At 44.6% G+C, this 144,179-nt stretch overlaps 1 protein-coding gene and 1 pseudogene across 2 annotated transcripts; both read right to left on the reverse strand.

Moving 5' to 3' along the window:
- Positions 1 to 18,934: 18,934 nt before the first annotated feature.
- Ube2h (ubiquitin-conjugating enzyme E2H) lies at positions 18,935 to 115,142 on the reverse strand. 2 transcript variants are annotated; one of them, NM_001172127.1, is given in 7 exon segments: positions 18,935 to 22,730; positions 29,396 to 29,524; positions 46,829 to 46,881; positions 47,973 to 48,012; positions 66,952 to 67,026; positions 68,305 to 68,381; positions 114,675 to 114,770. In NM_001172127.1, coding segments are annotated over 7 exon segments (552 nt in total). In that variant the 5' UTR covers positions 114,728 to 114,770; the 3' UTR covers positions 18,935 to 22,605.
- A 20,879-nt stretch (positions 115,143 to 136,021) lies between these two features.
- On the reverse strand, positions 136,022 to 136,118 carry LOC120102640 (small nucleolar RNA SNORA32; annotated as a pseudogene).
- Positions 136,119 to 144,179: the final 8,061 nt, after the last annotated feature.

The following is a 144,179-nucleotide window of genomic DNA, read 5'->3' on the forward strand; positions in this document are numbered from 1 at the left end:
GAGCACGGGTTAGGTGAGGAGACAACTTGCTGTTCTTAGGTATCACATAAGTTTTTAAAATTACATTTATTTATGTGTGGCATCGGGGGAGGGGACATCCCACAGCACTCGCTCTTGTGGAGGTCGGAGAATAACTTGTAGGAGTCAATGCTTCCCTTCAGCTTGTGGCTTCCAAGGAAAAAACCCAGGCTGTCACGCTTGGTAGCAAGCACCTTTACCTAACAAGCCATCTCACCAGTCCCCAATTAAAAATTTATTGTAGACGCTTTTGCAGTACGTGGGGGTGGGGGGAGAGGGAGAGGATGTATGTATACCTCACTTGGGTTGGACCAGGATTAATGGTTTTGAGAATGGGACTGTAAGAGGAATGGCACAGGCATCCTGAATGAAGAAGACCTCTCTGAGGACGGGGCTCTTGTTTGACTGTGGTTCTTACAGCAGAAGAAGCAGCTGGCTACACATTTCTCCCATGCGTCCCTCCCTCGGCTCGCAGGAATGTGGGCCGCAGCAGTCAGGGCAGAGTCAGAGTTGACGTTCCAGAAAGCCGAGAAGAGGGATGTGGTGGATGACTGACTGCCCTGCCAGCCGGTCGCAAATTATTCATGGGACAGTACACGAGCCTGTGGAAAGAACCAGACCTGTGACCTTGGGGGAGTTCTGTCTGGCCTTGCTTCACTTTAGGAGTATATGTGAATGACAGGTGACACGGGGCAGTAGGAACGATGGTGCCCTCAATGTCTTTTCTTCTTCTTCTTCTTCTTCTTCTTCTTCTTCTTCTTCTTCTTCTTCTTCTTCTTCTTCTTCTTCTTCTTCTTCTTCTTCTTCTTCTTCTTCTTCTTCTTCTTTTCTTTTTCTCCTCCTCCTCCTCCTCCTCCTCCTTCTTCTTTTTTTCGGAGCTGGGGACCGAACCCAGGGCCTTGCGCTTCCTAGGCAAGCGCTCTACCACTGAGCTAAATCCCCAACCCCCCTCAATGTCTTTTGGATCACCGCGTACATTTATGTAGCAAGGCCAGGTGTAGGCAGATAGACCAACAAACGCAAAGGCATCAATGAGCCCTGTGGGCAGACTGAAGTCCAGCCCAGGAACGGCTGGTACCTAAGGACAAAGGAACACCTCGCCCTCCACTTCATCTTGACAGAAAACAGAGGCTAGACCCTGCGGATGGGTGAGGACACTGTCCAGGGTGAAGGCGGGGGCCCCAACACTGGTCATTTCCCTTGCAAAAGTGAGATTCAAATTGGAGAAGTAGCAGAGCCCAGGGACGCATCTGGGCACACATGTACCCTGGGAGGCTCCCCACCCACACCCCCACCCTGGAGTCACAGGGTTGGCAGCACAGGAAAGCACTGGGTGGGGCTTCTTTCTGGCTCCTCCTCTTCCTCCCGGTCTGCGCTCCCAATCCCTGGGCTGGTTGTTTTCCGGGTTGTTGCTGGGGCCAGAGGTGATTGTGGGCGTTGGGCCAACTCCAGGCTCTGCGCGTCTCCAGGACCTTCTTGGGGGCCAAGTTGGGGAGGCTGAGATGGTCACTTGGCTCCCATGAGCACATGAATTAGTAATGGCCACCGATCCCGCTGGCCCTGTGCCCTCTTTCCAGAGTAGGTTGGTAATCTGAACTCAGACACTCATGCCCCCATACTCCACTCACTCAACATTGGTGGAGCCACCAAATACCTCCGCTCGCCCTCAAAATGAACAGAAATGAAAACAGGGGCTTCATCCAACTCTGAGCATTGACTGTTCACATAGTCACCCGTTATAGAGATTCCTGGACCGGAAATGTCTGGAATGATTCAGGAGGTCTCTCAGGACACCTTTCCTGCAAGGTGCTTTTTGGGCAGTGCCTCCCTCTCCTCACCAGAAGTGATCAGATCCATGTTAGGCCCTCTCTGAAGTCAGGTTCTAGAGGTATACTAATCAAGCAGGCCTGGAAGAAGAGAGGATTCTGGGAAAGACGGCAGGAGCTTCACTCCATCACCTCAGATGATATGCATCTGGCCCAGGAATGTGGGCAGCACCTCTCCACTTTCTGGGCAGGGGATGGGGGCTCTGCAACAGCTTTGGATGTCCCCTGGATCCCCAGGCAGTCTCTGAACCTGCAGCTACCCTTAGGTACCAAAACATGTTTTTCCTAGGAGCCCTTGTAATTCTCCCCAGGCAGATAAAACACCCTTCATGACCACATAGCACACTGGAGACAAATACCCTCAGGAATTAGTCTGTGGGTGAGGGGACAGAGAGGCCCCAGTGGAAGGGGAACTCTGGGAAGGGGGTAGGGCACATCCTAGGTGGAGAGAGCGAGATATGGGGGCAGCCTGAAACACTGAGAAAGTGGGGTACAAAGTGGGCTGGAGGGATGAGCCAGCTCCTGATAGGTGGTAGGGTCAGCCTAGGTGCCTCTAAGCTGGTGACCTCAGATGGACCATGACTCTTAGGGAGAAGTGAGGCTCCTACTTGCCCACCTGGGGCCCTGAGTAAGCCCCAAGCTTGTCGGAGCATAGCCACCACCTATGTTGCTGGCTGAGATGGCCTGCTATAGCAGAGTTTAGTTTATTGCTCTGAACTGTAATTAGCATTCTACTGGTAGTAGGGATTAAAACAAACCCAAGACCTGGTGCACAGCAGGAAAATGCTCCCTCTTTGGGCTGCACCCCAGCCTCCGGGACTACCTCTTGATTGCCCTGGGAGGTGACATTGGAGGGGGGGTGCTTTAAGGGCCAATTGGGTTACTTAGAGGGATTAATTATCTTCAGGCCTGGGAAGCAGATTGTTGTGAAGGAGGGGAAGCCTGCCTCCTCCACATGCTGTTGTCTCTCCCACTTCTGTCATGCTGTCTCCTCAGATTCAGCTGCTGGATCTTGGACTTCAGAACTACAGTTCAAAACAAACCTCTAAGCCAGGTGATGGTGGCATTTGCCTTGAATCCCAGTCCTTGGGTGGCGAATCTCTACAAGTTCAAGGCCAGCCTGGTCTACAGATGGAGTTATAGGACAGCCAGGGCTACACAGAGAACCCCTGTCTAGAAAAATCAAAACAAAACAAATAAACAAAACAGACCTCTCGGGTTGGCAAAATGGCTCAGGCTTGCTGCTAAGCCTGGTGACCTGAGTCTAATCCCAGGAATTTAAAAATTATTCACGTTCAGTTCCAGGTATTCTGTTACAGGTTCAAAAAGAAGACTGTGACAGTGCTCGTCTCTGGTTCAAATTTTTACAAGGGCCAAAAGTTTCAGCCTCCGACCTGTCTCCGTGTTCCCAGGAGGGAAGACAGAGCTCGTGGCTGGCCCCACTCCACCTTGCCTAGTCCTTGGTGCCTTTGCCCAGCTGGAGTCAGGAGTCTGATCCAGGGTGACAAGCAGATGGTGGCTGGATCAGGATAAGGATGCAATGTGTCTAAAAGGTCCCTTGTCACAGCTTCTTCTTCCCCGCCTTTACTGTGGTCCAAGCCAATGCCATCTTCTCCTGCACCCCAAAGGCAGCCCCAGTTAGCTGCCCTGCACACGATGGCCTGGGATCCAGCCACATTCATATTTCAGGGCTTGGGGGTCAAGTATTCACTTCCTACCCTGGTCCTGAAGCTCTCTGAGATTAAAGGTGCTCTCCACCACTCCTAGCTGCCTATTTTCTTTCTTTGTTTTCTTTTATTTTGTGACATCCACCCACCTGGCCCTAGGGCTTTAAATACACACAATATGAAACTGGGTGGTTATTTTATCTTTCTTTCTTTCTTTTTTTTTTTCTCTAGACATCCCAGTCACATTCCAAATATCAGTCACTATGTAGCTTGGCCAGGCTGGCTTTGAACTTGGGAGTCCTTCTGTGTTTACCGCAACAAAACACCATCCAACTGACTTTTCAAAGACCCTTAAGTTTCCATGTTAGAACCCCATTGGTTTACACACTTAAAGGCAGTTAACCCTGCCATGCTGGCCTAGGTAGCCTGAATACTCAAAAGGCTGACGAGGACTCCAAATAGCTATTGGTTAAAAAGTAGAGGCAGGTAGATCTCTGAGAGTTCAAGGCCAGCCAGAGCTACAAAACGATAACCTGTCTCAAAAACAAACAAACAGGGGCTGGAGAGATGGCTCAGCGGTTAAGAGCACTGACTGCTCTTCCAGAGGTCATGAGTTCAAATCCCAGCAACCACAGGTGGCTCACAACCATCTATAACAAGATCTGAGCCCTCTTCTGGTGTGTCTGAAGACAGTGACAGTGTACTCATCATATATAAAATGAATAAATAAAATCTTAAAAAAAAACAAAAACAAACAAACAGAACCAAAACCAAACAAAATCTTGAGGAAGGGACTTGAGAGGCAACTCAGTGGTTAAGAGTACGAGAGAGTACGAGTTGCAGGGTTGGGGATTTAGCTCAGTGGTAGAGCACTTGCCTAGCAAGCGCAAGGACCTGGGTTCAGTCCTCAGCTCCGGAAAAAAAAAAAAAAAGAAAGAAAAAAAAAAAAAGAGTTGCTCTTCCAAAGGACCTAGGTTCAGCTCCCAGGGCAGCTCACGCCATCTGTAACTCCAGTTCCAGGAGATCTGATGCCCTCTTCTGGCCCACATGGCCCCCAGGCACGGTCATGATGCACAGACACACATGCAAATAAAACATACATACACATTGAAACTTTTTTTTTTGGATTTTTTTTTAATTTACATTCCAAATGTTATCCCCTTTCCTGGTTTCCAGTCCATAAACCTCCTATCCCATCCTTTCTCCCCTTCTTCTATGAGGGTTTTCCCCCACCCCAAAACATTTTTTTTTAATCTTGAGGAACTGTCAAGTTTTTTTCATTCCCATCCACAGATACTCTTTCTTTCAACCCAAGCCCCTCTTTTGAGCCCTTCTAGGTAGCCCTGGCTGGCCTGGACCTCACAGAGATCTGTCTAGTCAAATGTTAAATAGGAAGGGAAGGAACAGATATCCTGAGAAGACGCTTCCTCCATTCACTGGGATGGCATGAGCAGTGCATTCTTCAGTTGTGAACTTCCTGAGCTGAGAAATTTCCTTTCTGCGCCTAGCTGGTTGAACAGTGTGTGTGTTTGAAGATTTCTCTCTTTATTTATCATCATTATTACTGGGTGTCTGTACAGGTCACTATGGGGGTAGAAGAGGGTGTTGAACCCCCTAGGGTTAATGTTATAGGCAGTCATGAGCTGCCATGTGGGTGCTGGAACTGAATCTGGGTCCTCTGGAAGAGCAGTCAGTGGTCTTACCATCTGAGCCATCTCTCCAGCTCCTCGCTGAGTCCTTTCTCATCAAGTGTAGAGCTCTGTCCGTGTACCGTCTGTACTTATTAGGCTGATCAGGGTTTTGATGTTGGTTCTTTGTTTTTTCTTTAAATCCCGTGTTCTATTTATTCAGTGCAACACATACACATTTGCACATATGTACATGTATATATTCCTTTATAAAGAAGTATCAAGTGTATTTCTTTTTTTTTTTTCTTTTTTCTTTTTTTTCGGAGCTGGGGACCGAACCCAGGGCCTTGCGCTTGCTAGGCAAGCGCTCTACCACTGAGCTAAATCCCCAACCCCCAAGTGTATTTCAATATTGAGTTTCATTTTGAAATGAAGACTGTTGGACAATTGCTGTAATGTAAAACTCATTATCAGAGAAGCAGAAACCATCAATAAGCCACTTAACACCGTGGTGAATAAAGCCACCAGGGTATGCATTTAGAAAAGTAGAGGCCCTTTACCTCTGTAGGCGATCTACTTTTCTAGTAACATTCTCGTTTTGACATTCTAGCCAGTGACTGTAGAGGCCAAGAAGTCAATGATGAGTTTTGTGGTTTAAATAAGAATGCCACTTGCCTCCTTAGCTCAGTCTCATAAATAAGAATGCCCTCCCGGGGTTGGGGATTTAGCTCAGTGGTAGAGCGCTTGCCTAGGAAGCACAAGGCCCTGGGTTCGGTCCCCAGCTCCGGGAAAAAAACAAAACAAAACAAAACAAAACAAAAAAACAAAAAAACAACAAAAAAAAAAAAGAATGCCCTCCTATAGGCTGATATATATAAATATTTGGTGCCCAGTTGATGGAACTATTTGGGAAGGACCAGGGAGTGGTCCACTGTGGGTGGGCTTTATGGTTTCAAAAGCCTTACAGTAGTTGGGCACAGTGGCACATGCCTTTAGTCGCAGCACTAAAGAGGCAAAAAAGCAGGCAGATCTCTATGAGTTCAAGGCCAACCTGGTCTACAGAGAGAGAGAGAGTTCCAGGAGAGCCAGGGCTATACAGGGAAACTGTTCTGAAATGCAAACATGGCTGGAGAGATGGCTCAGCAGTTAAAAGCACTGACTGCTCTTCTAGAGGACCCAGGTTCAATTCCTTGGACCCACATGGCAGCTCACAATTGTGTGTAACTCCAGTTCCAGGGGACCCCACACCCTCACACAGACATACATGCAATCAGAACAGCCATGTACATAAGATAAAATAAAACATCATTCTTAAAGAAAGAAAAAACAAAGCAACAGACTCACGGCATTCTGAATACTACCTTTCTTTCTCCATCTGCCTCGTGGCCGTAGATAAAATGTGAGCTCTCAGCAGCTCCTCCATCCTGGCATCTAACCCTGCAGACTATAAGCCAAAGTGTTTTCAAGTAGCCTAGATCCTGGTGTTTTATCGCAGCAGGAAGGAAAAAATGACTAAGACATTGCCGTCTTCTGCTGTCCTTCCCCACTGTATGGGGAAGTCAGATCTCTCACTAAATCTGGAGCTTACCATGGGCCAACAAGCCCCCAGGTACCATCCCATCTCTGCCTCCCCAGTGTGGGGATGATAAGTTTGTACTCTAAGCTTTTTACTTGGCTACTGTAGATGGATCCAAAGTCAGGTGCTAGCCCTCTGTGGCGAGCACTTTATCCCCTGAGCCATCTCCCCAGCCCTGAGTTTATGTGTACACATTAAACCAATCCCTCACTCTGACTAAATCCCAGTTGGCTGTGCTTTGAATGTGCTAGGCTCTTTGGTTGTCCAGTGTCTCAATGAGAGTTTGTGCTCCTACGTCCATGAGATGTTTGCAGTCTTATTTTCTTGTCTTTTCAGGATGTTAGCACGAGATGGGCTGGGAAAGGCACCTTTATTAAACTGCGGAAAAAATGAGTTTCTTAATCTTTTTTTTTTTCTTTTTTCTTTTTTTCGGAGCTGGGGACCGAACCCAGGGCCTTGCACTTGCTAGGCAAGTGCTCTACCACTGAGCTAAATCCCCAACCCTGCAACTCGTACTCTCTCGTACTCTTAACCACTGAGTTGCCTCTCAAGTCCCTTCCTCAAGATTTTGTTTGGTTTTGGTTCTGTTTGTTTGTTTTTGTTTTTTTTTAAGATTTTATTTATTCATTTTATATATGATGAGTACACTGTCACTGTCTTCAGACACACCAGAAGAGGGCTCAGATCTTGTTATAGATGGTTGTGAGCCACCTGTGGTTGCTGGGATTTGAACTCATGACCTCTGGAAGAGCAGTCAGTGCTCTTAACCGCTGAGCCATCTCTCCAGCCCCTGTTTGTTTGTTTTTGAGACAGGTTATCGTTTTGTAGCTCTGGCTGGCCTTGAACTCTCAGAGATCTACCTGCCTCTACTTTTTAACCAATAGCTATTTGGAGTCCTCGTCAGCCTTTTGAGTATTCAGGCTACCTAGGCCAGCATGGCAGGGTTAACTGCCTTTAAGTGTGTAAACCAATGGGGTTCTAACGTGGAAACTTAAGGGTCTTTGAAAAGTCAGTTGGATGGTGTTTTGTTGCGGTAAACACAGAAGGACTCCCAAGTTCAAAGCCAGCCTGGCCAAGCTACATAGTGACTGATATTTGGAATGTGACTGGGATGTCTAGAGAAAAAAAAAAAAAAGAAAGATAAAATAACCACCCAGTTTCATATTGTGTGTATTTAAAGCCCTAGGGCCAGGTGGGTGGATGTCACAAAATAAAAGAAAACAAAGAAAGAAAATAGGCAGCTAGGAGTGGTGGAGAGCACCTTTAATCTCAGAGAGCTTCAGGACCAGGGTAGGAAGTGAATACTTGACCCCCAAGCCCTGAAATATGAATGTGGCTGGATCCCAGGCCATCGTGTGCAGGGCAGCTAACTGGGGCTGCCTTTGGGGTGCAGGAGAAGATGGCATTGGCTTGGACCACAGTAAAGGCCGGGAAGAAGAAGCTGTGACAAGGGACCTTTTAGACACATTGCATCCTTATCCTGATCCAGCCACCATCTGCTTGTCACCCTGGATCAGACTCCTGACTCCAGCTGGGCAGAGGCACCAAGGACTAGGCAAGGTGGAGTGGGGCCAGCCACGAGCTCTGTCTTCCCTCCTGGGAACACGGAGACAGGTCGGAGGCTGAAACTTTTGGCCCTTGTAAAAATTTGAACCAGAGACGAGCACTGTCACAGTCTTCTTTTTGAACCTGTAACAGAATACCTGGAACTGAACGTGAATAATTTTTAAATTCCTGGGATTAGACTCAGGTCACCAGGCTTAGCAGCAATTTTTTTTTCTTTCCTTTTCTTTTTTTCTTTTATTTTTTTCGGAGCTGGGGACCGAACCCAGGGCCTTGCACTTGCTAGGCAAGCGCTGAAGAATCAGTTTCAATTGATCTTTTAAGTATGTGGTTGAGTTTGCCAGAGATGCTATTTGAGCCTTGGCCCTCTGTGAAGAGCTTGAAACAATAAAATCAAGGGGCTGGAGAGCTGGTTCAGCCTCTGAGAGCCCTGGCTGCCCCGTTGAACATCAGGGTTCAGTTCCCAGCACCCACATGGTGACTCACAACTATCTGTATCTCTAGTTCCAGGGGAACTAACATTCCTTTGACTCCCCATGAGCACCAGGATTGCACACAGTGTACACACACACTCGGTGGCCAGCAATCTTAGACAAAGAATATATACATGGGAAAACAGTTTTGTTTTGTTTTTTCCTTTTTTTCTTTATTAACTTGGGTATTTCTTATTTACATTTCGATTGTTATTCCCTTTCCCGATTTCCGGGCCAACATCCCCCTAACCCCTCCCCTTCCCCTTCAATATGGGTGTTCCCCTCCCCATCCTCCCCCCATTACCGCCCTCCCCCCAACAATCAGGTTCACTGGGGGTTCAGTCTTAGCAGGACCCAGGGCTTCCCCTTCCACTGGTGCTCTTACTAGGATATTCATTGCTACCTATGAGGTCAGAGTCCAGGGTCAGTCCATGTATAGTCTTTAGGTAGTGGCTTAGTCCCTGGAAGCTCTGGTTGGTTGGCATTGTTGTTCATATGGGGTCTCGAGCCCCTTCAAGCTCTTCCAGTCCTTTCTCTGATTCCTTCAACGGGGGTCCGGGGAAAACAGTTTTAAAAAGATAAGTTTTGGGGCTGGGGATTTAGCTCAGTGGTAGAGCGCTTACCTAGGAAGCGCAAGGCCCTGGGTTCGGTCCCCAGCTCCGAAAAAAAAAAAAAAAGAACCACAAAAAAAAAAAAAAAAAAAAAGAAGATAAGTTTTATAAATCAAATCGGTCAGGCCTTTTGTTTCTCTAGGTCAGTGGTGCCTTCCTTCAAATCGCTGGTATCGTCCAAGTGTCTCGTTAGGGATAGGGTTAGGGTTATTTATTCACAGTCACGCCTTTAATCTGCAATATTTCCTATAATGCCAGTCAGCTGTGCTAAGGTCTGCTTTCATTCCTGATTTTAGTAATTTGAGTTAGTTGTATTTTTTTTTTCCTTTTCTGTTTTTCGGAGCTGGGGACCGAACCTACGGCCTTGCGCTTCCTAGGCAAGCACTCTACCACTGAGCTAAATCCCCAACCCCAGTTAGTTGTATTTTTGTAAGAACTCGTTTTATTTTTATTTGCTTTTGTGTGTGTTTGTGCGCCTGTGTGCAGCTGCCCCTAGAGGTCGGAAGAGAGAGTCGGAGTCCCTCACGCTGGAGTTATAGTTCGCTGTGAGCCACCATGTGGGTGCTGGGAATCAAACCAGGGTCCTCCGAAAGATCAGCAAGTGCTCTTAGCCGCTGAGCCAGCTCCTGTTTTGTCTTGTTTTTTGTTTTGTTTTGCTTTTTAACCCCCCCCCCCCCTTTTCCTTGAGCTCTTTTTGCTCGGTATGAAGAGACAGCGTTTAATTGGGGCTGGCTTACAGGTTCAGAGGTTCAGTCCATTATCATAGTAGGAAGCATGGCAGCATCCAGGCAAACATGGTGCTGGAGAGAGCTCAGAGTTGTACATCTTGATTCGAAGGCAACCAGGAGAGAGAAGGTCATCTTCAGGCAGCTAGCAGGAAGCTCTCTTCCACAATGGGTGGAACTTGAGTGCCCCCCCCCCCCACAGTGACGCACTTCCTTCAACAAGGCTATGTCTCTTAACAGTGCCACTCCCTATGGGCGGAGCATAGTCAAACCACCACCGTCAGTCTAGCTTAGCTAAACGTTTATGATCATTTCATGGAGCCAAGTTTGGGTGTGGATTCCTTTTTCTTCCCTCACGTCCCTTCTTTCTTTGTGTTGGGAATCGGACCCAGGGTCTTTCTTATACATGCCAGTTGAGTCCCAACCATAGTCTTTTTGTTTTTTTAAGATTTATTATTTTTATTTAAATAAGTACACTGTAACTGTCTTCAGATACACCAGAAGTGGGTGCTGGGGATTGAACTCAGGACCTCTGGAAGAGCAGTCAGTGCTCTTAACTGCTGAGCCAGCTCTCCAGCCCCCCCAACCACAGTCTTAATTATACTCATTTATGTATCCCATTTATTTCAGTGCTGGGGCTAAAGCCAGGGCCGTACATTTCCTAGGCAAATACTCTACCACTGAGCTACATGTCCAGCTTTTTCGGTAACCTGAGAAATGTCTTTTGGAAGTTCAGTGTGGTGGCACACTCCTTTAATCCCAGCACTTGGAAAACAGAGGTAGTTTGATCTTTGAGAGTTCTAAGTCAGTCGGGTCTACAGAACGAGTTTAGGGGTACACAGAGCAAAGTCTCTTTGGTTGTTCTTGTTTTGAGACAAGAGTTTTGCTTGTGGCCCAAACTGGTTTTGATAAAACTAATAATCCCCCTGTCTCGGCTTCCTGGGTATAACCTATGCCACCATGGCTGGGTATATATCTTCTTAAAGCTCAGCATAAGGACCTTCCTACCTGGCCCTTGTCAGTTTGTGTACTCTAATATAATGATAACAACAACATCATTATACAGGCTTTGCCTCAATAAGCCACAGTCCCTCATTTACATTTATGTATTCATTGTGGGGGGAGGGGTGTGTGCATGGCATGGCCTTGTGTGGAGGTCAGAGGTCAGCTTTCAGGAGCAGGTTCCTCTTCTCCCATCAAGGGGATTGAACTCAGGTCCCCAGGCTGGGGGCGAGTGCCCTTTAGAGACTGGGCTGAATCATAAGAGTGTCATCCAATTTCCCACCAAAACTAAGAGGCCCGGTCCTCAGGAACACGGGCTGCAAATGGCAGGAAGCTACGGAAAGCTGGCCGAAGGGCAGAGAAACTTCAGCTGTCCACCGGGGAGAGGCGGGGCAGCTTGCAGGCAGGCCCTTCTTGGCCACTGCCAACTGGGACCAAAGGCCCTTCTCTTCCCCCACTCTGCCATTCTCTGAACTCAGAGTAGAAAACCTCCTTGGGAGGGAGGGAGAGGGAACTCCCGGGATCCACATGGCAGGCAGAGAGAGTAGAGCAAACCGCATTGTGTCCCTGTCACCGGAGGGAACAGATGCTGGGCAGGCAGTGCAGCTATAGCCGGAGAGGTCTTCATTCCGGGGCTCCGTGTAAGTGAATTACTGGCAGGGGAACAACTTGTCCTGAGCCATGCGCTCCTTTCCAGGCCCTGCACCCCCTAGCCGCACAGTTGGCAGCAGTGCTGGGCCAGCCCCCTGTCCTTAGGGGTCCTCTGCTTGTTAGGGCCTGCCAGCTCACCCTGAGGTCCTCCAGGCAGGACAAAGGCCGCCTCCTTCAGGCCAGTCTGGAAATGACTGCTCTCAGTCCGGGTGTGGGCACTGTCGGCTCTAACCACACAACGCTACCTCCCCCCATCCCCCATTCCTTACTGTTAGCACGCCCGCCCGCCCGCCCGTGTGTAAATAAAGACCTTAGTGTTTTCAGGACTTTAAATTGTTCTCAACTCGGCATCTTTAGATAGTGTCTCACTCTATAGCCCAAGCAGGCCTGAAGAACATGCCGCTCAGGTTGGTCTGGAACTGGTGGCAATCCTCCTGCATCAGCCTCCCGAGTGTTGGGATTACAGGTGTGAACCACCAAGTTTGACAAAAACAATCACTTGTGGCTAGGGATGGAGGCACACATCGTGGGAAGCAGAGGCTGATGGATTTCTGAGGTTGAGGTTGGCCTGGTCTACAGAGTGAGTTCCAGGACGGCCAGGGATACACAGACCTGTCTCAAAACCCTCTTCCCCAGCCCAAATAAATAGCTGTGGGAATACTATAATCAACTCAAGGGGCATTCATGATGTTGGTTCGTTTTTTTTTGTTTGTTTTGATTTTGTTTTTTTAAATATTTATTTATTATATATGAGTATACTGTAACTGTCTTCAGACACACCAGAAGAGGGCATCAGATCTCATTACAGATGGTTGTGAGCCACCATCTGGTTGCTGGGATTTGAACTCAGGACCTCTGGAAGAGCAGTCAGTGCTCTTAACCATCTTCCCAGCCCCCTGATTATGGTTTTTTGAGACAGGTTTTCTGTGTAGCCCTGGCTGTTCTGGAACTCACTCTGTAGACCAGGCTAGCCTCCAATTCAGAAATCTGCCTGCCTCTGCCTCCCTAGTGTTGGGATTGCAGGTGTGTCCTACCCTGCCCAGCTACTTTGTTTCTTTTCAATGGTGAAGTCAGAGGACAAACTTGCCAGAGCTGATTCCCTCCTTCTACCCTGTGGGTCCCAGAGGTGAACGCAGGTCCTCAGACTCAGAAACAGATGCTTTTACCAACTGAGCCATGCTTTCAGACCTGACGATATACACTTATATTTACATGTTATTTTTTTTTTTTTTGGTTCTTTTTTTTTTTTTTCGGAGCTGGGGACCGAACCCAGGGCCTTGCGCTTCCTAGGCAAGCGCTCTACCACTGAGCTAAATCCCCAACCCCTATTTACATGTTATAATATGTATTATTAGGGGTTGGGGATTTAGCTCAGTGATAGAGCACTTGCCTAGCAAGCGCAAGGCCCTGGGTTCGGTCCCCAGCTCTGAAAAAAAAAAAAAAAAGAAAAAATATGTATTATTATCCCTGAGTATATGTATGTATTCCACATGCATGTAGGAGTCGATGGAAGCCACAAGATAACCCGAGGTTGGAGTTACAGATGGTTGTGGGCCACCACCCTGTGGGTGCTGGGAATCTAACCGGGGTCCTTTTGCTAGATAAACACTTATAATCCTGCCCCAGTTCACGTGCAATTAAAGAAAGGAAAACAAAAAGCTAACTTGTTCCATCAGTTTCCAAAAACAGAAGTCCACACGTTGCCTTGGTAGAGGACTATGTAAGCTGGTGAAAAGTACACCTAGCTCAGGGCAGGGCACGTGACTCTGTTTGTTTTCGGGGATATAGTGGGAGTTGAGACTTCCAAGAAGACTCCTTATTGGTAGCAAGCACCTTTTTTTTTTTTTTCTTCTTCATTCTTCCCTTCACCCAGCAACCTACTAGAACTTGAGATGTGATTTCTGGAGCTCTCGTAGCTGTCTTGAACCTTGTGATGACCTTCCGAATAAATGACAGTGAGAGCTACAATGGGAGGACACTAGGCAGAAAGATGGGAACCTAACACCTGTTTCAGTCTTACTTCCCAGTCCTGTGGTTTTCCTCACGGAGAAGGCAGTGCATAGTGCATAGTGGCCGGGGTCGCGATCTCAGTCTCCCCCACAGAATGCCCTTGAGGGTTTCTCTGCTCCGGCCTTGCTCCGGTGTTTTCTGCTGCGGGGCTGACAGTTGGCAGGCTGGGGCCCTGTGTGCAGAGGACAGGTGTGGTAGTCACAGGATGGGGACGCTTTGTGCCACCAGCCAGGCTCTCCCTTGCGAGGCGCGGAGCCGGGAGCAGCACGAGCCCCGCGCGCCCCCTGGCGGCGGAGTCGAGGAGGTACACTCAGGAGAGCAGGTGGCGCCCCCGCAGCTCAAGGGTCATAGCATCTGCCCTCTTGGGAGATCTGAGCTGTCTACAAGCTCTCAAGCGAGGCGGGGCCGGTGTTCTCGGATCCTGGAAGTCACCTCCCTCCCCTCCCGAGGGATGAGGCTGAGGAGACAGCTAGGTGGAGCCGCAGAGCCCCCCACCCCGCGAGCCTCTGGTCCCTCTGCCTGGTATTTCCATTGTCCCCAAAAGATTCAAGGCTCTGGGATTTGCTTTCTACATGGAAAAACCCCAACAGAGGCTTCCAGGACTGCGCCTCCATTCAGCAGCGGGTGGGTGGGAAGCGCTTCCTGGTGCTGAGCATAAATTTCTTTTTCACCCCTCCTTCCCCACTTGGCGCTTTGTCTCTGGGAGAGTACTGCATTTTTTTTTTTTTCACGGTTTACACTCATTAATTAGATCTTAAAACAACACTGTACTTTTTTTCTGCAAAACTTTATTTTGGTAAAAACAATAACAAAACTTCTGGGAGGCAGAGGCAGTTAGATCTCTTGAGAGATCAACGCCAGCCTGGTCTACAGATCGAATTCCAGGTTAACCAACGCTGGGCAGAAAAACTCTGTCTCCAAACAAACAAACAAACAAACATTCTATTTTATGCATGAGTGCTTTTGCCTGCATAGTTATGTGCATCATTTATTTGTGTGCCTGGTGCAGGTAGGTGACAGAAGAAGGCATAGACCTCCTGAAACTGTAGTAATGGGTGGCTTCGAGTCACTATGTGGGTGATGGAAAACAAGACTCAGGACCCCTGGAAGAGCAGCCAGTAATCTTAATCACTGAGCCATCTCTCCACCCCCTGAATAACTTCATGTTTGGCCAAGATGGCTTCAACTCACACTCCTTGGCCTCCTCAGCACTGACCAGAGACTAGCTATGCCTTTGAGCACTGAGAAATTAGCATCCAAGTTGAGAGATACACGCTTGAATAAAGTTGTCATTAACATCACCAAAGTGCAAAATAACCCATTAACTTAAGAATCAATTGTACAGCAAATGGGTAATAGAGTTAAATAAAACCTTAATATTCTTCTTAAAAAATATTAAAACGGTATTGTCCCTGTCTAAAGGAAATGTAGGGACAAAAATGGAGCCGAGGCTGAAGGAAAGGCCATCCAGAGACTGCCCCACAATGCAATCCATTCCATCTGCTGACATCAACCCCTGACACTACTGCTGATGCCAAGATGTGCTTACACACAGAGCCTGGTGTGGCTGTCCTCTGAGAGGCTCTGCCAGCACCTGACTAAGACAGAAGCAGATACTCAAAGCCAACCATTGGACTGAGCCCAGGGACCCAAATGGAAGTTACGAGAAGGGCTGAAGGAGCTGAAGGGATTTGCAACCCCATTGGAAGAACAACACTATCAGTTAATTGAAGCCCTAAGAGCTCCCAGGGACTAAATCACCAACCAAAGAGTACACATGGGCCGGTCCATGACTCACACTACATATGTAGCAGAGGATGGCCTCATCTGGTGTCAATGGGGCGTGGGAGGAGGCACTTGGTCCTGTGGAGGTTTAATGCCCCAGAGAAGGGGGATGCTGGAGGAGTGAGGAGGAATGGGTAGGTAGGTGGGGGAGCACCCTCTTAGAGGCAAAGGGAGATGGTGGGAGAGGAGACCAGGAAGGGGGATAACATTTGAAATATAAACAAATAATGATTAATGAATAAAAAAATGAGGGGCTGGAGAGATGGGTCAGCAGTTAAGAGCACAGACTGCTCTTCCAGAGGTCCTGAGTTCAATTCCCAGCAACCACATGGCGGCTCACAATCATCTGTAATGGAATCTGATGTCTTCTTCTGGTGTGTCTGAAGACAGCGACAGTGTACACAGATACATAAAATAAATAAATAATTCTTTTAAAAAACAGAAATAAAACAAAAAAAATTTTAAAAAGTGAAAAAAAAAAACCCCAGTAATCACTAGAAAGTTGGTTTTTTTTTTTTTTTTTTTTTTTTTTGTGGTTTTTTTTCGGAGCTGGGGACCGAACCCAGGGCCTTGCGCTTCCTAGGTAAGCGCTCTACCACTGAGCTAAATCCCCAGCCCCAGAAAGTTGGTTTTTTGCTTTTGTTCTTGTTTTCTGTTTTGTTTTTCGAGACAGGGACTCTTTATGTAGGCCTGAGTATTCTCAAACTCAGAGTCTGCCTACCTCTGCATCCTCTGCTGGGATTAAAGATGTGCACTGCCACCTACAATAATAGAACGTTTTTAAATTGTCTGGGAGATGACATTCTGCATTTCTGCTCTAGAGAGTGGGCTGCTGACCAATTTTTATTTTTTGGTACTGAGGGTTGAGCCCAGGGCCTCACACACGGGTTTCTACCACTGAACTACATCTCCTGGACCTACAGTTGTTTTTTGTTTTTTTGGTTTTTTTTTAAAGATTTATTTATTTCATGTATGTGAGTACACTGTCGCTGTCCTCAGACACACCAGAAGAGGGCATCAGATCCCATTACAGATGGTTGTGAGCCACCATGTGGTTGCTGGGAGTTGAACTCAGGACCTCTGGAAGAGCAGTCAGTGCTTTTTTTTTTTTTTTTTTTTTTTTTGTTCTTTTTTTCGGAGCTGGGGACCGAACCCAGGGCCTTGCGCTTCCTAGGCAAGTGCTCTACCACTGAGCTAAATCCCCAACCCCCAGTCAGTGCTTTTAACCGCTGAGCCATCTCTCCAGCCCCTACAGTTGATTTTTATTTTTTTGTCTCCACTGAAGGCCTCAGAAACGTTGGGAACACTGCCATCAGTGGAAATGGGGTGTGTTGAGGGACAAGTCCTAACTGTCAGATCTGGACCAAGACTATGGAACTGACATCTGAGCAGGTAGGTCAGCCATGGTGTATCTGATTGGGTCCCAGATGGCAGAAGGCGAGTGCTGGCCATGAGCACTGCACTTGGAACAGTGTGAGCTCATGCCTGAAGCCCTAGGATCCACCCTCTCTCAGTTATGGCCCGGAGACAGAGGGCTGTCTACTCACTGGTGTGCTCACAATGGAATCCGAAGAGGGTAGAGCTTTCTGCATACATACAGGGCTCTCCAGAGCGGTGGCTCTCAACTTTCCTAATGCTGCGACCCTTTAATACAGTTCCTCGTTTTGTGGTGATCTCGTCATAAAATTATTTTGCTATTTCATAACCGTAATTGTGTTATGAATCATAAATATCTGTTTTCCAACCTTTGTGAAGAGGTCATTTGATCCCCAAAGGCACTAGCACCACAGGTTGAGTGAGAACCATTGCTTTAGAGGAAGGCGTTTATGGGAGGGTAAATGTTTCTCTGGTGCTTCCAGCACAGAACTCTTTTGAAATCTGCAGAAGGGTCTCTTGGGTTTTGTTTTGTTGAGGATCTGGGCCTGGAACTCTTTATATACAGCAGGCTGACTTTGTGAGGAGATCCACCTGCTTCTGCCTACTGAGTCAGAGGATTAAGGGTATATACACCATGTCTACCTCCTAGCACTCTCCTGATTCATGACAATAGGGGATACTCAAAATGCAAATGTCACCTCTTATGACCTCAAAAATTCATGTATAAAAAATATATACATATATGTATACATGTGTGTGTGTGTATATCCATCACAATAGACAAACAGCCCTGAACTAGAGGGAAGACTCCTTTGAGATAACTTTTCCCTTCCCAGAGGTTGTAGCTTTGGAGACCAGCTTTGTGGAGGTCTGCCTCAGTCACGATAAACTCTCTTGGGGTCTGTTCGGTGCGTCTAGTAGTAGGGGGTATCCTAAACCTTTTCTTCCTTCTCTGGTGAGTAGGGTACTCCAAGATCCAGTGTTTCAGCAGCTCAACCCCAGGGGATCTGTTGGCCTTCAGACTGAGAGTTGAGTGCAACCTCTGGGACCCCAGCTTTCTAAAATCACAAACTTTAGAAATGCCCTCTTGAGAAAGCAGCTATGCTTCAGGAAAGCAGGACAAGGTATTGACCCAGAGGGGCGCTGAGGGTGAGAGGTCACTGGTGGGAAGAGCTGTGGCCTCCTCCTGGGCCTGTGACCTGTATTTCCTCATTCAATCAAGAATGGGTTCTATGAACTCCCAAAGCCTCCTGGGTCTAAAAACACGAAACCTGTATTAGGACCTTAATGTTCCAAGTGTGTGTGGGGGCGTGTCTTACAGGAGCCTTTGATCATAGTGCTGTGGTATTCAGGTCTCCATGGAGTCGAGTGCCAGAAGCCACTAGTCCAGACTTCATTGTTTGGCCAAGGGCCTGGAGGGTGCAGGGGCTGGAACTGAAGTAGCCCAGCCCTATAGATTGGACTCAAGAGCTCTGGTTTCCAGCCCTTTGGGTAAAGGGCTAGTGAGGAGCACCTCATTGCCCTACCTCATTCAAGGACAGTCGGAGGTGTCTGGTCCCAGCCCCACTTCCCCAGGCCAAATCTCTCTCCATAGGCAGACTTGAGGATAGGCTCCCAGAGACAGCATGGTTAACAATAAAACGTTGGACGAGTCCAGGAAACCCTTGTCTCCGGTCTTCTGATAGCTCAGAAGACTGGATGGCATTGCCACCTGCTGGCTGGCTTAGTGCATGTGAGCTATAATGGAATAGAAAGGCTGGGGTAAGGCAGTGCTTGGTTCCTCAGGAAGGGCAAAGTCAGCATTGGACACACAGTCCAGACATTGACCATTGAGTTCAGACTAAGTTCACATCCTCACACAGGATGAGACCCCTCTTGGCTTTGCAGGGATGGCCGTGATGCTCACGGCTCAGCCACCCTTCTGTCCCTTTTGGTTACTGCTGCCTGATGGTGACATCCTCCGGATTTATCCTTTGTGATGTTGGATGTATGTGGGCAGCTCTGAGTGACCAAGTTCAGCCATTTGCCAAGGTATATACACATTTTATTTAAAAAAGTTTACAGTTTTCATTATACACAACTATTAAGGAGGTTATAGTCAGAGGAGGCATTTGTCCAGGTGACAGACATGCCCACTAGATCATCACAATGCAAGGAAGGCGGAAGGGAGGAGATAGGGCCAGGGGGGGAAAGCAGTAAAAAGCTTAGATTTCAATTAAGGGCTGGTAAGTCCCTTTTCTCTTCAAGTATCACGCATGTGTACCAAATACAATCAGTAATTAAAGGCCATTTCTTCCCACACCCACAGCCGAGTAATTGCTAAACCAAGAGCCCTGGCCACTCCTCAGGTGAGCAAAATGCTGCACACCATGGCTCCCCAAGGGCCATCACACCATCCAATTCCTAAAGAGCTGGCCAAGGTGTTCAGTGGCCAGAGGAAGATGAACATGGATTCAGAAGTCCAAAGAATGCAGTTCTTTGTGCCCAATCAGAAATGAGTTGGTTTCACTCAGCAAGGCTATGACCCAGTTAGAAGTTGACAAAACAAACTAACTTTTGCAAATGGCTTCACTTTTCTGAGTCACTAAAACATAGAAGGGTCACATGCCATTTAAAATCCAATGCCAGTACTCAGAAACCAGACCCAGCAAGACTAGAAACTGGCAGAGGATCTGTCATGATTCTTAGCCACCCCAAAAGGGGGCCTAGAAAATGCAAGTATCAGGTCAAGGCCAACTAGAACTTCGGGGAGTCCTTTCCAGGGCGCAGTTCCTCTGAGAAGGGGTAACTCCTCAGGAGCCTAGATCAGCCGGTTGGCAATTAGAACAGCGTTTGAAATGGACCAAAAAACAGTGGTGCTGGAGAGAGAGATGCTGCGTCTTCTGGTAACTCTCATCAATAGAAATGCTGGTTGACGCTCTCAGCACTCGTGAGAGGGTGGAGACTGCTGACAAAAAGAATTTCAAATGCCAGGGTCTAGGTTGGCAACCACGGAACATAGCCCACTGGCCCCGGTTCTGGGCTTCCCTGGGCACAGGAACGTGGCAGGTTTGGGCTGCCAAGCTGCAGCCACTCTGCTTGTCGGTGTTTGGCAAGAGCTCAAGTCATCAACAAGGGCAAAGGATGGCTTTCACTAGTAAAGCACAAGACAGGACCTCAAAAAATGGTAGATAAAGGGTGGGAAGGAGCGAGCAGCCTGGCTTGCTGCTGCCCCTCCAAAGGGGCTTGGTGTTACAGCAGCCCTGCTGCAGAACCCACCAGCTTACTGCGGGGACCCAGAGTCCTCTCAGTCACAGTCAGACTTTCCTTCTGGTCCTTTGCAATTATGGGTATGGTCATCTAATAACTAGGAGCAGGGAAGGGCCAGGGAGCTTACACACTTTCTAACAGAGTCAAGGTCCAGAGAGCTGCACCATGCACAGAACCAGAACTGGTGCACAAAGTCCAGGGTGGAGTGACTTGGGGGCAGGCATGGGAACTGCAATGCAGAACCAGTGACACCTTCATCATGTGTCTGGATGGACACTCTGCACTGTCAGCCCTGCACGGGAAGGAATGATGTCTCTTCATTGGAGCGAAGTGGCCCCCGGTAAGGGTCAAGAGCTGTAGCTGCTCACACCTGTTTCCCAAAGTTGGCTCTGTTTTATTTTTTCCCCAACAATATCAAAAGCAATTATCTGGATTTTTTTTTGAGGAGGAGGTAATCAGAGCACTACTTTTATATAGTATTGAAAAAAAACCCACATTTTTAATTGTTTGAACTCACGACCATCACCCAGCAGTTCAAGCCTGCCCAAGGTAGCACCCACAGGAAGGCTGTAGCATGAGCAAAGGGCTAATCTGCAGGGCAGCAAGCTGCAAGTGTGAGCAGAAACTCCCCTAACCACAACAGAGCGTGGCAGGCAAACGGTCACATGGCACACAGCTAAAGCCACCTTTCAACAAGCCAGGGTGCCAGGGACAGTGCAGTGAACCAACCCCAGCACTAGAGAACTGCATTTTCCCCAAAGAAACCTTTTGCTTCATGCCCGTAATTAACGTAAAATAAGTAAATTATTTGTCTTTTTATTTAGGAAAATAATCATGCTAAAAGTTGTACTTTTATAGATTTTCAAAGGAAAGACTGATTGTGCTTTTTGAATTAAAAAAGAAAAAAGATAGGTGTTCTCCAACCTCATTGACTTAACCCTTGTGGAATATAGCACTTCTAAACTAAAAACACACATCAAGAGAAAGGTTAGTCCAGTGGGACATTCAAAATGTCTTCAGAAGGTCTTACATTGGCTACGTCTACTGCTCTGGTTTCGGCAAAAACAATACAGAGCAGAGCTGCTCTCTAAACGGTCTCCAAATTCCCTCCAGAGTCAGGTCTCAAACTGCCGGGCACACTGGATGGCAGTTGGCCGGTAGCAGCCAGCCAGGCACTTCCAGCTGTCTGTCTGTCTGTCTGTCTGTTACTGCAGAGGGAGAAAGTGGTGTCCCCTCAACCTGCCTCCATGACAATTTACTAAAGTGGTTCTTCCCACTTCGAGCCACTTTGGTACAAAAACTTCAGTTTGTTTCAACTGTTACCCATTTCAAATTTAGGATGTTTTGGGTCTCGGATACCCACACTACCCACACTCCCACAGCAGTTGGCAGCTTCTGGGAGGAAAACTAAGCTGGAGTTCCAAGGGTTGTGCAGGGCTCAAGCAACAAGGCCAGTCTTCCTCCATTTGATGGTCCACTGAGCGCCTTGTCCAGGGAGGAGACTCTCTTGGTAGTGAAAATTAAACCTGTAACTTGTCTAAGTACAATTCACACAAAGCTAAAAAAAAAAAGAAAAACAAAACACCAAACAGAACTGCTTCCAGTGTCACAGCTCAGTCCAGGGCAATGGTCTCCGACAGGCCCGGCCGGCCGGCGCTGGATCAGATGTCACTCGGCGTCTTCCAGTCACCTTTCTCCTTCAGTCCTGTTCTCTCAAAATGCTCTGCTGGATGACAAACTGGACACCCCCAAAAGGAAATGGGTTCAGAAAATGCTTCCCAAATGTTCTCCAAGGCAAAAAACCAATGTGGCTGCAGGTCTGGCAGCAGGGAGGGCGGGAATCTACCTAGAAAAACACACTTAAATCTGAGCCAAAAAAACCCCAAAGCCCTAAGTCTCGCTTCTCATCAACTCTGTCTCACGCTGCTCCTCACAAAGGGCCACTTAGGACTATGGAGTGGCTGACACAGACAGCGCAGCTTCACAGGCTCTCAAAGCACGCGTCTCAACCCTTTCCTTTCCACTCTGGAAAAGCACGGTTCTATCTTCATCCAAGAGCTGGTAGAATTTGGTTTGTTTCTTTGGAACCATCAATAAAAGAAGCAAACTTGTCATTAACTCATGTTTACCTCAGAGCGGCAATCTCTTGACAGTAGTTCAGTAGCGCACAGGCTGACTTGGCCAAATGGACTTACGCATGCATGCATTCAGACCGCATACTGCTACCAAAATGGAATGTGGGAATATGCTACGCACCTCAGGTTGAGAAATGACCAAGAAATCAAGATCTAAAGGGTGATATATAATATATATATATCAATGCTATTATTCATAAAAACCTTGTTTAGTAATAAAAAAAATTGCTTTGTTTAAATATGAATATTAGAGTCTGCTTCTCATGGTTAGGATATAATAGTCTTTCTGAAAAGCAGATGCCTTTTCTACTACAACTCCATGTCCTGGGCCTCATCTTCTGAGAAGTCGGACATAGAACTCTCCGATGAGCTGTCGCCAGTGCCCTCCTCCTGCTCCTTCAGGGCCTCCTCCGTTGCATACTTCTGGATGTACTCTGCACAGGGGGAGGGTGGGGGGAAGGAAACACAGGGTGTGAGTTCAGTGACCCCTCGGTACAAACTCACCTGCTACCCCGGTGTTATGGTAACGAAAAGCCAAGGGGTTCCAAAGAGGAAGTGACTTGTTTGGGCTGAAGTGGGCAGTCCACACTTTTTACTTTCCCCGTTAATAAAGTGGTTTATCTCCTAGACAGGAGTGGTCTAGTGATGACTCCTCGGTGACTCCCCACCCCTGATCTGCACCTATGCAATCACACTCGATCCTGACCGCTGGGTTTTGGAAGCAGACAGTAATCATGGTCTGGCTCTGCTCATCAGGGACAGGCTGCTGTGTGGAGGTGCAGGGTCTTGAGGGTTCTTCCATGTACTCACTATTCTCCTCAAGATTATGCTTAAGAGCCTAGGCCAAAGGGCCGGCTGAAAACAAATGTAAGAAATGCTGAATAAACAATACATTTGTTCCTAAAAGGACGCTGTGTAAGTAAACTGCCCACACACTGTGGAAGGGCAATGGTGGGACTCCAATCAGCACAACTGGACACAGGGCCTCTCATGTCTTCATGCCAATGGTGCTGTTAAAGCTGCTGTAAAAAGGCAGGCAAAAGATCACACAGGCCCGTTGATGCTGAAAAGACAGCAGGGGATCCAGGTAGGAATGTTTCCCTATTCCCTTCAGTTTTGTTTTGTGAGATGGTTGTGTCTTCTTGGCTGGCCTGGAACTTGCTGTGTACCAGACTAACTTAAAACTTGCCATAGGGCTGGAGAGATGGCTCAGCGGTTAAGAGCACCCGACTACTCTTCCAGAGGTCCTGAGTTCAATTCCCAGCAACCACATGGTGGCTCACAACCATCTGTAAAGAGATCCGATGCCCTCTTCTGGTGTGTCTGAAGACAGCTACAGTGTACTTTTATATATGATAAATGAATAAATCTTAAAAAAAAAACAAAAACAAAAAAACTTGCTATGAGGGAGGCTGGAGAGATGGCTCAGCGGTTGGGAGCACTGACTGCTCTTCCAGAGGTCCTGAGTTCAATTCCCGGCAACCACATGGTGGCTCACAACTATCTGTAATGGGATCTGATGCCCTCTTCTGGTGTCTGAAGACAGTAACAGTGTGCTCATCGTGCCATGAGCCTCCTCCAGTGTATGTCAAGTGCCCACAACCAGACACACTTTCTTTCTAAAGTTTGTACACCTGAGACTTAGAGCCCTTGAAACCATAACAAATTTAGTTAAGATTTTTCTTTTTAGACAGAAGCTCATGTATTTACGGCTGGTTCTAAATTGTGGTCAAGGATGATTATAACTTCTCTGACCTTTTTGCCTATTCCGCCATTTTCAAATGCTGAGATTATGGACATATACCACCACCCCTGGTTAAAAATGTACTTTTTAGAGTAATAAAAATGTTAAATTCTGTGCATGTGTATGCACAGGCATGGGCTACTCTATGGCTGGCTGGAAACTTACCCTGGGTTTTCTGAAAGAGCACCAAGTGCTATTAACCACTGAGCCATTTCTCCTGCCCGGGGATTTTATTTCTGACTCCTGGCTGGCTAGTCTACTTTCCCTTCACAAAAGTTGCTATAGCTTTTATATTTTAAAAAACCAGGGGTTGGGGATTTAGCTCAGTGGTAGAGCGCTTGCCTAGGAAGCGCAAGGCCCTGGGTTCGGTCCCCAGCTCCGGAAAAAAAACAAAAAACAAAAAACAAAAAACCAAATGTCCATAAAGCATTTGAGGAGAAGGCTCTTCAGAAGACCAAGAAATTATGACCAAGGTCGCTGATGGGGAGAATTAAACAGACTCAAGGGAGAAGCTGCAATGTGACAGGAACTGGATGACTGGATGAGGGCTCGCTTGGACAGGCAGTTAGAGACACTGAAGCCCCCACACTGTCAACTCTGCACAAGGGTCCATTTAAAGTCTTGGTGTCACCACAAGTTATGTGGCTAGGCTATGAAAACTAAACAGTAATAAAAAAAAAAAACAGTCTCATATAGTCCAGGCTGGCTTCAAATAACACAGTCAAGGATAACCCTGAACTTCTGGCCCCTGTCTCAGGCCCTATGCATGTGACAGCATATCTAGTTTATGCAGTGCTGGGGACTGAACCTACAGTTTGCGTCTGTTAGGCAGGCACTGTATCAGCTGAGATGCACCCTCTCAGCACTCGGGAGGTAGAGGCAGGCGGATCTATGAGAGTTCAAGGCCTGCTTGTTTTACAGAGCCAGTTACAGGACAGTCAAGGCCCCACAAAGCTGTGTGCCTCAATAAATACAAATTTCAAAAGGGAAAAATAGTAACAAAAGTAAAACTCGAGGAAAATGACGCAGAAGGTAGAGATCTTGGTGGGTACACATTAATCAAGAAATTCTGACTGGGGTTGTATATCAGATACTCTGAATATCAGATATTTACATTAATATTCGTAAAAATAGGGCTGGAGAGATGGCTCAGCGGTTAAGAGCACCGACTGCTCTTCCTGAGGTTCTGAGTTCAATTCCCAGCAAACACATGTGGCTCACAACCATCTGTAATGGGATCCGATGCCCTCTTCTGGTGTCTGAAGACAGCAACAGTGTGCTCAATACATGAAATAAATACATCTTTAAAAAAAAAAGATTTATAAAAATAGCCAAATTATTGTTCTGAAGTAGCAATGAAATGATGTGATGGTGGGGTCACCACAACATGAGGAACTGTATTAAAGGGTCTCAGCACTAGGAAGGCTGGGGGCACCTGCTCTGCAGGCTAGTTTTCCTACTAACAGGGAGTGAATACACTTCAGTAGCTCAAACTCATCCATCTAGACGGTCACAGAAGGAACCCACTAAGGGAAAGAGGTAGATTACCTCCATCCTGAAGGTCCTTGGCAGGCTGATGCCACTCAACAGAGATGCTGTGTGTGCATACCTGCATCTGCATGGCGGCCAGAGGCTGATGGCAGGCACCTTTTTGTTCCTCCCTTTCTTTTTTTTCTTTCTTTCTTTTTTTTTTTTTTCCGGAGCTGGGGACCGAACCCAGGGCCTTGCGCTTGTGTTCCTCCCTTTCTAGCAAGCTCCAAGGATACCTGTTTTTCTGCTCATGCTAATGAAGCAAGCACTTCACTGGCAGAGCAATCTCTTCAGTCCCACTAGCAAAGCTTGTTTTGGTTTGGTTGGTTTATTGAGACAAGGTGTAGTGAAAATTCTGGAATTTTGGTTTCTTTAAAAACAGAACTATAATAATAATAATAATAATAATAATAATAATAATAATAATAATGATAATAGTAGCATGCATGCATACATGTAAAGTCTTCTGTTTTAACCCCAGGTGTGGGGACGTGGGGCCGCTTCAAACATGACTGCAGCAGCTGTAATTTGCCCTGTGCTCTAACAGAGGCCTGACTTTCCCAGACAGTTTCTACAGTTGTGTGACGTTAGAATTCTGGGAACTTTTGGAGAGCATATAAATGTTAGAGCCCCAGTTGAAGGTTGCTTGTAGTTTGTAGTAGTTGTGGTCAAAGAAACAAAAAGAAAATAAATTCAGGGATCTCTCTCTCTCTCCTATCCTGCTTTCTCTCCTATCCAGTGTGAGGGGTAAAATTGGGGGGACAAAGGGTGGGAAAAAGAAGAACCCACAAAGTATCAAAGAACAGCCACAACAGAGTCTCTCTGCCTGCCTCTACCTCCTGAGTGCCGGCTCGCTTACTAGTGAAGGTTTTGCATGGGAGTTACCTATCTTTAGACAAGACCAAGGGTCCCCATGTCACCTACAGGCTGGCTGTACTCAACTGTGTTTTTACACCTGCATTTTAAAAGATTTATTTTTATATTTATTGATGTGGATATGGGTGTGTCTGTCTATGGGGAGAGGGGGACACTACCCGAGGATACCAGAGACATTGGATCCTCTAAAGCCGAAATTCCAGGCAGTAGTGGTCTGTGGATATGGGTGCTGAGAACTGAACTTAATCATTTGTGTGGTGCATTGAATTAGAATGTCCCCCGTAGGCTCATCCATTTGAATACTTGGCCCCCAGTTATTGAAACTGGGACGGGTCAGAAGGTGTGGTCTTATGGAGGTGTTATGTCACTGGTATGTGTACATCATTCGCTGTTGAGACATCATCTCTCTAGCAGCGCTGTGTGCCACACCTGCAGGTAAACAGCATCAGGTAGACTAAATGCTAAGGCCTGGGGGAGAAGCAGTTCCGACTCTCTATGATGAAGTGTGCTAAGCTGTGACTACCACTGTAAAGATGACCTGAGAAAAGGGTCAGGCCTAGACACACCCCGCTGAGCCAACATTATCTAGAGGATTACTGAAAGCCATGGATAAGGTACTCAGGGGAGAGGGGGGAGCCTGGGGGTAAAAGCGTATATTGGTCATAAGAGAATGGTCACTGTGATGGTTTGCATATGTTTGGCCCAGGAAGTGGCACTACTAGAAGGTGTGACCTTGTTGGAGGAAGTGTGTCACTGTGGGGGTGCCTTGGAGATCCTCCTCCTAGCTGCCTGGGGATGCTCAGGCTGTTCCTGGCTTCCCTCAGGTGAAGATGTAGAAACTCAGCTCCCTCTGCACCGGCCTGCCTGGATGTTGTGATGCTGCCATGCTCCCGCCTTGATGATAACCAACTGAACCTCTGAACCTGTAAGCCAGCCCCAATTAAATGTTGTCTTTACAAGAGTTGCATTGGTCATGGGGTCTGTTCATAGCAATGAGACCCTGACTAAGACAGTCACATTTAGGAAATGGGAATGAGAACCAGAGTAGAAGGAAACACCAGAGTTGTAGCGAGGCCCAGGTATGGGGCCTGAGAAGGATCCACAGGTTTGGAGGAAGTGAGGCTCCAGCTTTGGTAGAGAGGGGTATGGTTTCAGGGCAGGAAGCATAAGTCCTAAAAGCAGCAGACAAGGGCTTTAGAAATGGGCGATCCCAGTAGTAAGGGAAGCAAATGTACAAGTTGGTGAGGGTGAGTGTGAGGAATGAGGCACAGGGAAGATGGGGACTGGTGTGCAGAGGTACAGCAGAGAGCAGGGCAGAGCGCAGGCCTGACAGCCACGACATCTCACACCACCCTACCAAGGGTTGCAAACTGACTCAATGTGGACACCACAGAAAGTTAGGGGTCCCCAGACAGAAGCAGCTATCTACCCTAAGATGAACACAGGTCTGGTTTCCTTGGCAACCAGGGCCAGAGCAAACCTGTAGTACAGTCATGACAGTACTATATTGCTAAGGCATAATGGGTGTTGGAACTATATAAATATTTTCTGTATTAAGATACCCATGGTTTACAGACACTGGTAAGTGAAGGCAATGTCAAAATTTTAGCATAGTTTCCTAACAAAATCTTATATGGTTGAAATTGCAGTTTACTTAGAGTACATGGGTTTTTAGCTATGTACATTACTGTGCTATATTAAATTAGGTTATTAATTTGCAAAGTACTCGAGACCTATGAAAACGAACATTTCTACTTTAAACAAAAATATTCAGGGCTGGGGATTTAGCTCAGTGGTAGAGCGCTTACCTAGGAAGCGCAAGGCCCTGGGTTCGGTCCCCAGCTCCGAAAAAAAGAACCAAAAAAAAAAAAAAAAATATTCAACAATACTCCATAGAGACCTGGGGATAGGAGAAACAAACAGAAGAAAACTATTACTCGACACATGGTCCCAGTGTTCCTGTTTGACTTGAGCCCTGCACATCTAAACTGGAGACCTATGTGCTCAAGTTCTCCTTCACTGCTGTTGTTGGCCAATGGGTTTGGACCCACTTGAGGCTCTTGATGTGCTATATCCTGTGCAGATGAGCACATCATTATCTAACAGGCGGGAACCCAGTGCTAGCTGTGTGTGCACAAGGGGCAGACGCCGCCACACTTGGCGTCTCTTCCTTTTGTGTTAAGCTTTATGCACCTACCAGTTTCACAGGCAAGCTCCCAGTGCAGACCCAGGTAAGGGCAAGCAGGGGTGGTGGCTGTAGCACAACCAGAAGGCACACTGAAGAGAAAGGAAGGTGAGCAGACACAACTCCAGCTTTCGGTGTACTTTCACAGCCTTATGCAAGTGGTCGGTCCCAAGTGTGGGAACATAGGCTCTAAGCCCTACAGGTAGTCAATGAGACCACTGCAGTCTCTTCTCAGACTAGAGAAAGCCTACAAGAAACGGAGTCACTTAAAGAGGCTTTAGGCTGCTGCTGGTGGTGGTGGAGGTGGTGCGCACCTTTAATCCCTTTAATCTGAGGAAGCAGAGGCAGGTGGATCTCGAGTTCCAGGACAGCATGGCCTAAAGAGTGAGTTTCAGAACAGCCAAGGCTACACAGAGCAGGTGAGCAAGAGGGGGAGAAGGGTGTTAGGAGAGCAGAGAGGTAGTTCTGAGGTTAAGAGTGCTTGCTGGGGGGTTGGGGATTTAGCTCAGTGGTAGAGTGCTTGCCTAGCAAGCGCAAGGCCCTGGGTTCAGTCCTCAGCTCCGAAAAAAAAGAAAAAGAAAAAAAAGAAAAAAAAGAAAAAAACAAAAAACAAAAAAAACCCCCCAAAAAACTGCTCGCTGCTCTTCTAGGGGACCTGCTTGTAGTTTCCAGTGCCATTTGGCCTTCGTGGACATTTTGTCTCAAAAAACAAAACACAACAAAACAGACTCTAAATGGCCAGCTAAAAGCACAAGCCATCTTACCTTTAATTTTCTGCTTGTACTCTTCTGGTCGGTGGAGGTACATGGCTGCAGCATCACCATTGAGAGGATCTATGGGGTTAGGATAGGCCAGCAATTGGGGCAGGAAAGACTCAAATATATTGGTAAGATCTGAAAAAACAAACAAAAAAACCACTTCATGCATGGAAACATGCAATTTCACCTAATTAACTGGAATTCAGTAGTCAAGAATGCTCTAAAAATGTTTTTATTTACAAGTATGTGTTTTAGGCTGCATTAATGTATGTGCATCACATGCATGCAAAATGCCCACCAAGGCCAAATGGCGCTGGGAACTACAGGCAGGTCCCTTAGAAGAGCAGCAAACACTCTTTTTTTTTTTTTCTTTTTTTTCGGAGCTGGGGACCGAACCCAGGGCCTTGCAGTTGCTAGGCAAGCGCTCTACCACTGAGCTAAATCCCCAACGGAGCAGCAAGCACTCTTAAGCACAGAACTACCTCTCCGCTCTCCCAACACCCTTCTCCCTGTCTTGCTTACCTGCTTAAATGCTCAGCTACAATGCAGATGATTTCCCACAAAGGTATGTTCCACAATAACATCAACACCAATTATATTTGAAACTTATACCTAAGCAGCCACATGAGCATACGCAGAGCATTCTCTTTAAAAGGCAATTTTCTCAACCTTTACCCCCCAACCCCCTTTTTCTGCATTGTTGAAAGAAAGTTCAAATCCAGGATCTTATGATAGGCTGGTATGACCACAGCCCCATTTTCCCACTTTAAATCTACTCCATTTCCCAAACTAAGATGTACAATAATCTATTCCACCCCGAGCTACTGTAATTCCTCTGTACGACATCTTGTTCCTCTGTGCATGCAGGAGGACTGTGAGGGAGCATCTGCTGTGGGGTGTGCACTGGAGTCAGGCAACTCTGTGGAGCTGGCTCACTCTTCCACCTTTACATGGGTTCAGGGGACTGAACCCAGGAACCAAGTGTGCATGGCAAACAGCTTACCCACACTAAGCCATCTCGCCAATGTTGAGGGTTGGTGTGTTGCTATGTATTGTAATGCTAAATAAGGCCCTAGTCCGCTTCTCCAAGTGGTGCTGTGTAACCTTGCCCACCAAGGTATCCCTGATTGGTCAGTAGAGATGCCTACAGCCTATAGCTGGGCAGAAGAGAGGTAGGCAGAGTTTCGGTTCTCTGAGGCAGAGGAAGGAGAGAGAAGGACAGACAGACAGACACAAACATACAGAAGACACCATGAGGGTTGGCCAACTGGAGAAAGAACGGCCCAGCCAGAACATGGCAAATTAAAATTCCAGGGTATTGATAGGGAAGTAGGCAAAATAGCATAGGTTGATGTCTGTCCAGCTCTAGTGCTTTAAGACTTATTATAAATATGAAGGTTGGGCTGGAGAGATGGCTTAGTGGTTAAGAGCACTGGCTGCTCTTCCAGAGGTCCTGAGTTCAAATCCCAGCAACCATATGGTGGCTCATAACTATCTGTAATGAGATCTGATGCCCTCTTCTGGTGTGTCTGAAGACAGCTACAGTGTACTTATAAATAAATAAATCTTAAAAAAAAGTTTAAAAAAAAAATGAAGGTTTTGTGCCTTTTATTTGGGAACTGAATGATCCCAGGTAAGGTAGAAACCCCTATTAACTAGCTCAAAGTGACATAATTTCCTGCAAAAATATTTTTGTTTTATGTATGAGTGTTTTATGCCTGCACATGTCTGTGTCATGTGTACAGGGTCCACAGCTGCTGGAAGCAGCATGAGATCCCACTGGAACGGGAGTCACATAGAGGTGCTGGGAACTGAACCTTGGTTCTCTGGAAAAGTAGCCGGTTTTTAACCACTGAGTTCACTCTCCAGCCCTATGAGTAATTCCTTAAAATAGCCAACTTTTACCATTTTCAAAACCCTCTACTGTGTACTGTTTGTGACACAGTCTCCCATATGGGGCTGCCACAAACCTGACATGGACATAGGATGCCTTTATGTTCCTGCCCAAGACCCAGGATCACTGGCAATCCCAGCATTCATGAGGCTGAAAGCTGACCTGGGCTACCTAGTGAATTCTAGGCCAACCTGGGCCACTTAGGGAAATCTTATTTTGGAAGGGGAGAAAAAAATTGAAAATTTTATAGGACTTGTTTGATATGTAATATTCTGTTCACCTAGCACCTTGGCAAGATCTCATTAAGCTGGCTTTGAACTCATGATTTCCTAAATGCTGGGATTGTAAGAATAGCTTGGTATTAACTTATACTGGATATATAGATAAAGTTCAACTTACAAGATAAGGGCAGAAACCCACACCACCCAGTTATAAATAACCAAGACAGAGAAGCAACTTACTGCTAGTAGGGGAGTGATTTCCTCCTCAGTGCCTGTTTGTGACGTGAACCTCAGGCCGCTTCCTACCCTGTCATAACAACAATCTCATCTCCAGAGGGACACTGAAGTAACCACCTCTGCCTGCCCTTTATCTCGTTCTCTCACTGGATTTGGACTATGTGTAGAAAGACTGCCTATGTATTGCTACTGCTGGAGACTTTATCTAGCCTCACTACCTGTGCATCCCCGGGAATCCAGCCGTATACAGAAACATCGTGGCCATCGCAACAGGTGGAATGCGTAGGGACCAGAGATGCTGCTGAATGTTGTATAGGGCGGAAGAGATGGCTCAGAGATTTAGTACTGGCTGCTCTTCCAGATAATCCAGGGTCAGTTCCCAGCACCCACATGGCAGCTTACAACTGTCTTGTTAACTTCAGTGCTAGAGAATCCAACACCCTCTACAACAAAGAGTTATCAGGACCAAAATGATATTTGTTGCAAATTTGAGAAAACCTACATTAGACATAATCAAAACTTTCCATAGAAGATTGGAATAGATCTTTAGATCTTATGCCAGCGAAGGTGTGTGTTCAGTACAGCTCTGTGGCTGGCTATGCTCCAGGAAAGCTTTACCTACTGTGCTGACAGAGAGATGCAGCACGGTGGTAGACTGCTGACCTAGCAAGCTCAAGGCCCTAAATTCATTCCAGCACTGGAAAGAAGGGAAACCTTTCAGACTGTAGGTTCTTCCTGCTCACTTCCTGGAATATTCTAGACTTGTGTGCCTCAACCAAACATTTTGCAGAGATAAAAATTTCCTAACTCTGAATTATCCAAAACAGCTGCCAGGAATCACGTCTGCTAAGCCCCTGAGATGTGGTGAGTGTGAATGAGGAAATGAGGCCTTTCAGTTTATTAAAGCCTGATTTGAACACTGAGAAGTGGGTGCTTCCATCCAGAATGTGAAGACACACCTCAGAGGTTTCCACGTAGGCTTTTAAAGAACTATCTTCAGGATAGTCCCATGGGACAAAATTACAGTGAAGTCCCACACCAGAACCCCAGTGCTAACTAAAATTTTAAACAAGAGGGCAAACAAAACAATTTCTCCAAGAATTTCATCACCATTTATAATTTTTAAAATCTAGAAGCAACATGTTCTTCAAACTAGTAGCAATTGTCTTCCCTCACCCTATTTAGGCATTAGCACCATGACATGTCAAGGCTCAACTGGTAGTTCACCTAGCATGCAGTAACCCCGGGGTTTGACCCCTAGAACCCAACACGAAATGCAGCTGTGGCACTGCACACCTGCGAGCCTATCTCTTGGGTGGTCTATCTAGTAAAGCATGGAGGATGCTGGGACTTAGTGCTACTTTCATGTAATCTTGGCACGGGGGCAAGGATGCTCAAAAGTATGACAGCTGGACTATGCAATGAGACCTATTTCCTAGCCATAACAGCAGCAGTAGCAGCAGCAGCAGCAGCAGCAGCAACCCAAACCAAGACCAAAAAAATATATTGTTATTTGCCTTCCCAATTTAATTCTGGAGGGAATAAATTAAGTATGACAATGGGTTAGCGCTGTGCATAGTGGTACACGCCCGTCATCTTAGCACTGAGAACACAGTGAGCTTCAGGAAGCCAAGGCTACACAGGAAGACTGTTTCAAAAGAGCAAAAACAAAATAGCAAAACGCCAGACAGACAATGGGTTAAAAATGCAAAACAGTAAATACATGAAGAGGAGGAAGGGCAGCTCAATGGTCAGGAGTTTGAGCTGTTCTTGCAGAGCACCTGAGTTCATCACATTGCTCATAACTGCCTGTTATTCCAGCTCCAGGGGATGAAATGCCTCTTGAGGCATTGAACTTACACACACACACACACACACACACACACACACACACACACACACACACACATTCTCTTTCCCCTTTCCCTCCCTCCCTCTCCCTTTCTCTCACACCCACCCCCATACACACAACATTGTTTTTTGTTTTTGGAAAAAGCAGAGATGTGTAAACCATAATGCCAGCATAGGGATTAGCGACAGTTCTAATTAAGAGGTAAGACAGTAACAGCAGTGGCAGATTAACACATCCCAGAACTGCTGTGCAATCCAAGCTGGTCTCAAACTCTTGATCCTTTGGCCTCATCCCCTCAAGCTGGAATTATAGGCATGGGCCATAAGGTCCAGTTCGGTCAGACACACTTTGAGCTTTGCTGAGAGCTTCACTTTGAACAGAAGTGGCTACCACCAAGTCCATTCCACACAAAGAAATGGAGGCCCAGGGCTGGAGAGTTGGCTCGGTGGTTAAAAACACTGACTGCTCTTCCCAGCAATCACATAGTAGTGTACCATCTGATGCTCACGTAGTATATAGTGGTAGCGTTTTCCCACTGAAACCAAAGGAGCTGTCATTTCAGGAACTTCTACTTGCAAATTCTGTTTTTCATATTTAATGTGGAGAATACTACTACTGTACACTACAGTAAGCATCAGAGATTAAGAACTATTACAGTGGGACTGGCTCGGTAAGGAGCATGCCTCTAAGCATTCAGACCTGGGGAGTCTGAATCCCCGGAATGCATGAAAAAGCCAGGGGCACACACTTGTCATCCCAGTGCTGGTGAGATAGCGGCAGAGGAAGGCAGGTCATCGGAGTGTGCCGGCCAACTAGCTTTGGCAATTTGGTGATATTCTACACCACCAAGAACCCACGTCTCATGCATTTGGCACAAGATATCTGACAAACAGCACCCACAGTTGTTCTCTGACGTCCTGACAGCCGTCTACTCTCACGGGTCACCTGCTCACCCCCACTTTGTCCCACTGCCCGTCCTCTGGCTGTGCAGGCACCAAACAAGCTTATTATGATTTCACAGTACTTTTAACTTAAGAATTACTTTTTTAAAAACACACATTTAATCCCAGCATTCAGAAGCAGAGTTTGAGGCCAGCCTGGTCTACATATAGTTGAGTTCCAAATTAGCCAAGGCTACAAAGTGAGGAAGACTTTGTTCCACCCATCTCCCACAAAGAATTAGCTTTGTATGCACACTCTGGAAGCCCACTGTTTTGTAAAATTAAAGTAATAAGTGTTTGCTGATAACTATAAAATCTTTGTGATAGTTCCTTCATATTTCTAGTTTATTTAGATTTGACATTGCCTACTGATGCAGGAAGTGGGCTCACTAAGCACCCTTGCCCTGGACTCTGGCGGTTTGAATGAGACTGGTCCCCAGCGGCATGTCTATTTGAATGTCTGGTTCCCAGCTGGTGGACTGTTCAGTAGGTCTTAGGAGGCATATCACTGGAGGAGGCCTGCCTCCCACCCTCTCTGGTCCCTACCACCTGCAGATAAGGATGGGATGAGTTAGGTGGCTCTGAGTAAGCTCTCCACTGTTGCTCCAAGCTGTGCCTACTGCCATGACAGTGATGGACTCACCCTCTGGAACTGTAAGCAAATCCCAATTAAATGCTTTCCTTTATAAGTTGCTTTGGCTATAAGAAATAAAAAAAAACAAAAACAAAAACAAAAACAAAAAAAAAACCAAACAAACCTCAGAAGGAGTTTTTCTGTTTGTTTTGATTTCAAGACAGGGTTTCTTTCTCTGTGTCACCCTGGCTGTCCTGGAATTTAGAAACCAGAGTTTGATTAAGCTGTAAGTGCCTTGACAAAATGCCTCTGCTAGATTTCATCTCAGTCAAGCTGGACCTTAGACAGCATTCGGGACTCCAAATTCTAACCTTGACAACCAGGAAAAAACCTCCTTAAAACAAACATTGCTTTTCAAGATCGAGTCCCAGCTCTGGAGCATATGCTTGGCATGGACCATACAGAAGTGCAGCCCTCTCTGTTCTGTCCAGCACTGGCTGCCCTGGGCGGCCAGCAGCTACAGCCACTGTCCTCCTTTGTTCCCCAATTCAGTAAGGAGCAGGTTCAAAGAGTAGGAAGTGAAACATCTTCCTCCACTTAGAGAAAAAGATGAACCGAACCCACAGGGTGTCAATTCCTGTGGTCTAGAAGCCATGATTCCTTCCATGACTTACACAGGGCTTTCCTGGGATTCTGGCCATTGTAATTCAAGCTTACGGCTAAGTAAACTGTAGTCATCTTAGGATCTTTTTTTTTTTTTTAAGACTTATTTATTTCATGCATGTGAGTACACTGTCGCTGTCTTCAGACACAACCATTACAGATGGTTGACCACCATGTGGTTGCTGGGATTTGAACTTGGGATCTCTGGAAGAGCAGTCAGTGCTCTTAACAGCTGAGCCATCACTCATCTTAGGATTCTAATCACATTATTCAAATCCTTGACTACTAGGGAAAAACCAACCACTGACTTTTCAAACTCCCACCACCAATTCGCAAGCAAATCAGGAATTTTTACCACTCTCAGAATAAAGCCAACCATGAGATTTTACTTCAGTGTTCAGTCAGGCTCAGGACTGTCTACTATATAAGGGAGCCAGTGTGGGGGTCGTGGGGGTTGCCCTAAGGACAGGAACAGAGCAGTGCATGATGGTGCAGTCAAAACTCCCAATACCTGAAGAGCCAGCCAGGGTTACTCTGAGATCTCATCTCAAAATAGGCAGACAGACGGACAAAAAGAAAATAGCTGGGTGGTGATGGTGGCCCAGGCCTAGAGGAACTACAGAGTTGAGTTTCACAGAAAAACCTTGTCTTGAAAAACCAAAAACAGAAAAAGAAAAAGGGAGATTGAAACAGAGACTCCCATATTTCCTTTGATTATTTTTATAATTTTAGGCTAATTAAGAGATGTTTACAATCTTTTAGCTCCTGAGAAACAATACAGATTTGGGAACTATTTATAAACATTTACAATTTTTTTCTCCTACTTACAGTACACGAACAGTGAAAAACTACAATGAGATTCTACCAAAAACAAGACAAAAAACCTTAGTTACTTTTCCTTCCCCTCAGGCATCCCCCACCCCTACCCCACTGTGTAGACCTGGTTGTCCTGACATCCAGAATATGTCCAAAGCTCAGATATCAGCTGGCACATCACATGGTTGCAGCACATGGCTGCCTGGCCCACGTGCTTTTGGATGGACCACAGTGGCCATCAGAGTGCGTGCAGTGGAGGCTCTTTACTTGTTGGCCAGGGGTTGAGAGCAATAGGTGACCCAGAGTGGCTATAACCTTTAAAGGCAGGACTCTAGTGACCCACTTCCTCCAGCTAGAGCCACCTCCTCAAGTTTCTACAGCTCCCAAAATAGCACTGCCCACTGGGGACCAACTGTTTAACACAGGAGCTGTTGGAGACATTTCATACTCAAACCTCAATGCCTATGGATCTCAACAACCAGAGAAACCTATTGCAATAGGCTCACCCAGTTATGGATGAGAAAAACTTGATAAGGGGGCTATTTAAAAGGTAGCAGACATCCTTGGAAATAAGATTTTAGCAAATCAGGAATATCCTAAGATAGGTAGAGACCATCTTTAAAATATTTGAGATTGGGACTGAAGAGATACTCAGTGCTTAAGAGCACTGTGCTCTTCCAGAGGACCTGAGTTCAATTCCCAGCAACCACATGGTGGCTCACAACCGTCTGTAACAGTTCTGATGCCCTCTTCTGGTGTGTCTGAGGACAGCGACAGTGCACTCACAAAATAAATTAATAAATCTTTTTTAAAAAGTTCTTTCCCATTAATTGCTTAATTGTAGTCCCATCCCAATGTACTTAAACTGAAGATGATCTGAAAAAAGCTATGCACATCCTGTATATCTCAGACGAGCAGCTCTCAGACACTGCTCACCTCACTGAGATGGTTTTGGGAGGTCACTGTAGACCCGACACAACCTTGCTTATCTTACACTAGAATTTGTTACCAGGCTCCCTGAAATGAAGGCAGTTAATCTGTAATCAATCAGCCAGTAGGGTGTACTTACACTAAAGCTTGTTATTAAAATTTTGAACTACTAGGCAATGATAATTGTTGTTAATGTAAGAAAAACAAAAGCTATTGGGGTGGGGGTGGCAGAGGCAGGTAGATCTCTGAGTTTGCAGTCAGTCTGCTCTACAAGGTAAGCTCCAGGACAGAGAAACGCTATCTCTAATCCTCCACCCCCATCCCCGGAAAAAAAAATGACTTCATGCAATTATAAGCTAAGAATCCATAGGCTGTGATGGTACATGCCTTTAATCCCAGCACTGTGAGGTAAAGGCCTGGTCTATAGGTTGAGTTCCAGGATAGCTAATGCTACACAGAGAAACCCTGTCTTAACACAAAAGAGAAATCCATTTATAAGGCAAATTTTTTAGCTATTATCATAAACACAGAGAAAAAAACAAATTAGGGCTAGTTGTCTTCATATTAAAGAACTAAAGCGAACCTGGTAATTATAGCACCAAGAAAAGCAGGCCGTCTTTCTGAGTCCTATACTGGCTGGCTCATGCATGAAGCACAATTCAGAAAGCCTGGGTTACTGCATGGTCTAATGCTGACCAGTGAACGCAACAGACCCAATCCACTAAACTCTGCTACCGAAGAACCACTTTTCCACTTTCCTGAAATAGCTACTCTCTGAGCCACATACAAATATACCTTCTGAAGAGTTTCAAGTCCATAAAGAAGGCTGGTCAAGTCCCTTCAAAGCCAGCAAGACTGAAACTAAGCACATTTCTTCTCTATTGTATAACAGGCGCCATTCCCTTATGCTGAGAAGAACTTGTTCTTGGCCTCTACCTAGGAGACTCAGAATGATACTAGGCATGGAGTTACGTGTCTATCCATATACTGATGCAACCTGAGCTTTTGTGGCTGCCCTACCAGTCATAAAAACACACTCACAAACCTCTACAAACAGCTGGGCATGGTGACACACAAGTGCCACCCAGCACCTGGGAGGCAGGAAGATTGCTGTATCAAGAGGTCAGCCTGGGTTTCATAGCAAGGCCCTGTCTCAAAACCAGAAACAGAATCTTGGAACAGCACATACTGGAGTGACAAGCCATCATTCCCCCTCTTCTTCCTCATCCTCTTCTTCATCTTCTTCATGCTCATTGTTGTGTTGCCTACACGGACTTTCCTGTGAAGGTGTCAGATCTTGGAGTTACAGATAGATGGGAGTTGCCATGTGGGTGTTGGGAACTGAACCTGTGTCCTCAGGAAGAGCAGTGCTCTTAGCTGCTGAGCCATCTCTCCAGCGCTGCAACATCATTTTTTAAGGCAGTGTCTTGCTATGTAGATTAGACTCACCTGGAACTTGCACTCTCTGCGCTGGCTGCCCAACTGTTAGGATTACAAGTGTTGTCCATCAGCACAGCTCAGGAAAGGGTTTTGTCTTTCTCAGTGCAAGGGGTCAAATCCAGGAGGGCTCTACCACTCAGCTTATGGCTCAACAAAGCATTATTTGGTACAATTACCTTTAGCTAAAAAATGAATTATTTGGAAAGTGTCATAGCCTGAAAGAGTTAACTGTTTATAAATTTGTCCTAATTTCCCTCCAAATGCCTGATAAAATTATCTTTGTTTCTCTTCCTGCTTCTAAGTCCCTGACACATTCCTCCTTTCATAGTTGACCTTATTTGTCTATTAGTAATGTACAGGTGATTCTTGGGGAAGTAATATCCAATATGTTGATTATTTTAGTCAAAATAAAAGCTTGTTTATTGGTTAGCAGTCATAAGGATAAGAACTATAAATTGCCCAATTTTTTAAGAAAGTAATCTTTCACCTCACTTGTCCACAGTTTGATAGGTCAATACAATGAAGGTACAGGGGTCAAACTCAAGACTGCATTTGTCTCCGCTCTAAAATGTGGGCTGATACAGCAACTACAAAAACAAATAGTATTTAATAAAATGAAGTACTTCAGAGAAAAATTTAAAAACTAAGAAACAGAAAAGAAGTACTTAAAAAGTACACACGGGGAATGGATAGATGGTTCAGCGGTTAAGAGCACTGACTGCTCTAGAGGTCCTGAGTTCATATCCCAGCAAACACATGGTAGCTCACAACCATCTGTAATGGAATCTGATGCCCTCTTCTGGTGTGTCTGAAGACAGTTACAGTACACTCATATACATTAAATAAATAAATCTTAAAAAAAAAAAAAAGGTGTGAACTACTGAGAGGCCAAATCTTTTTTTTTTCTTTTCTTTTCTTTTTTTCGGAGCTGGGGACTGAACCCAGGGCCTTGCGCTTGCTAGGCAAGTGCTCTACCACTGAGCTAAATCCCCAACCCCAGCCAAATCTTTAAAAACAAAACAAACCCATGTATACTGGGGACAGGAGGCATAGCTCCATGGCTAAGAGTGGTCACTGCAGAAGCCCAGTGCCCAATATCTACTCTGGCTGGCTCACAATTTCCTGTAACTCCAGCTCCAGGGGATGTGATGTCCTCTCTTCTGGCTTCTTTGGATACATGTATGCATGTGTGCTTTTGTATATGAAGAAACACAAGAATATACATAAACAAAAATTATCTTTAAAATTTTTTTGGACTGAAGAGATGGCTCAGTGGTTAAGAGCACTGACTGCTCTTTCAGAGGTCCTGAGTTCAAATCCTTGCAACCACATGGTGGCTCACAACCGTCTGTAATGGGATCTGATGCCCTCTTCTGGTGTGTCTGAAGACAGTTACAGTGTATGTACATACAACAAGTAAATAAATCTTTAAAAAAAAATTTTTTTTTAGATTGTTTTTCTCTGTGTAGCCCTGGGTGTCCTGGGACTTACTCTGTAGACTGGCTGGTCTCAAACTCATATAGATTCATCTGCCTCTGCTAGAATTAAGCACTATTAATCATCATTCCTGCCAGGAGGTGGTGCACACCTTTAATCCCAGCCCTCAGGAGGCAGACACAGGCACATCTCTGAGTTTGAGGCACAGATCAAGTACCTGGACAGTCAGAGCTACATAGAGAAACCGGTCTTGAAAAGCCAACCCAAATCAACAACAAAACACCTATAGGCCAATTTCATGGAAACGTTTTCTTTCTTAAGGTTCTCAGATGACTCTAGGTTGTTCAAGTTGCTCCCCTCTCAAAACAAACAAGTAAACAAAAGCCGGCACAGACTTGGAGCTGGGCTTACAGGTCATTGTGAGCCTCCCACTGTGGACACTGGGAAACAAACTGAAGAGCACCAAGCACACTTAACTGGTGAGCTCTGTCTCTCCAGCCTCCACCAATTCTTACATCACATTTGTCTTTGACACTGAAATGCAGATCCCCTTGGCTGCAGTTTAAATTTTCCAGTGCTTTCATCACCGATGTCTGCAAGAGCAGGAAGGGATGAAAGAAAAGATTCTGCCATGTACAAGCCAGAGTGGATCAATTTTGTCATCTGCTATTTTCTCTCAATGTCGAAGAGTACAAGTTAACTACTAGATAAATGCAGATAGAGGACTTCATACTGATGACATCCTCTTACAAAAGTAATTAATCCTCTAGAAATATCAAGTAATATAGAATTACTTGGTTAAATTATGACCATACCAATTGAGAAGTTGTGAATGAACAAGCTACAGGTGTGGTTGGCAAAGAGACCACAGGAGAATGAAAGCAATGCCTACAGAAGGCAGCCTTCTCTGCAGAGGGTGAAGGACTAACTGTACTGCTAGAATGAACATGCTGTGAGCAGAGACCTGGAATGTCGGCTGGAACTACTACCCTAAACACACTGTATCCACGTACAGCACATGCCCATGGCACAGTGAACAGCAGGAAGCCTTACAGCTAAGTTTCCGTCCTGTCTTCCTTCATGGAATACAGAAGGACAAGTTTTCGGCGCCAAGTTAAGCTTGATGTTTTAGTTGGATACTTATGTTAAGCCAACTTTCTTTGATTAGTTATTTAGTCACTTTTTAAATTTACATTTTGTGTGTGTGTGTATTTGTGCCTGCATGTCTGTGGAGGGTATCAGATCCTCTGGAGTTACAAATAGCTGTGGGCTACCATGTGGGAGTGTACTGTGGAAATGTACTTTTAGTTCTCTTTGACCAAAGTGGCTTCCATTTATTGCTTATTAAATGCCTTATAAGAATATAAGAACATACACAACATTTTTTATGTGTGATGAAACTTTATTCACATGGCTTCTACTCTTAATCTTTTCTGACAATCTCAGACCTTCTGACAAAAATCTAATCATGGTGCAGCAACTTTATAAATAAGTTTGTTAACTCCTCAACACTGAAGAGAAATGAACAAACACCACTATATGGAAATCTACCCAGGGGTTAGAGAGACAGCTTAGAAGTTAGAGCATCGGGGGCTGGAGAGATGGCTCAGCGGTTAAGAGCACTGACTGCTCTTCCAGAGGTCCTGAGTTCAATTCCCAGCAACCACATGGTGGCTCATAGCCATCTGTAATGAGATCTGATGCCCTCTTCTGGTGTGTCCGAAGATAGTGAGAGTGTCATATACATTAAATAAATAAATCTTAAAAAAAAAAAAAAAAAAAAAAGAGCTTCGACTCCTCTTCCTGAGGACCCAGGTTCTGTTTCCAGCACTCCTGGGGTGACTCACAACTGTCTGTTAATTCCAATTCCAGGAGATTGGCCTCCTCTGGCCTCTGCAGGTACCACACACATGGTGCAGGGACATACATGTAGGCCAAACATTCATACACATAAAACCAATACAATTTTTTTCCCCTTTTTTTCGGAGCTGGGGACCGAACCCAGGGCCTTGCACTTGCTAGGCAAGTGCTCTACCACTGAGCTAAATCCCCAACCCCAAACCAATACAATTTTAAAGTTTAATTTTTACACAAGTTACCAAAGCACTACTCAAATGATCATCATACAACAAACACATCAATAAAATGTGCTAAGAGACTACTCAGGAAGATAATTTGAAATATACATGAGTGAGCCTTCTAAGACTATGCAAGCCGAAAAAAGCCAGTCACAAACAGGCACACGGTTGCAAGAATGTTCAGGGCAAACAGAGGTAGACTGGCGGTGCAGGGATGTATGTATATGTGTGGTACTAGCTAACAAGTGTCTTTCTCTTTGGGATGGGGGTGGTGGTGATAGCTTGCACACAACTGACAATCAAAAACCATCACTTTGTGTGTCATACGAATTACAATTAATAAATCTGTTGTTAACTTCTGGAGACACAAGCTCCTCAAGAATTAGTAGAAAGGTTTTCTGGCCAGTTGTACAAAAGTTAGTGAAACGGAATCTAACTTACTTGAGTGTAACTGGAACCTGACTGGAATGTTTTGCTATGCACATTTCTAAACAGTGAATACAGTTTAGGGAAACACAGCATTACATCAAGTAGTTCAGGCAGCTTGCTAGAAAATTTTTTTTTTTTTAAAAATCCACCCAATCAGATTTGCAGTGTATGGTCTGGTCCCCAGAGCTTATGGTAAGCAGCGCTGGACATGGTCAGTACAGTGATGTGGTTCACCAAGCCGTCCTGTAGAGCAGGCACTACTGTAGAGTGTATGTGTTTGAGAAGTGACCAAGTCCCTTCTCTATCACTCAGCTACTCACAGCTGCGGACAGTGATGCCATATGGATAGAGGGAATCAAAAACGGAAATATTTAGGAAAAAAAGTATAGCATTTTGAAATGCAACAACTGGGCTGGAGAGATGGCTCAGTGGTTAAGAGCACTGACTGCTCTTCCAGAGGTCCTGAGTTCAAATCCCAGCAACCACATGGTGGCTCACAACCATCTGTAAAGAGATCTGATGCCTTCTTCCGGTATGTGAGGACAGCTACAGTGCACTTATATATAATAAATAAATAAATAAATAAATAAATACATAAATAAATAAATAAATAAATCTTTGAAATGCAACAACTGAAATTAATCCAAAGGCCAACATGTAATGACACTAAAGACCACAGCAGTACTTACCGTACTGCACTGTGAGCTGTACAGCAGTCCTAGTTCTCAACACATGTGCACTCTGCACTGTCTGCAGCCATGCTGCTCCATGCCAGCGAGTGCTCCCCAAGACCCGAGACCCCAGTGTGAAGAGCTGCGATGCTTTTACTGTGCACATTTTCTGCTCTTATATAAAACAAATACTTTCAATATTTTACAGCCGGTCTTCTACATGGAGGTATCAAGTCAGAAGTCCCAAAATAAGCCCCAGTATTTTCTGAAATGTTCCTAAACATAGCTGTCATTTCATATTATATATTAATCTAGGTGGCCTTTTCAATATTGAATATTATAAATCAACTCTGAAAAACATCCAAAATGCTCTATATTTGATGTATCAAAAATTGTCAATATTTAATTCTTTAATAATACAAACTCATTAATCTTATCAGTATGGAAGTTTGCCTTCATTTTTAATAAATGGTAAAATTATATGCATGCCAAAGAATTGTTTTAAGATAAAATTGTTATCAGTAAATGTTTAATTTGTATATTTCTTATGCTTATCCATGGTCACAAAGTTTTCTTGGTCTAAGGGCTAGAGATAGCTAGTGGTTAAGAGCAGTGGCTACTCTTTCAGAAAATCCTGGTTTAGTTCAACATCTACATGGCTGATCTGACCCCCTCTTCAGGCCCCCAGAGCTTCCAAGCATGCATATGATACACATTTACATGCAGACACAACACTCATAAACAAAATAGAGAAATCTTTATCAAGCTTTTCTTTTTGGCTAGATATTGGTACATGTCTTTAATCCCAGAGGCAGGCAGCTCTCTGAGTTCTAGACCATCCTGGTCTACACAGTGAGTTCCCGGACAGCCAGGACTACATAGAGAGACCCTACCTCAAAAACAAATACAGGGGTTGGGGATTTAGCTCAGTGGTAGAGCGCTTGCCTAGCAAGTGCAAGGCCCTGGGTTCGGTCCCCAGCTCCGAAAAAAAGAAAAAAAAAATAAAAGTACAATCTAAAGACAAAACAAAAACAATTAAAACAACAAACAGAAACCCCCAAACTCTAAGCTGTTCTTGAGCTAAAGGGGGCTGCAGATGGAGAAAATTCATGAACTCCTGCTCAAAGGGAGTTTACAATCCAGTAGGTCAAGATAAAATGAAAGGTTTAAAACACTCGCAAACAAGATGTTCTATGATGGGTTGGCTAGGAAAGGGACATCTGAGAAAGTAACGCCTGTGATGAAAAAGGGAACCAGCCACGACAGGTCAAGAGACAGAATCAAGAGACAGAATCCTCTACTGAGCAAATCCTCCCAGATCGCTATGTTCAATGAGGAGGAGAAAAGTATGATGGGATACTGCTACTGAGCAACAGTTCTGTGAGCTCACCACTAACCTAGTACAGGACGTCTGGGAAAGGTGGCTCAGTCTCTGGGTGGACAGAGTATTACACAGTCACCAGCTTCTTTTCTTATAAACATATTTTGAGATTATAATTGTGTCATTTTCCCCCTTCTTGTTCCTCTCTCCGACTTCCCACCTTCTTGTCTCCTTACAAGTCTTTTACGTTTTTTGAGACAGGGTCTCTCTGACCAGGCTGGCCTAAAACTTCATCGATCATTCTGCGTCTGCCCGATTCTTCTCATTTCTGAACAATCCTGCTTGAGTGATCTTTCCCCTCCTTTCCTTGTGTCTTCAGCAACTGTGATCTATTTAGTTGCTGCAATCCTTTTTAGTGAGAGGCACATTGACTTTGCTACAAGTCCCACCTAGAGACAAACTGAACACACTTAACAGTCCCTATGGAAGGTACCAATCTAGCACAACAAAAAATTAACAGGCACAGAAACCGGTACCAAGTCAAAGTGGGTGTGTGAGAGAATGCTAAGACACACTCAGAGGTTGCTACAGCAGAAACAGTGCAGAAGTTCATGGGGGTAGGCAGGAGCAGAGAGGGGAATGGCTATCAAGATCGTGGATCCAGTCTTGTGGTTAGAAGTAAAAACATTTGCTTTGCTTAGTATCACTGGTGTGCTCAACAGACTTTGATTTATTTTCAATTCTCCTAGCAGGTGACAAGCCCAGGGACCTCCGTGATATCCACCCCAGCATCCTGAAGAGGTGACTCAGTCATCCTTCAGAACTGAAGGATGGTGGCTAATCGACCTTGGAGCAGCCACTCACTTAGGTACTCACCTCATTTCAGAGCCACCTGGCTAAGAGATTTTCTCTAAAACTCCATGATACAAGTTTCAGAATACAGCCATTAAAAGAAGACAACAGGGTTGGGGATTTAGCTCAGCGGTAGAGCGCTTGACTAGCAAGCACAAGGCCCTGGGTTTGGTCCTCAGCTCCGGACAAAAAAAAAAAAGAAGAAGACAACCAACATTCGTGTATGCATTTGTATTTATACGCATATTACTGTATGGTAGTTCAGAATCTTACGAATGACAGTAGCTCTTTTGGCTTTAATCCTCCAGGCAGTCTTTCTAGCAGCCAACAACAAACGCCCTCATACTTCTTGCTGCTTCAAGCTTCCTGAGGACTAAAATTACCATACCTGGCCCACAGAAACTTAAGTCTTAAAGATTTAAAAAATGTTTAAAATTGTGTCTGTCTGTGGAAGGTACGTAGTATGTTCACATGAATGCAGGTACCCAGGCCAAAGGCATCAGAACCCTGAGAGCTGAAGTTCCAGGCAACTGCGAGGAGCCGGACATGGGTCCAGGACATGAACTCAGGTCTTATGCAGGATGTCTCAATCTTGTCAGCTCTTTATTAAATCATTTTAAATTTGCATTACTAAACTGGAGCTTATTCTTCAGAGGAAACAAAGTGTTTCTTCTTCCATTTTCACAGTTGCCTGTGTACATGTGTTTTTTTTCCTTTCTTCATGGAGGCAGGGTCTCTCAATTAAACCAGAGGCCCCCTGACATGGCTAGTCTCCCTAGCCAGTCTGCACAGGGGAATGCCTTGTCTCTGGCTTGAGAGGCCCCATGCTCACCTGGATTGTCACCAGTTTGGGGACCCAGACTCTAGTACTTGTGTTTGTGAAGTAAGTGCTTTTAACCACTGAGCAATCTCCCTAGCCGCACTGCCCACTCCGTTTTCTTCCCCACCAAGCAACCTTCCCACTCGGCCCCTCAAAATTCTTTCCCATTCCCAACACGACATAACTGAAGAAAAGCCAAACAACATTCTTTTGAGGCAATGTCATCTCAGGATCACCAAATAATATTCCATGGCCAAACTCACCATAGAGAGCTGTCCAAGTTTGATTAATTACATCTAGACACACAGTTCCTGACCTGAAACAGATGAAAAAAAAATGGCACTTTTTAAAAATTAGAAATCTAGTTGCATGTTTCTGGCAGCCAATTTTATCAAAAACATTTCGTAACAGATCCTTTAAGATGAGGCTGGGAGTAAACTGGAGGAGAAGCACAGGGATTTATAAGCTCTTTTGTGTTTCACAAGGAACAAGAGTGACATTCCAAGAAGAAAACACCTGACTCAAGTGCTGAGAATTACCAGCAACTATAGGTAGAATTTTACTAGAGAGTCAAGTGTATGCATGGTCTGAGTCTCCTAAGAAAAACAAACCGAAAAGAGTAATTTGGAAAATAACTATTCCATGTTTTTAAAATTATTATAGATGTCAAAGATTAAAGTTGCTTAGGGAAACTTGACAACTAAAGGTAGTCTATGAACTACTGCTCTACAGATTAGATAAAAAGTATTACATTGTACTGAGTTCCTGAATCTACTTAACTGTGGTTACTTAAGAGAACACTGTTTGTCTTTAGGATGGTGGATACACAGAGGCATTAAAGATTAAGGAACACAATATAGACATGTAACCGACTCATGCAAGGTTCACAAAAATTTTCCATGTAGCTGTGAGACAGCTAAAGCTGGACGAAGAAAAAGTACAGTCCAGATAACCCGCACTGGATGGACAAGACAGGCCGCGATGATGTTATTTAAAAACAGTCATCAAGATTCACTAGCTAAAATGAAATTATCGTATTCGGCCCCCAAGAACTAAGAAATACATTAAGGGCTGAAAATAGTAAATCCACATGCTGACAAAGAGGTCTTTTGGGTCTGTACAGCAAGAATTGAGATGCGGAATATTTTGGCTGGATACCAAAGGAAAGGAAAGGCCCAGTCATGGAAATGGTAGTATGTGAGCAGTACAACCAGTAACTGCACTGGAGCCTCGTGGCTTCGATGACCACGTCCCTAGGACTCCATAGTTTAAGTGACCATTCATATAGTCCTGCCGATAACCCAAAAGATAACTGAGAGTTATTTTATATCTGTGAAAGAGAGATGACCTCTAATTAACCAAGAACAGCTGCTGCTAAAATTCAAACATTTTTAAATAGTTACTTACGCTTCATCAATGTTGGGATGGAAAATTTTATTCATGAATCCTGCAAAAAGAGATGTTAATTAGCAGCACAAAGTACGCAGAGAACACTGAGTCTTAACTTGTCAGTACTGGGTACCATTTTAGGACTGAAACGGGAACGACACTCAAACTGTTACTTTCAACCATAGATCTTTGGCTACTTATAGAATATATAAGATTACATACATACATACATACATACATACATATATATATATATATATATATATATATATATATATATATATTCACCACAACTAAAATAGAGTCCTATAATAACAACCAAGCAAGCTTTGGGACCATGCAGTTGCTTGTATCAGATAATCTTTTTTCTTTTCTGCTTTTCGTGACAGGATTTTCTCTATGTAGCCTTGGTTGTCCTGGAACTTGCTGTGTAGATTAGGCTAGCCTAGAATTTAAGAGATTCTCCTGCCTCAGGATCCCGAGTGCTGGAAAAAAGAGGTGTGCACCACCATCACCCTGACCAGATAATCTTATAAGCAACTGTCTTCTGAACTATGCAGGAACTTGCCAAGAGAATATATAGTGGTAAGTGATTTATAACTAGTGCCATGATGAAAGCTAAGAAAGGGCAGTTTAACAGCTGTGCTTAACTTACAAGTTCCGCACTTGAACTTCTCAGTGTATTTACCGGCATCATTTGACCACACAGTGGAACATGAACCAGAGCTACTCAAGTTAGGAGAACATTGCCTCCAAACCACAGTATTTCACAAGAAGAGTGACCAAAGCAGTTCCTTAGACTCAATTCACTCAAAGGAAGTCAATTTTAATTGAGGCAACCAAGAAATAAGGAAAGGGAATTAATTAAAATATATTCTCTAAGATAGTTCAATCTGTCAGATTTAACTTTTAAAATATATTCCTAGAGAAAGTATAAACTTAAAAATTTTGCTGTTAATATTTCAAAAAGAAATGTATTCATTTGAAACATTAATGATTCCATCAGTTATAAACGAAGTGATACTATCCTTAGGAGGAACCTAGAGCTCCTCACTGTGCTGTTTTTTCATGGAGTTCCCTGAGTAGGTCTGTGCAGCCTACCATACACCTCAAACAAGTTCTATGGACGATTCTTACCACCACTGTCCCCATTCTAACCCTCCTCACCCCTTTCCCACAGAGTCCATCTGTCCTTCCAAATATGCTTGTCAGCACCTACTTGGCAGTCACTTAGCTGCATACAAGAATGAGACAGCACTATCCTCCCAGCAGTCACTGTAGCACCAAGGCCAAGAGACAAGAGGAAGTGACTGCTGTGTGTACTAGGTATGGACACAGAGCACAAGGGGAACACAGATGTGGCAACTCAAAAGGACAGTCTTAAGTGACTTCTAAAAGCCTTTCAAGCATTACCAAGTTAGGTAACAAGAGACAAGAACACAAATGCACAGGCAGGTTCAGACTTTAGGGACCCCAAAGAGTCCCACTCTTTCATTCTTGTCTTTATAACTTTATTTAAAAAAATAAAATTTTAGGTTTTTTTTTTAAAGACTTATTTATGTGTGAGTACAGTGTTGCTGTCTTCAGACACCAGAAGAGGGCATTGGATCCCATTACAGATGGGTGTGAGCCACCATGTGGTTGCTGGGATTTGAACTCAGGGCCTCTGGAAGAGCAGACAGTGCTCCAGCCCAAGTTCATGTCTTAAAAGAGGGAAAACCCCTGTGAACCTAGGAAATGGCAGTAACACACACAGCCAGGATAAGCTATGAGAATACGGCAGTTAAAACTGTAACAGCCAGCTTGGCTGTGGCACACCTTAACTTCAGCATTAGGGAGGGAGAAGCAGAATGATCTCTATGAGTTTGGGGCCAGCCTGGTCTACACAGTGAGGAGGTTCCAGACCAGCTAGGGCTACAAAGTGAGACACCCCATCCCCCCAAATCAAGAACTCATAAGACCCCGAGCCCTATGGATGGGGCTAAAGCAACCAGGACTAGGAATCGCACACAGCCAGCACAGAGAACTAGTCTGGAGAGATTTAAGGTTGAATGAGAAAACAAAGCATGTTACTAAAACCTGGTCAAAAGCCCTCAGCTCAGGAGTGGCATGTCCTAAAGAGAACCTAGCATTGTTTTCCTAAATGCAGATGTTGTCCAGCTGCTTACTCAACATCTGTATATGCCAGCAGGGAGTGATGCTCTCAGTCCCCTCAAGGGAACCTGATCTCCATGGACAGTAGTTAATGCAAATGTTGAGTAGTGCTTGCAGGCTTAGCCCTAGTGGGACACAGTGAGGCAAAGCCAAGGGCCCCACCCCAAGGTTTAGAAAAATGGAGGAAGAGAGCAGAAAGTGGGAAGGAGTGCTGTGATGTACTTGGTTCAGGACATGAACACAAAGCAGCTATGGCCACCCACAACAACAGGCAGCAAAACCAGCCAACATTCCAGCAGGCACCGCTAACTGGACTGTTATTAGGAGAGGCAGAGCGAAAGGGGGAGGGAGGAGAATAAAGAGGCCATAAAGGGGGGGGGGGGGGGGATGATACTGGAGCTTTCTGGAGAAGAGTGAGAGGAAGGACTATGGGATAGCTATGATCAATGTATAAATTTGCCAAAAACAAAAACAAAAAAAAATATTATTTAATCCAGGCAAAAACATGTAACATACTGATTTATTAATAACACAGTATTTAAATAACAAAGTAATAATACTTTTATTCTCTGGGTTTTATGGTAAACTTGTAGTGAACCATATATATCAAAGTAGGAAAGGTAATTCACTAGGCTACAGAGCTGTGCCCACACTGGACATCAAAACAGAAAGTGAACAAGACTGTTCATGATTTCATCTGCCAGGGCTAGTGCTACATCCTTGTAATCAGGAGGCAGATGTAGGGTGTCAAGCCAGAGACCAGCCCGGGTGATACAGTCAGATCTAACTCCAAAAGGAGAGAGTCTATGTAACACTAAATATTCCTTTTTAAAGAAAACAAAGATAGCTGGAAAGATGGCTCAGCAGTTAAGAGCAGATGCTACTATGCTAAGCTCCTCTCCCCAACATCCACCCAATGGCGCACTATCACCTGTAACTGTGTTGCAGGAGACCCATGGCATCCTGTTCTAGCTTCACGGCAGACAATAAATACATACGCATAAAGAAACCATAACAAACAAACAAACAAGTGGGGACTGGAGAGATGGCTCAGTGGTTAAGAATACTTGTTGCTCTACCAGCCTAGGTTTAGAGGACCTGGGTTCAATTCCTAGCTACTATATAAGATCTAACAAGTATCTGGTAACTCCAGTTCTAGGGAATTTGATGCCCTCCTCTGGCAGTCAATACATACACAGAGTGAACAAATATACATGCAGGTAAGACTCCTATATATAAAATAAAAATAAATATTTTTTAAAAGAGAGAAAACACTTGGGTATGTTTGCCCTTTAACAGCAAGCTTGCACATAGACAGGAGGCTGGAAGCAAACACACATACAGATACAGTGCAGAGTTCTCAGCTGACACCTGCCACAGTGTTGTCAAAATCCTCCCCACCCCACATCCTCATGCCCAGAACTAGGGTTCAACAATGTGACAAGGGTAAGTGTTGGGCATCTGGGTGATAACTCCAGTATTCTACTTTCCCCTTCCTAGTGCTCCCAGATTTCTATGTTTAATTTTAAAAGTTAAAAACCTTTCAAATAAGTAGAAACAGAATCAAGTTTTTAAAATGGATTATGTGTGTATATACTAGTGCTGAATCTTTTAAAGGAAAATGATCAATAAAACCAAAATTTCCGGGCTGGAGAGGTGGCTCGGTGGTTAAGAGCACTGACTGCTCTTCCAGAGGTCCTGAGTTCAAATCCCAGCAACCACATGGTGGCTCACAACCATCTGTAATGAGATCTGATGCCCTCTTCTGGTGTGTCTGAACAGCTACAGTGTACTTATATATAATTAAAAAAAAAAAAAAAAACACCAAAATTTCCTTTTGTTTATATAAAACAAGAATCCATTACTAAAAAACAAAATAAAAACCAAACCAAAAAACCTCCCTCAGCTTGTGAGGAACATGCTACTCAAGATTAAATTTAAGAATATACTATTGGGGAGTTGGGGATTTAGCTCAGTGGTAGAGCGCTTGCCTAGCAAGTGCAAGGCCCTGGGTTCAGTCCCCAGCTCCGAAAAGAAAAGAAAAGAAAAAGAGAGAGAGAGAGAGAGAGAGAGAGAGAGAGAGAGAGAGAGAGAGAGAGAAAGAAGACACTATTGGAGCTGGAGAGATGGCTCAGCGGTTAAGAGCATTGGCTGCTCTTCCAGAGGTTCTGAGTTCAATTCCCAACAACCATCTGTAATGGGGCTGATGCCCTCTCATGTGTCTGAAAACAGTGACAGTGTACTCACATAAAATAATCTTTTTTAAAAAGAATATACTATTATCCCAATCATAAAGGAATTTAGAGCCTGGCCTCACTTGTGATCCTCCTGCTCCAGCCTCCTAAGCACTAGGATTGAATCAAGGGCCTCCCACTCTGGGCAAGTGTCCCTCAACTCATCTCTACCCCACAGCCTACAAACCTTCCAATGAACAGGAAACAGGACTGAACCACTGTTTTTTTAACTCAAAAGAATGGTTCTGTGTGAATTACAGTAGCTCTGTCCCACTGATAATCCAAATGTGGTCTTGGTAGTTAATATCCTGCTTTGCTACAATTGCAGTGAGCCCTACTGAAGCCAACACTTCCAATGCTGACTACAGGAAAGATTTTTCTGGAGAGTTCTTCACAACACGTTAGATTAGAAAGTAGCTAATGTCATGGAGAAAAAAGATAGGAAGGCTAGAGTAGAGGTTGCAATTTTCAGTTGTGGCCAGAAAAGGTACCTCACCAGATGGGAAGGGGAGCAGCACTTGGCACCCAAGAGAACACCTAAGTTATACAAACAGTGGAGTGTGAACCACAGTGGAAGTTTGCATCATTCATCTTTTGAAGATTAGCAAAGGCGTAGCTGAAATGAAGGGGAAAACCAGATTCAGGGCAGAGAGGACACCAGCTTTCAACAAGAGGAAAAGGAAAACCCTGGAAACTAGTGCCTGAACATCATTTCTTTTTTTTTTTTTTCTTTTCTTTTTTCTTTTTTTCGGAGCTGGGGACCGAACCCAGGGCCTTGCCTAGCAAGCGCTCTACCGTTGAGCCAAATCCCCACCCCCTGAACATCATTTATTTTTAAACAAGTGACTGACCAAATCAAATCAAATCAAAACAACTTAAAAAAAAAAAAGGCTTGTTGAAGGACAGCTCCATTGGCTCCCAGCACCTTCATTATTTGAGAGATGATACAAAGGTATATCTCAAGCAAATTGAATAAACAGGAATCCTACATGAGAACGAAGATTCAGCTTTCTGATGCCATGGGGCACCTTAAGGGAATAAGAGTGATGTTGGTGAAGAGCTCATAATATATAAAAACTGTCAGACAATGATTAAAGTATCTCCTCCTTTGGCCTGGCCAGAACAGTCCATTTGAAATCCAAGGTTTCTAGACTGTTTTCAATTAAATTTCAAATTTGGCCTGGCTGAATACAGGAGTATATAATAGGACCAAAACCAAAAGATTTGGAACCCCGAATGCAGTCCCCCAGTATGCTAAGAATTACCAGTATCAGAATTCTGAGACGGAGGCTAGAAACACATGCAAAGAGCAAAGTACTAAATGGGCAATGTTCCAGCCCCAACTCTGTTACCAACTTCAGGCTTTGAGCTAGTCATCTCATCTGTGAAGATAATAAACAGCCAGACTATATCATCTCTAAACTCCCATTTTTACTCTATTTCTAGAGGTCCTTTGGATGCCAAGCATCTGGAATTTCTTGGTCTAGAGCTCCAAGAACAGAGGACTTCAAAGGAAACGCCCATTGGTGACATCTTAAAGGAGACTGACTTGGTGAGGCAGTGCTGTCGAGCAGGGTATCTGAGAACGTCATACGTAAGTACCAGTGTGCTGTACCACCAGTGAGTCACAGCACCACTGACTGTTCATCCCAAAACAGGCAGTCTTAGCTGACACCTTCACCTTCAACAAGGACCTCATACTCCTAGTGCAGGCTTTTATCTAGAAGAAAATACATGTATTTTTATACAATTCCATATATTTTAGTCATCTCTCTCCTCCTCCCCACTTGCTCCTCCACAGACTGTACTACTGTGAAGGCTATTAGCAGGTTTTCAAAGGGCAAGGAGACCGTGAATGTGCGTGTCTCAGACATGGTCTATATATCGTTGACTGGGCTGGAACTTGCCCTGCAATGGTTCTGCTTGCTTCCTAGCTACAGCGAGTAGAGGCATATGCCACGATGCATAGCTCAAATTCTTAAAACAAAACCCAAAAGTCAAGCAATAAAAAGGAACATTATTTCCTTACATTTGCTCTTATACAATCTGTGCACAGAGTTTCTGGCACAGACACTTACATTCTGGACAAGAATGCCAACAATGAAACTTCTGGATGCGGAAGGGAGAAGACTGGGAAAGAACAAACTAGGAATTCAGAGAAGGAACGTTCTCAGGACTGAGCATGTTTGCCCTGGCACCGTCCTCTTCCTTTTGGCAACACTATGACCACATTAATGAATGTGTCTGCAACAAGACAATTTCCCCAATGACTGTTTCCATCCCACCAGAAACTAGTATGAAGATATTTTAAGAGGACATATTTTGAAAACAGCCTTTATGGGAATGTGGTAAGTAAAAGCAGCAAGTCTCAGAAACAGACATGGGGTGGAGGGAGCATGGAGAGACTGAACTCAGGACCCCAGGAAGAGAAGAAGCAATTCTATTCCCTAAAGGTGCCAAATGACCAAGGAAATAAGGGCACCAGGGAAATAAGTATAGCTCTGTCCAAGGGACAGAGAAGAGCCGGGCCTCAAGTGGCTGAGGTTGGCCGGGGCTGATGCAATTAACTGTGGTGTACGAATTCCTATGAGAAAATTAAGTAAAACATTGTCATTTTGGTATTTGTTAGGACAAATGTCCAAACAAACCTTCTCAAAAAGTAGATGACTCAAGTCAAGCATCTGTCTGTTTTGTTTTTAAGTTTTTAAAATATATTAAGGGGCTGAGAATACAGCTTGGTAGTAGAGCTCATGCTTATTTGAGTATGAAGCCCTGGGTTCAATTCCCGGGACCCAAAAAAACCTACACACAAACACACATGACTGAATGCTATCTTTCCTTGCAGTAGTATCTCAGAAACACACACACACACACACACACACACACACACACACACACACACACACACACACACACACACACACACACGGTTTTCAAGATAGGGTTTCTCTGCTATGTAGCCCTAGCTATCATGGAACTCACTTCATAGACCAGGCTGGTCTCGAACTTAAGAGATCCAGCTGTCTCTGGCTCCTGAGTGCTGAGATTAAAAGCATGCGTCACCACTCCCTGACTTTGAGGATAGAGTCATAGCTTCTATCTCAATTCCTGACACTCAGGTGACCAGAGTTATCCAGTTAAAGAAGGGTGACAGCCACATTTCAGCTGTGTGCACTGACACACCGTCTCAGACCTTTACCTTACCTCAGACAGACAGGCCTGCACCAGAGCAGAAGACTCTTCAGGCGGGACGACCTTACTCAGGAGATGGACCTGGCCTGTCTCTTTTCAGGTGAGAAACCAACCAAGAAGGAGCTCAACTCTCAAAACCCTGTGTCCTGGAAAGTTCTGAACTGGTCCTATGTGTTTAGGGGATCTGAACTCATCAAGGGGTCCTCTCTTCCGTTTCTCTGATGATATGAATCTGACTAATGGGCTGGATGGGTAAGGAACATTCATCTGTACCTAAGGAGCGATGAGGGGTTGTCCTGAATCACGACGGTTCTCTATCAAACTAGTCAGCTGCCAAAGCCTTTAGCCCACTCCCTACTATCTTTGCCATTTCCACAATGACCTTAGTATCCTGTCATTCATCAGTCACACTGAGAAATCTGGAAGATTTTCAGAGCAGCAGGAAGACAGTAGAGAATTTCAGGTTTTTAACTTTTCCCCACCTTTTTTGGAGACAGGTCTCATACTCTTTAGTTCTGGATAGCCTAGAACTTGCTATGTAGACCTGGAGAGCACCTCAAACTCAGAAGAGATCTGCTGGCTGATGGCCCTAGGTGCTGAGATTCTGAAGGTGTGCAGTAGCACATCTGGCTCTAGCAATTTTAACAAACTCAGTCAAAAGCTGGTATTTAAGGTCAGATTGCCCAATGCAGTGAGCCTTGACAAGTCAATCTGTCTTTCTACTGCCATTTCTAAGTCTAGATTAAATAACTTCAACACACCAGAGGAATGTCAGAAACAGAAAATGAGTTAATAATGAGTGAATACAAGTGACTAGCATACTGTAAGCCCTCAGTGATGTCAGTTTGGGCTGCTAGAAATGGTACTGCAGACTTGAATCCAGAAGCCAGGAGAGTGCAAAGGTTGCATTGTATGCTTCAGTATTAGACTGCACTGTGCACTGGCTCTGGGTTCAAACTCCACCACAACACAACACAACACAACGCAAGAAAAGGAACACAATTTCAGTACAAGGAGCTTAAGCAAAGTACCTCCCTCTCCTCATCTCTCCTTTCTTTTTCGAGGCAAGGTCTCAGTAAGACCATGCTAGCCTCAAACGTACTCTTGCCCTGCCTCTGAAGGGCTGGGGTTACAGTCTGTCCTATGACCCCCAGTTAAATAACTTCATGCTACTGTTCACAACCTAGAAATGAAACTCCCCAGCACACACAAATATCACTCTTAAAAGGTTTTATTATTTAGTGTGTGTGTGTATGTGTACGCTAACTGATGGCCAAGTAGGCCAGAAAGGGGCTTCGGGATGCCCTGATGCTGAGATGCAAGCAGTTGTGAGCTGTCCAATGTGGGTCTGAGGTACCACACTCCAGTGTTCAGCAAGAACAAGCTCTTAACTGCCGAACTATCTCTCCATGCTCCACAACAACTGCTTTGAGGAGCTGTCAAGGGTGAGGGGGTATTCTGACGTTGATATTATCTTTCATATATTCTCCTCATAGTGAAAATAGAATCTACAATACTCCAATGGCTTTTGTGCAGCACTGTAATAGAATTTGGTCAAAACAAAACAGTACAACAAAACAGTCAGAAAGCCCCACCAGAGTGGAAGCAAACACTGCGGATTTGGCAACCAGTATGGTGATTCATCACGGCCTCATGAGGCAACCGAATGAAACCATCTCTCAAGTGCCTGTCAACAACAGGGTTTAATAAAACCCAAAATATAAATAAATCTTAAGTGGTATGACCATGTTTATCAAAGGGAAGTAAAACATAACTGTTTGTAAGGTTTTTTTGTTTGTTTGTTCTGAGGCAGGGTTTCTGTGTGTAGCCTTGGCTGTGTGACAAGTTGTAGACCAGTCTGGGAGGGAACTCACAAAGACCCACCTGCTTCTGCCTCCCAAGTGCTGGGATTAAAGGTGTGTGCCGCCAAGCCCGGTTCGGCATAATTCTTTTTCTTTTCTTTAAATTTGATTCAAAGAAAAAAGAACTGGTTGGGAGATGGCTCAGTGTTAAAAAGCCTTTGCTGTTCTTCCACAAGACCCAAATTTGCCTCCTTACATTCGCACTGGGAAACTCCCACTTGTGTATAACTCCAGTTCCAAGGCACCTAATACCCTCTTTTCTGGCCCCTGTAAGCACCAGCACAGGTGGCATTCATTCATACGGACACAGAAATAAAAGAATGGCTTCCAGAGACTCATTGTGTTTGAATGATTGTCCACAGGAAGTGTCTCTATTAGGAGGTGTGGCCTTGTTGGGAGGAGGTGTGCCACTGTGGCGGCTGGCTTTGAAGTCTTATTTGAAGTCATATATGTTCAAGCTACACCCAGTGTGGCACGCAGCCGCCTGTGGATCAAAATATAAAACTCTCAGCTCCTCCTTTACCACTGTGTCTGCCTGCACCCCATCATGCTTCCCACTGCAATATTGGACTAAATCTCTGAAGCTGGAAATCAGCCCTATTTAAATGTTTTCCTTTATGAGAATTGCTATGATCATGGTATGATGTCTCTTCACAGCAGGAGAAACCCTAAGACACCAAGATTATGTTTGCATTCTAACATCAAATCTTAAGAAATGATCAAATACCAAAAAGATGTCAGAATAACCAGCACAAATGTGAAAATCTCCTATCTTAAAAGTAGAAACCCGGGCTGGAGAGATGGCTCAGCGGTTAAGAGCACCCGACTGCTCTTCCAGAGGTCCTGAGTTCAATTCCCAGCAACCACATGGTGGCTCACAACCATCTGTAAAGAGATCTGATGCCCTCTTCTGGTGTGTCTGAAGACAGCTACAGTGTACTTATATATAATAAATGAATAAATTAAAAAAAAATTTTTTAAAAAGTAGAAACCTAAGCAGCAAAACGGAATTTTTGTATAGCCAACAAGAAGATTATGCAATAATGAACTCTCCAGAAGCCATACATTATTAAATGAAGACCCAGTGCCAAGAGAAGACTTTCCTAGTGGTCACAGAGGCTTCTCCCCAGGCTTTCAAAACAATACAAGCAATTACCACTATTCTTGTTTGCCTGCAGAACTAGATGGGAAAACTCTATAACCATACCAAGTCTTTAGGACATGTTTTTAAAAACCATCAAGCTAGAAGCTTCCCACCTGCTGTAGCTAGCCCTCACAGGGTCCAAAGGTACTATGTTGCTATGCAGGCTACTAGTGGAGAACTGTCATCAACAGTTGTCACTCAGGTGTGGACTCTGCAACAATAATAACTCATAGGCCAAGATGAGCCTACTGGAGCAATAGTGGCAAATTTGTTAAAGGAATAACTAACTCCTTTCTGATTGAATTCCATGTCTGCTCTATAGGAGGGAATTCATGGCAGACACTGGAAACCCAGCCAAAGGCTTTTGGCTGAGCAAATCATAGGCCATAGTCAAGAAGCTACTGCTCCTGCTTTTTTTTTTTTTTTTTTTTTGGTTCTTTTTTTTCGGAGCTGGGGACCGAACCCAGGGCCTTGCGCTTCCTAGGTAAGCGCTCTACCACTGAGCTAAATCCCCAGCCCCTGCTCCTGCTTTGCTAGGTGGTCAGGATATGCCTGTCAAATTGCCTTCTAAATAACTATGTTATGCATATAGATTAGTGCTGCTGTTAGACTTATTCCAAGAAGGTTCTTTCAGCAATGGTCAAAGGGACTCCTAACATGGGATATTTATACCACTCCTCCAAAGCTCAAGAAACAAAGCAGAAGGAGCAGAAAGGCCGAGCAAAGGGTGAGTGTGATGGGGCAACACATGGCATGGCTACTGCACTCTTGAACTTACTGCATAAGATCACTACAAGACTGGCTCATTAACACGGCCTTGTCATAGCGAGGGGTCCACGGAGCACTACTCATCTCTGAAGACTCACACCAAGTTAATGGTCAGTATGGGACAGAGACACATTCTTCAGTGATATTAGCTACAGTAAGGTGTCCAAGCTCCTGCAAACAACCTTAATGAAATTCACTGGGGAGCTTGCTCCCCCCCCCCCCATATGAAAATAAAGGCCAGTTCGCTGGGCGTGGGAAGGGAGGAAGGGAATTAACAGGTGGGGTTGAGGATAATAAACATCTGGCACTGTTCAAGGAGAACTTAAACTGCCATTATTAAGTCAGCTTCGGAAGGAGATGGCTACGTCCTCTATTCAGTACCACATAAAGGGAAGGCCAATCCTTAAAGGATAGAGAGGAGAGAAGGTAATGTGCTGTTTGTTTTCATTCTAGTGACCAACAAGATGAACTCATATGACATGGGTCCCTGACAGCCAGTTCATGACGATAGGACCGGTTTAATAAGTGGCTTTTCTCTGTGGTAACTTGGTATCCATTCTCTCTGCCTCATTCCTTTCACTATCATCATAAAGACCATATTCCTAACCTCCCAGCCTTTTATGTTCCTCCTCGATTATTGTTCCCTCCATCTCGTGCCACTTTATATGCCCAGGACACACCAAGAACTTTTGTGTTTGCAAACAGCTCAGCCTCTGCAGTCATAAATCCAGACACTTCCTTTCCCACCAGTCTCTTAAAATTCCTCTTCCTACCTGCAGCCTGTATTCAACTTCAGACTGAAGACCTGACACTAACATTGCTCTGTAGCCTTCCTCTGCAAATCCTACTCCCTTCCCACAGTGTCTATCTGCCCAGTCGGGTGGTCTCTGTATCTCTTGATGGAGCTGTTCCAGCTCCGGTCTATGCCTGACACACCCTTGTATTTCAGTTACCTCTGAACTACTGTATGGGATATAATGCAGATGCTGTCATTAGTTGCCCTATTATAATTCAGGGAATGCTGTACACATCCCAAATTGAGGATTACCTTTTAGATTGTTTCTGGTACATAAGTGAGGTTTAATCAGTGGATACAGAATCCTTGGATTTAGAGGGTAAATTGTACTTGGACATTAGGGTGACACTAAGAAGAAATACAACCATTCTAATATTCTTCAAAGCAACAGACTTTGAGTATTTGCTGGGCATGAGGGCTGTTAGCAAAACAGCCTTTGTAGAGTTTATCTATTTGCTAATTTTTATTTATTTATTTTTTTAAAAGATTTTATTTACTTTATGTATGTGAGCACACTGTAGCTGTCTTCAGACACACCAGAAGAGGGCATCAGATCTCATTACAGATGGTTGGGAGCCACCATGTGGTTGCTGGGAATAGAACTCAGGACCTCTGGAAGAGCTGTCAGTGCTCTTTTTTTTTTTTTCCCTCGAACCCAGGGCCTTGCGCTTGCCCAAGCGCTGTACCACTGAACTAAGTCCCCAACCCCGCTGTCAGTGCTTTTAACCGCTGAGCCATCTCTCCAGCCCGAGTTTTATGTTTAAAAATGTAGCAACTTGGGGCTGGGGATTTAGCTCAGTGGTAGAGCGCTTACCTAGGAAGCGCAAGGCCCTGGGTTCGATCCCCAGCTCCGAAAAAAAAAAAAAAAAAAAATGTAGCAACTTGTCACAATGCGCTCAACAACTCTGTGTGGACCCTCTGCCACTTAAAAATCTTCTCTGCAGCAGCTCCCTGTTCTCCGGTGGCTTTTCCTTCTGCTTTATCCCATCCTGCAAATCTTCATTCTCTCCTCAAGTCCGTTCACATGAAGAACAGATCCAATCAGCAGATACTCTCATCCTCGGCATTTTCTATTTTAGAGACACAGTTTCTCTGCAGCTCTGGCTGTCATGGAACTTACTTTATAGACCAGGCTGGCCTCGAACTCGATGAACCACCTACTTCTGCTTCCCAAACACTGGGGTTAAAGGTATGTGCCTTCACTGCCTGGCCTTACAGATGATCTCTAAATCCTCAGCAAACGCTCTCCCTTTTTTACCCCTTTGTTCCTTAAAGACACGGCTCCTACTTGATGCTACAATACCAAGTTTTTCTTTCCTAAACAAATCCCTAAAAAGAACAAGTTAAAAATCTTTCATATCCCATTTAAACAACAACAACAACAACAAACAAACCACAAAACACCCACTGGGCTGGGCCTGACGGTACCTGTCTTTAATCCCAGCACTCAGGAGAGAGGGGTAGGCAGATCTCTTAGTTCAAGGCCAGTCTGGTCTACAGATCAAGTTTCAGGACAACTAGGGATACATAATGAGATCCTTTTTTAGCTAGGAGTGTGGTATATCTTTAATTCTAATATCTCTAATCCTATATCTCTAATCAATTGGGAAGCAGAGGAAGCGAGTTCAAGTTCCTGTCTCAAAATCAAACCTGTCTCAAAATAAAGCCAAAATCTGCTCTTCTGATGGACTTTGTTTTAGTTCTGAGAGAGTTTCATATAACCCAGGATGGCCCTGAGCGCACTGGGCAGCTGAGGGTGACCGTGGAACTCTGAGTCTCCTGCCTCCATGTCCTGAGCTACACTCCATGTATTTAACCCCGTCTGCTGGTTAAGCAGCAGCACCCTCAACCTCAGCACCCTTTCCACAGAGGACCTTTGTGACCGCAGCTGGAGTAACTGCTTCCACCCACAGCCTTCTTCTCAACAGAAGTGTCGTCCTGAACACCCAAATCCAACCTCTAAATAATCTGTCCATCACACTTAAGATGACCTACCTTCTCTGAGCACCCCTATGTGAGCCCCTATATTCTTTTCCCTGAATGAAGATCAGAACCGTCTTTTCTTTAAATAGCTTAGATGTTCTTGGTTAGAGAGGCTTAGAATTAATCTTTAATATCGGTTATTTTAAATTCTGCCAGGACCATACTGCTCACTCCTGTGCTCCTGCACATGAGTGGTACCAGTAGAGTAGGGATTCGATAAACTTAATGGCTTGAGCTGCCACACACATTTTAATGCACAGAGACGGTTCGTTTTCAGAGCGCCTGTGAGTGACTGCATTCTCATCCTCATAACTTTAAAATGCTCCTTAAAATTTTCTTACTACACTTTGCTACTGAAGTTCAAAACAGAGTTATTTGATATAGGAATTTAATTCAAATCCAAGGTCATGAAAGTCTAGAAGGATATAATTGGTCAAAATGGGATTTGGCTTCCTTAGCTCAAAAGTTCACTTAGTTGTATAAATATTCTGGTGGCACAAGTAAGTCTTTGTTAAGTGACATCTCATGACCGACATACTCCTCCCTATCCTCAAACTTGCGTTCTCACTTCAGTGATGGGCATTAGTCCTGGGGAGTTAACTAGAGACGGTTTCTGTCTAGAACAGTGAAATGGAACTAAGCACTCTTCGACAATTCGCCATACTGTGTTAGAAGACTTCAATCCCCAGTGAGGTACCATCTGACCATGGTGAATAAAACAAGGAGCTGCATTGCCCTTATTCTCTGGCACAAGCATAAAGATATGGCACACATATTACCAGAGTAGCTTCCAACTAAGAATGAATCGGATTAGGAAATTTAAAAGGGATTTTGACAGTTTGACAACCTAAACTGTCCGACTTAGTTGATAGCCTAATCTAGAGATCTGTGCTACGGCTCAGTACAGTTCACTATATAGTCAAGGCACACCTAACTCCTGATCCCTCTGCTTCTGCTGGGACTACGAGTGTATGCCACTGGGTCTGGTTTGCCTTTTTGTTTTGTTTTTAAATTTTTTGGTGTTTACCCTACATGGATGTGTTTGTGATGGTGTCAGATTCATTGGCACCTGAGTTCCAACTGTCTTAGTTATAGACAGTTGTGAACTGCTATGTGGGTGCTGGCATTTGAATTTGGGTCCTCTGGAAGAGCAGTCAGTGCTCTTAACTGATGAGCTGTCTCTACGCACACGCACACTTTAAATTTACCAAGCAATATACATGCTACTGAGTTGGCTACAGACAGATCTCAAGCACACACTGTAGTTCAACCACATCATTACCTCACTATTTAAAATTTTACTCTCATTGCTACACACAAAACATTTGTTGTTTGGATATAGCGACCTACTATGTACCTCTGGCTGGCCTGAGCTAGGTTTGCAGAGCAGGCTGAAATTAGACTAACGGAGATTCACCTGCCTCTTGTTTCTGGCGCGCTATGCTGCCCTGCCCAGGACACATACAGCATTCTTTATTTTATGTATATTACGGTTGGTGTAAGTGCACGGTATTGCCCTTCTACACGTGTGCTCAGCAGTGGTTTAGCTACTGCACATGTGTTCCTTGCTCCTAACGGCACATGCTAGAGCTAACAAGTGGAATCTGGAGAAGTGGGCATGAAAACTATGGACCCACCTCTCAGATGAAAACAGCACTGAGATTCCAAATAGTTCTCAAGTTTGCATTTGTATCCTCACATCTCAAGGCTTTGTAAAGATAACACTTTTTTAAAAATAAAAACTTTCTTTACACTCTCTGCTCCACAGAGGCACTGCCTCACAAATCATGTAAAGAATATTTGTACTTTACATCCATTTATTCTTCTAGCCTCCTAATGTCAACAAAGGAGGCCACACACTGAGTATTTCATGAACAGTTAGCAAGCGAATAAGTCACTCAATTCTAATTGGTCCTCTGTAGTTCAGGCTGTCCAGCTTTGACTCCTGATCCTCCTGCCTCCACCCGCTCAAGGGCTGATACTACAGGTGTGCAGCACTAAGCATGTTAAAAAACAAGTATATGACTGAGGTAACATCTTGCAATATTACCAGGCTGATTTACAACTCCTGGCTCCAAGCAAATTCTCCTGCCTCAACTACCTGATTACTAGTACTATAGAGGCATGAACCACCAGGTCCAAACTCCTTTCTATTTTTTACAGAGATGGGGTCAATATTGTCTAATGGCCCCAAACTTGTAGGTTCAAGCAATCTTCCTACTGAGGAGCTGCGACTAAACAGATGAGCACCACAGTTCCTGGCCAGTGTCTTATTCTCCAGAAAGACAACAGATAGGATGGATATAATTTTATGGAAAAATTAAAATCAAATCTAGAACTCTTCCTGATAACCAGTGACAATTTGTTACTCATGGACACCTAACTATATGTAACTAAATATGGTCATTAACAACCAGCAGCACTTCTAGCACACATGACAAGGAACATCTATGAAAACTACGCCACAACTGCCATGCGCAGTGCAGAGGCAGGCTGCACTCTTTAACCCCAGAACTGAAAGGCAGAGGCAGGCTGAGCTCTAGAGCTCACTGGCCAAGCAATCAATCCACACCAACTATGAAACTCTGTCTCGAAGACCAACTGGATAGTTCCTGAAGAACACCACCTGGTCTTCATATGCAAACATGTATACACATGTCATATGTACAAGTGTATACCCTAACATTAACACACACACACTTCATATACAAACATGTATACACATGTCATATGTACATGTGTATACCTTATTAACACACACTTCATATGCAAACATGTGTACACATGTCATATGTACATGTATGTACCCTAACATTAACACACACACTTCATATACAAACATGTATACACATACATGTGTCTACCCTAACATTAACACACACGTGTGCACGCACATACACACGTGTGCACACACACATGCACACACTTCATATACAAACATGTATACGCATGTCATATGTACATGTGTATACCCTAACATTAACACACACACACACACACACACACACCAATTCTATACTAATAAATATTTTTCAAATCCAAGCTGGGGGTGATAGTATACACCCAAGATCAGGAGGCTGAGGCAAAAGGACAAACTGAAGGACTACCTGGGCCCACACATACACATACACACAGTAAGAATAGAAGATATTTAATCTAAACTTACATTTACCTATTTAAAATGCTGAAGGCACTTCAGGTCTCAGACTTCATACATTCTAGACAAGCACTCTGCTACTAAGCTACACCTCCCAGTTCAAATCTTAGTATCTATGAGCTTAAATAAAACCCAGCCAACAGTATACATGCCAGACACTGGGAAAAAGATGTTAAAAGAACAGAGTCAAAATTATCTAACGTTCTTTCCCTTCTGTTTAATTACATGTCTAAACAACTCAAAAAGCAAATAAACCTTGCCCTTTTCAAATGAGCCCCAGCCTCTCAAAACACTTAAAGTGCATCCTCAGTAGTGCTGCAGCATGGCTGACACCCTGAAAACGGATCACGTCACAGATTAAAACTGATGCATCCTCCTCTGAAGGAAGGATGGCTAGCACACGTACTTCAACAACACCAACCTCCGCAAGGAAGAGGATACTCATATGCAGAGCATCAAGCTCTGAAGTGTACAGTAAGGCAACATAGAACGTATGAGTATTAAACTAACTGGGAATTTGTGTCCCTGGTTAGGGTTATGCAGTGTTTTATGTTTAGGTATTTTAGGGGAGGGGATGCACGCAGCAGTTCAGAGGTGGAGGCGCTGCCTGGATGAGCCAGGCTCCAAGTCTGTTCCCAGCAATGGAGTGGAAAGCAGTCTTTTAGGATAAATTTCAGAAAGCTCCAGTGAAAGGTACCCTTTTCCTGGGACAGCGGGATAAAGCTTGAGGAAGAGCTCTACTTCTATAGCACAGGCTGCATCCCCATAGCGGACTCTCTGCTCCATGAGCCCTGTCAGCTGTCAAATAACAGCGTAAGGTAACAGACTGCACTGGGAGTGCCGAGTTCCTGGCTTTAAATAGGTGTATATGACACGTATGTGAACGTTTGTATTTAAAGTGTTTCAGCAGAAAGGCTCAAGTTAAGAAGACACAGGAACAGACCAGGCATGGAGAGGCACAGCAGAAGAGCCCTGTGCAGAGAGGGCTCTTCTTTCTGCCTTTCTGCCTCATTGGCACGGAGCTGTGGATGGCTCTGACCCCCAGGCACATGGCTCTAATGTCAGGTGTACTCATGAACAGTGTCAGACTCAACACCTCACAGCCATCCCGCCACCATGTCTAGCCCTGCAGCTTGCAGGATCTTACAGCATTGAAGTCATTTCTCCTGGGCGGCTGCTGGCTGAGAAAATCCACCTCAGAACCTGAAGAACGAACAGCCTTAGGAATTTTCCATGTTGACAAAGAATTACAGATGTTCTTCAGTACTTTCAGGACGTAAAACTCTACAGGAAGTAAAGCAGTTTGATGCTGCTACAGGCTGCAATTTCTGATAGGACTTAGTTCTGGGATCATCCTTAATACATCATTCTAACACACAATTTGCACTACACAGAAACGTGAAAGGCTGGAATGAAAGCAAAACTTCAGGATGTTATTCCGTTTTGCTAGAGTAGGGGTTAGTTCAAACTGCAGGAGACTAGGCATCAGTTCTGAAGATGGTGAAGACAGCTCACAACTGTAGTCCCATGAAATCCCCTGCCCTCTTGTGGTCTGCAGACATATACGTGTAGACAAAACATCCACAAGTCTTTTTTAAAAAGCCAAGAAAGGAAAAATTCAGTTCAGTAAAAATTTTTGGACAATCATCTCTTATAAAATACACGGTTTTTATTTTCCTCTTAGATTTCAGAACTGTCATCACATACCTATAGATGGAGATTTGAAAGGGTATTTATCAGGAAGGTCCACTCTAACTTTCCACACCCCGCCTTCATATGGTGCTGTAACAGAAATAAGACATGTTACCCATTAGAACTGTGTCTCCAAATAAACCCAAGTGTAAATGAATAGTAAATCCCTCTGTCTCCTGAAAAAGGCCTCAAAAACCAATTCCAAAAGAGCCAGGCACTAGCTGAGCAAGGGGCCTTTGGCTGTGATCCAGGCACAGCGAAGATCAAGCAGGAGGAAGGCTAGGTGGGCGCTAGGCTAGCCTGGGGTACTAGGACCAACCAAGACCAGCTGCAACCAGCAGAGCGGGCACCTCACCTCAGACTAGAGCTTCTCTTCACACTGCATCTAACAGGGACAGATCTGCTCTATTACAATTATCCCGTTCTGATTAGAGTATCTCCTCCTTACTCAAGAGACTGAGGCATGAGGACCCAAAGCTCGAGGGCCCCTGAACTGGAGTAATTTCTAGTGAGACCCTGCACCTCACTAAGAGACTGAGGAGATAGCTCAGTGGTTAAGAAGACTTGCTCTTGCTGAGCCGCCAGATCAAACCTTCAGTACTCACATTTCAGCTTCCAACAACTATACCTCTGCTTCAGAGGATCTGACCTCTCTTCTCACCTCTAAAGGACACCAGGCCCATATATGCTATACAAACATACACATACAAAAAATACTCACACATTCAAAAATGTAAAATGTAAAATGTCTCTTAAAAAGTGAGAGGGGCAGTGTGTGTGTAAGTGTGTGTGGAGTGTGTGGAGTGAGTGTGTGTGTGTGTGTGTGTGTGTGTGTGATGGACTGTAAGTCAGGGGTAGAGCACTTACCTAGCATGTACACAGTCTGAGGTCAATCACCAGTACCAAAAAAAGACACCATATATTTTTCTTTAAAATATCCAGAGTTAAGCCAATATTCCCTCGTTCTTACTAGATCCTACTGAACACTACTCATTTGTTTATAAAAATATAGTCAGGGGGTTGGGGATTTAGCTCAGCGGTAGAGCGTTTGCCTAGCGAGCGCAAGGCCCTGGGTTCGGTCCCCAGCTCCGAAAAAAAGAACCAAAAAAAATATAGTCAGGTTCCTTTTTCTCCTACCTTAATAAACCCCCCCAAACAAAACCAGGAGAAAATACATTTCCAAAGGAACACCGACGTGACCATCCATAATAGAACCCAGACCTTGTGAAAAAGGTAAGTGCACAAATGACACAGACCTCTTCGCTCACCGGTTCTAGTTAAAATTCACTTTCCAAAGTCATGCACCTGTTCATAGCTCTACTGTCAGTGAAGACTATAAAAAGAACACATACCCACACATGTACTTACTTCCTTGTGGTCCATAAAACTTGACAACAAATTCATTGAGTCCTCCTAGGATTGTAACCTCATGTTTGCTTTCAATGCTGGGGTAGAAGGTAAAGGAAATTATACAGGCTTAGCACATCAAAGAACTACAGGTGATATCCAAGACATGCCAGTGTGCCCGTGCTATCAAACGATGTATTTCTGGTAAAACATAAAATATACACAACTCTAGCAGACTATTTATATCCCTTACGAAAAGACTGTGGATAAGCTTTGGATTCAGAGAGACTAGCAATGTAAGTGTACTCTCTGGGCGTCTCCCTCTGCAAACAGAGTATGATTTCATGGGATTGTGTCAAGTTTACAGAGGGAAATTGGGGCAAAGCTGTGGCATTTGTTTTCATTCATTCCTTTGCTCCTGAGCTGTGTCTTCAGGTTTAGGTGTGGATCAGGACTCTAATCATGGATGGGCACCACTTCTTGTTCTCCTCTAACACCTGCCTCACTCTGAGACATCTTGAGAACTCTTTCACAGTGTAAGATTCAGGGCTGGGAGCCAGCTCCTTCTGTAATGTGCTTGCTGTACAAGCATGAGGACCTGAGTCTGATCCCAGACCTACGGCAAAACCTAGGCATGCTATGAAGCTACAATCCCAACAAATACCACCGGAGCAAAGTCAGGCAGATCCTCAGTGCTCTATGGCCAGCCATTTTAACAAGTAAGCTTTAGGTCCTAGTGAGAAACCTTGCCTCAAAAAACCAAGGTAGACCAGGCATGATAGCCTTTGATGCCAGCACACAGGCAGCAGAGGCAGGTGCTTCAGAGCTAGTCAGGACCTTGTTAGAAACAAAGCTACTCCTAAAAAACAATGTAGACAGCTCCTAGGGCAACGACTAAGGTTGTTCTCTGGCCGCCACACTCACAAACACATTTAAATGCACATGTACACTCACACAGAACTCTGACCTCCACATTCACACATGAAATGCCCATGTACATGTGTGCACGTGTGGTCCCACTCCCTCCCTTCTCTCCCCGTCTCACATACTGTAAAAGTAAAGAAGCATGTGGCAAGGGTAGGGAGCAGGTCTTCGGACCTGATTTCTCGGCCAGTCTGGGCTACACCATGAGTTCAGAGTCAGTGCAGAATTACATAACTAGACAACACCAGAAAGGACAAAAGGTATTGAGTGAGAGTATAGATAGTCCAGTGATAGAGCATGTGGTCAGCATGCATAGGAACCTGCGTCCAACTTCCAGCATTCTCCCTCGAAGTGAATTTGAAAAAATTAAGATGTTATTAGAAGAGTGAAGAGGAGGCTGGAGAGATGCTCAGTGGTTAAGAAAACTGACTGCTCTTCCAGAGGTCCTGAGTTCAATTCCCAGCCACCACATGGTGGCTCACAACCATCTGTAATGGGGTCTGATGCCCTCCTCTGATGTGTCTGAAGACAGCTACAGTGTGCTCATATAGAAGGAAGGAAGGAAGGAAGGAAGGAAGGAAGGAAGGAAGGAAGATAGGTAGATAGATAGATGAAAAAACTTTTTAAAAAAGTGAGGAGGAAAATACCTTAACAAGAAAAAGTTCCAAACATTCAAAAAATAAAACAAGGAGACTAGAGAGGAGACTCAGTGAGGCTCAGTGATTATGAAAACACTGCTCTTGCAAATGGCCCAAGGCAATTCCCAGCACCAAGGCAGGTAGCTCACAGAGGCTGAAACTCCAGCTCTAGGGGATTTGATCTGATGCCTACTGGCTTCCTCAGGCACCATAACCACACACCCCACATACACACACAATAATTAAATTCTTAAAAAGAAACCAAAATGAAAAGACAATATATAAAGGGTTTGACGCATGAAGAACATTTTAGATGACATTTTCCTGCTATGAAGTGATAGATGGGAAGGTAACAGCAAGTGTTGTGTGGCACACACACTTGCATGTGGAGAACAAGTCTACAGCACCATGCAAGCCTAGAATAAAGCTTACTGCCATGCAAATCTTACAACAAACAAGTTTTTTGTTTTGCTCTGAGACAGGGTCTCACTCTGTAGCCCTGGCTCTCCTGGAACTCCCTATATGTAAACCTGGCTGGCCTTGAACTCAGAGATACTCCTGTGGCTGCCTCCCTAGTGCTGGGATTAAAGGCAGCACACACAGCTTTGCTCCTGCTGGTAAGAGTGGGGTCTCATTTCATTCTCTTCTGGAAACTGGCCTCCAGGAGAGATGGGATTCTCAGTGCTCACAAGCATCTGTAACTCCAGTTCCAGGGGATCTGGCTCTCCCTTCCAGCCTCCTTGGGCACCACACACATACACACAGGCCAAAACACCCAAGAAAGAAAATTGATGGCCTCAATCTGCACACATGCATGTCCTATGTAGTTAAGAGTTCCTCCCAGGGGTTGGGGATTTGGCTCAGTGATAGAGCACTTGCCTAGCAAGCGCAAGGCCCTGGGTTCCGTCCCCAGCTCTGAGGAGAAAGAGGAAAAAAAAAAAAAAAAAAGAGTTCCTCCCAAACACATGCCAACAGGTGCTTACAGCTATGTTCACCAAAGCTCCTGCCTGTAATGTGGTTAACATTCAAATACCAGGAACACTTAATGTTCATTAACCCTTTTGCAAAAGAGTTAACTGTGGCAGTCACACAACAGAGGATAGCACCACACTTGAGGAGAGGGAGGACAGGAGCTGGGGCTATGATAAAGCGTGTAACAAGGGTTCAATGCCCAGCACTACACCCCCACCCCTACCGAAGGAACCTTAAATATTTACAGTTGTGACTTACATTTGTGGGTGTCAACTAAAGGCATCTTTTCTGTCCTAAATCAAAAGGCTGGAAAAAAACAGTAAACCATTTTCTGGTTTGCTTAGGATTTAATCTATCTGCATCTATTTGATAAAGATTCTCTTTCCTAAATCATGTTAAAATAAGATTAATTCAATGTCCCTCTGACTTTAGTATAACCCACATCCAGATACAACAGGTCTGATTACACACTGAATCCTTGGCAGAGTCCATTTTGTATGAGAATCTAAAGGCCAACGGAATTAAAAATGTATCTCTGCTCCTAAGTCAAGGGACCTGGTGTGTGTGTGGGGGGGGGGGGGGGGGCTCCATCTGCTGAAATGGGTGGGTCAGGCTAGTAATCCTGGAAGTTCAGAAGGTGCCTTTATCATCTGTGGTGAATGTTAGAAAAGATTTTTTTTTTAAACTTAAAAAATAAATCTACAAATTCTTGGGATACTACTGATAAAAAAAAATCTGTCAAACCTATAAATCACATTCTATTCATTTCTAAGTTAGTCACAAAATACTAGTCTTACCTACTTAGCATTTCACCTTAAGAATTCTGTTTTCACCAGAACAATGATTAGCATTGAAGAACTCAAGTCCATTTCACTCTTAAAATACCAGCCACCCACCACCTTATTTCCCTAAATAGCATTATGGTTACACAATCTAATATTTAAAGGCAGATGCCAAACTGTCAAGAGACAACTGACATTCTTGGCAAAATGTGTCTGTCAGGATTTTAAGTGATTTTTATATAGCTCAGAACTTTTCCAGAAAGGGAGAAAGGACTAAGCCTATTCTATTCCACAGATGACATTACCAGGTCAAGGGCTTAGGACTCAAAGACATCACCGGATCCTCAGCTTGCTCATAATGCTCTACCAAGGAAGTGGCCTTGAGAGCTGTGTCCCAGGGATGTAGCAGAGGAAAAAATGTGCTTTTGTGTAGAGCTGAAGATTCGTGGCTGCTGCTTTCCACATTGAGACCAGGCTGTTTCCAACTCACCTTTAAAGAGACTGCAAAGGAGAGTTGGAAAACTGAGCACTCAGCTGCATGTTTATCAACACGAAAATTATCACATGCAGTAATGCTCGTAAAAAACTTTTATGGAGATATTTAGTTCTTAAGACATACTAGGAAACAAAACTGGGTCCACTTATTGTATGTATGTATGTATGTATGTATGTATGTATTTTGCCTGTGTGTAATGTCTGCACTGTCTGTGTGCAGTGTCCATGGAGGCCAGAAGAGGGCATCAAGCCCTCTGGAACTGGAGTTGGTTCTGAGTGGCTGTATTGGTGCTGGGATCTAACCCTGTCCTCTCCGGAAGAGCCGACAGTTCTTTTTGAATTGCTGAATCGTCTTTCTAGACCCCTTTATTTTCTTACCTTAATTCTGTATTGAGGTATTAAGGTAACTGGATTCATGATACCATTCTATCTGTTTAGTTTGAAACTCTATAGAAACTTTTTTATAGAAACTAGGTTCTATAAAAAAGTAACACAGTAATAAAAGAACTATAGCTTCATTGAGTATAATAGTTGATCTTAGCCTTAAGAATTCAGGAATTGAGGTTGGTGTGATGTTACACACCTGTGAGGCACCACTTGGAAGGTGTAAGCTCTCAAGGTCAGTCTCATAACAGCAAGTTTGGGGCTCTCCTCAGCAACATGAGAATTTATCTCAAAAATGGGAATGGAAAAGGGGGCACGATCGCGAGCACGCGCACGCACACGCGCACGCACACAGACACCCCCAGGGTTGGGAGGGAGAAGCTAGGGAGTGATGAAATCCCCAATGTAAACAACTAGGGCATATGTTTTTCAGAATCTGGAAGGAAACACTAAAGGGCAATCAACAAATGAATAGATAAATGTCATCTTTTAAGGCTAAGCAGTTTTATATTCTGTATCTCTCCCAAAACTAGTTTAAGCTTTCTGTATGAAATAATAGGAACTCCTTAGGCTGGTCTATGAGGAATATGGTGTAGATCATTAAATCCATGAAAGATCACAGAGCTTTCTGTCAGAACTTGTTTACTAAGATTCCACCTCTCCATATGCCAAACAACAACAACAAAAGGACTCTTAAACAGCGTCTGTCTAGCGTAGTATAAGACATGCTGAGTAGAAAACACAGTCCAGGGGTTGGGGATTTAGCTCAGTGGTAGAGCGCTTACCTAGGAAGCACAAGGCCCTGGGTTCGGTCCCCAGCTCCGAAAAAAAGAACCAAAAAAAAAAAAAAAAAAAAAAAGAAAACACAGTCCAGGCACGGTGACTCATGCCTACAATTCTTGCACTCAGAGAAGGCGAGACAGGAGAACTGACAAGACTTCGAGGCTAACTTGGTCTGAGTGTGAGCTTCAGAAGACAAGCCTTAGCTGAAGTGTGAGACTTGTTTCAAAGACCAAACACTAAAACCCAAACAAAAAATAGTAAAAGCAAAAATACAACTAATATTTGGAGACAGAATTCTTCAAGGGCCAGCAAGATGGCTTCCAGGTAATGGTACTTGCTACCACCCTGATGGCCTTGAGTTTAATTCCTGAGACCTGTGGTCTTTGAAGACCTACAGTCTGAGACCACAAATGTCTTGAAACCAATGTTATTTGGACACCAAGAGGTAAGAACAAACATTAAAACTGGGGATTTAAGACAGAAGTGGCAGGTACATCTATAATCCCAGCATTTGGGAGATGCAGGTGCGAAGGAATGGTCTATAAGGCCATCTTCAGCTACATAGTGAGTCTGAAATCTGGTCCCATAAAAACGAAATGATAAAAATTAAAATAATAAAATACAGCATAATTTTGATGAGGGAAATGCTAGAAAGAAAAGGCTGGGCATGAACACAGGTGGGGCCTCCGGGTACAGATCCAGTAAGCAAAGATGCAGTATTCCATGCAAAATCCACGCCAGTGTGCTTTAGAGATGCACCAGCTGTGTGCAGAACAGGGAGAGGGCAAAGCCAGACACTAAAGCAAGAGCGACATTCAAACCTCAGTGACTATAACGGTTGCAGAACTGACAGAGTTGATAGACTCTGCAGCTGACTAAGGAGGACACAAACATTAAGAGGCTCCAATGTGGCTAAAAGGTCATTTCACTAAGAGACAGGGTCTTACTGTGTAGCCCTGGAGCTTGCTATGAAGACCAGGTTGGCTCTCAGATCTGCTAGCCTCTACCTCACAAGTGCTGGGGGAAAAGGCACTACTACCACACCCAGCCCATTCCACTTTTCTTCAAGTTTTGTTTTTGGAAACAGGTTTCATGTGTTCCAGGTCACATCAAACTCATTAGACACCCAGGGAAGACCATGAACTTTCCAAGCACCTCAGTTAAAGGTATAAATTACCATTCCAGATTTAAAAAAAAAATCTAAATTTCAACACCTATTCCTAACTTCTAATTAATCTCCTATATTTCCTCTTTTTTTCCTTCTAGACGGTGTCTTCTATACACAGCCCAGCTTGGCATAGAACCCACGATGGAGCCCATGTTGGCCCTGAGCTATCCATCTTCCTAATGCAGCTCTACGTGCTAGGACTGCAGGAGCACCACATCCAGCGCTACGATCTCCCATCTTCTTCTGTGTGTGACTGCTTCCTCAAACTCATGATCCCTCCCCACCCCCATCTCTGCACGCTGTGACTAACTAGTCATGCCGCCACTAACTAGTCTTGACCATTACTTCCTATCAAGCCACATCAACCTTCAGAGCAGACAGACCAGCTTTATGCAGCACGTGACATGCAGATAGCAATGTCAATGCAATCCTGGAAGCCAGAGTTCAGCCCAGGGTTTACAGCATTTCTCAGATACTATAATCAAGGCACATGGAAATCATTTATAGAAAGCAATGTCATTTCTACAAAGAAATATCTTCTTTGGCATTTTTCATGGTAACATATATACTCCATCTACAAAGTAATAAGAAGAAAGGTGTATGGTCAAGCAGTCTAAGGTGCTTAAAGAATAATTCATTTAATAATTTTAATAGCAAGTATTGCTATTCATTTGACAGACGAACATTATCAAAGTATTAACAATGGATGCAGAAACTGAAGAGAAAGATCTTAGATGTGCTGTCATCTCTCTATAGAACACTCAACACACCTTTAAGTCACAGAGCTACTTAGAAAAAGACCAAGATCTCCAACTCTGTGGCTTGCCCTCCTTCCTGTCCTTTTGTTTCCTACACTAGCTAGCTAATTTATTTGTGTGTGTGTGTGTGTGTGTGTGTGTGTGTGTGTGTGTCCAGAGATCAATAATTCCCCACCTGACTTGTATGATTCCAATATCCAACAAGAAGGAATGTCTCTTAAGACAAGTCCTTTAAACATTACATATGTTTGCAAATCCAGAGAACAAAAGGAACAACACACAACTGCTAGTTTAGCCTACTGACAGGCTGGAGTCACTTCTCTAGAAAATCTGACCATAGACAATACAACTTCGTTCCCTCTCAGACCTTCTACCTTTTTAACACTGTAATGTCTGTTGTCACCTGCAAACATTCTAGACCATGTTCACAGCTGTCTTGGGATTCCTGTGACCTAAATGCAAGTCAGCTGTGACTGCTAGTTGTTTTCCAAAACAAGAATGGCTGCCACCTGCTGTTCCCTTTGCTACTCCATGTGCATTTATTAAGTGATATTAACAGCAATTCAATGTTGCTTTCATAAAAATTAGAAAGGGCCAGCAAACAGCACACACTTAAACCTGTTTAAAGCAACACGCACAAGGGGGCTGGAGAGATGGCTCAGCGGTTAAGAGCACTGGCTGCTCTTCCAGAGGTCCTGAGTTCAAATCCCAGCAACCACATGGTGGCTCACAACCATCTGTAAAGAGATCCGATCCCCTCTTCTGGTGTGTCTGAAGACAGCTACAGTGTACTTATATATAATAAATGAATAAATATTTAAAAAAAAAAAAAAGCAACACGCACAAAAAAGTGATAGGTTCAACATCACTCACTGCCAAAATTCAAGTTGAGGAAAGCAGAGTGTAAATAAATATACTAGCTGGCATGCTAAACACGATCTTCATGGATCTACTGAATAAAGGACTCTATGTCCCAAAACAAACCAGTATGCTTTCATGCAGCTGAGACCACTTGGAAGACGTTTAAGCAGAAATAGTAATTACTGTCCTGAGATTTTTATCTTAAAACAGTCTAAAGTGATGTAGAGAGCAGCAGAGTCTTCTTGAATGAAAGTCTGCTGCCTGAAACTCACTGAGCCATGTCTGGTAGTGCAGCTCACTATCCAGTACCCTAGAGGCCAAGGCTTCTGAATTCAAGTTACAGAGCGAGACCAAGACCAACCTGGAAAACTTAGTGAGACCCAGGTACTTCTTTACTTCTTTTTTAAGGGTGTCTGAGTTCAATCCAGGAACCCAGATTACAGAATGACAAGCTGAGTTGTGCCAAGTTTCCTCTGATCTCCACACACTGGCCACATACACACAAATAATATTTTTGAAGGGGTGTTATTTATATTTATTAGGATCAAAAAAAAAGGAAAGAAAAAGCACAACTATAACATTGATTTTATTTTTAAAATCCACAGTGAAAATAAGCAAAAGAAAAGAAACTTTTTAAAACAGATTTATTTATTTCATGTATGTGAGCACTGTCGCTGTCTTCAGACACACCAGAAGAGGGCATCAGATCCCATTACGGATGGGTGTGAGCCACCATGTGATTGCTGGGATTTGAACTTGGGAAGAGCAGTCATTGCTCTTGACCACTGAGCCATCTCTCCAGCCCTGAAAATAAACTTTTATGTTTACCAACAGCTTGGTTGGTAACAATGCTTGTGAAGCATGTCTGAAGCTCTGAGGTTTAATCCCCAGAATCCCTGAGACCAGACATGGTGGTACCCACGTGTGTATAACAGCAGCAGCATCAAAGCAGAAACAGGAAGACAGAAGTCCAAGGCTACAGTGAGTATAAGCTCGTCCTGCTTGCTACTCTTCCAGAGGATCCAAGTTCAGTTCCCAGCACCTATGTCCTGTGGCTCACGCCTACCTTAAACTCCAGCTCCAAGAGATTTGACTCCCTCTTCTGAGAGCCCCCAAATACACATGGCATTCATTACTCACAGACAGACACCCTTAAAGAAGAAGTAAAGAAATACCTGGGCTGGTGAGAGAGTGGAAGCAGGTAAGTGTGTGCAGCATAGAGGTCCAAGCTCAGTTCCTGGAACGTACATCAATGTGCAAGGAGAAAATCCCACAGTCGTCTTGTGACTGTTCATACTCAAAATAATAAACAAAATTTAAAAAATAACTTTCCACAAATCATTTCACCAACTGAGCACAAAACCCTGGAAAGTCAGGAGCAGTGACACGGAAGTGTAACTAGATACGCACTTGATACGGGCTGCAGAGCTATTTTTGGCACCATGTAAGGACCAGGTGGGGGAGGGGCCTTGCCACATGAAGGGGACCAGTTGCTCCAGACAAGAGGGGATTAGCACAGCACAAACAGGCTGCCTGGTACAGTTAAAACATAGAAGTGGCTCTGTTCTGTGGAAGCTACCCTAGCGAGTAACAGAAGTGTGAGGTTTAGATATGCACAGACAGCAAATATGAACTGCTGAGACGCACAGGCAGGAAATGAAAAAGTGAAGTTGCTCACAAGGAATACTTCTTAGTAAGTCAGGAGGAACACAACCCAAAATCAGGTAGTAAATCAAGAGAAAACCAACCTAGACACATACACAAGAGTGCGTGTAGATATGGTAGGAATATTTGAACCTGGAAAAGCTGGCTAAACTTCTGGGTTTCCTTCTTCCCTGTCTGTTTGAACAAAAGGGTATAAAGGCTTGAGTGCCTCTGAGACATTTAATCAGAGAGCAGAGCACAAATGGCTCAGGAGGTGATCTCAACAATCAAGGAGACTGGGGCACGAGGAGGGCAGGTCACAGCACAGCTGGGTCTGCCTAGACTGGAATAACCTCATCACAGTAAGGATTATTGTGCCTTATCTTAACTCCTTCCTGATTTTCCTGAAATCACAGGACACATCTCACGTAACACAGAGCTGTAGCTTTGAATCATTTTTGGTTACTAACATCTCAGAAAGAGCAAATGCAAAAACATACATTTAGAACTCCAAATTCTATGGGGTTGGGGATTTAGCTCAGTGGTAGAGCGTTTGCCTAGCAAGTGCAAGGCCCTGGGTTCGGTCCCCAGCTCCGGAAAAAAAGAAAAAAAAAAAAAAAAGAACTCCAAATTCTAACAGTGCTGGTTTGGATCAGATCTTAACCTATACAAGTCACATCTAGACTCACTCATCCGCTACGGGACCACAGAAGGCCATGTTCGCCCCTGCTCTTTCAGCTTTGCTGACTCTCGCTTCCTGACACACGAGTGAGCGTCATCCTCCTCAGGGACTTCGTTGTCTGTCTCTTCTGCCTCACCCTGACTTCCCTGTTTTCACACATAGCTGCTGCTGCTTATTCTTTGTGCTAGCTTTAAATGCCACTTCCTCAAAGACCCTCCTGGCACCTAAAGTACACATCCAAACAAACTGTCAACTCCTTCTGTTTTAATTGTGGTAGAATATTATAGCCCCCCAACTACATTCTGCCCAGTCCTTTTGTCTATCTTATGGGCATTGGTTTTTCTGTTTACATTCTCTTTTGTCATCAATAAAATTCAGGTTTTAAAGGTCAAGAAACCTTTCCAACTCATTCATTCTTTGATCCAGGCACATGGAAGAGAGTGCCCTGTGTGGAAACTGAAGAAAAACTGATTAAATGAATACTGAGAACAGTTTTTGCTAGGTCAGGAAGGGACTGTCTCAGGAAAATAAGTGATGTGTTACACGTACACACATTCTCATCCTAGCCCAGAAGGCTGAGGAAGCACAGGGAGTTTTCAACAGTGCCAATGCAGAGTAACAAGACATTGCTTGGATATGAAAGTATGATGGCTTTCTTCTGAGTGCTAAACTTGAAACCAGCACACGATGTCTGTGAGGAGAGGGACACTTTCCAGGAGCAAAGTAAAGAGAAAATCAGGGATCGTTCTTGTTCTTTGAAACTTCAAAAGAAAATTCTGAGATAAAGGCAGATGTACTCACAAAAGTGCTCCCATGCAGCCTACCGGAGTGCACTGTCAGGGCCACCATCTGAGAGAGCAGTTACCTACACAGCAAGGCAAAGTGTGTTCGCACATGCCAAGGGATGGGGTCTGCCAGAAAGGGAAGGAGAACTCTATCAGCATCAAAGGAAAAGTCAGAGAGAAATGCTATCGGGGGCCACACCAAGAACCCCTGAGTGCTGGACACGGCAGCAGATTAATAAGGTCATTTTATGCAGCTTCTGTGCTAGCTCTTCCTCAAGTAACCTTCTGGTTGTAGCATCTGACTCCCTATTATGTCTACCCAGAGACACAAGCTACTTGTCCACACTGACAAATACTGGCTTTTCAGTTTTAACTTTCAGGTTTGTGAGTTTAGTTCATCTGAGGCCAAAGAAATTACCTTGCTCTTAGTTCAAATTACACTTAGGGAAGAGATAAGGAATAAAGGACAGTTAGCATGAGAGGTCAGGATGTTAGAAAAATGTCTAAGGACTCACTCACATTCAATACCTGGGACCAACATGGAAGAAAAAGAGCACTGACTCCAGAGCTGTCCTCTGGCCAGCTCATGTACACTGTGGCACAGTCGGAGTGAGATACATGTGTGTGCATGCACATATACACACCAGAAGAAAGAAGAGTTTAAGAACAAAACAGACTACAACATGGTATGTTCATGGGTAGCTGAGGTTAATTCAGGTCAGATGCGTATATTCACCGATAGTCACACTGCAGACAGGCTTGCCCAGTACAGTATTTACACCTTAGAAATCACTACAAACCAGGGTTTCACTGGCTCAATGGCAGTTGATCATTATTTACAAATAGTCAGTTACTATTGTACAAAGTCTAGCATAAAAATGGCACTAAATGAAAAAGCCCTTTGACATTTTCTTCCAGCTCCAGAAATGAGACAGGCCTGAAGCACTATTCTTTTACCATCAGTAGATTTTATCAGTGGATGTTATCAGAACATAGTGAGATGGGGGGCTGGAGAGATGGCTTAGAGGTACATATAGCACAACTGTTCTTCTAGAGGATCCTGATCGATTCCTAGCACCCACAAGGTAGCCAACAATAATCATAACTTCAGTCCTAAGGGACACAGATGCCAACCTCTGGCCTTTCTGGGCACTGGCACTCAAGTGACATGTAGCAAACACACGCAGGCTAAACCTCCAATACACATAAACACTTAACATGTAAAACAAGATGTAAAACTTATTTCACAGTTTTCACAATTACAGAAGGGTGGTGATATGCCTTTAATCCCGGCACTCAAGAGGTACATGCAGGCAGATCTCTGTCAGTTCAAGGGCAGCCTGATCCACAAAGCAAGCTTCAGGCCAGTTGTATAATACAGTGAGACCCTGTCTCAGAAATAAAAGGGAAAGGAAAAAAAGTCAATGAAACTTTTATGTCAACCAGAGATGATTATGTCCAAAAACTCCTACTTTCTCTGCATTAAAAGTAAATTACAGGGCTGGAGAGATGGCTCGGCAGTTAAGAGCACTGACTGATCTTCCAGAGGTCCTGAGTTCAATTCCCAAGCAACCACGTGGTGGCTAAGAACCATCTGTAATGGGATCCCTTGCACTCTTCTGATATGTCTGAAGACAGCTGCAGTGTACTCACATAAATAAAAATAAATAGATCTTTTAAAAAAAAAAAGTGAATTGCAGAGGCTGGGCATGGTGGCACATACCTTTAATTCCTATACTAGGGAGAGAAAGGCAGGTGGTTTAAGTTCAAAGCCAGCCTGGTCTACACATGGGGTTCCAGAACAGCCGGGACTACAAAGACTCTGTCTCAAAACAAAAACAAAAAGGAAAAACCTTTACACCAGCTGCATTCAGAGGGTTTTCTGTAGGAACCCTGCTGTGAGAAAAGACCAGCTCTGCCTTAACTCCTTCATTTCCAGAACCTCTGGGTCGGGTCCCTCTCCCCCCCATTTCTAAAGTAAAATAGTTCACTCATTATGCAAATTATGGGGCGACCACTGAAGAACAATCCAGTTTCTCTGTTGGAGGCTCCAGCTTAACTATCTCCAAACCCAGGGCTATTTCCACATACAAAAGAACTATGGGAATGCCTCCAGCAAGGCAGCCATGCAAGAAGGGCAGGGCATTCCCACTCTCCAGCCCACAGTCCGGGGCCAAAGTCTCTCATATCAGAGCACTCCTAAGTGTAGGCTGCAGAGGTCTGACACTGCCAGCCCTTCTGCCAACAATTTTATTACAAAATCTAAGTCCCTCTTTTAGAAATCAGACTACAATTTCCCCAGAACAAAAGTCAATTTAAACTAACTTGTATCTGACACACACTTTTTTATTTTGAGATATTAATCCTCATCCTTATCAATCTCTCTGCTAGAAAATCAATGCACTCAGAGTTCTAGACTGAGATACCAACGCCTTTATCACTGGAACCTCTATGCAAATGAAGCCCTGCTTTCTCAGAAGATAAGACAAACAAAGATCAGAACAACTATGTAATACTGGGACAGAAAGCAAAGGTCAGGGGGTAAATGACCTGGAAAGGGGAAGATCTGTGTGTGTACAAAAATAATTGTGGCACTCCCATGATATGGTAGTGGCATGCCTTATATGTGGAAAGCGAAAAGCAAGAATTCAAGGTCATCTACAAGAGACCTTGTCTCAAAAAGGAGGGTAGGGTATATAGGGCTGGGGAGATGGCTCAGTCAGTAAAGAAGAGGTCCTGAGTCCAGAGCCCTAGGCACCCTCAGAAAACAGACACACCTCTAATTCCAGTGCAGAAGCAGCACAGGCTTAACTTTATTTGGAACGAAAATGAATTTTGGGGAGAAGCTGATAAATAAGCCTTGTATAAAAGTAGTTCCAAGCCTTGAACCCTAGCACTGGGGAGACAAGACACAAGAGAGTTTCAGTGACTTTGACACCAGCCTGGAATCACACCAGGTTCTAGGTTAATCTGGCCTATACAGCAGGGTTGTCTTAGAAAGAAAGAAAGGAAGGGAGGGAGGGAGGGGAGGAGAGGGGAGAGGAGGGAGACAGGCAGAGGAGGGGGTAGGAGAGGAGAGGAGGAGGGGAAGGGAGGAAGGGAGGGGAGGGGAGGGAGACAGATGGGGGGGAGGAGAGGAGAGGAGGAGGGGAAGGGAGGAAGGGAGGGGAGGGGAGGGAGGAAGGAAGGATGGATGCGGGAGGGAGGGAGGGAAGAACCCAGTGTGAATGCAATCTTGGCATTCTGGAGGCTGAGACAGAAGACTGCCCATAAATTCAAAACTTTAAAGCCAGGAAAAGCCAGGATGCACCCAGTGTTGCTCTGGTAACAAAAATGAGAAGAAGCCTGGACGGAAGCAAACAAGGTACAGAGAGACCTCCAGCAGGAAGTCTGCTACAGCAGGAGCGCAGAGACGGGTACAGACTCTTCACATATGGAATAATGACGTTTCTCGTGTGAAATAAATGTTTGCCTGTTAATACCTGGCCACCTGCATTCAAGCCCCGGAATCCATCAGGGTGGAGACAGAACCAACTCACAATGTTCTCTGACCTTTTGCTCAGGGGCACATGCACCACCTACCCCACACATCATTCACAAGCACAGGTAATTTTTAAAAATTATTCAATATAAACCAAGTAACCTTCCAAATAAAATTGAAGTTTTAGAGTGCAGACTTTAAAAGTTGGGAAACACAAGGCCAAGCACAGTGGTACATGTATTAATCTCAGCGCTTGAGAAGCTGAGGCAGGCATCTCTCTGAATTTGAAGCCTCATTGCCCCTCCTCCCATATGACTGACTGGAAAGCACAGTATTTAAGTCAATTGGCATCATCATAAAATAGAGAAAAGCCTCAGTGTTCATTGTTTATATATAAATCAGTGTTGGTCCATGAGGCGTCCACCTCCTCGTGGCCACCACTGCCCTCATTCCCTGCACACCAGTACCCAGCTACCACTCTAAGCACCTGTGGCCTGTTTGTCTCATGTAAGCCCCACCACTGTTTCACAAGAACACCAGTACATTCTAAGTTAAGAGCCTTGCCTCAAGACCCCTGCAGAGTGGATGGAGAACCAAGTCCAACTTGGCTGGTCCTATTCTTGCCTGCACTCCCTGACATTACTCTTACACTGGGATAACATCTGAAAAGAGAACAAATGTAACCTGTAAGCTAGGAGCACATGCTTGCTTGTCTTTCTTCCTTGAACTCAGTGCAGATCTTAGAACCCAGGTGGGTCACTGCTTAAGGAGATAAAAATTATCAACTAAGCATCGCCAGGTATGACACTTACGCCAGGAGAATAGGAGTTTACAGTGCCAAATACTAGCTCAGATAGATCAACTCTTAAACAGCAGGTCTGTGAGCAGGACAGCCCATACAGAGATGAAGAGATTCTGGTAAAGCAGATGCTGCATCGACGTACTCTGAGGTCACGTCACAGGAGACTTGAAGAGCACACGCCCTCACTAACTGACCCAGGTTTCAACAGGAGCCTTATGGAAGCTAACTTCATCTCTGAGACACTCCCTGCCACCCACTGCAGAGCGTTGTCAGTGTGATGGTACAGAATTTAGCAGCTGAGCGTCAAAGCCTAGGCTGGCTGCCGCAGTCTCCAACTGTACTTAACCTAAGCCTTAGCTTCTCCTCTGTGAACGCCATCTCGTACAGTCCTTTTGAGGACCAAGGAAGTCATGTAGAGTGCTCAGCACAGGACACTCTGCCACGTCAGCTGGTATGGCTACTGATGGTATGTCCTGGCTTAGAGGAGGTATTCATAGAACCTTTGCCACTAGTACAAGCCTCAGGATAATGACAACCAACCTCCTCCACCACCACCAGGCATGATCTTTAGGGGAAGCTGCATCTTTCCCTGAGGTTGTGAAAATAACTTTTATGGCTTTACAGGAATGAGAGAAACATTTCATAAAACTAAAACCACCAGCTTGCCTCCCTTTAGTTAAAGGAAGGGTTCTTGATCTGCTTCAGTCTGTAAACTATTTATTCCACTGCTAGTGCCTGCAGGCAGGCAGACAAGTCCCGTACCCTAGAAACACCTCACTGTGGCTCTCAGAAGACTGAGGCAGAGAGCAGCCATTCCACAGTGGCACTGGACCCCGAAGAGCTGCTTATCTGCATCTATGACCACAACAGCAGCAAACAGACCAGGCTACATGGCCCAAACTAAGCTGCCCATCTTTCAGAAGAATTCTGCATGCAGCATTGCAAGCATGCAGCTGCCTCTGAACCCCCTTGGCATCTCTAAACCACAAAGATGGTGATTTCTATGGGATTCCCTTTCAACAGTTAGTTAGGATATAGAAACAAGACCTAAAGCAGTTAAAAGCAACCTTTAGCAAAATATTCCTTGACCTCTTTCAGACTAAGTCCACTTCAGCCAAAATGCACTCTCCACATCAAGACAGAACAAAACCGTAACCCACCCACCCACAGCCTGAGAGTACTTTCTCAGATGCACTTTACACCTTCAGAAGGCTCATAGTTCTTCACCTGTTTTGTTCTTGAGATGAGTGTTGATTTTCCTAAGCAGATAACTACATCTGTTTCAGGACTGTAAAAACAAAACCGTAATGGGCAGTATAACTAAGTGGCATCATCTCCCATTAAAGCTATCTAATTCATCTGGACACGGTGGCTTATGCCTAGAATCCTAGCACCTCAGAGGCTGAGATTGAAGGCTGCTATGGGTTTAAGGGCCAGGCTGGGTTACATAGCTCAAAAACATTTCAGTTCCCCATACAGATACTCAATTTAAGGAGTAGTCAGGAAACAGGAGAATCATCTTGATATTAGCTTTCTCTACCACAGAAACCAACACACTTGGCTTCCGAAGTTTGACCAATTTTTGTCCTAAATTTTTCAGTTATTTGAAATAGAATATGTACAAGTGGTAATTTTGTGTTCTCTTTTCTCTTAAAATATATTTTTCATTATGTTTACTCTGATGAAAGAGCCCACATGTAGGAGCACACACCAATGGCCAGAGGGCAGTGTGTAGAGTAAGTCTTCTCCCTCTATCATGTGGGTCATGAGGGTCAAATTCAGGTAACCAGACCCAGCAGCAAGCCTGCACCCACTGGACCACCTTGCCAGCCACAGCCTCTCACTTTAAAAACAAAACATTTTTCTATGCCCAACTTCTAACTGAAATTTAAAAAAAAAGAAAAAACACAAACATATACAAGCTACCAAACCAACCAATCAAACCAACCAAACAAACAAATAAAACCACTTAGACTATCAACAAATCCAGGATGGAGGGAGCCATTCTCTCCAGGATGCGGCACTGACTGCAGATGTACAAGCCCCACTTTATTTTGAAAACTAAGAAAAAGAAAACAGCTTTTCTAATGTAGACTCCATTTCTGAAAATGGAAGTAGAAGTTTCAAGGTTACACAGCACACAGAACATCCTGTTTACTTGCTTAATACACCCAACTCATGGTCACCACTAATGGCCAAACCACCTGCAAGAGTCCCATTTGTTCAGTTTCACACGCTACCTACGAGGTCGAGATTATGTTGATCTGTTCAGTTATTTCAGAATGGTCACCCTCTATCCAACTGCTCCACTCCGTGCCAAGGTGTAAACGCACATTAACGACTGCTAAACGCAGAAGTAAATCAGAGAGCACCAGGCCAAGCCAGGAACATCCTTCCCAACTGTCAAACTGCAGACACATCTGTGCTGAAGGGTATGCATACTGAGTCGGAGAAGTGGCAGAGTAAGGCTGACAGGATCTGCCTGCCCTTAAAGGTCCGGAGAAGAAAGTGCAGGCAGGGATGTTCACATTTCTCTTCAGCCCTTTCCATTTCAAGAATGATTACTTCAGAGGGCTCTTCACAGATTAAATATACATTAATAAAAAGGCTTCGTTTTAGAGACAAGCATGAAAGTATTTAATTTAGGAAATATAGGTAAAACTATAAGAATCAGGAAAGTGAATCCACATGCATAGGATTCTCCTCGGTTAAACACAGCAAACCAAGCCCAGTGTGGTAGTGCACTCCTGCAACCCCAGCCCTCAGGAGGCAAGGGCAGGGGTGGCAAAAGTTCAAGGCAGCCTGGTCTACAGACCCTGTCTCCAAATACAAAGAAGAACCAATTTAAAAACACAGTAGAGGGGTTGGGGATTTAGCTCAGTGGTAGAGCGCTTGCCTAGCAATCGCAAGGCCTTGGGTTCGGTCCCCAGCTCCAAAAAATAGAAAAGAAAAAAAAAAAAAAAACAAAAAACAAAAACACAGTAGAAGCTGGAGGGATGGTTTGTGGCTAACAGCACCAACTGCTCTACAGAGGACGAAGTGTGATTCCCAGCACCCATACAATGGCTCACAACTGTCTGCAACTTCAGTTCCAGTGGATCTAATGCTCTCCTCGGGCTTTTGCAAGCATGCAAAGTGGCACACAGACATATGTGCAGACAGAACATCCATACTATAAAATACAAACTTTAGAAAAAGAACCATAGTGATTACTCAAAGTTAAAATAGTCTCATGAAAGACATTTTCCAAAAATACAAATTCTTACGAATTACCACCCCAACACAAAGCTATACCTATCCCTAGCTGACAACAGAGAACACCTGTGACGTTCAGCTGTCAAGCCACTTAAAACAGAGAAGCCTAGATGAGTCAACACATCATGTACCAGGCTATAAATATTTTCACACTAGGATAGTCAATTACAAACCTAAGTTCAGCTTAAAAGAAAAACCATTCCTACAGTTTCAAAAGGTAAAAAGCAGGGAAAAACAAGTTTGAAACTTGTTTTTAAAACTCAGCAGGGCTGGAGAGATGGTTCAGCGGTTAAGAGCACTGACTGCTCTTCCAGAGGTCCTGAGTTCAATTCCCAGCAACCACATGATGGCTCACAACCATCTATAACAGATTCTGGTGTATCTGAAGACAGCTACAATGTACTCATATATACTAAATAAATAAAATATTAAGGGGTTGGGGATTTAGCTCAGTGGTAGAGCGCTTGCCTAGGAAGCGCAAGGCCCTGGGTTCGGTCCCCAGCTCCGAAAAAAAAAAAAGAACCAAAAATAAAATAAAATAAAATATTAAAAAAAAAAAACTCAGCAAGATGTAGGACACATGTCAATCAATCATTTCCACCTTCACAGACTCTGAAGTAGAGTGATCACAAGTTCCAGGCCACTGTGTGCAACAGAGCAAGACCCTGTTCTCAAAACAAAGTGGCCTGACCATAGCATTAGTTTGAAGAGAGTTTAATGCTAGTTAGCCTAGGCTGCCCTCACCTTTAACTTCAGCCTTCTTGGTGCTGAGCCTATGCGCATGCCCACCATGCTGAGCACAGCTCTTAGTTTTAAACATAATTTCTAGGCAAAATAAACAAAACACTACTGTTTTATATCATGCCTCTAAGTGCTTGTAACATAACACTCATAATTCCAGCTACTTGTATACAGGCTGTGCCCACTGCTCATCCCCTAGTATCACAAATCCCAAGCAGTCAGCTAGCGAGCACCATTGTCCTAGGATGTTTACAGTTCTACCCTTCTGACTAACCTCTCTCCCCTCCCAACTTTGCTTCAACTCCACTGCTCCTTCAAAAAGCCCTTTCATGACCAAGATCAAGTGCCATATCCCAACAGCCTCCTTGCCTGAGCTGAGATGTGTATACCTCCTCTGCTCTATGTACCTGACACTCGGAGAAAGCTGACAAAGTCAGCCTGAAGGGATGGCTCAGTGGTTAAGAGCACTGACTGCTCTTTGAGAGGTCCTGAGTTCAATTCCCAGGATCCACATGGCAGCTCACAACCATCTGTAAATGTACTCCCATGGGATCTGATGCCCTCTTCTGGTGCAGATGAAGAAGCAGTCCAAACACCCATATACATAAATAATCTTTTCTTTTTCTTTTTTTTTCTTTTTTTTTCGGAGCTGGGGACCGAATCCAGGGCCTTGCGCTTTCTAGGCAAGCGCTCTACCACTGAGCTAAATCCCCAACTCCTACATAAATAATCTTTAGGAAAATATATAACTTGCTCTCCTAGATTCAAACCCCCTAAAACAAAAGGGTCATGTCTCAACCTGGAGAAGGAGAATAGAGGGAGAGGGGGAGGGAGGAGGGAAAGGAGAGGGAGGGGGAAGGAAAGGTGCCATATTTTGCTCCTCTTGGCATCACCACTTTGCCAAGAGTCTGAAAGAAAAGCACTAAACAGTATTTGATTACAGAAGGGTACGGCCAATGATGGCAGCAAAGATCACTAATTCCAGAGGCAGAGGCTTTGAATGTGAGTTCAAAGTCAGCCTGGTCTGTAGAGGTGAGCTCCAAAACAGTTAGGGCTACATAGAGAAACCCTCTCTCAAAGAAACCAAAAAGAATGAAACAAAGAAAGAAAAAGTTTCATGTACAAAAATTACTAAAATGAATGTGTAAAATTGCCTTCAAACTTTGTACCAAGTGCATATAAAACAAATATTGTGTTTAAATTTGAGAATATGCAAACATTCCAAAATGTCCTGAACCCAAAACACTTGCAATCCTGAGAATTCCAGACTAGAAACACTTGGCCTATTATATTTAGGTTAAAAGATCCCTAATACAGGATTTGGTCCTGGTGAGATGGCTTACTGGTTAAGAGCTTGGCTGTTCTACCAGAGGACACGGACGGATGTACAGTCCCTGGGAATCATCATATGGCCTCTGCACACATGTAGTACACAAACATGCATGCAGGCAAAACCTACATTTAAGAACAGCAGGGCTTGGTGATACACACCTTTAATCCTAGCACTCAGGGATCAGAGAGGTAGGCAGAGCTCTGGACAAGAAGGCAGTTAGGGCTACATACTGAGACACCCCCCCACCAATCTCAAAATAAACAGATGAATAAATTTTCAAAAATATCTAACTTAAAGCTTTGTTTTTAGGCTAACAATGACTAAATATTCCAAATACCAATTAAAATAACTGGAATGACTGATAGAGTCAGGTACAGATGCCCTGAAGAACACACTTTACCTTGAGATAAGGTCTTCTGTAGCCCAGGCTGAAATGTATTATGGAATACCATGTAAGTGGTAAGCACTGAACCCTGGGTCCTACGTACCCAGAGGTCCCAAGTGCTACAACTACAGGCGTGCACCACCACACCAAACTAAAGCACAACACAGGGACTCTGCAGTCAAACGAAGAGCAAGAAAACCTTACGGCCTGAACTTAAATATTATTTGAACATATCTTGGCCGGGTCTTTGTCTCATCTAGTGAATCATCCTGTTCCTTCGGATGGCCCTGAAATATAAAACTGAAACAAGATAAGTGACCACAAGTCCCCGCTCCTAACATATACAGTAACAGAGTTGCCTGCTGCAAAGAGTGCAGCAGAGATGTTCCAGACCTGTCTGCTATCTTGCCTTCATCTTACCACCTGTAATACCAGTCCTGCAGTTGGCAAAAGTTTGACCTAACACGGAGAACGTAGAAACGCTTGGGTAGGAAACGCTTGCATTAACTCAGGCTAGCATTATAGCAACAGCCTTCACAGCACTTTACCTAATTCCAGGATCCACTTCTGGAAGTGAAAGGGTGACATTATCTCATCATTGGCTTAACCTTTCAGCTACACACTGACGCAGCTTCTAAGTATGTATCCACATCTTACTATCTTAAAACCAGAAATGAATGGGTCAAGGGTTTTCCACTTTGGATTAAGAATTTATACAAATAAAAAAAATAAAGCTTCAAGAACTATTGGTGTCCTATAGGATGATGTCATTATGCAACAAGGAAGGCCTATCATTGGATGAGAAAGAAGGGTAGGCAGGGAAAAGTCTAGGAAGGAGGGAGGAGGAGGAAGAGTGAGAGAAATCAAGATGGAGACAATGGAGCGGGATGATCCAGATCCAGGCAATAGGTCAATTTTATCTTGTCTAGGTGGGTGGTTTCTATCTTTATTAATTGGCAGTGAATTAATTCTGTGGATGTATTGTGGACTGAGAATTTAACACATAAATCTGATTGTTGGGTTACAATTTGTTGAGTCTTGATTTTACCAGGTGGGTGGCTGGGACCAGAGAGTTCCCGGCTGGCCAGGGCTGGCCAGAGTGACTAGCAATGGGAGAGACACTGGGGCTACAAGATAGCTAGGCTACTGTGATGTGGTGTCACACTGAAACCAGACACCACTGAGAGAAGTAATTGTTAGTTGTACATGGCCGTACAGTGCCAGAACTAACGCCAGGGAGCGACCGCCTGTTTGAGAGTACCAGGGACCAGCATGGAGCAGTGATGCATGGAAACCGGTCACACCTATTTGTTAATTTTTACTGCAACAGTGTCTTGCACCTTTTATTTATTTCAGGCAGAGGCAGGTGAATCTCTGAGTTCTACAGAGCTAGTTCAAGACCAGCCTGGGCTACAGAGTAAATTCCACTAGTTACCCAGTAAGACTCTTTATTAAAAGAAACAACAAAGAATCAACTGTGAGCTTTTCCAAAGCTTGATCCCTACTCTATACTTATTAAAGTACACTGAAGAGTTGAGCAAGGATGGGATATGCCCTTAATGCCAGTACTAGAAGGCACAGACAGGCAAACCTCAAGTTCAGGGTAGCCTGATCTACACAGCAAGTTCCCTGCCAGCAAAATCTACATAGTAATACAACAAAATAAAAAAAAAAAAAAGAAATGGCAAACTACATGTGCTACTAATTCAGATGTTATGATCACAAAACAGTAGCAATATTAATAAAAACGCACTCACTTTGCTTTTAAAACATGTGTCTTGTGCTCATGTGTGCAGGTGCTTGCAGAGTTCAAAGGGGCACCAGACCCCCTGAGGGGGAGTTACAGGCCATCTTAACTGTCTTGTTTGGGTGCTGGAACTGAACGTGGGCGCTCTGCAAGTGCAGCAAATGCCAACCACTGATCATCTCTCCTCCACCTCCCCTTAGGAAACAGACTCACTGTATAGCCCAGACCGGACTCTAAGTTACTATATACTATAGCCCAAAATGGAACATCTAGGTTCGAAGTGAACCCCATCTCCCCCAATCCCAATCCTCCTGAGGAGCCGAAACTACAGGCAAGGAAGGGTCACTGTGCCTGTTTTATCTTTTTAGTTTCATTTGTTTTGAAGTGAAGTCTTGCTATAGCTCAGGCTTGACCATATTCTCCTCCTTCATCCTGATCAAAGCCATCTTTAAATATATGTAACTAAGACCATGTGAAGAAAGATGCAGAAAATGAAATATCCCTCACAAGCACATGTTTAAAAAATTTGGTCCCTGGGGCTGGGGATTTAGCTCAGTGGTAGAGCGCTTACCTAGGAAGCGCAAGGCCCTGGGTTCGGTCCCCAGCTCCGAAAAAAAGAACCAAAAAAAAAAAAAAAAAAATTTGGTCCCTAACTAATAGCAGAGTTTTCGGAAGCTGTAAAATGTTTAGGAGGTTAAGCCTAGCTAGAAGAAGCAGTCCCTGGAGAAAAGGCCCTGAGGGTTGGTTACAGCCTGGTACTGTGCTTAGGCTCTCTACTTCCTGGTTCCTTAACTGTAAGCAACTGTAGGACTCACATTTTCCTGCCTTGACAGGAGCCATCTGCCCATCAGGCCCTCAAACTAGGAGTCAATTAAGGTCTACTTATGGAAACAAGAAAGTAATGAATGAATACATTACTTAACCCAGCATTCTCTCAAGGACCTGGAGTTCAAGGCCAGACTGGGCTACAGAGCAAACTCATGATATAAATAAGCAGTTAGGGGCTGGAGGGATGGCTCAGTGGTTAAGAGCACTGACTGCTCTTCCAGAGGTCCTGAGTTCAATTCCCAGCAACCACATGGTGGCTCACAACCATCTGTAATGAGATCTGATGCCCCCTTCTGGTGTATCTGAAGACAGCTACAGTGTACTCATATACATAAAATAAATAAATAATTCTTTAAAAAAAAAAAAAAGCAGTTAGTATATGCCTTTAATCCAAGCACTCATGAGGCAGACAGGTAGACCTCTGCGAGCTCAAGGCCAGCCTGGCCTACAGTGAAACAGTGTCTAAAAAACAAAACAAAACAAAACAAACGGGCTGGAGAGATGGCTCAGCGGTTAAGAGCACTGACTGCTCTTCCAGAGGTCCTGAATTCAAATCCCAGCAACCACATGGTGGCTCACAACCATCTGTAATGAGATCTGATGCCCTCTTCTGGTGTGTCTGAAGACAACTACAGTGTACTTATATATAATAAATAAATTTTAAAAAAAACATAAAAAAAAACAAAACAAACAAACAAAAAAACAGAAAAGAAAAAAGGAGTAGGAAAAGGAAGAGATGGCACAAAGCCATGATAAAGTAGAAAGAGTAAATAATAAAACTAAACAAAAAGGCAAATGGTGGGGTTGGGGATTTAGCTCAGTGGTAGAGCGCTTGCCTAGCAAGCGCAAGGCCCTGGGTTTGGTCCCCAGCTCCGAAAAAAAGAAAAAAAAAAAAAAAGGCAAATGGCTTTGCATATAAAACAAGATTTACACAAGTTTTAGATGCTATGCTTATTTGTGGAGTTCAAGGAACCAAGCTCAGGGCCTCTTGCAGGCCGTACCGCTCACTACAGCCATGGCTCCCTCAGGAGTGCTTGGATTAAGACCACATCTCACTCCATAACCCAACTTGAACTGGTCAGTGCTAGCCTGGGAGCCCAGACCACCTTCATTCACACTTTTGACTTTACCTGCCCTACTCAGTCTTCAGAATGTTAAGATTAGAGATGTGGGTCGGGATGACCGGTTCTTGTGACTTATTTTTAAAAATTTGCATTCAAGCACTGATGTCTAGTGTTCTGACAGCGGAACACTACAATGGAAACATTACCAACTGCCCAGAGTCAATTTAATGCCTGATAAGAACATTTCATGCAGCATAACCTGTACCTTAGGGACCAAATTGCAATCCTATGGCTTTTCTCCACACGAAGATACTACCATATTTCATCACGTGTACAACACATCATTATGTTATGACACACCAAGGAAGAAAAAAAGCTGCATTAAAGTGACTCACCACCCATTTTAAGACATCTCAATTTCAATGATGTTGAGATGTGGAAAAAATCTGTCTTAGAATTTAGAAAATATGATGTAAACCTGACACTGTTTACTAACATAAAAAATCGCTTGCCATCTTCACACCAATTTTCCTTCTGGGCTCAATGTGTATTTTTACGACTTGCTGTATAATTAAGTTCAATATGATTCATACATTTTATAAAGAACCTACTAATCTGCCTGGCACTGTGCTGGATACAATTAAGTACGCCCAACACATTATCACAAACTGACAACTTCTCTGTCAACATACATTTGCTAGAGTATTAGTTCTCAAACTTTGTGTTCTCAGGACTCCTTAAACTTTTTTACACACTTATTTAATTGTATGTGCATGAGCATTTTGCCCGCCTGTGTTTATGGGTTTGGATGGTTGTGACCCACCACATGGGTGCTGAGGACGGAATCTAGGTCCTCTCCAAGAGCAGCCAATGCTCTTTACTGCAAGCCATCTCTTTTACACTTGGGAGGACCGGGGAGATTGTTCCATTGGAAAAGCAATTACCAAATAACCGAGAATGAGGTCTCTAGCTAGATCCCCAGGACCCGCCTAAGAACACCCAGCCCTGCAGTGCACACTTGTAATCCTAGGTCTGAGGAGGCAGAAACAGGTGGACCCCAGAGAGCTGAAATAAATCAAATGAACTCCAAACTCAGTGAGGGAGACAGTTGGAGAGATGGTTCAGCAGATAAAGAGCTTGCCACCAAGCCTGACAGCCTGAGCTAAATCTCAGGAGAGGACTCCCAAAGTTGTCCTCTGCATCCACACGTGCTGTGAAACATGCCCATGTTCATACACACACCCCGCATGCACACACCACACATACGGAGGAGGAATGGTACTGTCCTTATCTAGATCCCAGCACCACATAAACCAGCCACGGTGATGCTGTCTGTCAATCACACAGCATTAGGGAAGTGAAGGCAGAAGATGAGTTTGAGGCAGCCTGGGATACTGGATGCCTTGTCTTTAAGAAAAACCTCAAGAAGCTCTTTGAATGTGTTATGCCTGTCTTTTTCTTTTTAGCAATGGAGAGACTGAACCTAAGATACTGTGAATGTTAACCAAGTGTTCTTGCAGGGCTGTCCTCACCCCAGGTGAGTGGGAGGTGGGAGAGAGAGGCTGTAGACCAAATGGAATGTACAGAGACCTTCCTGTCTTACCTCTTGGGATGCTGTGACCAAAAACCTGTACACCAGGCCCAGCAGAACTGCCCTTCTAAACCTGCTGCCACACATGCTGGCCCAGAGAACTAACAGGATCTAGGCACACTAAGGTACACAGTTTTCCCTGTGATTGGTTTTGCACCCTCAGTACAAATGTCAATCAATAAAGCACAAAGGACAAATAATGAATGAATATTATTATTAATTTCTAAACTGCTGATAAAATTCTGGAAATCCCCAGTAATTCTGGGTGGCACGTGTAACAGAACCACAGGAGAGTTAATTGATGGAACATTAACCCATATAATCCCAGCTCTTGGAAGATGGACGACAGGAGGATCAGAAGAAGTTGAAGGCTAGTTTTTGGCCAAACAAAAAACACACAGAAAAACCCAAAACAAAATAGAATTATCGATGACCTTAGGACCACAACTGTGCTTCTCTAACTGAGCACACGTGCACAAGGACACACACAGAGATGGGGAAGGGCATGTACTTAAGGGCCAGGACACACCTTAGTAGCAGAGAGTGTCATCAGTTAGCATGCATGAGACCATAGCTAACTGCCAATACCAAAACAAAAACCTAGCAATTAAATTGTAAACCAGAAACCACTGGCTAAAAAGTATGATAATTATCACATGTGTAAAGTCACAAATGTTACGCATAAAACAGCAATGGGACTGAGTGTTGTAGCTCATGCCTTTAATCATAGCACCCAAGAAACAGAAGCAGGTAGACGGATGTCTGAGTTCAAAGCCAGCCTGGTCTATATAGTGAGTTCCAGGACAGCCAGGGCTAGAGAGAGGGCCTGTTTCAAAAAACAAACAAAACAAAAACCCAAAAACCAGCAAATGGAATCTGCAAAGATAAAAGAAATTCTACTTTTTGTTTTGTGTTCATTTTTGGTGTTTTGTTTTGTTTTGGAGACAGTTTATACCACCACACTCAGCTAAAACAAGTCCAACTTTTCGTAAATTTGCCCATGTCTGTCCATACTGTTTCTCTCACAGTTGCTAAAAACTCAGATTAATAATGATCTGACTTGGGCTGGAGAGATGGCTCAGTGGTTAAGAGCACCGACTGCTCTTCCCAAGGTCCTGAGTTCAAATCCCAGCAACCACATGATGGCTCACAACCATCTGAAATGAGTCTGATGCCCTCTTCTGGTGTGTCTGAAGATAGCGACAGTGTAATCATAATATATAATAAATAAATAAAATATTTAAAAAAAAAAAAACACTTGTTTAAAAAAAAAAATAATGATCTGACTTAGGGAATCCCAGAAGTATATTATTTATTCTAGTTGATTGAATAGATAGATGCTCCTAAATACCTAGAACACACAAAAAGCTTGCTGTGTGCTCTAAGGAACAAAAGTGTAAGAAACGGTAGCAGTCGGGTTGGGTGTAGAGGCGTATACCTTTGACCCCAACACTTGGACGGCAGGGACAGACAGATCTTTTGTATTCATTCAAAGGCAGCCTTGTGTATATAATGAGTTTCATATCAGCCCAGCTATATAGTAAGAAACCCTGTCTCTAAAACAAAAAAACAAAGTCCTGTAGTAAATCTGGCAATAACAAGGATGATATAAGCGCTTAACAAACCCAAATGGTCCAGCTTTTGGTGGACAAAAAATATATTATAACATCTAAAAACAATGTTGCTACAAGAATAAAGGAGATGGGTAGACAGATGGGTCAGGGTTTCAACTTCTGGCCATCAGAGGATAATTCTCAACTATTTGTGATCTCCAGTTCCAGAATCTTCAATGCACTCTTCTGGACTCTGCAGAGATAGGCTTCCCACACACCTTTAAAAAACTGAGATTAAAGCAAAATGGCCAGGGGTTGGGGATTTAGCTCAGTGGTAGAGCGCTTGCCTAGCGAGCGCAAGGCCCTGGGTTCGGTCCCCAGCTCCGAAAAAAAGAAAAAAGAAAAAAAAAAAAAAAAAGGCCAGATATATTACTATAAAAAATAAAGACCAAATTAATGGTAGACTGGGTAGGCAGGGGACAGTGATGTACACCTTCAAGCCCCGCACTGGGGAGGCAGATCTCTCAATTCCAGGCCATCCTGGTCTACACATGGACAGGTCGACCTACAGAGTGTCTCAAAAAATCTTAAAAAACAAAAACTAGAATGGAAAAGGAAAGCATGAGTCAACAGTATAGAATGCAGTTACTTGTTGCACTAAGAATTTTCTGAAACATAAAACTAGATCTGGAAAAGCTGTAGTTTACACCAGGTGTACTGGTGCATGCCTATAATCCTAGCACTCAAGACGCTAAGGCAGTAGAATTTTGAATTCTAAGGCAGGCTTGGCAGCCACAGTTATTTCAACACTTGGGAGACAGAAGCAAGACAATCGGACATTCAAAGCTAACCTTCAACTATAAGGAATTCCAGCCTGGGCTACAAGAGACCCAGTCTCAAAATAACAGCAACAAAGCAAAATTCCAAAACTTAAAAACATGTAAAAAATGTTTTATGAAACAGTACTTTCAAGCTGGGAGGAGGGGCACATGCCAATCCCAGAACTCAGGCGGCAGAGGCAGGCAGAGGCAGGCGGGTATCTGTGAGTTCAAGGCTGTGGTTTACAGAGGGAGTTCCAGGCCAGCCAGGGCTGCAGAGGGAAACCCAGTCTCAAAACACAAGCAAGCAAACAAATCAACAGTGCTTTCACGTTGTATGCTTTTAAGTCAGTACTTTGCCAGGCACAGTGGTGCCTATATTCCAGCACTCAGGTGGTTACCGCAGGCAGATAGCTTGAAGTCTGTCTACTCTATACAGCAAACTTCCCAAGACATCCTGGGTTACAGAAAGAAAAAAAAAAATGCCTGTTTATTAAAGGTGGCCCACAGCTCACAGCACACAAATCTAAGTGAGGAGAAGTAGAGGCTCAAAAGAACAAATTGACTGAAGCACAGTATCAAAAAGCCAGCAAGAAAGCATAAAATGTCACACAGCTGACACTTAGCACCTATGTGACAGCCAGGTGCTTGTATTTTTAAATACAAAGGTCTAAAAATACACCAGCAGAGTTACTGAGCCAATAAGCTGCTGGTTACACTTCTGACCCACAGAAGGCACAAAAACACAGGTGTCCTTAAGAGTGAGTTCTAAGCTGTCTTTAGTCTCAAATTAGAGAATTTGTCAGTACGTTCATAACTTGTAAGTATGGCTGTCACATTCCACTGCTACACTTCAAGACGCTGAACTCAAACAGAGGGCTGGAGAGATGGCTCAGTGGTTTAGAGCACTAACTAGGAGTTGGGGATTTAGCTCAGTGGTAGAGCGCTTGCCTAGCAAGCACAAGGCCCTGGGTTCGGTCCCCAGCTCCAAAAAAAAGAAAAAAGAAAAAAAAAAAAAAAAAAAAAAAGAGCACTAACTATTTCTTCCAGAGGTCCTGAGTTCAAATCCCAGCAACCACACAGTGGCTCACAGCCATCTATAATTGGATCTGATGCCCTCTTCTGGTGTGTCTGAAGACAGCAGCAGTGCACTCATATAAAATAAATAAATCTTAAAAAAAAAAATCAGAGCTGAACACATTTTAGTATCCTGTTATTCTAACTGCCTCACTTATCCAATAGTTTCAAAAATATAGTCTGCTCGATAAAACATACATTAAGACTTCCATCCTGTAATAAAGCCACTTCCCAGGAAGGAAAAAAAAAATCAGCAAAATAGCAAAAAACAAAAACCCAAGTGGCGCACCTTTGATCCTGGTGCGCAAGAGGCAGACAGGTGGATCTCTCCAAATCTGAGACCAGTGTGGTCTACAGTGAGTTCCTAGATAGCCAGGAGAACTACATAGTGAAACACTGTTTTGAAAATAAAAAAGGAAGGCAAGAAGGCAGGAAGGCAGGCAGGCAGGCAGGCAGGCAGGCAGGAAGGAAGGAAGGAAGGAAGGAAGGAAGGAAGGAAGGAAGGGGAAAAAAAAAAGATACCCAAAGCTATTAAAATTTTCTCAATTAAAGGAGGCGCTCCAATTAAAAAACCTGAAATCAAGCCATCTGGATGCTATGGCACATCCATGTAAAGCCTTAGCTACTCATTAGGCTGAGGAAACATAGCAGAGATGAGCTGTGCAAGGCCAGCCTAGGCAATATAGTGAAACCCTATCTGATAACAGAAAAGGTGAAATTCTACCTAGCTAACTACTGCACAATAATGTGACTAAAACTCCAAAAACAATTTAAATCACAACTTTTGACTAAAACTGCACTCGTAATTTAAAAAAAAAAATCAAATAGAAACAAAACCACATTTAGGACACTATGAAGATGAGGCACCACTAAAATTAGCAAGTGAACTAAAAATAGTTAACAAAAATAGATCCAGAATGATCGTGGTGGTGGGGGCAAAAGAGCTGGCCCCACCCTTCACCCAGGGAGGTGCAGGCAGGAAGCCGGTCTCCTGGCAGCTGGGACACTTGGATGAGCTGGCAGGGCAGTGCCGAGGAGCTGGCCCTGGTGCCATGGATGCCTGAGAATTGGCTCCACCCCTCATGGGGAGGGAAATGGCCGTGCAGGAAAGGCTGTTCCTTCCCCTTGTGGGCTGTGGCACTCAGGTGAGCAGGCCCTCCCTCTCCTCAGCAAAGCAAGAGAGGTGGCCTTGGTGGCAAGGGCACTGGAGAGGCGAGGGACTAAGCAACCTAGCTATTACCCAAGCCCAGATCCAGGGTTGAGTTGGCCCACCCCAACATCTGCCCCAATTATGAACTCCTGGAGCTCAGGTCCAGTAAAACCAAAGGTACAGGATCTCCATGACATAGGGTAACAGCAGGGTATTTGAGAGGCGTCACAGTGAGGATTCAGTACTGATGGTGTAGCAGAGTCCTTGAATCATTGCAAATAAAGCTGTGTGGACAAAAAGGTGTACTGTGTGACACACAGCAGCTTCTAAGGTGAGACGTTTCTCCTTACATTTTTATTTTTATTTTTTGTTTTGTTTTGGGAAGGGAGGTTGCAAGGTTGTAGGGAAGCTATGGAGGAATAGGGAAATAAATGGGATTGGAATACATGATGGAAAATTCACCCCCAAAAATCAATAAAATGTAAAAACAAACTACATAGAATATACTTATATTCTCTTCCTAGTCTATAACTCTGATTAAAAAATTCCTTAGGTCATGTTGCTCTTAATATTTTTGCAACTGTTCTAAATTAGTCTTTCTTCCCACGTTATTATTTATCTAAAAAAGATAAAAGGGAAAGGAAACTGTCGTGATATCAGCTAAACCCCCAAAGCTGTGTTCTTGGATCCCGACATTTACAGTCCACGCTGCTATCTAAAAGAGTCAATGTGCTCTGAATTCAAAAACAAATGTCACTTCTAGATAAAACCCACTAACAGGGACAAAAGGCATAATGACATATGCCTGAAACCTTATCACTTGGATAACTGAGGAAGGAGACTGGCCAGTCTGGGCTATATAGAGAAACCTATCTATAAATGAATAAAGCTGGGAGTGGTGGAATAGACCTGTTACTACATAACTCAAGAAAGTTAGGGGGCTGGGGATTTAGCTCAGTGGTAGAGCGCTTACCTAGGAAGCGCAAGGCCCTGGGTTCGGTCCCCAGCTCCGAAAAAAAGAACCAAAAAAAAAAAAAAAAAAAAGAAAGTTAGGAAAAATACTTCTGTATGTTCGAAACGAGCCTGTTCTATAGTTTCAGGTTATCCAGAGTTACACAGACAGTCTGTCTCAATAGTAACAGCAACAAGGCTGGAGCGATGGCTCAGCAGTTAGAGCACTGATGCTCTACCAGAGGTCCTGAGTTCAATTCCCAGCAGCCACATGGTGGCTCACAACCATCTGTAATGGGATCCGATGCCCTCTTCTGGTGTCTGAAGATAGTGACCGTGTACTCACATAAAATAAATAAATCTTTAAAAAAAAAAGGGGGGGGGTGTAAACAGCAACAACAACTTAGCACTGTTTACTTCGCTAAAGTGAGGCGCATACCCACACATTAGTGCTTCCTGAAGCTGTTCCAGAGGCTAGAACAGCATTCCACTCAAAAACAAACCCTCTCACCTGCAGAAAGGATCAATGTGCTTTATAATACTCTTATGTAGTCCAGGCTTCCCAAGTATAAAAACATGCTTAACTACATGAGAATACTTAACTGAAACTTGACTATGACCAGATGTCATCAGAACGTCATCAGAGCTGACAAAAGTTAAATTACACTGAAAAAATAGCCAAACTGGCAGAGTAAAAGCATTGCATTTTATCCAATTCCCTCAGCCAGGAAATAGTCCCCTATTTTAAAGGACACAAGTCACACACTAGTTTCCCTATTAAAAAATTTTTCCTTTTTTTAGATTTATTTTATCTATAAGCACACTGTAGCCGCTGCCGCCACCTAAGGGGCTCACATCTGTAGTCCAAGCACTCAGATGGCCAAGGTAAGATCACTGAGTGCTAGGCTAGTGTGAACCACAGCTCCAGGCCAGCACAGGCTGCAGTCTCAACTCTCAATACTCTCAATACACACCAGAATTAAGGTACTAAGCTCCACCCTGTGGACCGTTCATGTAGCTAAGGTGAATGGAGGTCTACCTGCTGTTCTCTCCTTCAGAAGATACACACCAAAGTTGTAAATTAACATATAGTTAGTAAGCATTCACGTTTCATAAGACATTGACAAATTTAGGTGTTTGCTGCCAAGTGACCCAAGTTCAATCCCTAGGACCTACATAGTGGAAGGAGAAGCACCACCTCCCCAGAGTGTCCTCTGCCCTCCACACACTTAACCACAGCCCACATATACCACATTCACACACACATGTTTTTTAAAAAAGTAAATTTAAGAATGCAGGGAAGTAGGACAGAGAGATGGCTCAACAGTTAGGAGCACTTAACAGTTCTTCCAGAGAACCGGGGTTTAAATCTCAGCGCCCACATGGCGGGTCAAATGTCGAATTCCAGATCCAGGAGATCCAAGCCATATTTTAGGCTCTGTGGGTGATGCAAGCATGTGGTACACATACATACATACACATATACACATATACATACATACACACACACACACACACACACACACACACACACACACATTTTGCAAACTGCCCATAGACATTAAGTAGGGGTGAGGGGGGTAGCACAAGCCTTCAATCCCAGTACTCAGAAGACAAAAACAATCTGAGTTTGAGGCCAGCCTGGTCTACATACTGGAATGCCAGTCCAGAGAGGGCTGTGAAGGAAACCCCAACTCATAAATAGAAATAGAGGCCAAATAAATAGCACAGTGGTCAGAAGCACCTAATGCTCTTCCAGAGGGTCTAGGTTAGTTCTCAGCACCCACATAGGGACTAACAACCATTTCTAACTTCAGTTTTAGGTAATCCAACACCTTCTGACCTCCACACGCCCAGGGTATACACATGGTACAGAGGTTTGTAGGCAAACAAAGAGGACACGTGCTACGCCATGACTCACAGTGTCTTTATACTTCCATGTTCTGATAGAGCAGGAACGCTATTTAAAACACATGCACACATACATTCACTAAGTATACTTAAAAGCAACACTACTGCTGGGTGGCGGTGCGCACACATTAATTCCTGCACTAAGGAGGCAGAGATAAGCAGATCGCCAGCCTGGTCTACCAAGTGAGTTCCAAGACATCCAGGGCTACACAGGGAAACTGGGGAGCACACCCCAATACTACCACCAATTTAAAGCTAAAACTCTTGTCATAAAATCACACACTTTCCTAAGTTAACCCACTTTATATAAACTTATAGAGTATCCAAAGTCTGCGTATGGGATGATTTGAGTCAATTCTCCTACTCTGGATTAGTGAACTGACAGTTATCAATTCACAGTTGTGAGAACCTAGGCTATTTAAACCTAAAGTCAAACAAAAAAAGGATCATTTATTAATGAAAAAATAATACCCAAATTTAGTGTCTTCCTTTGCAAAATTTGATTTTCCAAGTTCTGTTACCAAGAAGGCTAATTTATTTATAGATCTAAAATCCAAAACTGGGGGAGGGGGAGTGTGGACCCTGAAAAGATGACTCCTACAGAGGGCCTGGATTAAGTCTCCAGCACTGACACAGAGGCTCACAACTACCTGTAACTCCAGTTCTAGGAGATCCAATGCCCTCTTCTGACCTCCTTGGTCACAAGCCATGCATTACCTGTTGTACGCACATACTGCAGGCAAAAAGAGTTATGCAGATAAAACAATTTCTAAATATTGGCAAAAAGATCCTAAACATTCAGCAGTATAAGGCCACATATAATACCTTACCCATACCACTGCTGCTGTTCTCTTGTGGACACAAACCTAACAGTATCTGTTGGGGAAAAGGCTTATTAAGTTTTTAAAATTACCCAATCTTTTTTAAAATGTCTATACTAAAGTCAATGTACTAACAAAAATCATAAATTCAAAACGATACTGGCACCATTTAGACAAAACTTATTATTGAGGCAGGGTCTCTCTATGTAGCCCTGAACTTTAAAGTAGACCAGGCTGACCTTGAACTTATTGAGATCCTGGCTCTGCTTTCTGAGTGCTAGAATTAAAGGCATAAACAAGCCCAGCTGTTTTTGTGTTTCTTTGGTTGGTTGGTTTTTGAGGCAAGACCTCACTATGTGGCCTGGCAGGTCTGGAACTCAAGAGCTCCATCTGCCTGCACCTCCTGAACCCTGGGACTAAAGACATGCAATACCACGTCCAACTAAACTGAGTTTTCATGTGCTCAGTGTCGGCCCAGCTGCTTCTGAGGGAACAGTAAGCCCCACTCTAGATCTACTTTCTTTTTATTTTTTAAAGATTTATGTATATGAGCACACACTGTCACTCTCTTCAGACACACCAGAAGAGGGATCAAATCCCATTACAGATGGTTGTGAGCCACCATGTGGTTGCTGGGAATAGAACTCAGGACCTCTGGGGGTACAGTCAATGCTCTTAACCACTGAGCCATCTCTCCAGCTTCCTAGATCTAGTTTCTATTCAAAGTATCACATTTAAGGTTTTACAATCCAAGAAAACTTGAAAAGCATGCATACGAAAAATATGATACATAGACAAGAAATTTCCTGGGCCAGCAAGACGGCTGAGTAGTTAAAAGATGCTTACTTGGTGAGCCTGACCACCTGAGTTTGACCCCTAGAATCCATTAAGGCGAATGAAGAGAATCAACTTCACAAAGTTGTCCTCTGACCTTACATGTGCACCCAGGCCTGTGTGCACACATGCATACTGTGTGCACATATTCATATTGTTTTTTTCAAAAAGCTTTTGATACTAAAAGAGGAAATGCACATCAGTATGTTGGGGTACCTCCTATTTTTATATATACCACCCTAAAAATGGTTTACAGATTAGAAACCAGGAGGTGGAACAAAAAACAACTATCCCATTTCCAAACCAGATATTCTGTGCTGCAATGGTGTTCCTTGCAGCGGCACCCACCCACCCACCAGCCTGTCTTCCTCAGAGTGACAGCACAGCCCTCCCTCTTATTAAGGCAGGTCTGAAAAGAAGCATTTACTCCAACTGCCCACCTAGCACCTTAAAAACTATGGGGAGCAAAAGGATCATTCATCTTCCACAAGCATACTACACTGTGGAGCTCCCCCGACATGGCTCCTGAGATTTGGGGTTCTGCTGGGCTCATAGACAAGCAGGGTAAGAACCAGCTTACAAACGGCCATGTTTCTCAAGTATGTGGTTTGATACAATAACCCATCTGCACATAAGACGATGCTCAGCACTTGGGAGTAGCGGCAGGTGCCAGTGCTATATAATGAGACCCTGTCTCACGAACAGGCAATTCTTCCACCCACTAACTATTCCCTTACAACTCTGGAGGCACTTCAAGTCTCACCAAAGCATGAACAGGCCTCTATCTGCAAAGGTTTTCACAGTGCCCTTGAGTCAAATCTTCCTGAGCAAACACTCACGAATGCTCCAGGGAGCATCCCGAACTAGAAAACAAAGCCTACTCTACTCACCCAATATACCGCCCCTGACTCCAACCTAAAATCAGGCTAAAAGCCTGCAGGGTGGGATGGGTGTGCATGTCTTTAACCCCAGCATGTGGGAGGCAGAGGCAGGGATCTCTGTGAGTTTGACCAGCCTGGTCTACAGAGCAAGTTTCAGAATAGCCAGGGCTACATAGAGAAACCTTATCTCCTAAAAAACAAATAACAGCCTTGAGGCCAGGTCGCCCTTTTCTTGTTATGCAGTCTGAGAGTTCCCACTGACATTAATAAGCTGGCAATTTGTTAAGCAGCACACATGTAAATAACACACATAAACACAACTGTTTGTCATTTATCAGAAAAAAGTATCAGTGCAGCACAGACATCACAAAGCAGTGTCTTTTGTTAAGTCAGTGTCTACTCTTAGAGTCCAAAACCATTTTCACTTTTTGGAGACAAGAGTTTTTCTATGAACAGCCCAGGATGGCCTCAAACTCCCATCCCTCATGTCTTAGGTTTAAGTGCTAGGATTATGAAGTACACCACAATACCAAGGAAGGAAGGAAGGGAGGGAGGGAGGGAGGGAGGGAAGAAGGCATTTTATTAATTTTTTTAAGTTCGTATACAAGTAGATTTCATTATAACCATCCAAAGTGATGGCATTTACACAGGCATTATAACAGTAACATATTATGCTCTCAAAAAACAAACAAAACAAAACCTTTACCTGGCCAGTGGTGACATAGGCCTTTAATCCCAGCAGGTCAAACTCAAGTTCAAGGTCAGCCTTGTCTGGAGAGTGAGTTCCAGGACACAGAGAAACACTTGCCACACCAAACAAAAAAACTCCTTTACCATAACCTTCTGAATTTCTGAAATAAATATTAAGAATATCCTAACTCAGGCTGGAGAGATGGCTCAGCGGTTAAGAGCACTGACTGCTCTTCCAGAGGTCCTGAGTTCAAATCCCAGCAACCACATGGTGGCTCAGAACCATCTGTAATGGGATCTGATGCCCTCTTCTGGTGTGTCTGAAGACAGCTACAGTGTAGTCATATACATAAATAAATAAATCTTAAAAAAAAAAAAAGAATATCCTAAACTCTTCTAATCGTGATTCTGTCATGAACTGTTGTTAACTACTTTACCTGAATTTTGTCCATATGAAAATTAATGTCACAGTTCAGGTATCAGAGTTTCATGCAAATATTAGCAAATTATTGTAAATGTCATGGAGGTGCTAAGGAAATTATACTTTTTTAAAAATGATCAATACTTCGAAAAACAAAAAGTATGCTGACCTTTGTAAAGATACTGTCAGTGAAAGTTTTGACTGCATTTCCTAATGGGACACAAAACAATTTTAACTCAGTAATTTTTCCAATCTTTATGTAAGCATGAGGGTGTATGTGTGCACGCTCGTGCATGCTTACACACCAGGCTACCAAACCCACAGGCCCCAGGCTTCTTCTGTCCTCACTTCTGTCACAGGGGCACAAGGATTACACACTCATGCTACAATATCAGCTTTTAATTGGTTCTAAGGATCAGAACGTTGATTCTCACATACTTTACCCCGAGCCATCTGCTCAGCACCAATTTCAATTGGGACAGAGTTGCTTTAACACTGGCTTTGACATAGGACTAGCAATCCATACTTGGGGTGTGGGGAGGGCGTGTGATTTAATGTGAGTCATGTAAAATACCCAATTGAAACAAAAGTTTAACACCAGAGTTTTACTGATGTATGAAAGGGGTATCATTAGTAAAAGTTCTATTTGAATTATCTTCTAAGAAGTAAAACATAAACCCTTGCAAGGTAGCACAACCTTTAATCCCAAAACGAAGCAGGGGGCATGGGAGAAGTCAAGGCCAGCCTGGGATATATACTGCACCTGTCTCAAGGAAAAACTTAACCACTTACCTACCACATGGTGCAGGTTATTTCTTAGTCCAAAAAAAAGCACACATCCATACAAATGTTCACAGCCACTTAAAACTATAACTAATCCAAGCAGACTAAGGATCAAGATGTAAATTCTATCAGGCTTACAGGACATACCTGCAAGGTCATCTCAATAAATGGAGGCAGACAGATCTTTTAAGGTCAAGGCCTGCTTAGGCTACAGAGCAAGTTCAAAACCAGAAAGGATAACTTAGTGAAACTGTCTCAAAATTTAAAATAAACGGGCTTTCAAGACGGCTTGAAAGGTAAAGGCACTTGCCACCAGGACTGAGTTCAATTCCTACCACATGCTGGAAAAACCAAGAGCTGATTCCTACAAATGGTCCTCTCTGTACGTGTGGAACATTTGGTAATGATAAATGTGATTTACATACATACAAGTAAATGCAATTTTTTAAAAAAAAAAAGTATCTAAGCATTTAAGAAACAAAAAGGTCTGGGAATAAGTACAGTGTTTCAGACATTGCCTACCATGCACAAGAAGACCCTAAACCCAATGCCTCGTTCTGTACACACATGTCAAGACACAAACTTCTAAGTTACAGCACATCCAAACAGTAGAATATGACTCAGAGACCTAAAACTATACAATGAACTTCAAAATTAAGACCAGTGAAGAAAAGGGACATATGTACCCTTAAGGTCCCCCCCACCAGCATAGCTGTAGCCACTTTTGTTTCAAGCCACCTGCTATTTCATATTGCTGCTGTAATCTGCTGCCGGTCACGAACTCAGAGCAGGGTCATGCTGGTCTTATACCGTTATGTTCTGTGTGTTACGAATTTTGTTAATCTTAAATTCCACAACCATAAGCTTACATAGGATCCATCAAATTAAAGCATAATATCTCGGGTCTGTTATCCTATTTTGAGAAAAGCTCACCTTGGAAAATAAACCAGCTGCAACCTTCACTCAGAACCAAGCAAAACAGGGGTCAGCTTAAACTGTTAAATATGGGAAAAAGAACTGACTGGCCCTGCGGCCCCACCACCTTGTGTTTTCATATGAGCTCATAATGATTTTTGTGGGGTTTGCCTTTACAAGCTGACATAGAAAATGTTCGGGGTCATAGCCCCAGCCCCTGAATTCTGGGCTATGACCCTGATTGAGAGGGATGGGATACACATTCAATAAACCATCCTTGTCTGACTGAGAAGGGTGCTTGTGTGATCTGTGGGAGCACAACAGACACTCTATGATTCTATGTAGTATGGAAACTAACATTCTGTATGATACCATATATACTGGAGATAGCTGCTGTAGTGACACACAGTTCTAACCCCAGAATTCTAGGCACCAAGGCAGGTGGATCGCAGAAATCTGAGGCCAGCCTGGGTTGTATAATAGTAAGATCTTGTTTCAAGCTCAACCCTCTCTTTAAAAAAAAAGACAAGAGCTATGTCTGAGGCTGTAGAGTGGTAGGCTGACTGACCAGCACACAGGCATACACAGGCGCATGCACACACATGCACACGCTCCCATGATCTATAAGCATCTAAAAGGGGGAAGAAGTAACTAATGAGTAGTGTCTGTATTATCTCATCCATAGTTGGTGGTTTGTTTGTCATAGGATCTCACTATGTAGGTCTAGGTAGCCAAAAAGTGTTATGTAGACCAGGCTAGCCTCAACTCGGGAGGCTGTAAAGTGGTCTGTGCCATTGGGTTTTAATAACTACTCTTCAGCTGGGCTTAGTGACACACACCTTTGATCCCAGCACTTGAGGCAGAGGCTTTCAGGTCTCAAAGCCAGCCTGGGCTACAGAGTGTGCCCCAGAACAGCCAGGACTACATAAGGAGACCCTGTCTTGGGGTGTGGGGTGCACACCTTTAATCTCAGCATTTAGTGGATCTCTGTGAAGTTGAGGCCAGCCTGTTCTCAACAGAGTTAGCCAGGGCTAAACAGTGAGACACAACCCCTTATCCCAAATTTGTGTGTTTGTGTGTATGTGTGTGTAGGACTAAAGATAATCTTTTGAAGTTTTTTTCTTTCTTTCCACCATTTGAAAAACATAATTTTTAAGCGCAAGGCCCTGGGTTCGGTCCCCAGCTCTGGAGAAAAAGAAAAAAAAGAAAAAAAAAAAAAGAAAAACATAATTTTTATATGTATAAATCTGCATGTTTGTGTGTGCACTACATACATGCTTAATCCCCCGCCCCCACTGAAATAAAAAAGACTTTAGATCCCTTGGAACAGGAATTATGGGTAGCTGTGAACCACCATGTGGGTACTTGGAATAGACCTGGACCTCTGCAAAAGCAGCACGTGCTTTTGGTCACTGTGCCATCTCGACAGCCTTTGGTCTTCTGACACATGGTCTCTGAGTGGAGATCCTGCTGCGTCTATCTCCTGAGTGCTAGGGAAGTGCCTTTTAAAGGATGTATGTGGTACATTTCAGTGCTGTCTTCATAATACCCAGGAAACTGCTACCACTGCCAAGCAGATTCATGCTCCCTCAAACTGAGACAGGAGACACAAAGGTCAGGTTAGTCTTGAACTCCTGATCCTTCTGCTTCCATTGCCTAAGTGCCCCATATTTCTTTTATCAATTTATAGTTCTTCCCTCCTCTCAGCCTTTGGTCTGATTTCTGTCCCTAAAAAATAGATAGATACACACATACACACACATACACACACACACTCTCACTGTAGCTGTCTTCAGACACACCAGAAGAGGGCATCAGATCACATTACAGATGGTTGTGGCCACCATGTGGTTGCTGGGAACTGAACTTAGAGCTCTTAACTGCTGAGCTCTATTTCCTATTTACTTTTAACAGGAGAAAAGCAGTCTCAGAGCAGGTACACATAAACAAGAAATCCTGGAAAGAATATGTCACAGAAGAAGCGGCAACAGGTCAGGGTTTGAGGATAATTTCTACAGGACAGTCTCTAATTCCCAGACAACCACCCCCCCATCCCCCACCCCACACACACACTCTAGACCTCCAGAAGCAGGAAGTCCATGGGTAGGATCCAGAACCAGTTTTAACAAACCCTCCAAGTAATTAAGATCACACTAAGTTTGAAAACTATTATTTAAAGGATAAGATTGTGAGTGGCTGTTTTCTTTCCCTTTTTGTAACCTATATTTTCCCGCAATTACTTTATTATAACACTTTCAAAGCCCAACTACGTCTTTCATTAAAGTGTTTCATTAAAATACAGATTCTTTGGGTTTCCAGGTCAAAAGCTACTACATTGTAAGGATTATAGGATCTGAATTGCATGTAAATCTGCTAAAACTAAATGAGATGGATCCCAACTGCATGTGTGTAACACCAATCAGAGTGCAGAGGAAGTTACACTACCCAAACTAACACACCAGATCATCTTAAAACATGCTCACAGAGAAAGGGCCTCTCTGTCACACCTACACAAGATTTTTCCCTCATATAAGTGAATTTGTGGCCCTATTTCTGTTTTACAACTTCACTACAAAACTCAGAGGTTCCTAGTTTAACGAAAAAAAGTGCTATAATAATCCCAGTGTCACCGAAATCTATGCAGGGAAGACAAAAACTCAAAACACTGGGAGTTGCCAAGTCTTCAACTTTTAGCTTAAAGAGTGTAAGATTACTCTTTCATCTCGCCAACTCAAGAGCGAGGCCACAGGAAATGAGGGGCCAACCACAGGTTCCAATGGACACTGGGCTGGTTAAAAGACTGTCTACACTTTGAACACAGATTAAACAATGAATAACTTGGGGATAGAATAACTGCTGAGTAACAGCAAAGACGCCAAAGTTACAGTCTGAGATAAACAGCTCCATGTTTCAATGCTTTTGTTTTAATGTTTAAAAAACAAAAAGGGGCCCACACATTATCACATAAAATTACTTTTTAACTTTTCATTTAAAAAAAAAATCAGATTTTGTTGTCGTTTGAAACAGGGACTCCATGAAGCGGTGGCCACAAAATCCACCTGCTTTTGCCTCCCAATTATTGGGACTAAAGGTGTGAGACACCACGTCTGGTTAAAAAGAAAGGGGGGGGGGGTTGGGGATTTAGTTCCGTAGTAGAGCGCTTGCCTAGCATTCGCAAGGCCCTGAGTTCGGTCCCCAGCTCCGGGAAAAAAGAAAAAAAAGAAAAAAAAAAAAAGGGGGGGAGGCAATTTTGAAAATATGAAGAATTCAAAAAGCAAGGTGTAAGATATAATGCTGACCTGACATGCTGTTCTTCTGGGTTTAAAGAAACAATTTAAAAACTAATTCTGTAAGTACTACGTCCACCACAGAGAACTTTTCACTGACTCCTCCACATAGACACACAATGTCTGACACAAAGAGGGTGCACAAGTATTTAGAGGTTTGAACTTGTTCCAGAAAATTTCAGAAGCCCTACAGCAGCCACCAACTAGCCTTTCTGTAAATTCTAGCAAGCTTGGAGCTTTGGAGGTCCATCCCACCGCACCTTTAACCCCAACTGTAAGTCTCTTACGGACATTTAAAATGGCATATCCTGTTTTGTTACTGAGATCCTTCTGAAAAAGACAATCTTTGAAAAGTCATAGTATTCTAAAATTTCCAAATATTACAGCAATAGAAGGTTGTGCCAAGTTCCCATTATGATCAGATTCAGTTTTCTAGTTTAATCTCCTGAACATTTCTTGAACCTGAGTACAGGTTTTCCTTTTTTTTTTTAGCCCTTGGTTCTGTCAGCAGCTCAAGGCCTCCCCAGCCCCCACCTCTTTTGTATGTAAACACACTCTTGTCACACACTCCCATCAGCTGTTTGGTAGCTCCACCCCTCCTCCTTTTCCGGGTAGTAACAGAGCAGCCAATGAGCTGCGAGGAGCTGTGCCTGCGGCCTTTTGCCTGCATAGGCTTTTCCAAAACAAGCAGCTCTAGCCTTCAGCAGGGGCACTGGTTCACAGATAAAAGGCTCACCAGAGCTGTGCAACAGGGCGAGACCGTCACCCCCACCAACAAGGAAACCCATGTAATATGAGCTGTTTGTTCCTCCACCGGGGAGAACTTCAACCAATATTCCTTTAGGGCAAATCACACTTAAGGTCACCAGAGTCCCAGTTCCCAGACAATCTAAATAATCAGTGGTTGCCGCTGGAAACCTCAAAGATTGCTGGTCCTATGTTGCTCCCGAGGCTGGCAATCTACCTGACTGGCAGGCAAATGGCTGCACTATCCAAGACCCTCTTACAGGACCTAGGCTAAAGACAGTGGCTTTTATTCCACAGCGCCCAAGTCATGTAAATCAGCTTCTAGGCTTCTGTGGAGGTTTGCACAACCCTCAGCCGAGGATCAGAAGAGAAACAATGAATGAGTCAGAGTTTCAGAGCATAATGGCCCAGCAGATTAAGTGCATTGGTGCAAAACACTCACTCCCTGCATAACTTGGGAGTCGGCTATCCTACCAACCCAACCCGGCACAAAAGAAAGAAATATCACTGGCTCTGAAGGAGACCAAGTCTAGCAAGGTGCTGGAAAGCCGTGACCAATTAGTAACACACCCTCTTCTCTCCCTACCCCCACACCGCTACTTTCCTACTACATAGGCTGCTGCCAGACTGTAAATCCTTGTGGTATAATTATGCCCAGAAGACAGCCAAAAATGGGCTGAAACAGGAGACATCGATGAAACTGGCTATCAGCCTCTACCAAAGAAATCATGGAAGGACAACAAGTAACAGACATTCCTTCAGACCTTTTCTTTCCACTTCCTTACCACCATCTTTCATTTTTAACCCTCAGCACTGACAGGCAATTGTACCCTTCTTAGCAGCAGACTGGGGAACTCGCTCTTAAATTTTTCACTAAGTATACCTTACCCAAAAATTGTAAACTCCACTTGGGCCTACTGATGTGAATTCAACTCAGAAAGGAGGCCATAAAATCTCTCACTTCCACAATACACACAAACACACACACACACACACACACAACACACACACACACAAATACAAAAGGAAATCTGAAAATTTTTAATTCCCAAACGACATTAAACCAGAAAATAAACTTGAAGCAGAGATAGACTCTAGCTTTCAAATCAAAAAGGTTATCCTCTTATCTCAGAAATCTACAATTTTAAAGAGCCCTGCTTTCTTTTGTCAGCAAGAGAGGTGGGGAAAGAACAGAAGCCAACATCTTTGCCTTTCTTCATCCTCTACTAAAAATAAGCTATGAAATAAGCCACTTAGGGAGAGGGGGGAAAGAGACACCCTGCTGTTCTTTGTTTCCCTCTCCCTCGACGCCCCCCACACCAGCGGCCCCCCCAACCCCCCAACCCAACTCCTAAATGCGGTAATCATTCTAGATGCCACAACTACTACGTGAACAAAAGGCGCTGTGTGGAGAAGGCGTCAGGTCAAGTTAGGCCTCACTCTACCCTCAGTCTTTCAGAAACCTATGCATGAACGTAATCTGAGGATCTGACATCCATCAAAAACAGCTGGAATCCTCTCCCCCACTCCATCCCAATTATACATTAGGGTGAGATTTGCATTAGGTGTGATGGTTACTCTCAATTCAAGACAAAAATAACTCCTAAGTCTAGCACCATGTTATTTCCTAGTTTCTAAACAAAAATAATGCCCCCCCCCCCCACTGCTTTGTGTAAAATGTACACAGAGTCATGGTTACAAGTTTTCCTGGGGTGTGAAAAGCCAGCATTCCTGGCGTCATTCACGCATTTACAAAACAATCACAGTCACAAACAGCCCATAAAGAGTTGATTTCACATGTGCCTTAGGTGTGTACCTAGAATATTACCCTTTCTTACCGGCTGCTCTCTGGTCCTTCCTACTGCCCTTCCCCCAAATTCTAGATTCCAAATCCTAAAACTTGTGAGTTTAACCACTCTTCTTAATTTCTAGCCAGATCTCCCCCTGGACAAGGAGAAAACAAAACAAAACAAAACTCGTTCTTATTCCTGAAAAGGTGGATTAGTCCAAAAAAATTAAAAACAAAAACAAAAAACCAAACTCTTGCCTAGGCAACTTTCGTCCCATACCCCAAGTTAAAATCCTAGGCAAAAACTACTTTTTAAAAACTTCAGCAAATTCCATAACTCAGTTTTTGACAACCACCACTGATGTCTAGGGAGAAAAAAAAAAACAATCAAAACCAGCAACAAATAAAAGGAATTCACCTGAAGAATCTAGACAAACAACTTGAGTTATATAAACAAATCCTGCAACAGGGGGAAATGGTTGGGGGATGGGGGCGAGGCAGAAAAGAAACAGGAGACAGGACTTGTTAACAGCCTTTCACACACTACCGCCCCCCCCTCCCTGGGGATTAGCTATTTAGAACACTGGGCTCTCGCCCCCACCCCCAGAATTAGCCGTCAAAAAATAAAAACTTTTTTTAAATACTCGATTTGTCTTAGGAACCTTCGCGAATTTCTCTACTGGTCATGAAAAAAAAAAAAAAAATCAGCCTGGATTCCGACCAAAACCACTGCCAGGAGGACGCTTATCAGTTACAGCTCTCCCACTGCAACCTCGGGTGTACATAAAGTTGGGGGAAGGGGTAGAAAATAAAAGGTGTCACTTGGCCCAGATCAGGGCAAGCAGTCCCAAAGAACCGTACCCTCACAGAGGGAGTTTTGCTCAAGTGGCTATTTTGTTCGGGAGCTCCTTTCTCTCCTTCCTCCCAGCTGTCAGATCCACAATATGGAGGGTGGCCTGCCTGCTAAGAGGGCCTGGGGGTCCTCACTGCATGCACTACGAGTGGGCTAGGCTTTGTCAGTAGAAAGAAAAACAGGAAGGTTCTCCAGAACAGAAGGCTTAACAGGAGTGTCTGATTTAAAACACACGGAGCTCTTTATTACAAGAGGGGGCCCTGGGCAGACTACTCTCTTCCTAATATAGAAAGGAATTAGGGATAAAGAAGGTCGCTTGAGTTACCCCAGTTTAAGCAGCACTGTGAGTGAAAGGAACCGGGACACCACGAGAGGAGAAAGAAAGAAAGGGGGGGGGGGCTTCCCTCTCAGGAATTTCTATAATGAGTCCATAAACCCAAAGCTAGCAAACAGGAAGCAAAGACCCAGAAGATGAGCTCCCGGTGACGAAGGAGGCGGCTAGCTATACCCCCAACACACACCCCTAAGAAAGAGCCGTCTTAGGAATCCAAACGTCGTAGAGGGAAAGTCAGGGGCTCGGAGAGGGGGGGGTGCAGGGAGGGCGAAGAACAACGCACATCTCGGGGGGCTGCAGATAAAGGGGGACTGAAAAAGCCCTCGGCTCCGGGGAGGTGCCAAAGGGCCGCCGTAGGCACCCGGGGAGGGAGAGGAGGAGGCGCGGCCAGTGGCCTGGAGTGCCCCGGAGCCCTCGCCTGGGCACCCCCACTAGCCCCACACGCAGTCCGAATTCCCCTCCATGAAGGATACAGCTTGACTACGTCCGTGTCCATCCGCCTCTTGCCGGGACTGGGGGATGACATGGTGTCGCCGCTGCCGCTGCCTCCCCGTCGCCTGCGCCGCCGCCGCCTCTCTCCCCTCCTTGGCCCGTCTGTCACGGGCCCCGGGCCCAGCTCGCAGGGCCCCGCGGCCTCGCCGGCTCCTCGGCCGAGGTGGCAACACCCGCGCGGTCCCGTGGGGTCCGCTCAGCCGCCGCCGCCGCCCCCCGCACGGGGGAACACCGGGCACTGCCCCGCCGAGTGGGGGCGGGGACCGAGGCGCCCGCTCGGGCTGCCCTCCGGCTGAGGCTTAGCCGCGGCCCGGGCTGCCGCTGCTCTGCGCCGTGCGCCGCTCCCTCCCGCCTGCGCTCGCTCGTTCGCCTGCCCGCCCGCTCACGCTCTCGCCAGCTCCCAGCTGCTTCCTCCACAAGCCGACGACTCCAGCTCGGTCGGCCTCTCTACCCTAGCCTCGCTCTAGGCGCCGTGATGTCACCTCTGTGACGTCATCTGAGAGGCGGGGCGCCGGTGGGGTGGGAGGAGCATCGTCGTCGCGGTGTAAGCTTGTCAGGGGAGTTCTGGGAGTTGTAGTTCCTCTTTCTCCTGCCATCCTGCATCCCTCCGCCCCCTCCCCCAACCTCCCCACACAATTCATCGCTCAACTGCCAGTGTCGTTACCATCAACATAAACGATGTAGTAAATAATGGCAGTATGATTACATTCATGTGCTCCATGAACCACCCTCTCACACGGTGTTACAAAGGCTGTTTGGACACGGAGGAGGCCAAAGTGGCAATTACTCAGACTGCCGTCCAAATCTGGAAATTCCCACACCAGCATGATCTGTGCACTCTGCTCCCTCTTCAGATGAGATTTGCTTGCAGGAATTGTAGACTACAGTAAGGCTTCCCCAAAGCTTGCAAAGCAAGGTTCATTTACCCTCTATACAAACAAGACCAATGATTCCTGGACTGCAATAGAAGCAGCAAAGAACAGATAATTTGATACTAACATCCTCATTCTACAGAATTTGAGGTAAGTTGAGGTAATTTTAAAATCACAAAGGTGTGACTGATAGAAGCACCCCAAATAAGTGATAGTGTGGAACAAAGGCACAGTTCTGCCCTCCGAACTCCTATATCAACTGTGTGTTCATGACTGAGGATGCAGCAGTGTGAATAAAGATGAAATTTACACAGTCCTCCCAGAATGGACCAGAGTGTCACATCATCTGAGAACTAGTAGGAAAGGCCTCTAGAAAGGCCTTAGGCCTACTCAGTTACCATATGCAGTTGAACAGAGTTCTCAGATGGTTTTCTGAACAGTGAAGTTTGAGGGATCCCGCTCTACAGTGACTGTGAAGGCACCAACAAGGTATATAAGAAGCAGAAGAGTGTCAAGTGTTCTCAAAAGCTTTATCCATTGTCTCTTCCCGAGGATGCACACTAGGGCTTTGTCAGGTCAGATGCTGTGGGCTAGGTCCCCTTTAAAAACATTACACACACACACTCACACAACCAATGTTGTGAGACAGGAGCAACGGGCTAAACTGAAGATCATTGAGCCTATCATTCTACCCTTCAATATGACAGCTATTTTTTTAATTGTAACATACATATAAAACGTACAATGTTAACCATATTTAAATATTCAATGCAACAGCAAAAAAAACCATTAAATATTGTGCAACTATGACTAGTGTTCATTTCCTGAACCTTTTCATCAATCCCAACAGAAACTATGAACCTCTTAAATAATAACCCCTCTTCTCCATTCCTACCAGCCCCTGATAACTTCCATTCTATATTCTGGGGTAAAAAAGGACAATTCATTGTTTTCTCCTAGGAGAAATCTGTCAGCAGACATGTGTGAAAAGACTTCTAACCACCTTTATCTGATCACTTTATTGAAAGAAGAAAAAGAAAAAAAAAAACACAAAACAAAAAACAAGATTTGTCATTCTCACTGTCTGCACCAGACTCCCCAGGGTGTTGTTGCTACTATGAGCTCTCCTACCAGCTCCTCCACCCTCCTTTGCCTGATTAACTCCCACCACTGTGCTAAGACAGTGGTTTTCAAGCTTGGCCCAATACTTCAGAATCACCTGGGGAGCTTGTTAAGCTCACAAGTGTCCAGGAACTGCCACTGGGAATTCTGATTCGGAAGGGTTGGGGTAAGGCCTGAATATCCTTGTCTTTAACAAGCACGCCAAATGTTTCTGATGCTAGCTAAAATTGGAGAAACTCTGCCTTCAAGATTCCAATAGACATCTCAAATTTCGGGACACCTATCTGACCATCCCTTGCTGTTCAGTGCATTTATAAAGTCTTATGCCAAAAAGGCAGAGGCTATGTACCACACACACAGTGACCCGTAGTCACTGCCTTTAAAACCACAGCATATATACAGGACAGAAAAAGAGGGTCAAGGAAGGGACACGAGGAAGAAAGGCCTGGAGTTGGGGCTTAAAAATTCTACATGGGGAGTTGGGGATCTAGCTCAGTGGTAGAGTGCTTGCCTAGCAAACACAAGGCCCTGGGTTCGGTCCCCAGCTCCGAAAAAAAAGAAAGAGAAAAAAAAAATTCTACATGGTGTTTTCCTCTTCATGGACATTCATAACGGAAACTTGCAGACCACACTGATGGTGGCGAGGCCGTTCCCTCCATGTGTAATGGAGGGTTAGCCCTGCAAGCAATCTTAGCAAAGAAAACATCCTAAAGGAGAATCATGATGCTGTTTGTAGGTCGTTGGGTTGGGGCTTTTTTAAGATTTATTTCTGTTTAATATGTATGAGTGTCTGCTTGCATGAGTGTATGCGTACTATGTGCCTTGTGCTCTTGGAGGCCAGGAGAGAGTCATATTCCCTGGAACTCTTGTTACGGGATACAGATAGTTGTGAGCCCCCTTGTAGGTGTTGGGAACCAAAGTTAAATCCTCTACAAGAGCTGCACCGGATCACTGCAGAACCATTTCTCCAGCCCTAGGAAGTACTTTAACTCTTGGTTACTTAGGACTAAATCTACCCCTCCCTGTTCTTCATTATGCCTCAGTAAGCCGCTTGTATCCTTCCTGAGCCTCAAATTTCCTCATCTGTAAAATATAGGCTCCGATGTCCTACTCAGATTGAGTAGCTTGATGGAGTTCAATGGAAAAGGTCAATGTGAAAGTCTTAGAAGTTATAAACTGCTTTCCACAGGGGGAATGGGAAATACTGATGACCAGGTGTATTATGGGAAATACTGATGGCCAGGTGTACTCTGGGAAATACTGATGACCAGATGTACTATGGGAAATACTGATGACCAGGTGTACTCTGGGAAATACTGATGACAAGGTGTACTATGGGAAATATTGATGACCAAGTGTACTATGGCACTAGTACTTGTCTTATGTAACTTACTATGCTCTTAGCATCCCATTTCCCCCACTCCTTATACATCATTTATAGGAGGAGGTCATTAGCTTTGGGGAAATCGGTTTTGTTTACGTGCTTTTGAGGATGCTACAACATCCATTGTCTCTGTGGCGAAGGTAGGCACACACTTTTCTCTGGGTATTTTGCCATTTGTTCTTTCCTGAATGCACCTCCCCTAGTCTAACCTTCTTCCTTCCTGCTTCCATAGCTTCAAGGAACTCCTGAGCCTGCCCTGGGCTGAATAATAAATTAAAAAACTTTCCCTAGGGGGTTGGGGATTTAGCTCAGTGGTAGAGCGCTTGCCTAGCAAGCGCAAGGCCCTGGGTTCGGTCCCCAGCTCCGAAAAAATGAAAAGAAAAAAAAAAAAAAACTTTCCCACGGCTTTGCTAGAGAAAACTGAAGTTATTATTGAATCTGTTCATTTTGCTTTCCCCCTTTCCCCATGTTTCAGCCGTTCAGAATGTCAATAATTTACCCTAAGACAACACCAGGCTCTGGGAGTGTCTGTTTATACTTGTGCACTCACAAGACGGTGCTCTGGAATGAGCGATGAGCTTCCTTATCAGGTACAGCCAAGGGGCGCCTGGGAGGGAGCAGCTGTCTGACGCTGCTGCCTGACTCAACAGTGTTGCAATCTGAGAAATGGATTCTGGGCCTGTTTATCTCTGCCTCGGGGCAGGGCCAAGCTTGACCGGAGGGGCCTCCGATCTCATAAGCAGCTTCTACAAGGCAAGAAAATAAGCCTGAGAGTGCTTCCAGCAAGACACTCAGATGAAACCAGTTATTTGGCAGCGTGAGGGGAAGAGGCCAACAAGAAACTAAAAGTTTCTGGAATGGCCTATTCATCCTTAAGGAAAACTTATGGCTGTCCCTACCTAGTATGAACCCCCCCACCCCAAGAACTGCCTCATGTTTCCATGGGATTGTTCCTCAGAGAAAGCAGTTCATCCTGAGGTAGTTCACTCTAGTGTCAGTCAGATCTGGATCCCTTCAGGAGGTTGTCATATCTGCAGTCTCTTAATACCGTGGACCTAAAACTGTAACACTCCGCACTGGGGGCGTGGCTCTGCCGGTAGAGTGCTTGCCATGTAAGCCTGAGGACCTGAGTTCAGATCCCCAGGTAGTATCCTGTGCCCGAAATCTCAATGCTCTTCCAGCCAAATGGGAGCCAGAGAGCAAGAGGATGCACAGGAGCTCATGGGCCAGGTAGCCCCATATTCCCAGTGGCAAGCAAAGAAGAGACGGTGCCACAAACGGGGTGGAAGGAAGGACTAGTGTCCATGGTTGTATGCTTGAACTGACACCCATGAATGTTTGCACACGTACACACATAAATAAATAAATATAAACTCACTTCAAGTGATCTCTATGTAACCTGGTCTTACTGGCCCCAGGAGCAGTGAGAGCTAAAGAACAGGCAGCAAGACTCAGTAGCAGCTTCTGTCTGGTTCAGAGAGGTGTGACCTCTATAGCACCAGTCATGGCTGACATGTTTTGTCTACACACACGTCCACATGCAACCTCACACATACTCCCCAGCAAGAAGCCTGGGAATTACTCACACCTACATCTAGGGAGCGCTGTCCTGGGCAGAGTATCCTGTCTAGAGCCCTTGTGTCATCCACTGGTGGTACCCTGCCTTTTCTTTTCCACTATGCCATCTCCCACTTCTGGAGATATGAGTGCCTCAGATCTCAGTTCTGCCTTTACCTAATCCCCGAGTGACCTCACTCAGCCTCAGGGCTTTATCTGCTATCCCTGCTGACTCCTGAGAAGACAACTGTGATGCAGGCCCTTCCCCCCTCAACTGGACCTGTATACAGGGCCAGAGTGCATTTCAGACGCAACATCCTTTCCTCTTTTTCTCAGGTTTCTTCATCTAGGTAACTGGCAACTACCCCTCCTGCCTCTGCTTTCCTAAGTCCTAGTTTCACAGGGGTATGCCATCCTACTGAACTAGTTTGTGAATTTCTTTCCCCCTTTTTTTTTTTTTTTTTTTTTTTTTGGACAGATTATTACTCTGTAGCCCAGACTGGTCTTGAACTCTCAGCAATCTTCCTGTCTCAGCCTCATGACTGCTAGGATGAGATTATAGGTAGGAGCCACACTAGGCCTGGCTAATGTGACCCATCTGTGTTCCACATATTGATCCAGGCACTCGATGTATAGGAGTAAGTGACACAGATGAAACTCGTCTGTGCATAGAGCACATGCTGTGGTGGTAGGAGGGGACAAAGAGCAGGAGATGCTGGTAAGTCCTATGGAAGAGGGGAGTGGGAGACACGGAGTTCTAAGAGGCAGGAGGGGTGGTAGCTCAAAAGCCATCCTCAGCTACTCGAGCCCTGTGGAAAAGCAGAGGTTGAGGAGGTTACATATTTGGTAGAGTGCTTACTGCATCAGCCTAACACCATGAGTTTGACTCTCAGAAGCCTCAGAGAAGAGCAAGGTAAAGTGGTTCAAATTTGTAATCCCAGTGTTGGAAAGACAGAGGCTGGCACTGGGATAATCAGTGGCCTCTGGGTCCCAGTCACAGACCCATCTCAAAATCAAGGTAGATGTCACCCAGGAGGACTAACACTTAAGGTCATCTGTCCTCTAGTCTCCATATGTATGTACATATTGCCCCTACACACACATACAGAGAGAGAGAGAGAAATTGGCAACAACAACAACAACAACAAAAACTAACAGGGGTTGAGGATTTAGCTCAGCAGTAGAGCACAACCCTAACACCTCCAGGTTGCTCCCAGGGGGAAAGCACTTGCAAACCTGTTGATATGAGTTAGAGTCCCAGAACCCATAGTGAAAAGAGAGACAGAGACGGAGTTGTTAGGCTCACTGATAAAAGAATTTAAGAATGCAGGTTGGGGATGTAGCTCAGTGGTAGAGCGCTTGCCTAGGAAGCGCAAGGCCCTGGGTTCGGTCCCCAGCTCCGAAAAAAAGAACCAAAAAAAAAAAAAAAAAAAAAGAATCATCAGGAAGAATGGGCTCGAAGAGAAATGAAAGGACAATTTTATTAGATTTTTTTAAAGCCCCAGTGCAGGCTAACTTTAAATGTCAGGGCAATGAAAGATCGCCATGCTATTTAAGCTAGCATGGAGGCCAGACACATGGCAGACAGACAAGCAGCCACATGATGGGGAGGAAGGCTTAGACAGACGGCATGATGGGTGAAAGTGCAGGGCTGGGGGGGGGGGAAGGGAGGTGTCCAAAGTGTTAGGAAAGCGGGCTAGCAAAAGAGATGAAAAGAAGAAAAAGAAAAGTTATGATTTTCTGAATAATTGAAAAGGAACAGAGAGATAGATATACAAGCTCAATGACTGTGCTCCTATGGACCTCTAGCCCAATAGGCTACTGCACTAGGAGTGAGATTATGGGTAGGACCAGTACAGTACCCCATTAAAGTACCAGTTACTCTACCTCTCTCTCTAGCGTGGCTTAAAGTGAGCCCACCTCCTAGAGATAGGCCAGGTAATGATCTAGTCCATTTGATTATTGGGTATATACCAAGGCCAGAGTCTCCATTATCTTTCTCTCTTGATTTTTTTAAAATTTATTTATGTGTGTTTTATGCCTGGATGTCTGTGTTTATACCACATGCATGCTCAGTACCATTAAAGGTCAGAAGGAGGCACTGGGTCTCTAGAACTGGAGTTACAGATGGTGTGAGCCACCACGTCGTTGCCGGAATTTGAACTCAGGACCTCTGAAAAAGCAGCCAGTGCTCTTAACCACTGAGCCATCTCTACAGCCCCTCTATTCTCTTGGCCAGAAAGTTTTTTCTACTCTAACAAGTACACCAGGCATCATGTATGTTCCTGCACTCACACATACTTCCCTCTACATACATATACAAACACACACACACACACACACACACACACACACACACACACACACACACACTGGGCCAGGCAATGGTGATACAGGCCTTTAATCCCAAAATTTGGGAGGCAGAGGCAGGAAGAGGTATGAATTTGAGGCCAGACTGGTCTACCGAGAAAGACTCAGGATTGCCAAGACTAAACATAGAAACCCTGGCCAAAAAAACAAAATGAAAAATGAACACAATAAATAACATTTAAAAGGAGATGCCTCAGTGAGTAAAGGCACTTGCAACCAGACTTGGAGACCTGAGTTCTAGCTTCGGGACCCAGATTGTATTAGGAGAGCACCAACTCCCAAGGTTATTCCCTGACCTGCACATAAGTATGGTGACCTACCCTAAAAATTCTAATAAAATTGCCCATTCCTCGCCTTCCCAAACCTTCAGTCATCTCTAGATTCGTTTTAATAACTCATTCCATGCAGTGTTATGTAAGTGCTCACCAGGCTTGTTAGGGAATAATGACAACAAAAGAAACCTTCCATGTTCAATGCAGGTATGATGTGTTAAAATTTTTTAATATTTATTATTTCCCTGTCTCTGTCTCTCTCTGTCTCTGTCTCTCTGTCTCTCCCTGTCTCTCTGTCTCTGTGTGTGTGTGTGTGTGTGTGTGTGTGTGTGTGTGTGTGCACGCTACAATTGAAGGTCAATGTCAAAGGACAACTTTTGGGAATCCATTCTTCAAGCCACCTCCAGGGTAAAAATATGATGATTTAAAATTACATCTAAAGGGTTGGGGATTTAGCTCAGTGGTAGAGCGCTTGCCTAGCAAGTGCAAGGCCCTGGGTTCGATCCTCAGCTCCGAAAAAATAAAATAAAATAAAATTACATCTAAGCCCAGAGTGGTGGCACAAACCTTTAATACCATCACAGCAGAGGCAGGAGGATGTCTGTGAGTTTGAGGCCAGCCTGGTCTACATAGTGAGTTTCAGGACAACCAGGGCTACATAGTAAGGCCTTGGCTCAAAATAATAAATAAAAGTAAATAAATTGCTCTGTGTGTGTGTGTGTGTGTGTGTGTGTGTGTGTGTGTGTGTGTGTGTACATGTGCTATAGATTTCTCCTTTATTGCACCAGTCCTGGGGACTAAAATAAAGCTACCAGACATAGTGACAAATACTTTTACTGTTTGAGTCATCTCACTAGCCCTCAAGACATGATTTAGTAGATAGATAGATAGATAGATAGATAGATAGATAGATAGATAGATAAATTTTTCAAGAGCAAGAGAGATGGCCCCATGGGTATAAACCTGATAATCTGGGTCGGATCTCCAGAACCCAGTTAGAAAGCCAGAGGTGGTGACCTGCATCTCTAGTCCCAAAATGTCCGTGGAGGGATGGGAAGCAGAGATATATATGGTGGAAGGAGATTCAATTCCTAGAAGTTGTTCTCCGACCTTCACATTCAGGTACGGCAACACACACACACACACACACACACACACACACACACACACACACACACGTACACGAAGTTAAATTTTTATTTTTAAATTCAAACTGGCCGTGGTAAAACAATAGGTCATCGCTCCACAGATAGAAGCAGAAGGAAACTGTAATTTCAAGGCCAGCCATGGGGAGGGACATGATACTGATACGGCAGGCACTTGTCTCCAAAAAGAAAAAAGCTAAAAGTATTTTCAACCAGGGCTGGAGAGAGATGACTCAGCGGTTAAGAGCACTGGCTGCTCTTCCATAGGACCTGGGTTCAAATTCTAGCACCTACATGGTACCTCACAACTGTCTATAACTCCTGTTCCAGGGAATCTGACACCCTCACACAGACATGCCATACATGTAGGCATAGCACCAATGAACATAAAATAAAATTAAACAATTCATTAAAAAATATTTTCAGGACTGGAGAGATGGCTCAATGGTTAAGAGTACTGACTGCAAAAAAAAAAAAAAAAAAAAAAAGAGTACTGACTGCTCTTCCAGAGGTCCTGAGTTCAATTCCCAGCAACCACTTGGAGCAGGGGTAGGGGGGTGGGGAGGGTGGAAACGTGGGGGTGGAGGGGGGATGCCATGGGTGATACCACCACTCCCACACCCCAGCCACCTTCCCTGCCAGACCTTCCCAGCCATCCTGGAGCCGGTCAGGTGTGAGTGTGTGCATGTATGTATCTGTCTGTCTGTCCATCTTTTGATTTTTTTTTTTTTTTGGCCCGGGTGTTTTTTGTTTCTTTCTTTTTTTTTTTTTTTTTTGGTTCTTTTTTTCGGAGCTGGGGACCGAACCCAGGGCCTTGCGCTTCCTAGGCAAGTGCTCTACCACTGAGCTAAATCCCCAACCCCCGTTTCTTTCCTTTCTTGTTCTATTGGTTTATAGTTAGTTTAATGGGTTAATTTTGATGTATGTGTTGAAATCCAGGTCAGTCTGAGCTGCACGTCTCAGGACAGTTTGAGCCTTTGGACCAAGCAGTATCCACCTGGGCTTACTCCCTCATTAGCTATGTGGCCTCCTTCAAACTCCTTTGCACAGGAAGGCTGACCCACTGTGGCCTGACTATCAGAATTAAGTAAGCACTCAAAAGCCAACAGTTGTCTCTCACTTAAGTATTTCTCAAAAATGCGGCTGGATCTCCCCAACTAGTCATAGGATAGTAATTACAATTTATACGTATGGATCCTTTGGGTTTTGCCTTCCTACATCCCTCCCTTCAACCTCCCTTTAACCCCGTGATATGTGCACAACAGGCAATTAATAAATGCTTGTTTGTAATTAACTGAGAAATTCTACCCTGCCACGCCGAAACTGGCACACATGTGCTATATAGACCCCTGTTCGGAATGTTCAGGCCATTCAGAATAGCCATAAAGTAGAAAAACTCAAATGTCCAAATTGATGAATGAATGAAATAAACGTAGTATGTCCACATACTGAAGTATTATTCAGCAATAAAGAGGAAAGCCCAAACACACGCTACAACCTAGGTGACCACTGAAAACACTGTGTAAAGTAAAAGAAGCCAGTCACGAACAGGCACTGCATTTCCATGAAACATCCCCAAAAGGTGTCCAAGGCCAGGGGTAACAAACACCTAATGAGTACACAAGATTTGTTCTGTTTAATGTTGTTTTTTTTAATCACATTTTTTATGTATGTATGTGAGTACACTGCTGCTGTCTTCAGACACACCAGAAGAGGGCATCAGATCCCATTACAGATGGTTATGAGCCACCATGTGGTTGCTGGGATTTGAACTCAGGACCTCTGGAAGAACAGTCAGTGCTCTTAACCACTGACCACTGAGCCATCTCTCCAGCCCCTCTACTTTTTTTTTTTTTTTTTTTTTTTGAGATAGGGTTTCTCTGTGTGGTTATTCTGGAACTCACTCTGTAGATCAGGCTGGCCTTGAATTCACAGAGATTCACTGCCTCTGCCTCCTGAGTGCTGGGATTTAAAGATGTGCCCCACCACCACCCAGCTCTAATTGTTACACTTTTATGTATTTGTTTTGTGTGAGTGCTACAGCATACATGTGGAGGTGAGGACAGCTTGTAGGAGTTGGTTCTCTCCTACCATGTGGGTCCTAGGAATGGAACTCATCATTCATCAGTCTTAGAAGAACCTTAATCCACTAAGCCATCTGGTTGACCTTTCTGGGTTCAAATACAGTGCCTTTAACTACTGAGACACACCACCCTCCTTAAAGAGATCTTTCTGGACTCTGGATGAAGAGGTTTAGCACTTGCCTTACAAGCAAGTTATCAACCTGAGTTTAATCTGTAGGGATTATGATGGAAGACAAGAACCTACTCTGGAAAGTTGTTCTCTGGAGACCAGGGAGATGGTTCAGCAGTTGAGAGTACTTCTTGCACTTGCAGAGGACCTGAGTTCAGTTCTCAGCTCCCACATGGTTATCTTGCAACTGCTTGTAACTCCAACTCTGTGGGATCCAACTCCTCCTGGACTTGGGCACCTGAACTCACAAGTGCACATACATACCCTTACACACACACACACACACACACACACACACACACACACACACAGAGTTTATTTTTCTTTGAAACAGGGTCTTACTATGTTGCCCAGGCTGGCCTTCAACTCCTGGGCTCAAATGATAGTTCCACTTCAGGCTCTGAAGTTGACAGAACTGCAGGCACCCATCAATTTGCTTAGCTTGGAGATGTTATCTTTTAAAAAAGAAAAAAAGAAAAGAAATGCTTCTTCATGGTATAGTGTTTGCCTGGCATCCACGAGGCTAGAGGTTAGAGGTTCAGGTCAGGAGCCAGGCAGCAGCACTCAGGAGGCCAAGACAGGAGGATTGCCTCAAGGCCAGTTCTAGACCAGTCAGGACTTCATAGTGAGACATTGCCCTCCCTACAAAAAGTAATAGTAATAAAGAAAAAACAAAACAGAAAAGCACCCGGAGCAGTGATGTTGCACTTCTTAAAAGCCAGCGCTCAGGAAGCAGAGGCAATTGGATCTTTGTGAGTTGGAAAAACCCTCTCTCTAAAAGGAAAGAAAGAAGAAGGGAAGGAAGGAAGGAAGAAGAAAATAAAAGAGGTAACTTACGCTTATAATGTCAACTACTGCAGGAAGATTATCAAAAGTTTGATGTCATTATGTACATAATGAGTTTCAGACTAGATAGCTACAGAGTGATCCAATTGCAACAAACAAATTAAATAAACGATAACGAGGCTTCCTCTTCTGTACTGTCTAGTGTGTGTCAACTTGACACAAGCTAGAGTCATCAGAGAGGAGGGAGCCTCAGTTGAAGAAATGCCTCCACGAGATCCAGCTGCAAGGCATTTTCTCAATTAGTGATCAGTGAGGGAGGGTCCAGTCTATGGTGGGTGGTGTCATCTCTGGGCTGGTGGTCCTGGCTGAGCAAGCCAGTAAGCAGCACTCCTCATGGCCTCTGCATCAGCTCCTGCTTCTGGGTCCCTGCCCTGTTGGTGTCCTGACTTCCTCTGATGATGAACATCTATATGGAAGTGTAAGCTGAAATAAACCCTTTCCTCCCCAACTTGCTTTGGTCATGGTGTTTTGTTGCATCAGTAGAGACTCTAACTAAGCCATCTTCCTTGCTCCATCAGGAACAGAGTTGACAGGGACAGAGGCCTCAGAGGGCCTTTATCTCTTCACTTCCTAAGAGGACCCAAAGCCTCCTTTGGGGGAGCACACTGCCAGTATCTCCCATCAAATGTGCTCCTAGCCCTTTCCTCCCAGCTCTCAGCCGTTACAGATGAAGGTCCCCTAAAAACATCTGAGACCTCCAATTGCAGCCAAGGGTGTGTTGCCAGCTTGTGAGTGAACACTGCATCTCTGTCTTATTGGTGCTCCAGGTCCTTCTACAGCTTGAGCCATTTGCTGCACTCCTCCCCATATGTTCTACGTCAAAATCATCGGTCTGTGCTTAAAAGGCCGAATGTATGGACTCAGGGCTTCCACCTTCCATACTCTAGTCTGGCTGAACTCTAAGAAGAAGAATTGAAGTCTTTGACCCGAAATCCTAGCTCTATCCCTGGGCATGTAGAGCACCTACCTGCTTACTTCCTCTGAGTAGACTACAGAGATGGGACAGTTTAATATGTAATCCTTTACAGTGAATTAGAACCTCTGTTTAAAAGAAAGAGGCTAAGAACCATGCATGGTGGCTGATGGTGCACACTTGTAATCCCACCATTTGGGAGGCAGAGGTTCAAAGGCTTGAGGACTAAGGAATTAAAGGCTAGCCTCTGCTACACAGTTCAAAATCAGCCTGAGTTACAGGCTACTCTGTATCAAAAACAATAATCGAAACAGCCAGGCACAACACTCTAAGCTATTCAGGAGCTGAGACTGGAAGATTTCAAACTCAAAACCTGCCTGGGCTACAGAGACGGTTCAAGGCAAGCTTTGGCCAGTTAGCCACGCCCTATCTCAAAATAAAAAGTAAAGGGTGGGCTGGGGACATTGCTTAGCTGTTGAGAACTTCCTGATATGCAAACACATCATGCATAAGTAAAACAAACCGGAAGTGAAGTCATAGCCTATAACCCCAGCATTTAGGAGGTGGGGGAGCAGAAGGAGCAGGAGTCCAAGGTCATCCTTAGCCATATAACTAGTTTGAGGCCAGCCTGAGCTACATGAGACCCTGCCACAAAACAAGCTAAAACAAAAAACACCAAAAAGAAAAAAAAATAGATAATAAGCAAGCAAATTAAAAGCAAGGGTTGAGGAGAGGGAAATGGTATGCCAGTCCTAAGAGAGATCCTCCCAATGTGACCAATACACTGTATGTATGTGCCATGCCCCATAAATATGTACAAACATTGTGTACCCGCGAAGAACAAATCCCAAGTATTTTCCTTTCCCCTTCATTGTTGGTGTCTCTTTGCCTCAGAAGTAGCATGGAGACTGTGAAAGCCCTTCCCCTTGTGGCTGCTCCCCTGCTACCTCCGACCCTCTAGGTAGATAGTCCTTGTTTTCTGGAAACACACCTGGGCCCCAGGCCTCACAGCCTTGCCTCCTCCCCTGGGATGCTGGTTTTCAGCGTCAAGTGATTCACTCGAGTGCCTCTGCCTTCGGTGGAGGCTCTGCACCCCAATGCGTGGCTTGGATTTTGATTTCCCAAGAGGGAAGCCTCCTGGGACGAGGGACTTTACACTGGGGAGGAATTCCAACACATGCTGGGTGGCCTGGGCTTCATTTTGCTGGGGACATTGCCCTGTGTGTTGGTGACGGATAAGCTCCCAAACTCCTTTACCCAAAAGCTTCCGAAACATTCAAGGGAATGGGGTACTCAGGACCACAGGCTTCCTCCTCTCCCTCCTGGCAAGGCTGGCATTGATTGCCCATGATGACCAGTCAGTTAAAACTCCTACCTGCCCCATGTCCCCCTAAGATTGTGTTTGTGGTTCCCTGTTACACTTCTGATTTCTATGTTACCCCAAATTCTTGTAGAGAAGAAAGAGGGGTGCAGTGGCTGCCAGGAATGCCTGTCTCCTGGCTGAAGAGGTAAGGCAAGGTCTTGAGGACAGACACTTCTGTCCCAGTCCCGGTTCCCCTTTGACGTCTTTCACTGCTCTCACAGCGATTTGCTTCCTCCTGAGGCCCAGGAACAGCGTGCTCCTTGCTTAGCTTTGCCTGAGTTGTGTGCAGTTCACCTGAATGCCTGCCACACCCTTACAAGGCAGCCGAACTGGAGGAAGTGTTTTAAAAACTACTTCAGAAGGACTCTAGGATGGCTCTCCAAGCTTCCAAGACCAAGGGTGTGGCCCTACTTTAAAGGCCTTTGTCCTTCCTTTTTAACCGTGAGGCTGAGGACTGCTGGGGGAAAGCTAGAGTCTGAAGGAAAACACTGCCAAGTGTGATAGTTCCACTGTAAGCCCAGCCCTTGAGCTGAGGCAAGAGGATCACCATGGTTAGCCTGGGCTACAGAGTGAATTCCAGGCCAGTCTGGACTATAGAGTGAGATCTTGACTCAAAAAGAGAACAATACAAAAAAAATTTTTTTAAACTACAACTGCTTTTTAATTTCTTTTCCTCCTTATTTTAAATTACTACTTATTTATTTATTTTGGTTTTTCAAGACAGGGTTTCTCTGTGTAGCCTTGGCTGTCCTAGAACTGACTCTGTAGACCAGGCTGGCCCCAAACTCATAGGTATCTGCTACCACACTCGGCTAAATATATATAAATTTTCCCACCCTCCCTTGTCCCTTATGCAGGGCTGGGGTTTCCTGTGCTGTAGGAATTCAACTCGACAGCACTTGTTCCCACTCCTGCTCTCTCCCCTCACTGTTGGACAGACTCGGCCTTTGACAGAGAAACGCATTTCCTTCACAGTTCGCTTCTCTAAGAAGTCGGTCTTGGCTGGATGACAGAGTTCTCCCCTTTCCCGAAGTTCACCCAGGTGGGACAATTTTACGTCTAAGTCATGCATAGCTGTGTCTTTGTTTAGCATTGATAGGGATTCTCTCCAATTATAGTTCAAGGGTTTGCTTCCCAACGAAAATCAATAAGTAACTCAAGAAGGGCTGGAGTTAAGGCTCAGTTGGTGGACAATTGCGCATGCTCAGTTGGTGGAGCATTTGCACATGCTCAAAGCTCTGGGCTTCTATCCCCAGCAGGATATAAAGCCTGGTATGGTGGCAAATTCTTGACATCCCAGCACGCCAGAGGTAGAAGCAGGAGGATCCAAAGCTCAAGGCCATTTCAGCTATGTTGTGATTTTGAGGCTAAAATGGGCTACATGAAATGCTTTCTCGGGGTAGGGGTGGAGAATTCATATCCTCATTGGTAGGATCTCGTTTTCAGAAATGCACGTGTTGGTTATTAGGTAGCTTTCTCTCAAAGCCTGGTGGTTGATTGGGAACCTTTGAGATTGCCCACACAGATAACTGGAATTAAATTTCTCTCACTTAAGAATAAACCCCGGGGCTGGGGATTTAGCTCAGTGGTAGAGCGCTTACCTAGGAAGCGCAAGGCCCTGGGTTCGGTCCCCAGCTCTGAAAAAAAAGAACCAAAAAAAAAAAAAAAAAAAAAAGAATAAACCCCATTGTCTGTTACCAGATCACTGAGTACCTTTCTATGCAGTAGTGTGTGTCACAGAAAAGGGGGTGAAGAACTTGGTTCCCAATCCTAAGAGAGATCTGACTGAGGGGCTCTCCTCAGGCTATGCCCTATTGGGAGCAACCCTCCCTGTTGTCACCTAGGCAAAACAGGCCAATTTTAGTCCAGGTAGGGGCACTGCATGGGAGGGCAGCTGGAAGTCAGAAGCTGTGGTGATCAGCTGGTCGTAGTCAGCCAGTTTTTCTTTTTTTTTTTTTTTTTCCCGGAGCTGGGGACCAAACCCAGGGCCTTGCGCTTCCTAGGCAAGCGCTCTACCACTGAGCTAAATCCCCAACCCGTCAGTCAGTTTTTAAAAAAGATTTATTTATTTATTTTATGTATATGAGTACACTGTAGCTGTCTTCAGACACACCAGAAGAGGGCATCGGATCCCATTACAGATGGTTATGAGCCACCATGGGGTTGCTGGGAATTGAACCTCTGGAGGAGCATCAGTGCTCCTAGCCGCTCACTGTGCCATCTCTCCAGCCCTTAGTCACTTTTATTAACATGCTAAAGCTAGGGCTTGATGGAGCAAACACAAAACCAAAAGACTGTCCCTTCCCCCAGCTCCCCGCAAACCCCCATACCCACGAGCAAATGAACCAGCAAACAATAACCTGCCTAACCAATAACCTTCCAATGCTTTTTCTGAACTTTCAAAATTATCAATTTGTTTTTTGAAAGAGGGTCTCAAGTAGCCCAGGCTAGCCTTAAACTCACTTTGTACTTGAGGATGACCTACTTCTTTAGTGCTGAGGTTCTAAGCATGACTCACCACACCTGCTTCTGCAGCACCCGCGGTCGAGGCTAGGCGAGCCCTCCACAAAATGTCTTGCCTAAGATTGTTGACGTTTTAACTTCTTACTGCCCAGAATCAGAAAGATCCAATTGCCTAGTTTGGCCAGGGAACTGATCTTCACAGGTAGCCAAGATTTGGCTGCATGTAAGAAAAAAGTCCAGTAATGAACATCCCTCCTTGCAGACACTTCTCCCAGAGACTAGGTGTGTGAGCATGAGCCCCTTTCATGCTTCAACAACCAGAGCCCTGTCAACAAAAGTGAGCACTGGGGTCCTGGGATTTTAGCCTCCTTCCTAATGCTGCCTGTAAGTACAATGTTTAGGGAGAGTTTTGAATGCCTTAAGCATCTATTGAACACCTGTTTTGGAGCACAGAGCTTTTACTCTTCAGTATCTGTCCTTAAATTGTCCCTAAAACTATTAGGGAGACTGCAACATCCATTTTACAATACAGGCACAACCTTCCTCTGCTGTTTTTTTCTCTTCTCTGGTTAAGAGATGTCAGTGCCCAGGATAGGAATGAAATCATCAACTGAGAATCCACTCCATTTGTTGTTTCTACTGTGGACCCCTTAAGAGGAATGAAAGGCACTTTTCCAACTGGGCAGGTGGCACACAGTTTTAATCCTGGTACTTAGGAGGCAGAGGCAGGGGGATCTCTTAGTTTGAGGTCAACCTGGTCTACAGAGTTCCAGGATGGTCAAACATTACACAGAGGAAACACACACACACACACACACACACACACACACACACACACACACACACACACCTGTACACTGGATAAAATTACAAGGACTGGAGCAGTGGTTCAGTGGTTAAGAGTACTTGCTGCTCTGCCAGAGGATCAAGGTTGGTTCCTGGCATACGAAATGCAGCTCACAACTGTCTATGACTTCAGCTCCGGGGAAATCAGGCCTCACACTTGGCATGCATCTACATATATACATAAATAAAAAGTAGAAATACATCTTTAAATAAATTCTCATTTCTCTTTACTGCAAATGGGGGTTAGAGATCTGGGAGCCTGCAAAGCAGACAGCAGCTGGACTCCATGAGGGCTCCAGGACCAGAATGGGTAGTAGGTGGGTGGAAACCTTGGGACTGAGGGACAGGGGCAGGGATGCAAAAGAGCAAGGCCCATGGAGCTAAATCCTCAAGCTTGAGCAGGAAGCTGCAGGGGCCTCTGGGTAGAGATCACTACAGAACAGCTGCAGAGGCCACAGAACAGAATCAGAGAGCCAGGGTCTCCTGCTGGGAGTCTGGGGGCCCCTCCAGATGCCCAGGGCTGAGCAATGATGAATGGGAGCAGAACTACCCCTGGAATGACTATCAGACCGTCCTCCACGCAGGCAGGTGGACTTGAGGTTCTTCTTTTTTTTTTTTTTTTTTTCGGAGCTGGGGACCGAACCCAGGGCCTTGCGCTCTAGGCAAGCACTCTACCACTGAGCTAAATCCCCAACCCCTCGACCCATTTCAACTTAATCACCTTTTAAAGAGTATTTTTGCTGGGCGGTGGGAAAGACAAAGCATTTTCACATAGTCGAGTTCTATGAGCGCTTTCATGGACAGAAGATACATGTTGTCACTGAGAGGCTGAGGCAAGAGGATTAAGAATTCCAATTCTGGGGGTTGGGGATTTGGCTCAGTGGTAGAGCGCTTGCCTAGCAAGCGCAAGGCCCTGGGTTCGGTCCCCAGCTCCGAAAAAAAGAAAAAAAAAAAAAAAAAGAATTCCAATTCTGCCGGGCAAGCGTGGTATATGCCTTCGATACCAGCACTTAGGAGGCAGAGGCAGGCAGATGGATCTCTGAGTTTGAGGCCAAGCTAGGCTACAGAGCAAGTTCCAGGACAGCCAAGGCTACACAGTGAAACAACAACAAAGTATCTTAAAATAAGGCCACGTGTGAATGGTGTGGGGGTGAGTATGAATGGCGTAGGGATGAGGTGGCTTGCCACAACTGCTGTCGTTACTCTAGAATGAAAACTCCTTTGCAGCTCCTCACTGTGGGGTTCATCAATAAAATTCAGCTCTGGCTCCTATCCCCAATGTGGGTCGAGTTGTGCACCCCTGAAAGATGTGTTAAGCTGGACCTGGTGACTTGTCTCAGGCCTGTAATCCCATCCTCTCAGGAGTCTGAGACAGGAGGATCAAATTTTTAAAGCATGCTACTAGGAGATACAGAGTGAGTTCTGCCCAAGGAGCAGAGTGAGACTTTGTCTCAAAATAAAAGGAAGAAAAAGGCTGGGGATATAGGTGAGGGGTGGAATACTTAGCCAGCCTACACGAAGCCCTGGGTTCAATACCCAGAATAATATTGATTAAGAGGAGCTAAAGAGATCACTCGGCAGTTTAGAGAACTTGTTGCTCTTGCAGAGGACCTGGGTTCGATTTCCAGAATTCACATGGCGGCTTCCAACCATCTCTAACTCCAGTTCCTGGGGACTGAACACCTTCTTCTGACTCTAATAGGCACAAGGAACACAAACAGTGCATGTCCACATATACATGAGGACTAGATGTTTATATTTATAATCTATAACTTATATGTTATAGATAGACATTTATCTATAAAAATATGCATGCGTGTGTGTGTGTGTGTGTGTGTGTGTGTGTGTGTGTGTGTGTTGAAATAATAGAGACATCGAAGTGAATGCAGTCTTATTTGGAAGAAGAGTCTTTGCAGATGTCTTCAGGTTTACACCATACTAGACCAAGATGAGTTCGAATCCAGTGACTGGTCTCCTGGGCCGTCGGAGCTGAGTGTGGTGGTGCACATCTTTAATCCTAACACATGGGGGACAGAAACATACGGGTCTCTGTGCACTGTCTACAAGTTTCAGGCTAACCAGGGCTACACTGTGAGCAGGAAAACCACTGGGGATGGTTCAGTCAGAAAAGTACTTGCTGTGTAAACATGAGGACCCAAGTTCTGGTCCCTAGTCATCCCCTCCAAAACAACAACAACAACAATAACAACAAATAATAATAATAATAATAATAAAGATAGATAGATAGATAGATAGATAGATAGATAGATAGATAGATAGATAGAAAGAACAAACAACTAGCAGGACCGTGATTGTAATCCCAGAGCTAGTGGGGCGAATACAGCAGGATCCTGGAGTTGATGAGAAACTCCCACTCAAAAAAAAAAAAGAAGGTGGGGCACAGTTGAGGAACATCTGATGTCAATCTGGCCTGTGTACACATATACAAAAAAAAAAAAAAAAAAAAAAAACAAACCAAAAAACCAAACCCGGAAATTGAGACACCGGTGCTGGGAAGAACACTGTGACAACAGCCGCAGAGGTGGTAGAGAGGTGACCACAGAGGCTGGGAAGCAGCCGTCCTGTTACCTTAAGCTGCCCCATTTTGTGCAAGTTGATTACAGCAACCACTCGAAACATTTTTCAGCTGTTTTGTGGCTGGAGAAGGAAAATGCCGAATCCTACTCTCTTAGTTAATTTTCCTGTTGCTGTGATAAAACATTCTGAGAATAGAAATTTGCGTGAGAAGGGCTTTATCTGGGCTCCCAGTTCGAGGGTATTTATTCTCCATTGAGGTGGGGACATGGGGGCAGCAGGAGCTTAAGGCAGCTGGCTGGTCACTCAGCACCCACAAACAGGAGCAAAGAACATGAACGCTGGAGCCCAGCTAGCTTTCTCCTCGTTTTACAGCTCAGGACCCTAGTGTGGCTTCTTCAGCCGGCAACTAACCGAATCAACATCATCCCTCATCTGCCTGCCCAGAGGTTCATTAATCCCTCATGGTGTATACGGCGACTTTGCTGTTTGGTGGTTTCAGAACAGATCCTGCATATAACACTGAGCAGCATTCAGTACTGCTCTATTGGGTCATTTCTGCCATCCAGATGGAATATTTGTCCTTTGTCTCCCCAAATCCCTCTCAGCTCTATCATGGACGCCATTGCTGTTTAATGCCAAAGCCACGGAACTTTTTTTTCCTCACTGTGCTCTCTAGCCCCAGCCCCACCCCTCCTCCCTCCCTTCCTTCCTTCCTTTCCTTCAGGCAGCTTAGCTCAGTCTCTTTCTAACCCGTGGTCCCTCCTCCTTCAGCTGCCCAGTGCTGGGATGGTAACCCTGGCTATTCAAACAGCCTTGAACTTTACATCTCTAGCCTCTTTCCCCTTCTCCAGATTCACCTATTGCAGGAATTTCCTTCCTCCTAACATTGTACTGTGAGGATAGATTCTGTGGGTCAAAGGTTCACACAGATCCTTGTGGGAATGGCTTGTTTCTGCAACACAATATCTGGGGACGTGGCCAGAAAGACTGAAGCTAGCTGGAAACAGACTGGACCAGTGGAATCATCTCGTGTGCGGCTGTGCCTGAGCTAGGGTGACTCAAAGGTAGAGCTGTCCCCCAGAGTGCCAACATGGGAGCCTCTTCACGTATGCTCTTTAATGGGTTGTACTTTTGGAAATGTCTGTCATTCATTGCCTAAATATATAGCATATTCTTTCTTTCTTTTTAGGTCAATAAATTTTTATTTAAGGGATTTGATTCCTTTGCTGTCCATCCAGGCCATCTGAAAATAGCCCTTTCTCAAAGGTCATCCAGTTGTGCTGTTCAGCCCTGCATAATAAGAGCATGGGAGTAATCAGATGAGCATGAGCATTCTAGAACCATCTACATACATTAGTAACTGGGTAAAGGTTTGCTCATCAGCAAATGTTCCCAATAGGTTAACTGCTAGTCAGGTAGCATATGGAAAACCTAACAGGAATTTTTCTTTATGATCATGTAGCATATTTTTTAAATTAATTTATTTTATGTGCATGGCTGGTTTGCCCCATGTATGTATTTGTGCCACATGCATGCTTGTGCTCGAAGGGTCAGAAAGGGAGTTGACTCTCCTGGAGCTAGAGTTATAGATGTTTATAAGCTGCCATTTGGGTGCTGGGAACAACCTGGGTCCTCTGTAACATGGACAAGAGCTCTTAACCACTGAGCCATCTCTCCAGCCCGCCATATTCTTTTTGAAGGGTGGGAGATGGGAATGTGATTTTGCTATGTAACTCAGACTGACCTGGTTACTAGCTTATAGCCCAGATTGGCACTGAATTCATAACAATGCTCCTGCCTCAGCCTCCTGAGTGTTAGGATTGTAGCATTCTTTGGTGTCTATCTGGTAACTGCTAAGGAATTCCTCCTTAACTTAAAACACACCCGTGCGCGCACACACGCGCACACACATACATATCAAACTAGTGTTGCTCTGGGTCATTAGCCAATGAGGAAAATGAAGGTTCTTGCTTGTTCTGAAAGAGGGTTGGTTATGGAACCCTCGGCTGACTTTGAACTTGCTATGTAGCTGAAGATGATGCTGAACTCCTGACTCTTTTGCCTCCACCTCCCAAGTGCTGACGTTAACAGCTGTGCCCACCATACCCAACTGTAAGATTTTTAAAACTGCATCTAATGTAGACAAATCACTGTGCTCTAGGAGCCTTTAACATAGTAAGGGGAAAACAAAATCAGGTCAATAGGTGGTCTTATTTATTTAGGTTTTGTGAGACAAGGTCTTACTCTGTAACCCAGGCTTGCCTCAAACTCATGGTGGTCTTTCTGCCTCAATTACAGGCAAAAATTACATATATGGGCCACCACAAATTAAACGCTTTCAGAAACACAGCCAGCCAGGCAATGGTGGCACAACATACCTTTAAGCCCAGCACTCCAGAGGCAGACTTGGCTAATCTCTGCGTTGGAGACCAGAATGGCCTACAGAGCCAGTTCCGGCCAAATTTTGTCTCAGAAAAACTGTCTCATTAAAAAAAAAGAAAAGAAAAGAAACACATACAGGGATAACATTACATTCTGAGAGAACTAACAAAGATACATCTATATCAGCGCTTGCAACCCCACTAGCCTCCCTAGCTCAACCCAGCATGACAGCCTCCTTGGAATCAAGTTTTGTAGAGGAGAAACTCAGAGAAGTCATGGGGTGCCAGGGGATGTCTCTGTCATGAGCAGCTACCAGGGTGGGAAAACAGGCTCAGAGACTCAGTAGCAGGCCTGGGCAGCAGTGAGAAAAACGCCCACTTCCGTCTCCCCTAGTTTCTGGAGAACGTGGCTTAAGTGCCGCTGGGACCCCCTCCCAGGTATGGGTAAGAGAGAGAAAGAATTCCTGAGGACGGAGAGATGGCAGGGTAAAACTTACCATGCTTGAGCTCCTATATTCCACCCCAAAATCTAGATAATCACAGGGTGAAGGACAGCCCATTACAGGTTTCAAGGCCAGCCAGGAAGAGGGGTTCCCAGGAATGCCCCAGTCCTGCCTATGTCTGCCCTCTCTATATACCTGCTTCTTCTCCTCCCTTTTTCTCTTAGACCTATGTGCCTCTTTGTGAAGCAAAGGGCCACAGAAGTAAAAGTCCCACGGGTAATTTGGAGTGATATGATTATTGTGAGTAGATTGGACGGGGGAAACTTGAAAATGGAGGTGGGTGTTAAAAGAAGCAGACATGGGGCTGGGGATTTAGCTCAGTGGTAGAGTGCTTGCCTAGCATGCGCAAGGCCCTGAGTTCGGTCCCCAGCTCCAAAAAAAGAAAAAAAAAAAAAAAAGAAGCAGACAGAGTTAGTTGCAAACACCTGTGATCCCGGTACTCTGGGAGCAAGAGCAAAAGATTGAGAGTTCAAGGACAGCTTGGACTACACAGTAAATTCCAAGCCAGCCTGAGGTTACATAGTGAGACACTACAACCCAGCTAGAGTAAACACTGGATGTACAGTCAGCCCCTGGGAGGTGCTGAGGTGGACGACTGCCTTTAGTGGAAAGAACAATTGCATTCTAACAGCTCTGACCACCTAGGGGAACAGACTGAATGGTTGAGGCACTTACCAGAGGCAGGGCGAATCCAGTACACTAAAATCCCCAGCCCAGGCCTTGGAGAGGTGAATCAATAGCATGAGGCTAGCGTTTGGATCCTCTCCCACAGATGCCCAGTAGGTGTAATTCCAGCCTTGGAAGGCAGACACAGGGTCTCCAGAGCAAGCCGGCCAGTAAGAGTAGCTAGATGCGTGAGCTCTGGGTTTGAGAATACCTCAGTGATGAAGCTGGATGAGTATGGAAGATGATACCAGACAACCATCTCAGGTGTCCACATGCATGGGCACATGTGCCCACACAAATGCAGGCATACGTAACACACGTGCACACATATGTGCACACACATGACAATGCAAACAACACAAACCCTCCAGCCTACATCCTCCTCCCAGGCCCATTCCTTGTCGTGGAGTCCCTGCATGTGCTTGACTCACTTGGGTTACAGGCTTTCTGTCCCGCCTTCATCCGAATCAGCTCCCCAGTACCAGGGGTTCCACTGAAGAAAGTCTCTTACCCCTCACTCTCATTAGCCTGGTCCTCTTCTGACTCAGATCTCATCGGGCATAGGAACTGCCTAGCTGACACCTCTTCTTCCAGGGCCCCTTCTGATTTAACGTTCAAACAGATCCCGTCTTCCTACCTTCCAAGAACCGGGGTACCATCTCTCAAATCGAAACCTGACTATCTCAGATCAACACCCCTGTGTATGTCCCATTTGTAGCTAGAGACATGTAGAGATATTTATGGTGAGCTTAGGGTGGAAACTAAAAGTCCCCACTCAAACAGAAAGATCATCCCCTGACAGCTAATAAAGCTCAGCACAGGGTTAGAGAGAGAGAGGGAGGGCTCAACGGTTGGGAGAACCGTCTGCTCCTTTAGAGGACAAGGTTCGGTTCCTAGCACTCACAGGGTGGTTCATCATCACCTGCAACTCCAATGCCAAGGGACCTGATGCCTGCCTTCTTCTGGTCTCCTTGGACACTTTATGCACATGGAGCACAGACATACATTCATATACATACTATAAAATAAAAAAAATAACAAAGCCCAGCACTATAGCTGTGACACCCCTACCATGGCAGGATGTAGAGGTTCTATGTACACTGAACCACCTGATTCCGGAAAACCCGACCATGTAGTCTCCCAGCTAAAGTGCAGTCTGGCTCCTCGCTGCCTTGGGATAAACCCTCACTCCTTAGTCACCATGGTCATTTGCGATCTGAGCTCACCTTATCTTTCAGTTTCACCCTTCTGCGCCTCCCCTGTTCCCTGCCTCCAGGGTCTTTGAACTCCTCCGTTTAAACTGACCTTGACCCGTTGCAATTGCTGCCATCTGCCCCTACTGTTTCTCCTCCTGGATGGCTCTCGCACCCGCAGTTCCCAGCAAGCTTCTGTTCTCCTTAAGTCTGTCTTTCCTTGGACATTCCTAAGTCCTCCGGGCTTAGATTTATTGTCTGGTGTAGTCTGCTATAATTTATATGTTTGCCTTTCTCTTCTTTCTACTTTGTATATATCAGAGGTCAGCCCCTTCCCTGTCTCTTGTGAGGAAAACACTTGTTTTCCTGCACTGAAGGACAAGACCCTATTACCTCTGCTCACAAGTGACTGGGCCAGAGAACTCATTCAGCCATCCACAGACGACTGCCACGCTATCTGTTTCATGCCAAGATAAACCGAATGTGATGGCTAATCGTGGTTGTCCGCTTGACACACTTGGGAAGAGGGAGCCTCAACTGAAGAGTTGCCACTATCAGACTGGCCTGCGGGCACTTCTTCTGGCTTGTGGGCATTTTCTTGATTGCTGATTGATATAGGAGGGCCCAGTCCACTGTGGGCCTGGGCTGTGCCGGACAGTGGCCTATACTTGAATCCGAGAACTTGGGAGGTAGAAGCAGGCAGATCTCTGTGAGTTCCAGTCTAGCCTGATCTACAGAGTGAATTCTAGGACAGCCAAAGCTACACAAAGAAACCCTGTCCTAAAAAAAAAGAAAGAAAGACAGACAGACAGACAGGGTTGGGGATTTAGCTCAGTGGTAGAGCTCTTGCCTAGCAAGCACAAGGCCCTGGATTCGGTCCCCAGCTTCGAAAAAAAGAAAAGATAAAAAAAAAAGAAAGAAAGGAAGGAAGGAAGGAAGGAAGGAAGGAAGGAAGGAAGGAAGGAAGGAAAGTTAAAAGTTAAACGTAAGTCTGGGAGCAAACCAGTAAGCAGTGTCCCTCCATGTTTGCTCTCTGCTTCAAGCTTCTGCCCTGAGCTGTTTTGAACTGTAACCTCTAAGATGAAGTACACCTCCCCAACCCCCAGGTTGGTTTTGTTCCGTGTTTTATCACAGCAACAGAAACCAAACCAGGACAATGAGCCAGTCAGATTTCTCTGCTGGGGATGTGAAACTGGCAGAGGGAGAGTCTGAGCCAATTAGCAGTGGAGGCGGAAGCTGAAAGATTGACTGGGGAATTAGAGTAGCTAGGCATGACAGGGCACACCTGTGATCTTAGCACCCAGAAAACTGAGGCTGCAGACATGAACAGCTAGGTATACACGTGTGTAACCCTGTGGTAGGGCACACCTGTGATCCTAGCACACAGAAAACTGAGGCTGCAGACAGGAACAGCTAGGTATGCACGTGTGTAATCCTGTGGTAGGGCACACCTGTGATCCTATGGTAGGATGCACACGTACGAGTTTCAGACCAGTTTGAACTTCATTAGCTGTATCTTGTTCTTTAACTACTTTGTGGGTTCTTTTTTCTCCCACTTTCCACCTCTTTTCTACCCTTTCAACCTTCCTAACACTATATAAGAGTAAAGTCGGGGGGTTGGAAAGGGGGTGGCTTTATCGTCATTACACTACTTCCTGCTGATTAGGGGTGTCGAGTCCCTTGGGGCAAGTTTGATCTTTGACTTCAGGATAGCTAATTTCTTCTTATTCTTATTTCTTTACACACAAAACTCAACACACAGAGTCAACCAACCAACAACTCAACTCACCCCGCAGCACGGGCACTAGCCTTTACATACCCTCTGAAAAGTTCCCAGAATTCCAAATGTCACACAATCACAGAAACTATCTGCAGCTGGCAAAACCACACCCACTGCTAGAGAAAGCACGAGGCAAATCACAGTCAGCTGCTATGAAGCAGCCCCATCTCCCCACACCCGGGATGCAAATGAAAACATATTCTTTATAATAGTTCTGTGTTTTAAAAAACCAAAATTCCAAAATTGCCACTACAATTAATTAACCCTATCCCCCCCAAAAAAACAAAAACAAAAACAAAAACAAAAAAAAGACTTACCATTTGATCTGAGCCCGGTTGTACAAGCCTTCAATCACAGATCTGAGAGGCTAATGCTGAATGACTGAGTTCTACAGTATGAGACCCTCTATCAAAAAGGCCAAAAAAATAGAAATAAATAAAAAAGAAGTGTGAGCCTAATAGATGGGGATGGGGAGCGGGAGGATCAGGAGTTCAAGATCATCCTTAACTAGATGTTGAGTTCAAGGACGCTGTCCCAGAATAAATGAGACAAAGGCTTTCAGCAGACATAAATATATAAGCAATAATTATAGGGGCTGGAGAGATGGTTCAGTGGCTAAGAGCTCCTACAGAGGACCTGGGTTCAGTTCCCAGTACCAATCTGGTGGCTCACAACCACCTGTAACTCCAGTTTCAGCGGCTCTGAAGCATTTTGTTTCAGGCCTACACAGGCACTGCATGGGAGTATGTAAGTGCTGCAAAGACATAAGTTCAGATGAAACTCTCAGACAGATTAAATAAACACAGATAATCTTTTAAAAATTAAAATAGGCTGGGCAGGGGGTGGGAGGAAGACAGAGCCAGGCAGATTTCTGAGTTTGAGGCCAGCCTAGTCTACAGCCAGGAAAACACAGAAATTTGCATAGTTTAAATGTTTCTTCTTCCCTCTGAAATCCTTTCCACTAGGTGGGGTTGGCTGGGGTCCTGTTGAGAAATGGCTAGGTGGTGAGGGCTCTGCCCTCATAAATGGATTAATGCCTCTGTGACAAGGCTCTCAGGTATGAGGTAGCTGTCTTTGCTCATCTAGCACATGAAGGTGAAATGTTTTGTCCCTTCTTGCCCTGATGCATTCCACTATGTGAAGAGACAGACAAAGGCTCTCAGAGACATCAGATCTAGCGCGTTGGGACTTCCCAGCTTCCAGAACCATGAGAAAGAAATGCCCATCCATGTTTTGTTTTAGCAGCAGAGTGAATCAAAACAATTATCTGTGTACATTCTGTCCTGAGAGAGAACACAATAGCAAACCTTTTTACAGGGTCTGGAATTCATTACGTAGAAGGCTGACCTGGAGCTCACTGAGATCTGCAAGCGTCCAATGCATGGGCCGCCGCGCACTTGACAGTTCTAGGTGCTCTCTAATCAGGTGTATTCTTTTTTGATCAACTTTGTAACCCTGTGGGAACGTCTCCCCACTCCATATTCCTCCTACCCTCCTTTCTTCTCTTCTCTTTCCCTTTTTATGAGAAAGGGCCTCATTGTGCACCCTAGACTGACATCTAATTTGTGGCAGACTTCACCCTTCCCAAGTGCTGAGGCTGCAAGCTTATACCACCACACCTGGCTCCATCTATCCATCTGTCCATCTGTCCATCTGTCCATCCACCCATCCATCCTTCTTTTTCTTCCTTCCTTTCTCTCTTTCTTTCTAACTTGAATGTGTCTTTTTTTTTAAAGATTTATTTGTTTATTTTATGTATGTGAGTACACTATAGCTGTCTTCAGACACCAGAAGAAGGCATCAGATCCCATTACAGATGATTGTGAGCCACCATGTGGTTGCTGGGAATTGAATTCAGGACCTCTGGAAGAGCAGTCAGTGCTCTTAACCACTGAGCCATCTCTCCAGCGGGCCACCTACTTTCTTTTTACTTTTTACATAGGTATGTATTTAGGTATGTGCCTATGTGTGATGCTGGCAATTGGACCCAGGACGCGTGCCAGCTGGATAAATGCTCCACCACTGAGCTGCACCCTCAGCTACCTTTACCTTTCCATCTATTTACTCAGTAAACTTGAGCTGGGGTTTCACTACATGGCCCTGGATGTCCTACAACTCACTTCTGTAAGCCAGTGCTGGCAGAGAGCCTCCTGTTTCAGTCTCCCAAGCACTGGAATTACAGGCCTGTGTCACTACTTCTGCGTTCCAGACCTCCCCATGCCCCGTGATCTTGCCTTGTCTCCTGGATGCTGGGATTACAGGCACACAGCAGTCCGCAAGGCTTAACGATCGACTATCCAGTAAGAAAGAGAACAGGGCTGCTGGTCTTACCTAGCGGTGAAGCCTAGCATGAAGCCCGTGGGTTCCACCCTAAGCAGCATTAACCAGCACTCAAAGAAAAAGTGAACAAGGCAAGAAAGGAGGGTGGAAGGGGAGAAAGAAGAAGAGCAGCAAACGGATGACTGCCAACCAGCATGTTCAGCCTGCCATCCAAGCAGCAGGCCACGTCTCTCTTCTCTCTCTCTCTCTCTCTCTCTCTCTCTCTCTCTCTCTCCCCCCCCCCTCAGTTGTGCCAACAGGCTGGTGTCAGCTCCACCATCTCCCGCTTCTTACCCAGGTAGAAGTGAAGAAGTGATGTGAAGGGAAGAAGACGTGGACGCACACGCCCGACATCCCTTCCTGGTGGCCGGGCACAGGCTTCTCCACATTCCTGAGATAAGGGTCTCTGTAGCTGTTTCAGGACCAGATGAATGAATGCAAATTAAAAAATAGAAGGAAAGAAAGTTAGAAAGGAAGGAAGGAAGGAAGGAAGGAAGAAAGAGAGAGAGAGAGAGAGAGAAAGAAAGAAAGAAAGAAAGAAAGAAAGAAAGAAAGAAAGAGGGAAAGAAAGACAGACAGACATACATGACTGCTCCTAAGGGGTCAGGGCTTCTATTACAGATATAAGGGAGAAAACAGGCAGAGGCAGAGACATCTGGGAGGGTCCAGAGTGACTTTACCTTGAGCAGGGCCATGTGTG

Source organism: Rattus norvegicus, chromosome 4, assembly GCF_021556685.1.
Source record: "Rattus norvegicus strain SHRSP/BbbUtx chromosome 4, alternate assembly SHRSP_T2T, whole genome shotgun sequence".
Lineage (NCBI taxonomy): Eukaryota > Metazoa > Chordata > Mammalia > Rodentia > Muridae > Rattus > Rattus norvegicus.

Excerpts from the sequence above, each read along its gene's own strand:
- Ube2h (XM_087656513.1), bottom strand. The coding sequence starts at position 114,727 with ATGTCATCCCCCAGTCCCGGCAAGAGGCGGATGGACACGGACGTAGTC. Across the intron at positions 68,382-114,674 it reads GACACGGACGTAGTCAAGCT|CATTGAAAGCAAACATGAGG; the intron begins GTATCCTTCATG and ends CTTCTACCCCAG. Across the intron at positions 67,027-68,304 it reads GTTTTATGGACCACAAGGAA|CACCATATGAAGGCGGGGTG; the intron begins GTAAGTACATGT and ends TTTCTGTTACAG.